Source organism: Erigeron canadensis, chromosome 4 (genome assembly GCF_010389155.1).
Source record: "Erigeron canadensis isolate Cc75 chromosome 4, C_canadensis_v1, whole genome shotgun sequence".
Classification (NCBI taxonomy): Eukaryota; Viridiplantae; Streptophyta; class Magnoliopsida; order Asterales; family Asteraceae; genus Erigeron; species Erigeron canadensis.
This window is the reverse complement of record NC_057764.1, coordinates 20,293,250-20,437,428: the sequence shown is the minus strand read 5'-3', so window position 1 is coordinate 20,437,428 and position 144,179 is coordinate 20,293,250. Positions and strand designations below refer to the sequence as shown.

The following is a 144,179-nucleotide window of genomic DNA, read 5'->3' as shown; positions in this document are numbered from 1 at the left end:
AATAATTATGGAAAGTTGCATTTTTGATATTTGTAGGATTATAAGCAACAAAGGCCTTCACAAGAAATTGTAGCTAAAGATCTCTATGGAACCGAATGGAGATTTCGCCATATCTATAGAGGCCAACCGCGTAGGCATTTGCTAACAACTGGTTGGACTGCTTTCATAAATAAAAAGAAACTTATGTCTGGAGATGCCGTGCTTTTTCTTAGGGGTGATGATGGAGTACTAAGATTAGGTGTCCGAAGGGTGGTTCAACCTAAAACATCCCATAGTTTACCCATGAATGATGTTGATTTTCCCAAGATAGTCAATTCAATACCTAAGAAAATTGCATTCAACATTTGCTACAACCCAAGGTAACGAATCATACATTTTTGTGAATTTGGTTCATAATTATTGCTTTATGGTCTCACCATTTGGGTTGCGTTTTTGTAGGGGCGGTTTATCAGGATTCATTGTACCATACCATCATTTTATGAAGAGTTTTCGTAATAATATTTCACGTGGAATGAGGTTTAATCTTCGTGGTGAAACAGAAGATGCTGCAGAGAGAAGGTGTACAGGGATTGTAACTGGGATAAGTGATATAGACCCAGTTAACTGGCCTGGTTCAAAGTGGAGGTCCTTAACGGTGCGGGTTCTTTTTTATATTATTCGTATTTAACGGTGCGAGATTATAACTGGGATTAGTGATGATCGTTGTTGTCTGTTTCTAACATATGGATTAAAACTTTGTAGGTAAGGTGGGATGATGGGGAATTCACAAGGCAAAACAGAGTTTCTCCATGGGAGATTGAATGGTGTACGGTTTCTGGATCTGGCAACATGCTGCCGCCTGTGGCTAAGAAGATAAAGACTGGATTTCCAACCATCAGACCTGATTTTCAACTTCCCAAAGGTCATATATTCATATCCATTTCCGGGTTTCATTATTTAAAATGAACATAAAACTAAACAGTTTGAACTTTGAGGTGGTAAGATGGGCGGGTTGGATAGGGGGTCAAGATTAATGGATTTGGTCAAGTGGGCTGGGTTAGGTTGGGTTGAACATCAAGTTTTCTTTTAATACCATTTCTAGACATTTTAATAGAATAGTACATGCTCGATCGAATCATGATTACAAATACAATACTTATACTAATATAATTATGGACACCTATAAGTTTTTTTATATTTATTTTTCTGTTTGACCCGTTTGGGTTATAACACAGTCCAAATTGACCCTTTTATAACCAATGGCCCAGCCATTGTCGCCAGTATTAAAAGATATTAACTTGTGATTTCTTGCAGATGGGCTAGGAGGAGCATTAGACTTGGAGAAATCTATGAGATTTCAGAAGGTCTTGCAAGGTCAAGAAATTTTTGGTAATCACCATTCCTATGATTCTGTTGGTGTCCAAAATCATCATCCCTATGAAAAGATTGCGTCTCGTTGGGGGTCAAGAAACACTATGTTATCGTCTTTAAGGAGTGATCTTCAAAACCTCATTGGCACAGGCCATGATGAAACAGTTAGATCCAATGAGGTCTTGCAAGGTCAAGAAATACTTTTCAAACCACAAAACTATAATAACTTCACTCAACCGTCCCGCTTTGTACAAGCATCATCCTCGCCTTCTTCTGTTTTACATCTCCAGAATGCACTCGGTCTCACACCTTACTTTCATTCCATAGACGATACTAGTAAATTAGGGATACCCAGTTTCTCTAAAGGGCATTTCAACCTGCATAATAGCAACAAGCACGAAAAAGTCTTTTCTGTTCCTTTGAAGGAGAAGACTCTATATCCAAACCCATTTCACATTGGTCCACAAGAATCAGTTTATACCTCTAAAAACAGTTGCAGGCTGTTTGGGTTTTCATTGACCGAGGGTACAAGTCCACATAAGTTTTGAAGGCCTCTTGATGATTGAAACATTTTAAGGTAAGAACAAAGGTAGCAACACTTTCATTCATTATCGTTTTAGTATTTCAAGCACGAGATTCGATGCTTTTGAGGTGTTATTGAATGTTTAAATATGTGATTGTGTTGTAGATACCAAAGCTTGAAGAAGATTCAGTGGATGTTTTGCAGTTGAACTTTAGAAGATGTAGGTATTGGTAGGGAGTAGTGAGGCATGACTTTTGACTTGCAGCCTAAAAAGCAAAGGCGGTTAAGATTGTATTTTGATTTGAAAATCTGTTTTGAATTTTCACTGTTCCTTAGATAACCTTATTAAGAGAATTGTAATCCTTGTATTGATCTATAGTTATAGCAAAACTGTTCGACCTTGTTTAGCAAAGGGAACTGATTTGCTTCAAGCAACAATTGCTAGTGTGAGCACAGAAAATTTAGTGTCACAGGTTTACCGCAAAAAAGATATTTCAAAATTTTTGCGACTAAACGAGAAAGAACACAGATTCTTTGTGGTAAAACGCACTGTTACTGAATTCCAGTGCCTGTTGAGAAGTGATATCTACATAAAAACAAAAACATTTTAGTGATATACAGAATGTACAAGTAGCATACAACATAATGCATAAAACTTCTGTATATGGCAATTTTTTTTGTATATATATCATCTCCCTTGTTCAAAACTTATTAGGAGGTGCGGCCATTGTGCCTATGTTATGATTCTATGAATTTACATAATTAGTTTTGAATAATATCTAGAGGTTCAAAATGATTATTATTAGCAATCACCCAAATGATGCTTTAATATCGTTTGCAACCCTCGTATGCATGCCTAAATTTTAAGCATATTATAACATAACACAACTTTAATATGGTTTGCAACACCCATATGCATGACTTTAATTTTCGGGTTGCGATGGAAGGCATCCCCCTCCCTTACTACTTAACATCTGCCTCTGCTACGTCTCACGTCTGTATTTAATAAACGTATACATACAAAAGTTGATAACGAATGCAATAAATATTTCATGCTGTTTAGAACCAGACCACAGCACCTTTTCCATGAAAGATAGAAAAGTATTGTGTTCATTTCATAACAGGGCCCTCTTCCAGTTTTAACAACACTTGTAGAAGTATCAAAGATTGGATTCCCGCCCTAGACCACAGCTTCACAACGTAACAAGTTATAACCACATATGACAACACCTTAACACCGCAAACACATATCAGACTAATTTAAATCATCATTTATCGTAAAGATGTGATCGTTTTTTTCTGGTAATAGAAAGCATCATGTTTGTAAAAACAATAAAACTAGAACCATCACCATAATCAAAACAGAAGTTTCACTTAGGAAAAATAAGTTCTTAACCAAATACACATAAAATTACAGGACGCCAAAAGATACATACAAAAAGACTAAGACCAGTGGAATTCTATTTCAGCTATGGTAGAGACTTGATAGAGCTTCAACAACTTGGTAACAAACATCAACTTTCCATTTGTTGGGTTATATAACTATTATCAAATAAATCACAAAGCACGCAACGGAAGACAAGATCTATGTAGTTTAATTAATTAACCAAGATAGAAAACGTGTACCTTAAATTGGAGAGAATAAAGCAAGAAACCTTTATGATAAGGTTTGAATTAAACCTCTCTACGATTGCACACACAATGTTGGAATGTATGTATGCTAGTACTTGATCACGAACCGAACAACCCTTTGTTACTAGCTCTTGAATTCGACCCAATCAAAAACCCCGGAACCCTTTTCTTTGTTGAAACTGATCGAACCAAAGAGAGAGAGAGAAGAAGAGATTTTTAAGGTTTTGGAAAACCTAATGAATTGTGTGTTGAAAACAATTAACTTAGGCCTCTATTTATAGTGTTTAGGAAACTTGATGACCAATTTTAGGGTTTTATAACCCTTTGATCGACCGTCCCCCCCCCCCCCCCCCTAGAACATTCGAGAGGGGTTTCCTAGTTGTTTTCTAATTCCAACTATTCTCCGTTAAGTCCGTTAGTTAAGTATCGTTAACTTTTAACTCTTTTAACGGACCTCCGTTAGTTTTTCGTGATCAAATTAATTAATAAATTACATTTAATATATTAATTAATTTATAGTTACATTCACGTTGAAGTGTGACCCCGTAGGCTTAAATACTTTGAGGACATACGTTCATTTTACGTGATCATATTCTAACAGCTCCCACTTGAGCTCGTAACGAATGAAAGTAATAACATTGGTTAGCGTTTAGCAACACGCCAATGCTCCCGAAAACATTTAAGTATAGTTTTAAATGGTTGAGGCATTTATTATCCCTTTGTTCAGATACCTTTGTTAAATATGAATATGGATCAAGGTCATTTCATAATTTAACGATTATGTTTCTCATTCAATAACTAATTAATGGTTACCAAATATAATCGAGAACCATCTGGATTTATTTGGGCACGGCCATGCAAACATCTTAATTAGTCAAATGAGGGCGCCAATGGTATCATACTTCAACTTTTAAATTGAAGGAACAAATCCTATATTGACTACACGTGTTAGTCATCATACTTCACGACGCTTTCTGAAAATAGCCCTTTATGTACCCCCTTATTCAGGTGAGTTAGAACTACATCTAGTAAGTGCGATTCATACATGCTGACCTACTTGAATCTCAAGTCAAAGGATCAATAAAAGTAACCATTTACGAATTTCACTTAATGACGACGATCCATAAAGTGATAATTCGTTAGTGGGGTAGTCCGATATGCATCCGCTATGGATATCATGTGAGTTTGGTGGGAACCATCCATTACATATTCCAAGAATATAACCAATCACTCAAATTTGTCTTAGTTTAATTATATACCCATATAATTAATCGACAATGGACAATTTAGAATATTTTTAATAATATATAAAATATTAAATAAAATATTCAAGGATTAAACATGCAAATATATGACACAATTTAATATTGAATGAAATCAAACATATCAAGTATTTTATTTCATTATAGAAAATATAAATTGTTTAACATCCCTTATCCAAATACTAAAACAACAGATTTACATGAAATAACTAGCTAATTTAAGTCCTATGCTCTTGGCATGCCTTTCAAGCTTGGGCCTAGACAAAGCTTTTGTGAAAGTATCAGCGAAGTTAAAATCTGTGTGAATTTTGAGTAATTTGATTTCACCTAGTTCGATCTGCTCACGAACATAGTGATATCTTCTAGCATAATGTCTGGCACCTTTCTGAACTCCGGGTTCGTTGGCAATGATTAATGCACTAGTATTATCACAGTACAAATCAGTGGGTAAGTCATTTGAGGGGATCACGTTTAGCCCGCTAATGAACTTCCTTATCCAGACTGCTTCCATTGCGGCTTCTGAGGCGGCAATGTACTCAGACTCTGTTGCAGACATGGCGACTGTGGTTTGCTTCTTGCTTTTCCAGTCCACAGCTCCTCCGTTAAGAACGAAGACGAATCCTGATTGAGACTTCGTGTCATCTTTATCAGTTTGAAATCCAGCATCACAGTATTCGGTCACTTTGAGCTCCAAGTCTGGATTTCCTCCATGCACCAAAAATATATCTTTAGTAGCTCGTAGGTACTTCAGAATATTTTTTAACAGCAATCCAATGACTTTCACCAAGATTCTGTTGATATCGGCTTACGATGTTTTGCGCGAACGCCACATCGGGTCTAATGCGTCTAACCCCATACATAATAGATCCTACAGTCGAAGCATAAGGAATTCTACTCATACGCTCCACCTCACTAGGCGTAGTAGCACCTTGTTTGACAGATAAACTAAGTCCTTCTTGCATAGGTATAGACCCACGCTTAGAATTCTCCATCTTGAATCGCTTCAAGATCTTATCAATATAAGCACTTTGACTTAGTCCAATTAATCGCCTTGATCTATCTCGGTAGATCTTGATTCCAAGAATAAATGTCGCTTCTCCTAAATCTTTCATGGCAAAACACTTTCCAAGATGGGATTTAACATCTTGCAACCTTGGAATGTGTTTTCCTATGATTAATATGTCATTGACATATAAGACAAGGAAAGTAACATTACTCCCACTAGCTTTGCGATATACACATGGCTCACCGGGGTTTGAACAAAACCAAACTTTTTGATTTCTTCATCAAACCGTTTATTCCAACTTCTTGATGCTTGCTTTAGTCCATAAATGGACCTTTGAAGCTTGCATACTTTGTTGGGATGTTTTGGATCAATAAAACCTTCAGGTTGATCCATATAGACTTCTTCATCTAAGTAAACATTTAAGAAGGCAGTCTTAACATCCATTTGCCATATCTCAAAGTCATAGTACGCTGCTTTGGCTAAGAGAATCCTAATAGCTCTAATGTCCGCGACTGGAGAAAAGGTTTCATCATAATGAACACCGAAACGTTGAGTATAACCTTTCGCCACGAGACGAGCTTTATAGGTGTGTACATTTCCATCCATGTCTGTCTTCTTCTTGAAGATCCACTTACACCCAACAGTTTGAGCATTTTGTAGAAGATCAACCAAGCTCCAAACTTGATTGTCTTTCATGGATTTCATTTCCACCTTCGTAGCTTCAAGCCATTTTTCAGATTTCGGATCTGATAATGCAGCTTTGAAATTCGGAGGCTTATCGAGATCTCCAACAACGTCTTCTTCTACCATCAGACATAGTCTTTCGGTAGGACGTCTAGTCCTTTCGGACCTACGAAGTGGAATCTCTTCATTATCATCGACTCGAGGTTCATCACTTTGAACATTCCCCCCCCCCCCAAGTTGATGATTGCTAGTATCTTCAGAAGGTGACACATCTTCCTCTTGAGTCTCATCAAGTTCTACAACCCTCCCACTGTTCTCTTGAACTAACTTCTTTTCAAAGAATTCAGCATATCGAGCAACACGAACAGTGTTTTTGGCGGGATCATAGAAGTCATAACCCATCGTTTCCTTAGGGTATCCGACAAAGATGCACTTAGTAGTTCTGGGTTCAAGTTTGTCAGGCATATCGCGCTTCACAAGTGCCTCACATTCCCAGACTCTTAAGTAAGACAAATTAGGGACATCACCATGCCATAATTCGTACAGTGTCTTGTCAACCTTCTTGGTTGGAACCATATTGAGAATGCGTACAGTAGTCTCTAGAGCATAATCCCAAAACGAAAATGGGAGAGTTGTACGGGTCATCATTGATCTTACCATGTCTAACAAGGTTCGATTTCTCCTTTCAGACACTCCATTATGCTGAGGAGTGTATGGAGGAGTAAGCTGTTGGACAATTCCACATGCTTTAAGATAATCCTTAAACTCTTGGCTTAAGTATTCACCACCTCGATCAGAACGAAGAATCTTGATGGTTTTACCGAGTTGATTTTCAACTTCATTTTTAAACTCTTTAAATGTTTCAAAGACTTCATGTTTATGTTTAAGCAAGTAAACATAACCATAACGACTGAAATCATCCGTAAAAGTTATGCAGTAGCTAGCTCCTTGCCTTGACACATGTCTAAATGGGCCACAAACATCGGTATGAATGAGTCCAAGAAGATCTTTAGCCTTGGCGAATGCTTAAAGGGTTTTTGTGTCATCTTGCTAGAAACACATGACTCGCATTTATCAAATGATTCATCATTTAATTTTAAGATCCCTCACGTTGAAGTCTTTCAATGCAGTTTTGCCAATGTGTGCAAGACGACAATGCCAAAGATAGGTAGAGTCCAAGTCAGTCTTGGCTCTTTTGCTAGCATTATACATTGAATTATTTGAAACACAATCACGCATATCAATTTCATAAATACCATCATAAGCAATAGCATTAAAATAATGAACATTATTTTTAGAAACTGAAATACCAATATCATTAAAAACATTAATGAATCCGTTGTCTTTCAACAAAGAAACTGAAATAACATCTCTAGTAATAGAAGGTTCATAATGACAATTGTCTAGAACAATAATTAAACCGGAAGGAAGAACTAAATGAAATTCTCCAATTGCTTCAACAGCTGCTGGTAGACCATTGCCCACTATCAACTGCAAAGCTCTGGGCTTCAGTTTCCTCCTTTTCCTAAGCCCCTGTAATTCATTACAGATATGAGTTCCACAACCAATGTCATAAACCCACGATTTACGCTTAGTTAAGGAAAATAATTCAATGGTGAAGATACCTGAAGTACTAGCGCCACTAGTATTCTTCTTCTTCTTCACATTCAACTCGGCAAGATACTTAGGACAGTTCCTCTTCTAGTGCCCGACTTCATTACAATGATGATAGCTCTGGTTTTTAGCCGGATGCTCTTTCTTAGCCGGAGGAGTCTTCTTTGGCTTGGAAGGATTTGCAACTTGCTTGCCCTTTCCTTTGCCATCAGCTTTGCCTTTAGCTTGTTGCGATCTTTTAGCTTTTTGGATCCGACCCCCTTTGATCATAAGAACATTAGAGTCATTGGCCTTCTTGGGAATCGTTTTCTCAAATTCATTGAGCATAGCATGGAGTTCATTAACAGTCTTTTTCATAGAGTGCATGTTATAGTTTTGCACAAAACTCTCAAATTCATTAGGAAGAGATTTGAGAATCATGCCAACTTTAACATCTTTATGATAAGCATAATCCATTGATTCCATTTTGTCAAAAATGCTCTTCATCTTGAGCACATGACTGCTAACCGACTTTCCAGATTCAAGTTTCATATCATAGAGTTCCACGACATTGTCGAAAAGTTCCACTCCGGCTTGTTTCTCATATAAAGATTTCAGCTCTCTGATCATATCATATGGAGTGTCAAGTTCGAATTGTTTTTGCAGCTCGGGAGACATGCTCGCAAGCATCAAACAACAAACTTCATTGAATCTAGTGTACTGAACTCTATAGTCAGCTTTTTCAACTGCTGTAGCAGTGTCAGCCGGTTCATTAGGCCATTGTCTTTCAATGACATCCATACGTTCCTCAACTCGCAGAACAATTCGTAGTGGACAAAACCAGTCATTGAAATTCGATCCATTAAGCTTTTCTCTTTCAAACATTTGCCGAAAAGCATTGGTGTTTGTGGAGGGATTCATTGCCATCTACAAAACATATTAACTTCAAAAATCAGTATTTTCGATAATAAGTCCTTAAGAAATTAATTACCCAATGTTTATAGAATAAACAATTAATTTCATTAAGGCTAGGATCCAATTGACATGCAACCATTTCATCAGTTGATCTGCTAGAAATGATCACACTCAAAAGGTAAGTGACGAGCAATAATTGCATTACAAGTGCAATTCCTAGAAAGTATGGGACCTATGTAAGACACTCGATTCATCAAGTGATCTTTTGTAGTCATGTTTTGTCCCATCTTTTGCCACGGGTCAAAGTCTCACCGCTTAACTCGCTTTAAGTCGTCCAACTAAAAACGTGCGAAATTGACCACCATTGTGTACTAGTGAATGGGTTTCGCCATGTAATCGCCATTTCACCACTGTGTACCAGTGAGTAAAACAACGACCCCATGTGTCCTTGACAAATTGGATGGTAAATGACTTAAGTTTATTGGGTCATTCAATTTGATGTGTGATCAAAAAGTTATGTTTCGAAGATTCATGCATACCTTCTAAACATAATATTTAATAAAATCATTTGTATAGTCTTAACAACACAAGAGAGCTCGGTAGCTCCATTTGAACGCACAAAGAAGCGCAAGGGCAAAGGTTTGCGATGAACACAATTAAAAACCCGCCCTTTTAGAAGGCTAGCGCACTCCGACTTATACCTCTCTTAGAGTTTGTTCAAATGGGTGAGCCGGTGTATCTCAAGGTTGTAAGACTCCAATTTTATTAAAAAAAAATCTCTATTTCGATATTGCTTAGTCAAGTTTATATTTACTCAAAAACAACTTTACATCACAATTTATATCACAATAAATATGAAAAATTATAAACTATAACTATTAAGCATGCAACGAGTTATGGTAGGCCATCTAAACATGTCACTATGGTTTATTCATGTCTAAATCGGCTCCCCCTTCAAAGAAGAGGACCACATACATCAAGTTGCGTTGATTCCGTAAGCCTTAAACACATACAAAACAAACAATTATCACATAATCACATAGTTTGCTCACTGGAAATTCCAGTAGTTTCACGACCTGTTTAGACCTGTTTATGGTCCGATTCAAATTTCGACCAGAACTACAAAGTTTTAGCCCTATGTGTTGAGCATCTACAGTTCAAAGCACGACCTCTAACTCATTACGGATTAAAAGATATGAATTTTTTAGTAAACTGTCGCAAAACAGAAAATTTACACGAAAAATTCACATAGTCACACAATTAATTATCCAATTATTTAGCATAATTAACCCTAATGATCAAGTTTTCATATCAATATATCTAAGTAAGAATCATGAATGATTTGCATGAAAAATTCATGATTTTTACTTCTTTTTAACCATTAAAAATAAAGGTACACACATAATCACATGCAATTTATCACATAAACATGCAATTAATCAAAACTTGGATTAGGAACCCTGAAAAAATTATTTTTTATTTTCTGGAAAAATTTTCGATCCATATATATATATATATTAAATAAAACCTTTTTCTAATTTAAATAATGTAATTAAATTACAAAATCAATTTAAATATATATATATAATCAAAATTTTTAACATCAAGAACCTTAACCCCCCTTCAAATTTTGATTTATTGGTAACCAAAAAACATACATATTAGGCTCGTGATACCACTGTTGGGTTATATAACTATTATCAAACAAATCACAAAGTACGCAACGGAAGACAAGATCTATGTAGTTTAATTAATTAACCAAGATAGAAAACGTGTACCTTAAATTGGAGAGAATAAAGCAAGAAACATTTATGATAAGGTTTGAATTAAACCTCTCTACGATTGCACACACAACGTTGGAATGTATGTATGCTAGTACTTGATCACGAACCAAAAAACCCTTTGTTACTAGCTCTTGAATTCGACCCAATCGAAAACCCCGGAACCATTTTCTTTGTTGAAACCGATCGAACCAAAGCGAGAGAGAGAGAAGAAGAGATTTTTAGGGTTTTAGAAAACCTAATGAATTGTGTGTTGAAAACAATTAACTTAGGCCTCTATTTATAGTGTTTAGGAAACTTGATGACCAAGTTTAGGGTTTTAAAACCCTTTGGTCGACCGTCCCCCCCCCCCCCCCCCTAGAACATTCTAGAGGGGTTTCCTATTAATTTATAGTTACATAACCCCGTAGGCTTAAATACTTTCCGGACATACGTTCATTTTACGTGATCATATTCTAACACCATTTTCACCACCGAACACGAGGGATGAGTTCATATGAATAACCATATTATTTAGCAAAGGAGAACATGCAAGTATACTCTTTATCAAATATATTTCGATCTCTGGACCTCTAAAAGATGTTAACACTACACTGCATAGTTGTAGCTGTCTTGCTTTGCTGTAGTCTTCCTCCAAAAGTTCGTATATAGGTGGTGTGTCAACATCATCGTATGTGGCCTATAAGATCAGATAGGATTCATATTAACATCCGTGAGACTTTATTATAAAACATGGAGGATCCTACAAGATACAATCTCCTAATTAAATACTCTGCATATATATCAGAATAATAAACTGGTAGCTGGTAGTACTACTTATATATGAATGAATGCACTCACTTTCATCTCAAGGGTCTGTAAATTTGGGCAGCCCAAAATCATTCCAATAGCACTAGTCAACATTGCTTGACTACAAAAGTTTATTCGGGATAATGTTAAGAGTCCTGAGGCTGGGAAAAATATTATCCAAGCCCAAGTACTCGCTTTCATCAAATTCTTCGGGGAACTATAAAAAAATTATACATAGAAAGTCAATTCAATTAGTTAAAACAATGAATAGTGAATTTTACAGAACCAGATTAGTGTTACCTTGCTATTTTGAAAGTCCAAATTAAGCTCTTGAAGTCTTGGAAAATAGCTACCAAGCTGAGAAATAATCGGAATAGTGATCAATATATAGTCAAGCTTACACAATGGCAGAGACAAAACTCTGAGATTTGTCAGTTTAGCAATCTCAACTAACTTCAGTTTTCCAGAAGGATTGTGATGATAACTAACTTTCAGAATCTCTAGTAATGGGCACCGAGTGATAAGTTGGCCACAATTACCGCTTTCAAAAGTTACACGACGCAATTCTAAGCTCAGCAGATTTGGAAAACCACTAGAAGTTTTTGGAAGACGGAAAAAACAGTTACAAAGCTTCAAATGTTTCAACTCTAGACAAGAGAAAAGATGGCTAGGCAACTTAAGTGGTTTGAGATGGTTATTTATAATAGCGAACTCTTTAATTCCTTTTCTGGACAAGAACATAATCCAACGCTTTATATCCTTAACATCCAATTCCTTGTTATTTGGTACAAGGAGAATAAACTTTGTGACGGGACCTATAAGTTGAAGGAGAAATATGCTTAAATCCCTCTCATCATAATACTTGTCAAAATCAAATACGATTTGAGTGAGCATAGTCCACTTAAACCTCCAGGTTCTCGATAAGATACTAGTCCTCGCCGCATCTTTAATAGGCAAACTATCAAGAATATAAGTTACCACATTCTCTGGCATGCTGCTAATAACATCATGAACTTCTGTCGCACATATTGATGCTTTACTACGTGTGCCATTGATTAATTCCATTATACTGAAAAGTAAAAGTAAATTATGTATAAGGCTGTAATTATAAATAGACTGAGCATAACTGAGTTTCTCGCAAAACTGAGTGTCTTATATATAAATGGGAAAAACAAATATGCTGCTAGAAGCATATATAATCTCTTCTATTCCCCCTCACAATCTTCCCCCCCCCCCCCCCTACAAAATCATCCCCTCACAAAATCATAAAAGTATGGTGCTTCTAGCAGCATACTTGTTATCTCCTATATAAATACCCTTAAATTCTAAGTCCATCTTTAGTAAGAGCACTCCTAATGCCAACATAAATACAAGACAATACTAGTCATAGTCAGTGTCACATTAGCAAAATCCCTTTTCAATACTAACCGAATACAAATTTCTTTTAACATCTCTAATGGCAATACTAGTTTACAACCTACCAATTAAATTTTAAATATTAAATGGTGTGAGAAAAGTATATAAAATAATGATTTTTTTTAATAAATTTGCCCAATACGGAGTATTCACCAATTTGGAAGCCTTCATACATGCCCCAATACACAACACACCTGGTGTTCACATTAATACATTTGAAAACAAGCCCAATACTGAAGCCCGTATTGGGCAATAGGAGTGTTGTAACAACACCGAAGTTTCAGTTCAGGTAAGTGAAGCCTTAAAAAAGCTTTCATCACCATTACATGTAAATTCCAGCGATAAAAAAGGGTTAATATTATGTATCTATAGAGACTTCAATATAATATGTAAAATAAAAAGCCCTGATGTTACAGAGTTGTTTGGTTCAAATTTTATCAGACAACAAAAATAACCACCTCCAAAAGCATAGGTCAAGGAAGTTGGTGACCTAATGACCAGGGAGCCAGCAACTGAGGAACAACGTCAGTAACAGTCCTAAGGGAGCGAAATTCTATTTCTTGTCGGGTTGACCCGCACAAAAGTTATAATAATCTACTCACTATCATATCCAAGTGACCAAGATCCATTCAGTAAACTCTAATGCAATCAATTTATATTTATCTAAAAACACTTGCAGCATTTATCAGAATATGCCCTAAATAAAATATTAATTAGATAGATTAAAGAGTTAGAAAACTACCTCTCAATATAACGTACTTGGTTATCAACAATTGAAACAATCGACTAGTCTTGTTTAACTTCAATTCGTTCGACCTTTTATCGAAGTGTAATATTTTTAACCAGCCTCTTAGATTTCACAACATTTAACATTCAGTCCCTTATTTAAAACAATATTTACCCTTGTATGTCATTCTGAATTGTGAACAACAGAGTGATAGACCGTAAGTGTGAATTCCTGGACCGATCAAAAGTGTGTTATAGACTTATAGTCATATTATTAGATTTTAGACCCGTGTCCAACATTAGACACGGGACTTACTATATTATCAATATTAGATCTTCATAGATTTAAGTCATAAAAACTTATAACTTTGAAGATATACGGTTCAAAGTGTTATACTTTGTAAGTTGTAGTACAATAATCACAAGTTCGTCAGTCATTCCACAATGCACATGATACAATAATGTTGTTAAGCTAATAGAAAGAAAACTAATGTAATAAAAGAACACTGGAAGTATATACCTTCCTTCATCATTTGAAAGACTTCTTTATGGATGAAATTTGTTGTAATGTTTTTTGTCTTTTCCATCTTTGTCACATATTAACACCTTAAAGCCCATTTTCTACTTAACTCGAGATACTACAATGTACAATTGTTCGTATGTGAAAACCAGACTTTGTAGATAGAAACCAATTTTAATAACATTGTAAAATTAATTATTTTACTTTTTTTTTATTAATTAAATAAAATTATGTAAAAACTAAATGATGACATCAGTGATAGTCAATTTAATGAAATCGAGCGATATGATTGGTTAATTAGTCATTAGTTCAACTGTTTTTAGTATATATTAAAACTAAAATAGTACACTTAAATTTACATTAATATCTTAATATATTTACATTAAATTTAATTTATTTTTAATTATATATATATATATATAATAGAACATATTATTGGATATATATTAGTTATTAATTTTATATATATGTGATAGAACATATTATTAGATATATATTAGTTATTATTTTATTGGATAAATATTAGCTATTATTATATATGATATATATTAGTTATTATTATATTTATTTTTTATATTAAAATTATCGGGTAAAAAATGTAAGTTGGATATATATTAGTTATTGTTATATTTGTTTATTATATTAACATTATCGGGTAAAAAATGTAAATTTGTGATGGAAAACAAAAAAGTGTAAATTAAAGTTAAAATTGAAAACAAAAGTCAACATTAAGAAATCGAAAGCTATGATTGGTCGATAAGTTATTAGAGCAATTGTGCTTTAGTATAATAAAAGATTAAGTGGACACCATTTGTGCTATTTTTTTATACCCATTATATATAGAGAAAATTACATTTTTGGTACCTCAATTTGGCAACTTTTGTACTTTTAATCTCTAACTCAAAAAATTGCAGCTTTCATACCTAAAGTTTTGTATTTTTTTAAGTTTTGGTACCACGTTCATACGGCGTTAAATTTTGCCGTTAACCCCCTCACGTGTTTGTCACGTGAGGGGTATTTTAGTCTTTTGGCCCTCCCTTTTTTTTGATAAAATTATAGTTTTGATACCTCAAGTTGTCAAATTTTTTCATTTTTGGTACCTCAAGTAGACAACAGTTTTTTTTATTACACTCTATAATTTTCATCTCACACATTAGCATCTATCAAACAACACACACTTAAAAATCAACAAACATTCATATGAATCCATGTATACCTATATATCTTTATAACATACCAAATCCAATACATAAATAGATTTAGATCTCTTATATGAATCATACACCACTAGAAAAGGTTGCCGACTATCTCCCTCCCCACCATGCACCAGATTCCGATCTAATCTCGTCTGTAGCAAATATATTCATCTGTATCAGATTCCGTTAAAATCTCATTTGTAGCAGATTCCGATCAAGTGTCGTTTGTAGCATAATCCAATAGAAGAAGAGGGTAATTTAGGGGTGAGAGGATTCAAATATCTTATATCAATCATACACCACCAGAGAAGATTTTCCCGTGACATGAGTTTTTTCCGGCCATCGATCCACCAATGCATTCAGTTCCTTCACATCACCCGTAATTACACCAACAACATATAATATTTCAAGAATAGATACACACCATTGGGAGTTTTTTTAGGAATCGTTAAATAAAATAAAAAATAATGTGTGTTAATTTTTGAGTGTGTGTTCTTTGATAGGTGCTAATGTGTTAGATGAAAATTGGAGAGTGTAATAAAAATATGTTGTCTACTTGAGGTACCAAAAATGAAAAAATTGACAACTTGAGGTATCAAAACTGTAATTTTCTCAGAAAAAAGGGGGTCAAAGACTAATACCCCTCACGTGTTTGTCACGTGAGGGCGTTAACGGCAAGATTTAACGCCGTATGAACGTGGAACCAAAACTGAAAAAAACACAAAACTTTAGGTATGAAAGCTGCAATTTTTTTAGTTGGAGACTAAAAGTGCAAAAATTGCCAAGATGAGGTACTAAAAATGTAATTTTCTCTTATATATATACTAAAAACATATGTAAATGTACAAGTACTTATACGTAAAATGTATAAGCTTTTAAAGCACATGTTAATTTTAACCAAATTTTGTTTTAACCAACTAATTTTAACCAAATTTCATTTTAACCCCTAAAATTTCTATTTTTTAAAAACTTTTACCCCATATTAAAGTTTTTGCTTTCATTTTCGTGACACTAAAATTTTAGGTTCTTATGTTTTTATAATACAACTTTCACACAGTTACCATTTTACTTTTAAACATTTGGTCTTTGATTATTTTCATTTGTTTTTTTATACATATAGCGTTTTCATTATACAATAACTTTTATCATCATTACTTCTTACGTTCATGTTACATTTAAAACATTAATATAGCTATTATTTATGTTTTTATACATCTTAATATTCTTTTACATTAGTTTTTATTGTATTACTACATGTTTAGTTGTTTTTTTAATGAAAGTTTTCATCTTTTAACTTGTATATATCCCACATCAAAATTTTCGTTTTCATTTTTATTAACACTAAACTTTTGAGTTCTAAGGTTTTCATCATACAATTTGCACACAATCATGGTTTTACTTTTAAAGATTTCGTTTTTGATTATTTTCTTCCGTTTTGAGTTCTAAGGTTTTCATCATACAATTTGCACACAATTATGGTTTTACTTTTAAAGATTTCGTTTTTGATTATTTTCTTCCGTTTTATACATATATATAACGTTTTAATATATAATAATTTTCATCATGTTTACGCCTTAAATTCCTTAAATTCATGAAAACATTTAAAGCATTAATATAATTATTGTTTGTGTTTTTATATGACTTATTATTTTCTTTATAATATTTTTAATGTTCTTGCTAGATGCTTAGTTGTCATTTTTAAAGTTTGAGTTTGAATATTTGACATAAATTTTTCAAAACTTTATTGTATAGAAAATGTACTCCGCGGCAACGCGCGGGGTCAATAACTAGTTCATAAACAAAATTATGCAGATTTTAAACCCATAATTCCATTTACAGATTTTTTTTAACTTTAAAATGTTTTGGATACTAAACTTGAAAACTTTGTGACACCCGACCCGATAGCTAACAAGTGTGATGTTATGAAAAATACGGCAGGATATTAAAGACATTGAGTAAAATTTTGACTTGTGAACACTAACTATACAACTTTTGGTTTACTTTACGGTAAATTGCCAAAAAGATAAAATAAATAATTTCCTTTTTCTCAATAAGAAGGTGACCGTAATTTCACGATAAAAAATTCAAGTAAATTGAAATAAATAAAGGGAAAAGGGAAACCATCACATTATATTGACTACCCCATTATTTGATTCAATTTGATTATTGAATCTTTTTATTTGTGAAATTAAAGTCACTCCCTTATTAATAAAAAAAAAAATTAAATCAGTTTTTAATGAGTTTAAACAGATGTAACAACTTGTTAATGATCCCACATCGGTTTTGGTATACTAAAAATGCAAGTTTATAAGAATGTAAAATTGTTGTAAAGTTACCCTTGGGTACGTGGGTGTTGTCGGTCCATCACGAAAAGTTAAACCCTAAACCGCTCTTGTATTGCACAGAGTTCGTTATAATTGGGTAGGATATGGTTTCATTTTACCGGGTTTTCCTTTGTACCATTTATATAAAAAAGTTAAAATCCGATGCCTGTACGTGTATGGATCCATGACTGTGGCCTTAACCCATGAGTGGACTTGTAGGTTGTGGTTCCCTTATGTGTGTCGGCACATTTCGTGATCGTTCCTCGTCGCTCAAGCGTACCCAAATTTTTTGACAACTCAGTTTTTTTGCCATCCGACTAATATCAAGACAGCTCGCTTACTAGTGGGGCAGGTGAACCTCTGTGACCATTATAGAGTTTACGACAAGGAATCGTATTATGAATCAAGAAAAATGATACTTGGATTTTTGAGTAAGTAAAGTGGAAAATTTGAACTATAAAAGACTTCTGTTTAAAATGATGTTCTTCAATAGACAGAAACTCTAGTTTGACTTTTGTTAAACACCCTGAACATCATCTTGAAATCTTAGATATATTCTATAACTTGTTATGCATTTTAAATACTGCAAACATAACTTGCTGATACAAATTTTACTGTCTTCATATCATAGTTGAAATTATGAAAAAATTAAGGTCAAACTTACAAGTCAGTATGCATCACTATTCACTAGTAAGATAAAAGTCAAAATGCACCGTCTGTTCACAGGTATCATTGGTGGTTTGGGACAAAAATGAGCTTGAACAGAAATGATAATTACTCCGAAACTACTTCTTCGCGACTAATTCTCTGGGTTTAGCACTCCAAAACTACTACTCTGTCCATCGGGTTACTATATATATAGTTTCAACAAACATATATGTATCATCGATAATGAAATAAACACCTATTTATGATCATTATTTTGTCTTTACAGAAGTCTTTCTAATAGGCTTTTATCGGGTGGGAATTCATATGATCTCATTCCATCTTACAAAGAATTACTTTTTCCTGTTTGTCTGCTTCTTACTTACTAGTATTAAAAAGATCTTTAATTCTGCTCGAACAAATTAACTAATGTGGCTATAAACTATGAAAAACATAATTTCGGGCCCCCTTTTGAAGTTAAAAGGGAACTTATTTGATCCATGTACTAAACTGCAGAGATATTGCAGTTAAAGCAAGCAGTTTAATGACTAATACGTATATGCATTTAAGTATCTAACTTTTGATATCAATTGATTGTGCAACGTCCCCCGTTTATGCAATGGTAAATAATCAACTAAGAAAAATTAAGTATCAACTAAAAGTTTTCGTAATAGTTTCTAAGTGAGAATTCATCGATTTCTTTTACAATTCAAGGTGGACATCTATTAGATGACATGTTTTGCTATAGTGAATGATAGGAAGGTACAGTCATTAGGGCCGTGTTTAATTAAAGATTGGGGATCTAACTCAAGTAATTTTAATTAAAGATTGAAGGGGTTGGCTAAATACAGTCATTAGGGTTGTGTTTAAGGTGCATAAATTATTTGTACATTTACCATGAAAATCAGGGGTGGACTTTTAATATGGAAGGTACAAGTTGTTTTATGCACGTTGAATACAGCCCTTAGGGCCGTATTTAGCATTTCCCAAGATTGAAATTTAAAACTTATTTTTGAAATTTCACTTTTAAAAACTATTTTTGAATTTTCACTTCTAATTTTAACCTAAAGGGTGGTAATCGAGCCGAGCTGTTCACGAGCTGCTTGAGCAACCGAGTTCGCTTTTAACTATTTCGAGTTCGAGTCGAACTCGAACAGGAAAAAAAGATCGATTAGTTAGACGAGCCGAGCTTAAAAAAAATTAGGCTCGACTTGCTCGAAAGATTGTTTACTTTTTCGATCTGAACGAGCCAAACGAGCTTTACGAGCTACTCAACTAGTCAAGCTACTCGAGCCTTCGTATACATGATTAAAAGTATCACTTATATGTTAGTAAGGAGATTTGAACCCATGACCTTCAAGTTTAATGGATGACACTTTAACCACTAAAAATAATCATCTTTTTATTATTATCCTCGTATATGTTTTATATATATATAAAGGCTCAAATCTTTAAGTCTTTAATCATTACTATCCATTTTGCTTATGTATTACTTAGATAAAATAAAAATCATAACTTAATATTTTAATAGTGTATCAAACTTAATTTTATTCCAATTTATTTCAACGTCCAAATAATGTGATATGTGTTGCTTGCTCTTGATATATTAACTTTTCTTAACTTATTATTCAATAACTAATCCATATTCTATAAAAAAAAATATAAATATAATATGTTTTATCTAAATTTTTTTGTATATATATTTAAAGTAGCATGTTATTATTCATTTTAATTTTTGTGAGATCACTTGTTTTATGATAAATGCGAAAATACAAACAAATTTTTCATCATATTACCATGAATAAAAACGATCAATAAAAACTATGATTAGTATTTTATTTTATAGGTAAAATAAAATAATATATTTCTCTTTAGTGAAAATCACTGTGCATCATGAAAATCATCGAGCATCAATTACTTCATAAAAATCAAAACGATCACTTGTCCTATTTGTTACTTTAATATCTGTTTTACAATATTCAACCCCTATATATATATATATATTATATATATATATATTATATATATTATATATATAGGGGACAATCAAGTAAGTACAGTCTTAAAATAAGAATACGGTGAAAACACTTAAAAATTACATTTTGATGCATTAAAAATATGTAAAACTAACATATTACATAACTATATAGATGTCTGTGTATAAAGTTAATTTGTGTAAAGGTTGACCTATAATGATAACATACTACTACATATATGTTGTGAATAACTTTATTTCAATAGTGATCATTTTATTAGATGATTTATATTCATAGTAATGTGATCAAAGTTTCGATTATACACTTATAAGGATCGATAAATGTTTAATGGTAACATATTTGATAATGTAACACCCCGTCAAGGCGGAATCACGAGGGTTACATACTAAGCACAACACGACATGGAAATTAAGTAGAGAGATGTCTAAATGCATTAAAGGACTGGAAATCCTTACAATTTGATCAATTACAATGCCGTAATCATACAAAAATGCATAAGGAGCATGACCATCAAACGTTTACAAAAGAGAGTACAAAAGATGACATATGATCCTAAGCATAACCCATAAGCGGGAACTATGAATCACGGATCCACGATAAAGTCCAAGTCCAATCCTAGCATGCAACAATCAATCATCATCCAATACGTTTTTGGTTAACTTGTTCACCTGAAAAGTGTACTAAAACGTGTCAACATAAAGTTGGTGAGTTCGTAGGTTTAAATAATGAAAATCAAGTGTCGGGATATCAACCATTATCGATAAATGAGGATTAGAATACCTAATCACGTCACATCAATACAAGACAATACAATAAACGTCACGTCACAATAATCATCAATATAACGTCATAATATGGGCTCAAAAGCCCTTATCCCGAGTATAATCATGCCGGGTGTGGATTCGTCAATCCACCATCACGTCAATAATAATAATATATAATATACGTCATACGTCACAAGTATAACATAATAATAGAGTGGCCATGATCATACCGGGTGTAAATTCGTCAATCCACCGTAACGTCAATACATAATAATGTATAATATACGTCATTCGTCACAATTAAACGTCATATAACATGCATCACAATCAATCAAGTAGATATCTAACGTCTCATTTCATATCACAACAAGTTATATCAACCGACAAACGGTTAACCATGAGTACACTTTACACCCCTAATAAAGTAAACGTAGGGGCTACGAAACTCACATTTGCCTTAAACGTCGAGTTATAATTAATTATGTTATTCAACGAATTTTAAACGTTCCGAATCCTTCAATGTTCACGACCTATCAATATGTTTATACAATGCCCGCATTAATAATAATACGTTTATCTATCTTTACTTACATATATATATATATATATATATATATATATATAGACTAGTATATAATTACATGTAATTTAAATGTTACAAAAAGTCATTTTTTTTTGTTCATTGATCAGCCGCCCCTTTCCTTAACAATACCATAAAATACTCATTTTATCATTGTGCATATATATATATATATATATATATACAAAAGACGGTTGGCACTCATCATTGACACAAATCAGGTTGATAAGAGACTCAGGTGGAAGCCCAGACCGATTCAAGAGTCAAATGAGGATGGCTAGCAAAACTGGAAATTCAGAAGATCCCCACCACCGTAAGGTACGGTGGTGGTGGCCGTCGGTTACGGTAAGAGGGAGTCAGAAGGCGTAAGATACGGTTAGGAGGAGCGTAACATACGCTGGGCCAGGTCAGTGATGGCGTAAGGTACGTGGGATTCCACCGTACTTTACGGCTTCATGGAATTTCATGTTTTAGCGTCTAGTGGGCGTAAAAGGGGCGTAAACAGAAGCTTTTGGGCGTAACCTTCAAATGGAAGAAGGAGAAAGGCGTAGGGTACGCCCCATAGGGCGTAGGTTACGCTGGCAGTAAAGCAAGACAAATCTGGGCAACCATTGAAGATGAAGAACACAGTTTGACTTTTGAAGTCAAACTTTGACCATTCGAAATTAACCTTAATTCGCTACTAAGGAATCGATTTGTGTTGAAATTGAAACTTGTTTTGGGCTGAGGTGATCGAAATAAACATGAACAAACCAAACCCTCGTCCAATTTCATCAAGATCCAACAATTTTATGATTTTTATAACTTATTTGTATTTTTGACTTAATTACAAGGTCAAAAACCCTAATTCGATTTGATTTAGTCTTATACCTGAATTTCAGCCAAGGGTTGGTTCCCATAATCTAAAAACCTGTTTAAAAACATAACCCAACTAATAATTTCGACTCATAACATTCATAGACCCAAAAGACCCGATTTTTGACCCATTTAATTTCTTAAAACCCTAATTTTTCTTTAAATCTGACTTTGACTTATAAAATGACCCAATATCATTTATTTATGATTAGAACAAACTTATAAACATGGAATGATGATAATGAGACAAGTTTGCTTACCAAAATCTTCCACCAAGGCCTTAAATTCGAATTTGACCCGTTTGAGTAGTTTACTTGCACTTTGACTTATGATTTTTGGATATGATGATTAAATGATGGTAAAAATGATGAATTTAATGCCAAACTAGCAGGAACAACTTTTAATGATACATGAATTTAGTGAGAGAGTTGGATGCATTTAGTGAGGGAGAGAAAGGGTTGGAGGAGGAATTGAATGATTGGTTGGAAATGGAAGGGTGGGATTGGGTGTTGGATAGGGTTGGGTCACTAGTGGTGGTTCATGGGTCATGAGTCGACCCATGGATCACCCGACTACATTCCTAGTTGATTTAAACGTCGCGTCACATCATATAACCGAATCAATCCCGAAACATGATCTTGACAAGTATAATACACATAAAAAAATAAAATAAAATCATCAAATAGCATTTAAATCGTTACATTACTATGAATGAATCAAATCAAGCACATGTCAAGTCAATGGGTTAATTAAATAAAAATTTAGCTAAAATGTGAAATCAAATTATATTTAATCACGTTTAGCCACGTCTAATCCAAGTTAAAAATTGCGAATGTTACATCATTCCTCCGTTAAAGGAATTTCGTCCCGAAATTATAATCTAGCTAGACTCGGTAAATAAATGAGGATACTTGACTTTCATCGAGTCCTCATGCTCCCAAGTAAATTCGGGTCCACGTCTTGCTCGCCATCTTACTTTAACGAGTGTATACCGAGTGTTCTTAAGCTTTCTAGTTTGTCGGTCTAGAATTTCTATTGGTTGTTCCACAAACTTCAACGTTTTATCGACACGAATTTCTTCGAGAGGTACGTGAAGTGTTGGATCGGCCAAACACTTCCGTAGATTACAAATATGGAAAACATTATGAACTCCACTCAAATTTGGGGGAAGTTCTAATCGGTATGCCACCGGGCCAATTCGTTCAAGGATTTTAAATGGACCAATATACCTCGGGCCCAACTTACCACGTTTCACAAACCGAACTACGCCTTTCCACGAGGATACCATCAACAACACAAAATCACCAACTTCAAATTCGAGAGGGCGTCGTCTCACGTTTGCATACTTCAATTGTCTTTCACGAGCCACTCTCAATTTCTCTTTAATTTGAGAAATCACCTCGGTCGTCTCAATGACAATTTCGGGCCCAATGAGTTGGCTTTCACCGACTTCCGCCCAAGCTACCGGTGACCTACAATCTCTCCCATACAATGCTTTAAATGGTGCCATGCCAATGCTAGCATGATAGCTATTATTATAAGAGAATTCAACTAACGGTAAATGTGCATCCCAATTGCCACCGAAATCGATGGCACAAGCTCGTAACATGTCTTCAAGCGTTTGAATCGTCCTTTTGCTTTGACCATTGGTTTGAGGGTGGAATGCCGTACTCATGTTAGGTTGAGTACCCATTGCTCCTTGGAACGCCTTCCAAAACTTTGAAGTATATCGGGCATCCCAATCGGATATGATGGAAATCGGCACTCCATGTTTGGATACCACCTCTTTGATGTACAAGCGTGCCATGGTGTCAAATTTATCATCTTTTCGGATGGCTAAGAAGTGAGCCGACTTAGTCAACAGGTCAGTTATCACCCAAATAGTGTCCCGACCACGACTCCTTCTAGGTAACTTCGTGATGAAGTTCATGGCAATTTCTTCCCATTTCCACTTCGGTGTTGCCGGTTGAACTAGCAAACCGGGTGGTTTCTTGTGGTCGGCTTTTACTTGCAAACACGTGATGCATTGGCTAACGTATCTAGCAATATCCTTCTTCATTCCCGGCCACCAATACAAGTCTCTCAAGCCAAAATACATCTTGTAGGACCCCGGATGAACCGAGTAAGCCGACTTATGAGCTTCATTCATCAATTTCACCGCCACCCGCCAAGAACGGGAATCCACAATCGTTCAACAAAATACAAACCGTCATCATCCTTTCTATCAAATTGTTCTTCTAAGCCGTGTAATGCTTCATTGATGAAGTTTTCCGGCCTAGTTGCCAATCTTTGTGCCTCAATGATGGAGTCACGAACACTCCTTATCACCACAAGGCTCATGGCTTTAACATCGTCTTGGTTTTATACGCTCTTTTCGGCTCAAAGCATCGGCTACAACATTTGCTTTACCCGGGTGATACCGGATAACACAATCATAGTCACTAAAAAGCTCAAGCCATCTTCGTTGCCTCATATTCAATTCACTTTGGTCGAAAATGTGTTGGAGGCTTTTGTGATCGGTATAGATCACACTTTTGGTGCCATACAAATAATGCCTCCAAACTTTTAAAGCGAAAACTACCGCTCCCAACTCTAAGTCATGAGTCGGGTAATTCTTCTCATGCACCTTCAATTGTCTGGATGCATAAGCAATCACTTTACCCCGTTGCATTAAGACATAACCCAATCCTTGCCCGGACGCATCACAATAAACAACAAAATCATCGGCTCCATCGGGCAAAGTAAAAATGGGTGCATCACACAACTTGTGTTTCAACAATTGAAATGCATGCTCTTGTTTTTCGCCCCAATCAAACTTTCTTTCTCGTTGAGTCAACAAGGTCAAAGCTTGGGCAATCTTGGAAAAATTTTCAATGAATCGTCTATAATAACCCGCCAAACCACGAAATTGGCGAATCTCAGTTGGCGTCTCGGGTCGTCTCCAATTTTTCACCGCTTCAACCTTACTTGGGTCCACATGGATTCCTTCCTTACTCACCACGTGACCAAAAAAGTGGACCTCTTCAAGCCAAAATTCACATTTGGAGAACTTGGCATACAATTTCTCTTTCCGGAGTAGTTCCAAAACTTTGACCATTCGAAATTAACCTTAATTCGCTACTAAGGAATCGATTTGTGTTGAAATTGAAACTTGTTTTGGGCTGAGGTGATCGAAATAAACATGAACAAACCAAACCCTCGTCCAATTTCATCAAGATCCAACAATTTTATGATTTTTATAATTTATTTGTATTTTTGACTTAATTACAAGGTCAAAAACCCTAATTCGATTTGATTTAGTCTTATACCTGAATTTCAGACAAGGGTTGGTTCCCATAATCTAAAAACATGTTTAAAAACATAACCCAACTAATAATTTCGACTCATAACATTCATAGACCCAAAAGACCCGATTTTTAATCCATTTAATTTCTTAAAACCCTAATTTTTCTTTAAATCTGATTTTGACTTATAAAATAACCCAATATCATTTATTTATGATTAGAATAAACTTACAAACATGGAATGATGATAATGAGACAAGTTTGCTTACCAAAATCTTCCACCAAGGCCTTAAATTCGAATTTGACCCGTTTGAGTGGTTTACTTGCACTTTGACTTATTATTTTTGGATATGATAATTAAATGATGGTAAAAATGATGAATTTAATGCCATACTAGCAAGAACAACTTTTAATGATACATGAATTTAGTGAGAGAGTTGGATGCATTTAGTGAGGGAGAGAATGGGTTGGAGGAGGAATTGAATGATTGGTTGGAAATGGAAAGGTGGGATTGGGTGTTGGATAGGGTTGGGTCACTAGTGGTGGTTCATGGGTCATGAGTCGACCCATGGATCACCCGACTACATTCCTAGTTGATTTAAACGTCGCGTCACATCATATAACCGAATCAATCCCGAAACATGATCTTGACAAGTATAATACACATAAAAAAAAACCCATCAAATAGCATTTAAATCGTTACATTACTATGAATGAATCAAATCAAGCACACGTCAAGTCAATGGGTTAATTAAATAAATATTTAGCTAAAATGTGAAATCAAATTATATTTAATCACGTTTAGCCACGTCTAATACAAGTTAAAAATTGCGAATGTTACAGATAACTAATACATATTAGGTATCCTTTAATGCTAAAACAAATACGAATATCATATAGTTGATTTTGTCCAAATTTCTTTCTATAAAAATATCATATAACTATATGTATAAAGTAGTTAACTTTATTTAAATATTAGTCATTTTGATAGACTGTTTCTATTCATAGTAAATTTAATTTATAACTTATATTAACTTTATTCATTAGTTAAAAACATGAATTTCCAATATAGTTAATATTTAGAACTCTTATATTAAAATTTATATTATATTTGTTGTTACTATAAATATAAATTTTTATTACTACTATTATACTCGGTAGTAATTTTAATCTATAACTTATATAAAACTCATTTATAAGTTAAATACATATCTATATTTTCTACTTATAAACTTAATTATAGTACTGATTATTGTTTAGTTATTTATCCATCTATTAAGATAATGAAATGTGGTTAAAAATTATAACGATTTACGCGTTTCGCATCATTTTTTGAATCAGTAATACCATTAGAAAATAAAAACAAGAGATTTTAAAACCTTAAAAAAGGAGAGATTTTTTTTTTTTAAAATAAGAGATTTAACAAAAGACTAGATTTTTTATAAATATCCTACTATATACTATATATTGTATTTACAATTAAATACCCATATGAAGCATGTACATAATTTTAAAAGTTACGTATTGAAAATTTAAAACCATAACTATTGTTCTATTGTATTACGAGTATTAAAGGCCCAAGAATCAAAGATCCATTATCGTTTCAAAATCACGAATACCTAGTTCAGTTAATAACTTAAGCTATGTAGATGTTATATATGTCTTCATTCTTCACAGTCTTTAGTCTTTACTATGTCTTCATACAAGTTAACATTGAAACTCACTTAATTGCATGGTTCGCAGAAATAAACACAAGTGCAAGAGATATGCTTTGCTGATGTCTTTGATATATGAATCTTTAGTTGGGTTAGTTTACTAGTTTAATATTTTTAGTGATATATTTTTATCTCCAAATTAACTTGAACCAAAGTTATAATTTTTTTCTAGTCATGTAGCTTTGCAGGAGATGACTTTTGTTGCAAGTTGATTTGACAATCATTTGAAGAGTTGAAACATGTCTACTTTTTCATTTTGAAATCCATCTAGTTAGAATTTATCTTTATTTTGTCACCTCTGGTTACTAACTATATTGTGATGAAGTTTGTTTTATGTATGACTTGTTATGCTTACAGTACTTGTATTCTTGTTTAATTTTGAAGATTAAAATGTTGGTTAGTTCTTGAAGTGGTAGATGAGCTTAGTCGGGCTCAAATGCGAGCTAATACACGAGCTAATCGAGCTCGAGCTTGAAATGAAACTCGAACTAAGTTAATCCTACAAGATTTCAAATACCTATACGAGCTTCGAGCTCGAACCCAAACATAGATAAAGTATTCGAGTTCGAGCTCCATTGTCAAAAACTATTCGAGCTCGAGCCGAGCTTATGAATCATGATATTCGACTCGGATCAGCTCGATCCCACCCCTAATTACGATATCATTAACTTCACACTTCAACTTGTTCTAACTTAAAAAGATCTATGTATATTTTCTACGGGCTTTGTCATGTAAGTTGGTATGGATTTTTAATTGACTAATTTATATTACTGTATATTTTTAACTTCTAAAATTTATGTAGTTCACTTTAATATTATACTTTAATGTATCTAATTAATTTCCACATTTGTTATTATTTCACATTGCCCTACAACTGGAACGTACTCTAAAATGTCTATTGAGATGTAGGTCCGTATGAATATATACGTTTGATCTAATCCTCTTTTGGAAGTGATCAAGATTCTTTGTATCTTAAAATTAATTTTTGAGTTGTCATATCGGATATAGCTTTCAAGTGATTGCACATTTTAACCCTTATAAAATAGTGTTGCTATATATAACGAGACATAAAATTGACTATATTAGGTGGAGAATAAATTAAAATTTGTATGGTTGGCCTATTTGTGGGGAGATGATAGTTGACATTTTGGTTATGTATATTGGCCAATGTTACAATGTACTGTTGCAAAAACTTCCGAGTTAGAGCCGGGCAATAGCTTCTTAGCTATAGGGCGTTGAAACTACCGGGTGGACCGAGTATTCCGAGTACTTCCCGCATTAATTAGCCGCTAGCCGCGCTTTGGCTCCCTGGGTACTACCTGCATGCCCTAAGTACTTCCAACTCCTCAGTCGACCGAGTCGGTATGTGGCATTTAGTGAGACTTGTAACCTTGACTACTATGTATTACAATCAATTATGAATGTAAAACAATAAAGTAATTCTATGTTTACCAACCTTTTATTAATATACAAACATAATTTTCACCAATTAAATCATGTTTATATCTTTTCTCTTTTTTCCTAATGCTTATTTGATTGAACCAACTCATATGTCAAGTGTGTTTGTAAAAGTAATTAGTTTGTAATATGTTTGTCAACTAACATTGCAAGAAAACCTTTTTCAATATTACTCCTACGACAATTTACTTTTAGATAATAGGTTAGGCAAATATGTCGTATCCTTCCTAAATATTTTTAATGTTTTTTCGTTAGTTTTGTCTGAATTTTAATATTATACGTACTCCTTATCTCTAGCTAAATTTTGTGTATAATGTTTCAACTCCACCTTGTAAATCTATTATATGATCTAACCTTTTCATTTTTTAAAAAAAATCTAGTTTCCATACATCAATGCAAGACATCTAACTCAAATAATGTCACGATTTTGTTTTTCCAAAACTATCAGATGGTCCATTTACAATGAGAAATAATCCTTACACAACACATGTCATTTGCAATCAAAGGATATTGTCCATATAAAGAAAGAAGATCCCGAGATTCAGATCGTTTCGCATCAGAAGGACAAATTAATCAACGAAAAATTATATATGTGTCAATTAATGATAACATTTACTAATGTTTTGACCAAGTATATATTAATGCTCCAAAATATACTTGACTGCAATTGTTGTTAAATGGTTGAAATTGATTGTTCATGAATAGGGTAGGTTGTTGTTCGTCGTTAAGTAATCGATCTACACATATATATTCCAATATTATTGCTCAATAATAATAATAATGTGGACCCATACACTTAATCAGTTACTGTAACATGTTAGATTTCGAAAATAAAAACTCTTATATTTATAAAACAAATTAAACTGCTGTGATGATGTTATTTTACATTAAATAAGAATTCTTAATATATAATCTTGATATTTTTATGACATTATTCAAAAAAATTTAAATCTTTTCTTATATTAATTAAATAAAATTGTAATAATGTCATTTTACTTTTAAGAAGACTTTTATAATCTTGATATTTTTATGACATCATGTAAAAAGTTTAAAAATAGACAAAAAAGTAAAATTAAAACTTATTCCAAAATATTATGAATTTAGATTATTTTCAGTAGATAGTTATGGAAGGTTTTCATTAAAAACGGGAAACAAATTTGTAGCTCAAAATTGATTATAATATTATTTTGGAGTTAAAGGTATAAGATTTGAATTATCATTAGATTTTTAACATAGCCAATGTGATGTATAATTGTTATATGTTATGATATATATATTAAGTAAAAAGAGAATATAATGTTGTCTGACAATTAAACTTAGGTGTGAAACCCCTCACATATTATAATATTTTATTATTTTTTGTTTAATAAATAAATGCATGGCCCCATGATTTTATAGATTAAAAAAACAATATGTAAGTGTTCCATACCTAAGCTTAGATACCCGACAACCTTATATTTTCATCCCTCATATATTAAACATATTGTAGTCTTAACATCGCTTATTCAAAATATATAATATAGTAGTGTTCAACATAACAAAAAGTTAAATACGTTCATTATGTCGTATATTTAAAAATTCAATATTTATTCAGATGACCGCATAATATACGGGTTAATCAACTAGTATATATACTTAATGGTTTGTACAAAAGCGTTAATCAAACTTTTGTAAACTCGGTCGGTGTCGATCTATGAATCTTTGTTAGGGATTGGTGGTGATGCCCCAAACCATTAATTGAAAAGAAAATATATATATCAAAATAACAATGGGTATATATTTAACACAGTTTAATCATTTTGTGTACATTAATTAACATTTTAAATGTACTTGAATCGGGCTATAATTGTGTATACAATTTATGCCGTCTTTATTTATTTATTTATTATTTTTGTAAAGTGAGTTTCAATTCAAACGTGTTGGAGACAATTTTAACCAGAGATTTTCTGGACCTCCAACTACCTCTTCATGGAAAATTTCATTGAGATGAGAACCCCAAGACTCGAACTTGAGACCTTGGGTAAACTCACCCCGTGACCCACATAATGGATTTAGAAGATACCCCTGACCACTAGGGTTTAAGCTAGTGGTTATTCAGTCTTTAATTAAGTTATTACTACAATTTTTTAACGTGAAACTAATACTCCCTCTGTCTTATCAAAAGTGTCTACTTTTGAATTTTCAATGTCTTTGTCTCTTATCTTTGACCTTAAATATTTTTATTTATAATGTATAATATTAGATGAAAGTTATATGAGTTGATAGAGGTTTCGATATGTTTTCAGTGAGTATAACTTTCATCAAATATTATATAATGCAATAAAAGATATTTATGGTCAAAGATACAAAAGAAAGACTTTGACAAAACAAAATTGGACACTTTTAGTGGGACGGAGGGAGTATAATAAATTATTGTCCCATTATCTAATTGTCGTGTTAATAATTTACAAATTAATTGTCGTTTTACTCCCCTCATATGCTTGCCATTTGACGGAAATTAACAATTCGTCAAGTTGTTAGGGTCAGGTATGGTCAGCGTGTATATTTGACAACGATAGGTATGTCTCACGTAAATTTTAAATTGTAGGTATGATTAGTGTAACTTTGAACAAACCTCAGGTATGATTTATGTGATTTACCCAAAGTTTAATACATACATGTATAGGTTATAGGTAAAATAAAACACGTATTAAAGTAAAACAAATAAAACAATAGGTTTTTTTTCACTAAAAATTAATAACCGTGCATCATGAAAATCATCGTGCATCAATTTAACCATGATCTAATCGTCAAGATAGTCCTATTTGTATAATGTATATTTTAAAGGTTTGCTACACACACCAAAAAAATATATATAACTTTTCAATATATATAATAAATGCAGAAAATAGAAAGCACATTTCGACCAATTCACGAAAATAGCAGTGACCTATAAAAGTTTTATTTTTTAGAAACGAACTTTCATTTATTACCGAAAATAGCAACATTTGACACGTGTACATGGTGACATGGACATTTTTTTTGATTACGTGGCACTTTTTAATGACGTGACATTATTCTTTATTTATTTACTATTTAATCTTTATCAGTTATGTTGTTTCACCCAAAAAAATAATATGACTCCGTTTCAGTTTTGGTTTCGGTAAGATATCTTTTCTCATCGTTTTATTCTGAAGCTAATTTCAGCTTCTTAATTTTCATTGATTTTAATTGTTGGTTGAGTCTATTTTATTTTGAAGCACTAAGAAGCTGTGTATGAAGATCATAAATGAGACATAGATCTATCTCCACATCCAACACCGACGAGGTGTTGGAGTAATCCAACAATAAATTAGAGTTTATCGCTAAAAAGTACAACTTTTAAAGGTCATTGCCATTTTCATAAATTGGTCGAAAGGTCTTTTATATTTTCTGTGTTATATGAATGACATGTCATTAAAAATGCCACGTAATCAAAAATATCCACGTCATCATGAACACGTGTCAAATGTTGTTATTTTCGGTAATAAATGAAAGTTCATTTCTAAAAAATAAAATTTTTAAAGGTCACTGTTATTTTCGTGAATTAGTTAAAAAGTGCTTTTTATTTTTTTCAATTATCCTTATATATATATATTGTATAATTATATCTCAGATAGCTTGTTCAGCGTGTGACAGTGCTACGTCTTATTTTATACTATACGCTTGACCTAGAGTACTATATATCGATCCACTTATTTGACTTAATTGGGCCATCGTATTCTATATCACCCAGCAATCATGTACTGGTGGCTTATTCTTGGCCTTTATTAAGCTTTCAATTTCAAGCAATTAAAGAGACCGATCATTTTAACTAATTAGGGACAATCTCATATATCTCCTTCCTAAAAATAAAAATAACATATTTACCCACCTAAACTATATAATGTCATATATACTCACTTAAACTATATAATGTCATATATACCCAATCTAAACTTCTAAACTCTCATATTTACCCAAATACTAACTTCTAATAACTATAAATCATTCTACGTGCCAAATTAGATTAACACTTTTTTTTAAAGGCAACATGTGAATTCATCATGGACTCATGGTTTCTATAAGTTTCAAAGTCCGTTCGGACATAATATTTTACGTAATCAATAATTTATTTATTTTTAACCGCAAGACACTCTTCAAATGAGTAGTTTGTTTATGAATTCTTTTAGCTTGCATACCTATCATATTTATGTATTGTTAAAAATAATTTATTCTTGTATTGCTTAAAGTAATATCAAGTTTGTAAAAAAAAATTACATCACCTAAGATGGCTTTAAACTACAAATGAATAACCCACTTTGAGTTTGAAATTAAAGTATTTAAAATAATGTGTGATAGGATGAAAATTTCTTTCATGATCGTGTAGTTGGCGTAGAAGAAATGAAAAAGGAACAAAAAAAAAAAGAAAGAGAATATATCATATTTATTACTAATATTAGGGGGAATGAAAATAAATTATAAATTTGACTTAATAATTTTATTAATAATATATGAGTAAATATGAGAGTTTAGAAGTTTATATTGGATATATATGATATTATTTAGTTTAGGTGGATAAATATGTTATTTTCATGTTTAGGAGGGGGATATATGAGATTATCCCAACTAATTATACCACAACCATTGAATGTTAGCTCAGCTGGTCAGAAACATTTCCGTTTTTATCCATAAGTATTGAGTTCGATCTTTAGCATGACAAAATCTTAGGGTTTTCTCTTCTGAATACTTGTAATGGTTCGTTGTTATACATCTCATTGTCTAGAGAGTATATGCAATACTTTTACATTATACGGTGAGATTTCTCTAATATCTTATACCGATTTAATGTTCAATAAAAAAAAAATGTATGACACATTCATCTTTGCGCCTTTGCTTGCTAGTTTGGAATATATATTTGACTATTTAGTTGCTAAAAATATTTAACCTCCTTGGATTTATTTTTATTGATGTTTAGTTTTATTTTCATGTACAGGCCATGAGACAAACTTCTCTTGTCAAAAACATAATTGAATTAAATCATTGATTAATCAAGCAATTAGTAGCCACTTTCAATTGGGTTTGTAGAACACGTATATATGTTTGCCATGCGGATTAGGGGTGTACCAAATCACTAACTAAAACGGGTATATGTTTTTACAAATTTCCTCAACCAACTAAATTATATATATAGTGTGCTACAAACACCCTTAAAAAACACTATTAATTCATCCAAAATTTTCGGTAGCCAAAAAGACTTTTATTTTCTGAAAGTAAAAGAGCATAGACATTAATTACTTACACACAAAATGACACAATTGATCTCATCATCAGGACATTGATCTAGCAAAAAAATCATGACCAATTGATTTATGATCAAATTGATGATCATCGAAACAAACATAGAAATCTCCATTATCACCAAGTAAACTTGAGCTTCCAACTTCATCACAAGAACTTGAAAAATTAGATGGCAAAGATGCATAATTCATTGTCGACTTTGATGACATCATCAACAAATCTTTAGCCTTTTCCAACTCCCCTTTGAGTCTCTCAACCTCCTTTTCGAGCCGGTTTTTATCATCTGACACTCGTTCGAGACGATGTTGAAGTGCTTTGTGTTCTGTCTCAAGGGTTTGGTTTCTCCAACGGGCTCGTTTGTTCTGATACCATATTGCAATCTGTCTCGCCGGGACACCTAGTTCCTGAGCTAACTGACTCTTTCGAGTTGAGTCGAGTTTCTTGTTGAAGTTAAAACTTGTTTCTAGGAGTTTTACTTGCTCATCTGTGAGCCTTTTTTTGTTGCTTTTTTTGAAGTGTTTTTTTGGTAGTGAAAATTCCATATCTTTGGGTGTGTAATGATAAAATTAGCATTTGCTATATAAATAGAAGTATTGGTTTACTCAAGATGAGAAAGTCTCGCTCGATGCTACGTCGTTTTCATGCATGCAAATGGTCACGTGGGGGGTGCGGCCCATGTATATAGTGATACAATGGATTAGGCTTATCTTATTCAAACCTCTAATTATACGGCCAAGTCCTTTCTAGTACCTCATAATATCAAATATCGGCGTACAAATTAACCCTGTTTTGTACCTTAGGTTAAATGTAGTCCTTGTAGTTTTCAAACTCTTCTTTTAAAGAATATTTTTCAAATTTGAATTAAATAGATATAATTACAAGGTTTGAAATCGGGAATGGCTATGATAAGGGACGACAATGAATCGAAAACGAACCTGGCAAAACCATATTCATATCGATTCATTATTCGTCATTCATATACATTAATTTGGAACGACGAAAAAACTTTTAACCCTGTGTGCCCTTTAGACAGCATATCTTAATGATCAACCCTAGCTAGGCAATGTTAAGTTTATCATGCCTTTTGATACCACCTAGAGTATTAGAGTGAGCCCGAATTAATTCGACCTCACAAAGTATTAACACAACCAACAAGTATCATATTATATACTTAATGTACGTCCTGCCATGAGTAATTAGTTCAACGTTTATTTTAATAACGTTAAGTCGTCGACAAGTCTAGAGTTTTGTGAGATTAACTTATTAAAAGTATTCGTGCATAATCCATATGTATGTATGGTTTTTTATCGCTTTTGTTACAAACATAAATCACTAAGATGTGTGCCAATAATCTCGTCACTCTAACTAAGACATCACTGGCACAGATTCTTTTTGATACCTAGGTTTCTTTTGTCCGATAAGACGAATAGGGGATGGGTTCTATTCTCATGTTGTATAAGACCAGAGTTCCTAATCTATCTTAGAATATGAAACCTGCATCTCCATATTTTAAATATTGAGACTTGAAACTTATAAAAAACGATACTGGGTGTTACTTAATTAGTTACTTAATTACTTGCTTACTTGTTAGATGAACAATGAATGGGTCCATTTAGTGGATGTGTGTATAACTGTATACGTTTGTGTGCACGTTTGTGTGCGCGGACACATGGACACGTGTGATGAAAGATGTAATCTAATAGTTCATCATATTAAACGTTTATATCATTTTCCTTATTCATAACGTACTTGCCTTTTCAAGATGCCTTCATCACAGGCATAAAAAAAACACCATATCATTATCAACAGTCTTTATTTGCAAATGGGAAACAAAAAAATAATCGAAGTGACAAAACATCTACTAATACAATATTTTGGAAATTAAAATCATGATTTGTGTTAAATCTATGTTTACTTTTTAATGACTTATACATACTACAACTTTGGAATAGTAGAAAGTATTCAAACGTAAAGATTGACTAACCATAAAATTAAAGATCTTACAATCATAGACCCAATTAATCCTCCCTAAAATTTCTTCTACTAGCATGAGATCGAACAAGGATGGTATGTTTGTCAACGCTAGTATGGTACAATACTTGTACAGGGTACATATAAAACAAAATCAGAAGATTGCAGGGGTGAAAGTGGAAATTTTGGCAAAGTAGGTGACGAGTCTTTGTTCATATGGTGGCATACTCAATCGTGACAGCTATTTAACCTGAAGGTCGGACCCTTGCTACAAGTCCAAACTTTGACTAAAATTTTCACATATTTGTTGGCAAAGTTAATTGCTATCAACCATCTTAATTTAATATTTTTACTACATTTCTAATTTACTATCGCTAATGCTACTCATCCTAATATAGTTTTAGCTACCAACCATATCATTTAATTTGTCAAATCATATTTTGAAAAATTCTTAAACACTTATATTACATCCTCAAACTTACTCGTATCTTTACTTTTGATAATTTTCATCACAATATACATACTCATTACACAAAATATTTTAGATAATTAAACACTTGTTTTTTTTTAATTTGGATCCACCTGATAATTTGATTCGAGATAAATCCATACTTTTTTTTTATAAGGAAAATGATCCTTACACAACCATTTTTAGTCATACACAATATTATATGCATTATACAATTGTAGAGTACAATCATATAATGAATACATTCATAATTAACATTAATATGCTCCAACGTTAAAGACATTCATGGGCCTCCAATTAATTGTAGCATTTGATGCCTAATTAATTAGTTACAATTTATCGTAACATAATAAAAGAAATATTGTATTTATTATTGGCCAAACAAATTACACCCACAAACAAATAAAGGTTTATACCACATCAAACTTCAAATGTCAATTCAACATTCCAATGCTTTACAAAAAGAGACATATGCTTGTCATTTTCTTTTATCTACTAATCTAATAAGTATTTCAACGGTGCTATCACTTCTTAATTACTTAATGTCGTATTTGGTTTTTAGAATAGTTGGATGGTTATCGACTTACAGGACTTAGTTGTGTTGGTTTCTATTAGAGGTGAGCAAAACCGAACCGGAAAACCAAAAACCGCAAAAAACCGAAAATCGAACGAAATCCATTGGTTTGGTTTTCGTTTTCTAAAACCAAACGGATCGGTTCGGGTTTCGGTTTCATATGTCAAAAAACCAATCAGAACCGAACCGAACCGAACTAAATATATTTTTATTTTATTTTTATATCATATTACATTTATATTTATTACTTATAATTTATAAATATGTTAATATATTTAATCTTTTTATCTTTTTAATGTACAAATCTATACAAATTGTATATTTTTAATAAAAACGTACAGTAAAAATAATTCGTTTTATAAAAGTTATACAAATTTTAACACCTAAAAAATATAATTAGTTAATAAAAAGCTTCTCTGTATTAGAGTTTTTATATCATATTTTTTTGCTTAACAATTGAAAGTTAAATTTATAACATAATATATAAAAAACTTTAAAAACAAAAATTTATTAAAAAAAACCGAAACCGAACCAGAAAACCAAAAAACCGAACCGATCCAATGGTTTTGGTTTTCTAAAACCGAATGGATCGGTTTTGGTTTCAGTTTTAGGCAAAGACCGACCCAAACCGATCCATACTCACCCTTAGTTTCTATACCAACATTTTTTTTTTCAGCGACAAATATCAATTGTACTTAGTAGTTAGTTTTTCCAAATAAATAGATAAACATCAATGCAAGGATTCAAAACTCAGGATCTCTAGAAAGGCAAAATCTCTCACATCCTTCTTGACCAGCTACACCAAAAGTTAATTGGTTACTGGCCTTTTAATTTATCGCATGCTTTATTAGATTAAATATTGCCTATCCATATTCTGTGTTTGGTGATCCGAATTATTATTAATAAAATGCAATCTTTAATTTCAGTCGTTCATTATGTCAAAAACTGAGTTAATGACAAAAATGATGTATTTAAAAAACTTAATTACCGAAATAATGTATTTTAAAAAGTATTTATTAAACGGGTGTTTTCTTATAAAAATATTTATAATAAAGGGGAGAGAATATTAAGCTGTTAGGCATCTAGGTTGGGTGAAAAATCTCTCACATATCTTTTTTTAAAGCATAAAAATCATGGGGGCCAAACATTTATTCAAAATTTTAAATATTGGTATGTGAGCGGTTTTCACCCAAGTTGGGTACATAACAACCTCATACTCACTTTTCTCTTATAATAAGGGGCAAGGGTGTAATGCCAAACTACCAATAATTTGGCAAATTGGCTAAATTGGCTAAATTTAAACCGATAAGGATATGTCAAGTGTGATAGCCAAAAACTTGCTAATACTAGCCGAAAACTTGCCAAATTTGTGGGTATAGTGCCAAAAGTTGTCAATTTGCCAATTTAAAAAACTTACAAAACACACCTAAGTTTCATTAAATTTAAAAATACAATACAAATACAAATTAAAACTAGGAATAAAAACACAATACAACTAGAAAATAAATAACAAACTAAAACAAATTATTGCATGGCCACCCGTATTTTTTCCGCGATGTCGCGTTTGCGTTGCACTTGTATGCTATGCATGGGCTCGAGCAAGTGATCGTGAGGTGCGCCAAAGATTTGGAGGTCTAGTTCCATCGTCTTTTGGCGTTGGAAGTCGACTTGGGATTGTAACAACTCCCGAGCAAAGTTCTCACGTTCGACGGTAGCAGCCATCCTCCTTTGGCGGTTAAGCCTCTTTTCTTCTTTGTGTAAAATACTCACCTCCCTATACTTTACAACCGAACCTAGCAAGCCTTCTTTGCTTTTTGCCGAACTCGTGGCCTTAGTACGTGATTTGCGAGCAAATGAGGGCATCGAGTCTTCATTTAAATCGGGAACTCGAGTGTAGTGGCTCGAAGACTCATCGGTTCGAGCCCTTTTCTCACTCCCACTAGTACCTTTGATGCGAGGAGTGTCGGACGTAGGAGTAGTAGGCTCAGTCGAAGTAGGAGTAGTACCAAAACCACTGGCCGGTGGAACATACCGGAACTTGTCATGTTCCTTCACAACTTTCCAAGCTTTAATATGCTTGAATCCCTTGTTTTTTTTTGCGTTTCGGCCACTCTTCCAAACTTTCAGACAAGATTTTCTCATCATTGGCACCGCTAGCCCATTTATGTTTCTACAAACACATAAAAAAATATATATATATATATATATATATATATATATATATATAGGGGATGAGAATATAAGGCTATCGGGTATCTAAGCTTAGGTGTGGAACACTCACATATTGTTTTTTAATCCATAAAAATCATGGGAGCCCATGCATTTATTCATTAAACAAAAAATAATAAAATATTAGTATGTGAGGGGTTCCACACATAAGCTTAGGTGTCGGACAACCTTATATTCCTTTTTCCCTATATATATATATATAACGTAGAACAAAAGTATATATAAGAAAAAAAAATTAACCATTTGATTGTAGATGCCGGTAAACTCGTTCAATAGTAGTTGCATTTTCTTCCACTTTGTGTTCACTTGATGGTAGGTTTGTTGATGATTTTTTTGTTGGCTATTGTAGTGTTCAAGAATCTTATTCTAAAAGGATTCATATCTTTGTTGATCGCCGATGGCGGGATCTGTAGAGATATGAAAATAAGCTCGGGCCAACAATTTCTTCATCGTCGCCACTCCACGCGATCGGGGGTACTCTCGTTGAGGCGGTTTTTTTCGCCTTCCTACGACCGGGAGGAGGTGGAGCCTCCACCTCCTCGCTAGAGGTGTCGCCTTCACCTTCTCGCTAGAGGTGTCGTGCACATCGTCGGGTTGAGCTTGGACATCATCATCGTCTTCAAGAATAGTGATCGTGGGTTGGGAAGGAAGTTCAAAGCGGCACGTGTCAATTTGCATGGGGAACCCATCGGTTAACAATTGAGAGAAGTCGTGGTCGAGATTTTGGGTTTCGTTTTGATATCGGCTAATAGAACCACCTCAATCGTTGTTTTGATTTGAAGAACCGCTGAAATCGTATTGTTGATTAACGGTTCGAGGAAGTTGAAACGGAAGTTGATTTCTTGGTGCTCGGTATGTTTTGGATGATTTTTTAGTGGGAATCATTTTGAAGAATTTATGTGAAAGAGATGAGATATATAGAGAGTAAGTTAAATTTTTTGTAGTGAAAATGAAAGTATATTGTGTTGTATATATAGTAAATAAGGATAGGGGTAAGTTTTGTAAAAAAAATTTTAAAAAAAGGTCACTTTGACCAAAAAAAACACGCTCCCAACATTCAAAAGTTCAGTCCCAACGTTCACTTGCATCGGCCAAAACTAGCCGATGAAACTTGCCAAACTTGCCAAGCCATGTGCTATAGTATAGCCGATTAGCCAATTCTTGCCGATGGTTTTTGCCGATGAAACAAGCCGACTACACCCTTGCCCCTAATGGTGTTTTATCAATATCAATATATAATCAATACAAACTCCAAGTATTTTTCGCCCTCCACTTTCTTTTGTTCATCGATCTTCAAAGTATATTGCAAACGTGAATAGTATAAGCGAGAAAGTACTACTTGGATAAAACAACGATATATATATATATATATACACTCCGGTGAGAACACTCTTAAAATAAGAACGGTGAGAACACCTTAAAAACATCATTTTGATGCATTAAAAGTCCATAAAACTAACATGGTGCATAACTAATTATTATTATTTAAGTGTTTAACAACACATTCATCTGTCAAAATCGAAATAATCATGTTTTTTATTTTGTGCCATTTTGGATGCATATTCATCAAAATGATGCATCCAACAAAAAACGTGATTTTTTCGATTTTGATGAATCAATGTGTTGTTAAACACTTAAATAATAATAATTAGTTATGCACTATGTCCGTTTTATGGACTTTTAATGCATCAAAATGATGATTTTAAGGTGTTCTCACCGTTCTTATTTTAAATCTGTTCTTATTTGATTGTCCCTATATATATATATATATATATATATATATTTGATATTGTCGGCATACATGTAGTTTTGAAAATTCTTAGCATAAACTATAATGCTTCGGTATTTTTATGAAACAAAAATATAGTTCGAAAACTTGCTATATCATTGCAGTACTCTATAATAAGATTAACTACGTTCGTGTAAAAATGTCAATAGCATGTTACACTTTGTAAAAAAAAAAAAAGTTGTGACATTAAAAGTGATATCTTAAGATCGATGGTGCAAGGCTTTTTACGTTTCATTTTGACCTTTTCTAAATGCAGGTTGACACTGTTATTCTTAGATATACACACTCTTGTTTTTCCTTTTCCAAATGCAAGTTAACACTGTTATTGTTTACATAGTAATCTCCCATTAAATCACAAGTTCTAGAGAATACATTTTTGTACAAAGTAACAAAATCCAGTTTAGTTCTTCATAAAGCATTAAAGTTAGTCGATGATACTATTTTTCATGAGCATACAATAATACTCAAAATGATGTGTTGAATCACTTTCTTACAACTTAAATTACATTCGATTAATGATGTGTTGAATCACTTTCTTACAACTTAAATTACATTCGATGTTGATTCTCTCGAGTTGAAACTAACATGACAATTATTACTACACAAAGAATTCGGCAAGGTGCACAAATGTTTGAAGCCTTGATGTCCGGTTGATTTAATTCAACTTAGCATCCATAGACGCGGGATGGTGGAGTCTAGGATCTATCCTTTTACAACATGGTATTTTTTTGAATAACAATGATGATTGGACTCAGCGGCATGCTTCTTCATCGTTCGGTAGAAATCGACCACATCACCAGCACGGTCAATGCAATACGTATATGTGTAATGACTACAGTATTCATAATGAGACTCAAAATTTCTTCAACTACGACCTTTTTTTAAATTATCACCGCAAGTGATATGTAATTATTGACCCTTGATCAAAATTGCTCTGTTTAACCCACATTTCGTTCATATTATGGGGCCCGAATGAATGCGAGATGTCAGATTTTCCATTGGGTTCATAGTATAGTGGTACAAGAGTCTTTCAATGATGGCTTTAGATCTAGGAGACCTGAGTTCGAATTCAAAAGGAACAAGGTTTTCCTCCAATTAATTTAATAGGGGTTTCTCCCCCATGTGGATTATTAGAGTGAGTAGAATTCTGACCTGGAAAATTCCAAGCTAAGGACAATCCAACTATTGTTTTAAAAAAAAATGAAAAGTAGAAACGAAATTAACGGATGACTTTCATGATAGAAAGACAACAGACTTCCTACTTCGTGATTCAATTAAATAAATATTCAATAAATATCCTGTATGATCCTAGTGATGTGGCAAACACACCATCAGTAAAACACCATGTAAATGCATATACCCCTTAATAAAAACAGATATTTTTGTATCTCAATTCCGTGAAATGATTAGCAGAGCTCACATGATCAGATCCAGGTGAAAGCTGCTTTGATGATAGTTTATGTATTCCTATTTTAATAACTAGTTGGTTCCCGCCCGCACACAGAGGCGGGAACAACTATTATTACAACCAAATCACATTGCTGCAAGTAATGATACAGCCTACTAAAGCATGTTTTTGTTAGTAACATTATTCATGTCAAATTAGTAGCTGATGCTATATTGAGGTGATTAAAAAAACAGTTTCAGCTCTTTACTTTCCTTTTGGCAGCTCTTGATTTCAGGTGACATTTGAATGCATATCTGAAAAGACTATCAAGGCAACAATAATAAGACTACAACTTCATTTCCAGCAATGATATCCCCATCACACCTGCATATAAATCATCAATAGTCATCTATGAACAGCAAGTGGATAAGGTTGTGAATTTGCATTGGAGCTTAGAATGATAGAAAGTTTATAGAATTTACACCATCAACTATGAAAAGTAACCGGATCATTATACTTCACAATTTATTTCTTAGGTAAAAACATATATACTAGTACTAAATCCTCTTCCCCAGGTATCCCCGATAAGGGAACCCTAGGAGAGCCGCCGACTCCAACTACCGTCCATGTACGATCCTATGAAGGAATTTTTAGGGGTGTCGTACTCACAAATAGATTTTGCATTAATGATCCATTTGCATTAAACAAACCTGCAAGAAGATGGGCGTCCAGAATCTAGAAGAGAACCGGTTATTTAGCTTCAGATAAAAAGGTAAAATGTGCTGAAAACCAAACATTAGCCATTCCTAATTGTTAGCACCCGCATGACCCACCCATTTAGACACCTCTTCCAAGAGCCATAAAAATCCAAGAGATCACCAGCAGCCTTTTAGCAGAGATGATACCTTTACACACAAAAGAATATGCTGAATTGCAAGTTCTGGGCTAAGAATCCGACTAAACTTGGTGACCTTTTCAGCAGCTGCAATCCATACGTCCGCATTATCCTGATGCAACCTCACAAAAGCTGGAACTAAATCCGTCCTGTCACAACCGAACAGCCATTAAAGCAGTTTACAATGAAAGAAATAGAAAGAATCCAGTCAAATACCAAAGTGATCACATTCACATAGCTCGTTCAACTAATTACCAAGTTTAATATCGATTAGCAAGTAGCTATGCCTCCACTATTGCTTTTCAATTTATAGGTACCTCCATTACCATTCCGATAAACCAACATCCCTACATTATATAAATCTCACTTCAAAATTTGTTAGTTATTGCCTATGTGGCATGCTCAAAAATGCAAGAAAGCCCAAAAATCATTACAATATTGCTCCTTAGAAGGTCTACGGATTAGTTACCTTTATAAGAAGTTCAAATTTTCGAAAACGGATTAGTTATGCTTTCAAGAAGTTCAAATTTTCGAAAATTTGAATATGTAACCGTTCGTGTATTGCTTGTGGCGGTTACTTCCTTGCATGTCAATGTCTATATAAGGCCACTTCCATTCAGTTTTAAGGCATTTCAAAACGTAAACACATAACAGATCAATTTTAGCATGGCTTCACTAAACCATGTTTCAATTAGAAATTTGCGTCCAAATAATAAGCCATGTACGATAACGGTTAGAATTTGCGGCTATAGAAGCAACCTCTATGTGGAGATGTTAATAACATAAGTAGTATTGAGATGATCCTGATGGACGAACATGTAAGTATTCATTGTTTGTGAATTTTTCTTTTTTTATTAGATTACTTTTTAACATAACTTTCTTTCGAATTTATAACTAGCTTTCTAACATTCTAATGTATAAACATTTACATTTTGACAGTTTGATAAAGTGGTTGTTGTTGCAACAATCAGTTTTATTCCAACCGACCAGTTATGGTATTCAATGGAATGTGTGAACTGTTCTCAAGAAGTTAAGTTGACCGATCTCTACATGGATGCAGTCGATATAATTGATGCTTTAAGGGACAACAAAATGTGGATTTGTTGTTCATGTAACAAGGAAGGAGTTCTCATCAATCCTAGGTATATATTTATATTTCATATTAAAACTCTATAATCATTAAGTTGTGGTAAAATTGTATCCTGTATGATCCTAATCAGTAAAACACCATTTCAGATAAGAGAAACATATATATCTTAAGATTGAATATGAGATTTTTACCCGAATCTATGAGCATGAACATGTTTGCGCATCAGGCTGGCCTTTGCTCTGTAACTCATTTTAGCTATAGGGGTTAGTCTAACCTGGTCAACTGTGGCTTTCTAGCCCTTTGTGATCTTTCACGGTATCTATTGAGCCTCGCAGATTCTTAGAGAGAACCAAGATGTTGAACAGAACACTTGGGTCATAGCTTCAGTCTTGCATTATCGTGCAACATGTAGTTAATTACTTAAATGGTCCGAAATTTTCTTGCATACTTGAATCCGAATTAAACTGACAGAGAAATCATGCTGCTTGGACTAGCATTGGCTTTTGCATAGTATGTCCTGCATATGTAACTAGAATTTTAACCCGCGCAATGCGCGGAATTATGCATATGCAGAGATATTTCCTGAAATGACATGAAGAAGGGAATTTGCAAGCCCAATTACTTGTTAATACAAATTAAAGATCATATACAAATGTAGCATATGAAGATATTCTATCGCGCATCAAGAGGTTTGAATGACAATTATTCTGAAAGAAAGACATCATAATCAATCCAACTTCTGTGTGAAAAATATAAAGTGGCATTCCTAAGCAAAAACAGACTAAACCTTGCAGATACTCGTATAACTTCATGTCCATGGTAAAGTTCAATCTGAACAAACGAATTAGAGACCAATGTGATCACCAGATGTCAAATATACAGTGACATTCCTAAGCAAAATCAGAGTAAACCTTGCAGATACTCATAACTTCATGTCCATGGCGAAGTTCAATCTGAACAAACGAATTAGAGAGCAACGTGATCAGCAGATGTCAACGCGTAGTCTCATGCCTTTTTCTTTGCTTAAAAAGATAATTGAAGAGAAACAATGAAATACAATATAGATGAAAGCAAAAAATAAGTAAAGCCATAAAGAAGGTAAATTAAATTTCAAGCAGTCGCTTGACTGAGCAGGTGCCTATTTCTTATCGGACTTGAACTTAGCAAGATAGCTATACGGCTATACTAATCTCCTTTCGTGCGGTCAATCAATACCCACAGTGAAATACAAAGTTTTGTTTCGGCTTAAGCGTGCAAGTTTAGTTGATTAGTAGTCAGTTGACTGTGACTTTTTGGGTCAAAAATATTCGTGCATTAATTCATGATTTCATAATGGTGTTTTTACAATTAACTATTATCCAATAGTAGTACTTGGTAGTTGCTAATAGGTGTAAGTTAAGTTCAGTACCCGGAAATCCAGAATTGCAAAGCATGTATAGTTAGATGCATTCCTATGTCATTTGACCTACTATTTAGATAAGCTTTTAAGTGTTTACCACATAGATTTGGGAAATCTTAAAGGGAAGTGCAGGACCCATTATGAATATATGTCTCACTACCTTTTGTTGAACAACTGTAATGAAGAAACTGAGTCTATGTATCTTTTGTTTTGAAGGCTCTTTTGAGATTTTTAACCATGTCACGAATATCGCAGGGAAGATAAGCCACACAGATAGTATGATTTGACTGCTTGAGTAACTTATAGTCTCCGTATAAATTAAATGCTTAGCGTATAATAATAGCTCATGTTAAACATCTACGCACACAAGTGAGTAAGTGACACAACAAAGGCATATGAAAACCATAATTTTGGTCACAAAGTAAACTTACTTATTAAAGAGTTAAAAATAACATCATGAAAAAATAACAATTCGGTGGATAAGCCATTACAAAATTGATAACACAATAATTTCCAAAGCCACTTAATTTGGTCCCAACTAAAAAGCTGCAGGATCCTCAAGCTGATAAGCTAGGAAGAGATATCCAATGCAGAGAAATTGTGCATTGCGAATTTCGTATGATAGCAGACACTTGATTAAGATAATACTTTGTAATGGAAACTTTTGCAAGGAAAAAAAATCACACCAAATGCTCTTGAACCAAGAAATAGAACATAATAAGAGTCAATATGGCAGCTGTTACAATCAATACTATCAACACCATATCCAAAATCAGCAGAACCCTGCCTAAAGCGAAGCAACATGGTAAACAAAATAACAAAATCACTCCGCCTTCCGTTGACGACACGACAGAAATCATTAGAATAATAGACATAGTGCAGGCAATAAGAGGAAGGAACTCACCTTGTTTTAAACTGGTAGTAAAAATCCCCAAAAATAGCGAAACGCTAATTTTCCCACAGGACTACAGGAGTAACTTAAACGGTTGAAGATGTAGATATTTTTCCATTTGCTGAAACTCATAAGCTTTATTATGATTTATTTCTATGAAATATAGAATGGAATAACAAATTAAGAAGAGGAAGAAAAGAAGCAGAGAAGGTAAAATGAGATGTAAGAATGGACACGTGTAGGAAAATCAATGGAGGAGTGACAGTACTCTCGCTCCCACCACCGACCAACAGGCTTTGTTGCTATATAATATGTGCACAAATGAAAACTTAAATCAGAGTAAAGGTATATGACTAGACTACATGAAATTTTAAACCTTCAGGTTTGAAAAGCATTGGGTTTATATCAAATCTGACCAACTTTCGTGATTATTATGATTAAGTTATCAGTCTGATGGTTTAAACATAAACCCAAAGGAACTCTCTACTTGAATCTAATAAATAATTGTGTTCAGATAAAAAAATAATTAGCCCTTTTGAACCAGCTACCCAACCCATCCGACCCGCCTGTTTTACCACATCCATTATTCCTATAAATATAGTCCTAAATTATCCTTTGATGATGTGATAATAAAAGAAAATGTTGATAATAGAATTCCAGTTCCTCATATTATAGGATACTTTTATAAACAAAACTCAGAATAGCAAAGCATTTGTAAAGATGATTGGGGGTACCCAAGTAATATAGATTTAAGCCTACAAAGTTTACGCTAAGGAAGCATTACACTTACTATAGAAAAAACTTGTGATAACAAATAACTTATTGATGCATATCATACAAATTAAATAATAACCAATAGATGAAATTTGTCATAAAAAGTAAAAGGACTAAAAACAACAGGAGGTTAGATTACCTGTAAACGGCTATATGTCATATTTGATTTCCAATGACAAGTCGATTCATAAAGTTAGTAGCGTCTTGCACCTTTTGTTTTCCCCAGACTCTACTCACCAAATCACACTATTTATCTTTACTAGGAATGCACCCATCAATTACCATCTCATTAAAGACACAAATGGCCTTGTAAAAATCATGTTTCTTACAAAAAAGACCAACCAGAGATTCAAAAATTTCAGCATCAACACAATGGAGAGATGTAACAAAAAAGAAATAGCAACACACATCCATAGCTGAAAATCCAGAAATTAGTCCTTGATAACAATAAACAACAAGACTTGACAACATAAGGTTTGAAGCTTAACAAAGTAAGTTTATCTTTGCCAACGACCAACTGACTTGAACCGCTTAAATTGTCATTCTTCCGGCACTGTTGAAATCAACTTTGGAACAATTTGAGAGTAAAATTCAAAATCCGGAGTGTACAGGGGGATAGAATCATCCCTTATTGTGGGGATCGACTCCGGCTTTGAGTTCAAGGACTCTCTGGCATTGAGCACTTCCTTCATTCTCTCACCAAACTGTGTACATTTGCACGACTATTAGATTGGAAAGGTATTACCAACAACAAAAAAACTTAAGCGCATATTCACCTTTAAAAAAGACTAAGTTGGGATATAATTTACGAAACACTCTATGTGGGGATTATGATTCCCACATCATACAGATATAAATCTTTTGAGTTGGAAATACACATTTATACAAACTTACCTTTGTAAATTTTCCAAAAAATTCCAAGTTCACGTCTGAGGCTTTATAGATTCCAGCGGAGCAGACCATATCCCCGATAAGAAAACCACCAGGCCCCTTCTTCCGTGGTTTCTCACATTGATTACATATCATTATACAAGAATCACAATCTTGGTCCAGATCAGAATCAACATCTTTGGCAACAGAATTGTAACCTATGGGAAACAGAATATAAAAAGAGTTTTTTGCACATAATGTTCATTGAATTCACAACGATCTTTATATCTGAAATTACAATATCAAATTATTACAAGTAAAAAAAAAATAAAATACCATCATCAGAACTGTTATGGGGCGGAGAGGATTGCAATGCCATTGTTACCAACTGGTTTAATTTTCTTCTCTACAGAGACTCTGCAATTAAGTTGTTGCAAAAGATATTATTAGTAAAATTAAGCATCGATCAATATATAACAAATAAATCAAAAACACAACAAATTGATAGACGAAAAAGAATACGTACAAAACATACAAGGGTGTGCGTAACGATTGTTGGAGAAAATACTCTTCGATTTTAATTGCAAATAATAATCTGCAGAAACCTAACCTCATCTTAATATTCTTCGATTTTAATTGGAAATAATATACTTCGGTCATTCAACTACTTTCAGCAGTACAAGAATGCTCCCTCTAGTTTGTATACTTTCTCACGTTTTATCCTCCCCCATTCAACTTTGGTCAAATCCATCCGGAACCCGTTGATTCTGAGTAAATCTTTTTAATAACATTGTCTTACTAGTTAATAACCCCGGGTTCAACCCGGGCTTTTTAATTAAAACTTTCAAAAATATATATATATATATATATATATATATATATATATATATATATAATGTATGTAATTTTTGTTATTTAATATTATAACTTGATATGAACATAATGAATCAACCAATACAATGATATATAAAATAATAATACTTATTTCGTTAATAAGAAATAAAAGGCATTTCATTACATTATATATATATATATATATATTTATATATTTTTTCAACTAAAACACTAGGAATTTTAAATAAGCATTAAAATGGGGTTCTTTTAAATATGACGTCATAAATAAGAAAAAAACCTTTTTAAACAATATGTGATATTGACACATAATAATCTTTCTAAAAATAATTTTAAAAAACAATCTTCTTTTATTATATATAATAAAGATAGTATGGGTCGGTTTAAACCTAAAAACCAAACCCGGTCCGATCTTTTTAGTTTTTAGAAAACCAAAACTGTTGGATTCAGTTTAGTTTGGTTCAGTTGCCGGTTTTTCGATTCATATGATGGTTGGCATGATTTGTTATATTGAATTTTGCCTATCCATAATCATTGTTCGGTGATTAGAATTATAACTATATTTTAGATCCGTGTCCAACATTGAATAGGGGACTTATGATATTATCAATATTAGTTATTCACATATTTAAGTCATAAAAGCTTATATGAAGATATAGGGTTCCAAGTGTTATACTTCGCAAGTTGTTGTGCAGTAATCACAAGTTTGTCACTGTTATTATTAGAGAGACATATTGATGGAATTGTTTACCATGAAGTGTAAAATAATGAAACTTTTACAAATCTTAATATAAATACTAATATAATTATATATTTAGATAATGACTATTAGGATTTTTTAATTTATAATTAAATTAATGATGACATAAGCGAGAGTCAATTTGATGAAATTGAACGATTTGATAGGTTAATAAGTCATTAGTTTTTGAAATAGTTTTATGTAAATAATATTTTATATGTTGAAATTTTTTTAATTAATTAAATAATTGAAAACTTTAAAAAAGTTCTCTGGAGTTGATGGCTAGAACTAAAAAGTGTAAATTATTGATGGTAAACAAAAAGGAGTAAATTAATGACTTTTTCTAATAAATATTAATATAATAATATATTTGTATTAAAATTATTAGGATTTTTAACTTATAGTTAAATTAAATGATGACATAAGCGAGAGTCAATTTAATGAAATTAAACGATTTGATTGATTAATAAGTTATTAGTTCAACTATTTTAGTAACATAAGATATTGAAACAAAATTTAAAAATTTAGTGGTATCTACAATGTTTTATTTTAATAGTTCATTATGTCACAAACTAGATATACACACTTTTTTTTACCTTAGTTGTAATGTTATTGTTTTAATTTTGTGAGGTATTGTGAATGAACATCACCACCATGGACTTCATTACCACTAAAACACTACAATTTAATTTATAAGAACTTCTTGGCTCATTGGATTTCCAGAAAGCCTACACATCGAGTTTCAATGTCCTCTCCATTCTTGGCTCTTCCAAATACAGTTGTAATTCTGACTTTTTGTTGGTTATGGTCTCTTAGCTTTGAAACTCATCGAAATTCTATAAAGTATAACACATAAAGAGTAATTCAATCGTTATTAGAAGTAAACATAAAACCTATAAAATTTATATTTAATATATATATATATATATATATATATAACAAATAAAAATTACCAAAAGTTTTGCTCTAACTCCATAGAGACGTCTTGTATCTCTGTTTGTTGCTTCATCAGCCTTGCTACTTGAAGTACTTGCATGATATGATGTTGTCGAGGAAGCATTACCGAAATATAACACATATTCAGCAAAAGTGGAACTCAATAACAAATCCACCTCACTATATTGACAATTGAGCTCTCCATAAATCTTTGTATAACCCCATTCAATAAAATGCAACTTATATCTTGGATCAAATACCACGGCTATGGCTAAAGTGAGACTAAAATCAGACCAATACTTCTTAAATTTTTCCATCATAGACGCTCCCATACGTCTCATATACTCATCCTTTGAACTCATACTATCATGCAAAGTAAAATAAACCATAAAAATGTGAGGATAGTATAAGTTTGCAGTAGGATATTTGGTACCCGAGAAAACATTAGTCACGTCATAAAAAACTGCAAGGAAAACACTAATCTTTTCAATAGTATCCCACTCATAAGCACCTGGACAACTTGTATAATTAGAATCACTTATTTCTAAATGGGTAAATGCCTTTCGGTAATAGAAGGCACTATCAAGCATTAGAAATGTAGAATTCCACCTAGTAGGACAATCTTGCCTTAACCCCCTTGTAGAACTCAAAGAAAGTAACTTAACACAATCCAAAAACTTTTGCTTTCTTACTTGTGATTTTGATCCTTTAACATACTTGATACTCTCTCTAACCTTCTCAACGGCTTGATCAATTTTCTTAAGCCCATCTTGCACAATCAAGTTTACAATATGTGCACAACATCTCATATGAAAAAACCTACCCTTAGAAACAAGTGGCGATTTTGTATCTAATTGATCACGTAATAGCTGAACGAAACGGTCATTAGAAGACGCATTATCTAAAGTGATACAAAATATCTTTTTTCCTAATCCCCATTCTTCTAAAATCAAAAACACTTTCGCATTTAAAGCAACACCAGAATGAGGTGGTGGCATATGAGAAAATGCCAAGACTCTTTTTTGCAAAACCCATTCGTTATTAATAAAATGCACTGTAATTGCTAAATAACCATCCGTATTAATTGAAGACCACAAATTTGAAGTTAAACATAACATTCCTGGTGATTCCATAAGCATACTTTTCATTTTTTCCTTTTCTAACTTATACATTTCAATTAAATCAGCTTCTAAAGTATTCCTAGTCATGGAATCAGCTTCAGGTTCCAAGTATTCAATCACATCTCTAACACCCTTATATTCAACAAATGACAAAGGTAATTTATGCCTAACGGTACAAGCTACAAGCAACTCACGCAAAGTCTTTTGATTAAATTTACGTGACCGTAAAGCCATGTCACTATTAAATAGCATTTGACCAACATCGCGATAATTTTTACCATAGCATCTATCTTTGTGCCGAAGAAGATTACCCGTACCTTGAATACTATCATATACGAAAACAGTATTACACTTTTTACAAGTACATTTCAGTTTGGTACTACCTAGTACTATACTATTCTGATCTTTTTCAAAGTAAGTCCAGACAACTGACCGTTCCTTACGTTTTCTCTTGCCTTTTCCTACTTCCTTATCCACAGACTCAACCTCTTCAACTTGTATATCCTCATTATTTTGAGAGTCAATTTCAGAATCCATCTACAAGAATTAAGAGCACAAATCGACTACACTTTGATAATATAAAAAGAATATACTGAATCGGTTGATATAAGTAGGTAAAAAGTAAACATGTCAATTACATATTAATAAACGAGTTAATATAAGTAAGTAAACAAATAGATTAAACAAAGTAGTAAAGAGCAATTGATACTGATCGAATTGTAGATTAAACAAATAGATTAAATAAATAGTAAAGAGCATTGATGATGGATCGATTAAACAAATAGATTAAAAGAATTGATACTGATCGATTGAAGAAATAAAACAAATAGATTGATAAATTTAAGTAAAGAAGTTACCAATTGATTGATGATGGATTGAAGAAGAATCGACTTGGATTAATGATGGATCGATCTTGGATTGGTGATGGATTGAAGAAGAAACCGTAAAAGGAGAGGGAGGGTTGGGACTTGGGAGTCTGGGACCTTGGACTCTTGGAGGCTGCGTATTAAAAAATAAGGGTATTTAGGGTTTCATAATTTAACATGGTATATATATATATATATATGCATTTCTTAACATGTCTTTAACAGGTTTAATAGATCCGGCCCTGTTAAGACACGAAAACATTTCGTCTCTTAACAGATCCGGATCTGTAAAGACACGAAACCTGTTAAGCATAAACACGAAACCTATTAAGAACAGGTCGTGTCATGTCGTGTTAACAGGTTTTGTGTCAAAATTGTCATCCTTAATAAGAAGCAACACAGACTGATAATTATTTTAATGGTATCCCTTCTCCCGAGAGCCTTAAAAACTGTTTTAGTGATTCGACTACTTGCTTCTATCAAAAGAAAGAAAATAATAACACAACATGAATTGAAGGTTTAGGCCTTTAGGAACCAAAATCAAGCAGCAAACTTCTATATAGTTACCAAACTATTTTCGACAACAGCTTGGATGTGCTTTTACTTTTTGATGTAGCTAGTGACTGGTGAAAAGACTATAAAGGCATTTTCACGGAAAAGGGAAAGATTTTGTGAAATTGTAGTAAGACTCTTTAGTTATGTTAGGAGCACGTGGTCAGTTTTGTCATGGCGGGTAACACAATATAAGAATTATACACAAAGTCTACACCAAACACTAAAAATAGATCATATGTGAGTCTTCTCAAATAATCATTTACAAAATGCAATTCCAAAGACACTTTACGACGTTTAGGAAAAGAAATAGCAAGAGAAAACAATGGTACCTTTTTGGTGCCTCCACGGGAAGTGACTTCAACAAATAGGCGATTCAAGTCTAGATCCATGCCCCCAACGATAGGAATCCTGCAACAAATAGTGTATAAAAAGAATATCATGCAACTCTAATTTTAACGTCTAAAAATAATAAATTTAAGGTGTTTGGCGTCATGTGCATTAAAAAGATACGAGTATTCAGTAATCAAAATTCAATAAATGTAACAAAACAGGTAATTTAAGTATAATGTTTGGATGGTCAAATTTTATAAACCTAAAATTCGGATAATAAGACATTTGACTATTTAACAAATATGACTATATACAAACTTAATTGCAAATATGACTGACCATTGTTTGCAGAAAAAGAAGTACGGAAAGTATAGTAGCAAAATCTTACTTGAACTTGGTCCCCATAGCTGCGTGGAATTTAAAAAATGTGTAATGAATTTATTTCTATGTGGCTATCCATATTCCCAACCTCTTTATTTAATCTCTTATTAAGGCTGTTCGGAGTGAGGGGATGAATTGCCCAACGCCGCCCCAACTGCCGCCTGCTACACCGCCCCGAGTGGCGGCAAACGCCAAAAAACTTTTCTGCCGATCAATATTGATCGCCCAAAAAATTTGAGTTTCCCCAAAATTATAGCCGTTGCAACGGCTATCCATACTTTCAACAAAGATATGACGCTGCGGGAAAGTTGGGTTTCAGCCCCATACAAAAGTGTACATCCGCCCTTCGACAGCTAGCAACCGGACAAACTGGTGACCTTTTCGACGAGTATTTGGAAATGTCGGAGAAGACTTCACGGGAGGTAGTTGAGAAGTTTTGTGGAGGTATAATTATATATATATGTATTTAACTTCTATTTACATATTTAGTATATATATATATATATATATATATATATTTATATATATTTATATATACAAGGTATACGCGAGTTGTATGAAGACGTATACTTATGAAGGCCTACTTGGAGTGATCTCCAACGTTTGTATGAGGTTCACGATGAAGTTCATGGACTCTCCGGCATGATAGGTAGTATTGACTGCCTGCATTGGGCGTGGGAAATGTGTCCCACAGCATGGCGGGGCACGCACACACGAGGTGATGTCGGACACCCGTCGTTGATGCTTTAGGCGATTGCATCTTATGATTTATGGATTTGGAACGCCTACTTTGGAAAACAAGGATCACACAACGACATAGTTTTTATAAAACTTGTGTTTATTATATACTAAGTATATATATGTTAAGTATATTTATATATACAATATATATACGTATTTATAAATATATATATATATATTTAAATTATATAACTTGTGTTTATTTATAACATATATTTTATTTAAGTTAGGTTCCTTTTACGCAGACGAGAAATTCTACAAGACTGGATACTACCTCACAGACGGTATATATCCTGAATACACCACGTTTGTCAAGAGTTTCACCGACCCATTTGATGAAAAAAGGCAATTGTTTAAGCGTAAGCAGGAGTCGGCACGCAAGGCTGTTGAGAGGGCGTTTGGTGTTTTAAAGAAGAGATGGAATGTTATAAAATATCCGGCACGCTATTGGAAAAAAGAAACTATGATTGATGTCATATATGCTTGTATTATCATGCATAACATGATCTTACAGGATGAAGACAGAGCTTTCTGCCAAGACTTCAACCCGAACGACCCTACGTTGGACCCGACATATTGGATGCAACAAACGCCGATTGAACAACGTATTGCAAAAGTGGCAGCCGTTCGAGACAGGGAAGTACACAATATGCTTAAAGCGGATTTGGTTGATCATCTATGGGCGAACAGGAGGCGTGGCGCAGAACAACCCGATGACAAGCCCGATTTCAACCTAAATGACTATGTTAGTGATGACGAGTAGTAGTTTATGTTTTTATGTTAAATAAAATGTGTGTAATGTAGTTTAGTTTTTACTTTAATGTAGTTTGTACTTTAATTTTTAGTTTAATTTTAGTTAAGTAATGTAATTTTTTTTTAATTTTAATGAAATTGTTAGTTGTATTTTAACTATATATATAGTATATTATTTAGAATTTATATTTATAAAACAAAAAAAAAATAAAAAAATGGAGGGGCTTCCCCAAAAAGGAGCCTCACTCCAAGAAAAAGTGAGGCAACCTTTGAAGAGAGCCTCCGCCACATGGCGGAAGTCGTCTCCTGATATGTTCATTTATATGCATATTCCCATATCGTTTCTAAGTCATTTTAAGCTTAATTATGTGCAAATTATATGTATATTCGATGCTTTGATGGTATTGTTAGTGATTTCAGGCTTAGAACAGGTACATGGGCTAGAAATAGCATTTGGAAGGATAAAAGATGCATTAGGATGATTCTTGGACGAGTACGAGCGAAGACGAGTTGAAAAATACAAGTTTTGCGAAGATTGGAAGCTTGTGCGGCGCACAAACTGAGCATGCGGCGCACAGAAAGTCGAGATTTTGGACAGGGAATTTGGTGATTGTTCCTGTGCGGCGCATAGCGGGTATGGAAAGTCTGAAATATGGAAATTTGAGGTTTTGTGCGGCGCATAGGGCTTTTGTGCCGCGCATAAATAAGATCGGCTGAAGGGTTTTTGATTTTTCACTATAAATACAAGACTATAACCCTCCCATTCGACACACAATCACTTCTAGTCGATTTTAGGGTTCTTTGGGGCTATTCTCAGCAGCTTTTTCGTCCATCAAGGTCTAAGGGTTGTTCGTGAGCTTCAAGGCATTCAGTTATCGATTTTCTTAGCGTTTACTTATTTTCTACACATTGGTACAATATGTTATTCTATATTTTTACTCTTTGTGCTTTGTTTTTTATTATGAGTAGCTAAATAATTCGTCATCCACTAAGATGAAGTGATACATTGAATAATGGTTGCATAAATCTTTTAAATTCAAGTTGATTTGATTTAACGTTGTGTCGTAATCTTAGCTTATTAATTCTTTGTTATTTAACTCTCAATTGCGGATAGTTTTTGCATAATTTCAGTGGTAACTAGGTTGTGTAGAAGTTATTTTGATTGCTTGGTTAGAAGCAATTGTTTCTATGACGAGTACGGTAGAAAGTAATTGATAGTTAATAAGGGTTAACGGGTTAATGGTTGGGTACAATCAATAGACACAATTGTTATCTAAATAACCAAAACAATTAATTGGCTAGGAAAGTTATGAAAGGCGTCTTGGGGTACCGGTCTTAGTAATGGAACTAGTTAATTAAGGGAATTGATAAAGTAATGAACTTGACGGGTACGGAGTGAGTCTTTGTTTAGTTCTCGGTTATAAAATCAACATAATTGAATTGGTTCTTTAAATATATGCAACCTAAATAATGTGTATCATGGAGTCGAAGTGAATGATCTTCTCATCCTATTTGATTTAAAACAATTCTCTTTTCGATAAATTCTACGGAATTTCTAACTCTTTCAATCAACTAACTTTCAATTTAAAATCAAGATGACGTGGTGTCTTTAAAAACAAACTCTTTCTAAATTACTTAAAACTCGCTAGCTCTTATTAGTCTCCGTGGAACGAACCTTTAGTTACTTTAATCTATATTGCATATGAACGGATCCACTGCCCGATTATGTGTGGTATTCGATTCGGAGTATTTATAGGATTTTAATTTAACTAGATTTTCACACATCACCCCCTTTGGGGAGCCCCCTTTATCCCTCCACTCCTCATAGCCTAATGTACTCTTGTATTATGGCCTATATATAATGGCTTGTATATTTGATTGATAGATGAATGGAAATGGAAAATTTTTCTCCTATGTTATCTTGTTATTAGGCAGATGTTTTACAACACGTTATCAACACGGTTGCTTTACAAAGAAGATCTAATAATACAAAGAGGTGACCATATCGAGTCTTCAGGTTTGATGATCTTAAGTTGCTATCTTCACTTCGATCATCATTGCGGTAAAAACTTTTGTCCATAAAGTTCAATAAATTAATTAATTGTTATTCTATATGATTATTTTGAACACCATCGTATTAGACTTGCATGCATGAGTTTAGTATTCCAACTACATATATGCTCTTTTTAAAGGCGTCTGGTATCTCAACCAGACTTTTGATATCGCTGCAAATAGTGGTGTTTTGTCCATATCTAACTATTTGCAGCGATTACTGACATGGGGTCCGCTATTACTTTGTCAGATTTGCCATTAGACACAGGGGGCCCACACTATTTGCAGCGACTATCGCTGCAAATAGTAGTTATGGTCGAGATACCAAAAAACAATGGTGGGGATACGGACTGCGTTTTTAAATCATGTTCATATCACGCACAAACATTTATGTCACATATAGTACTATCTTAATATAATACCACCGTCAATGTCAAGGTACCATCTACATATTATTTGTTAACTAAAATCTTCATGGAAATATACATATCTAAACGTTGGTCACTAATCTCTCTTTCAAACTTTGATGCATGTATCATGTATGTGGCCTTCGTTTATATTAATTTTTAATAACTTGATATGTGTAGACTATCACCTTAAACCATTTTCTGATGAGACTGCAAGAAAATTGATAGTCAATCAGATAAAATAAGATTGCATAAATTTCTTTGAGAGTTTAATTAATCTAATCGTAAATGATCAATTATATATTAATTAGATGACTATACATCACTATCAAGTTGTCACTGGTGTTTTAACTTTTCCTTGGTCTAGAAATTTGTTAAGATATGTGTTTAAACTTGCTTCATCTTTTTCGTGACTTAAAAGGCTAATAAGAAAAAAAAAAAATAAAAAAATTGAAGATGAATCATGAGAATTGTCTTGAGGATGACTAACCAATTAAGAAATTAATTGTTTTAATAATTTGATAACTGTTAATATTGCTTTGAGTATTTGGGATTGAATGAGTATTTTAATTGTATCTAAAAAATGAATTCTAAAGGTTTTAGATTTAATTCTTTAATTACTTCTAATATATTTTGTAACTGATGATAATTAATTAGCTGGTGTTTATAGAATTGATGACTCATTGAAAAATGTATCTGCTCTTTTGTTTAATCCACCAGGAGTGTCGATCTAATTTTTTACATATAATAATAACTTGCTTTTGGCTATATATTTATGAATTATGAATAAAAATATACATTCCTTGTGGCAAATCATTTCATTAATACATACAAGGCAATTTGTTTGCATATCCTTTAGCCAAAGTGTTTAGTTTTAGTATATGTTAATATTCCGGTTAAAAACTAATATCAGTTTATATGTGAAGAGTTGTTAAATGTTGGATGACTATTTGTTGACACATGGACATAAGCTGAAGCTCCATTAATAATGATATTTGTGATATGTTATTTTAGGATCATATCAAGTTTATTTAACAACTAATCCTAATATCCATACGATGTACGATAGCTATATAGATTGTATCATAAAAAAAATTCAAATATGCCATATAAATTATTCATGAATGTGAAATAAATTGTGGTTAAAGTTATTGAAGTAAAATTATACTATAATAAACAAGTTTTAGTAGTATAATATATGTTTATTTAAAGTTTTCGATTTACCTTAAATTTTTCCAATCACATAAAATTCGGAACTTGTAAACATATTGTTATTTCAACCATTGAGCTAAAGCTCAACGACTCAAAACTTTTTCATTGACCTTTTTAAAATGGTGTGTAATTTCTAATTACAGAATCTTAGTTATGACATCAAGAACAAGAGGGTAAGATACTCCAAAATTATTGACCATTGATCAAATTTGCTTTGTTTAACCCACTTTTTCGTTCACATTATGGGGCCCGGCTGAATGCGAGATGTCAGATTTATGACACAAAATGAAAATAAAAACGAAATTAACGGATGACTTTCATGAAACAACAGACTTCCTACTTTGTGATTCAATTAAATACATATAAAATATTCATAAATATCCTGTATGATCCTAATCAGTAAAACACCATTTCAGATAAGAGAAACATATATATCTTAAGATTGAATATGAGATTTTTACCCGAATCTATGAGCATGAATATGTTTGCGCATCAGGCTGGCCTTTGCTCTGTAACTCATTTTAGCTATAGGGGAGTCTAACCTGGTCAACTGTGGCTTTCTAGCCCTTTGTGATCTTTCATGGTGTCTATTGAGCCTCGCAGATTCTTAGAGAGAACCAAGATGTTGAACAGAACACTTGGGTCATAGCTTCAGTCTTGCATTATCGTGCAACATGTAGTTAATTACTTAAATGGTCCGAAATTTTCTTGCATACTTGAATCCGAATTAAACTGACAGAGAAATCATGCTGCTTGGACTAGCATTGGCTTTTGCATAGTATGTCCTGCATATGTAACTAGAATTTTAACCCGCGCAATGCGCGGAATTATGCATATGCAGAGATATTTCCTGAAATGACATGAAGAAGGGAATTTGCAAGCCCAATTACCTGTTAATACAAATTAAAGATCATATACAAATGTAGCATATGAAGATATTCTATCGCGCATCAAGAGGTTTGAATGACAATTATTCTGAAAGAAAGACATCATAATCAATCCAACTTCTGTGTGAAAAATATAAAGTGGCATTCCTAAGCAAAAACAGACTAAACCTTGCAGATACTCGTATAACTTCATGTCCATGGTGAAGTTCAATCTGAACAAACGACTTAGAGACCAATGTGATCACCAGATGTCAAATATACAGTGACATTCCTAAGCAAAATCAGAGTAAACCTTGCAGATACTCATAACTTCATGTCCATGGCGAAGTTCAATCTGAACAAACGAATTAGAGAGCAACGTGATCAGCAGATGTCAACGCGTAGTCTCATGCCTTTTTCTTTGCTTAAAAAGATAATTGAAGAGAAACAATGAAATACAATATAGATGAAAGCAAAAAATAAGTAAAGCCATAAAGAAGGTAAATTAAATTTCAAGCAGTCGCTTGACTGAGCAGGTGCCTATTTCTTATCGGACTTGAACTTAGCAAGATAGCTATACGGCTATACTAATCTCCTTTCGTGCGGTCAATCAATACCCACAGTGAAATACAAAGTTTTGTTTCGGCTTAAGCGTGCAAGTTTAGTTGATTAGTAGTCAGTTGACTGTGACTTTTTGGGTCAAAAATATTCGTGCATTAATTCATGATTTCATAATGGTGTTTTTACAATTAACTATTATCCAATAGTAGTACTTGGTAGTTGCTAATAGGTGTAAGTTCAGTTCAGTACCCGGAAATCCAGAATTGCAAAGCATGTATAGTTAGATGCATTCCTATGTCATTTGACCTACTATTTAGATAAGCTTTTAAGTGTTTACCATAGATTTGGGAAATCTTAAAGGGAAGTGCAGGACCCATTATGAATATATGTCTCACTACCTTCTGTTGAACAACTGTAATGAAGAAACTGAGTCTTATGTATCTTTTGTTTTGAAGGCTCTTTTGAGATTTTTAACCATGTCACGAATATCGCAGGGAAGATAAGCCACACAGATAGTATGATTTGACTGCTTGAGTAACTTATAGTCTCCGTATAAATTAAATGCTTAGCGTATAATAATAGCTCATCTTAAACATCTACGCACACAAGTGAGTAAGTGACACAACAAAGGCATATGAAAACCATAATTTTGGTCAGAGTAAATTTACTTATTGGAAACTTTCCCACAGGACTACAGGAGTAACTTAAACGGTTGAAGATGTAGATATTTTTCCTTTTGCTGAAACTCATAAGCTTTGTATTATGATTTATTTCTATGAAATAAAGAATGGAATAAAGACACAAATGGCCTTGTAAAAATCATGTTTCTACAGGAGTATCTTTACTAGGAATGCACCCATCAATTACCATCTCATTAAAGACACAAATGGCCTTGTAAAAATCATGTTTCTTACAAAAAAGACCAACCAGAGATTCAAAAATTTCAGCATCAACACAATGGAGAGATGTAACAAAAAAGAAATAGCAACACACATATCCATAGCTGAAAATCCAGAAATTAGTCCTTGATAACAATAAACAACAAGACTTGACAACATAAGGTTTGAAGCTTAACAAAGTAAGTTTATCTTTGCCAACGACCAACTGACTTGAACCGCTTAAGTTGTCATTTTTCCGGTACTGTTGAAATCAACTTTGGAACAATTTGAGAGTAAAATTCAAAATCCGGAGTGTACAGGGGGATAGTATCATCCCTTATTGTGGGGATCGACTTCGGCTTTGAGTTCAAGGACCCTCTGGCATTGAGCACTTCCTTCATTCTCTCACCAAACTGTGTACATTTGCACGACTATTAGATTGGAAAGGTATTACCAACAACAAAAAAACTTAAGCGCATATTCACCTTTAAAAAAGACTAAGTTGGGTACGAAAGAGATAAAGGCATGGGAGTGTAACCAACTATGACCAAAAGGTTATGTAATGTTACCCATCTACTCAACTTGCTATCTAGTGTAACCAACTTTGTTTTTTGAGTCAAGTATTGTAAGCAACTGGCTACAAAAGGTTTCTATCAGGTTATATGTAATGTATCTGTATCATCATCATCCTCCTCACTAAAATCGCTGGAAAAATTAAAATCGCGGTAACTTTGTTGTTTCTTCGAATTAAGACTTGAAACTACCACCAATCGACTCAAAAATTGATCCCGCACAAACCCTAGTCAAAAGATGTTGAAAATAAAGTTCGCCGGAAAAAATAGTGATTTGCCGGAAAAATTAAAATCGCGATAACTTTGTTGTTTCTTCGAATTAAGACTTGAAACTACCACCAATTGACTCAAAAATTGATCCCCCACAAACCCAAGCCAAAAGATGTTGAAAACAAAGTTCGCCGGAAAAAATATTGATTCGCCGGAAAAATTAAAATCGAGATAACTTTGTTGTTTCTTCAAATTAAGACTTGAAACTACCACTAATCGACTCAAAAATTGATCCCACACAAACCCAAGCCAAAGGATGTTGAATATAAAGTTCGCCGGAAAAAATGGTGATTCGCCGGAAAAAATGATGATCAATGATGACTTGTTTGTTGTTTGATGTTCATGTTGACGATGACGGCTGGAATATGGAAACAAAGGTGGAAATTTTTTTAATAAAAAACGAATAAAATTGAAAATGGTAACCTGCAACTTGTTTGTTAACCGGTTGCTTACATTGCATAACCCAAAAAACAAAGTTGGTTACACTAAATAGCAAGTCGAGTAGATGGGTAAATTACATAACCTTTTGGTCATAGTTGGCTACACTTCCATGCTTTTATCCCTTTACGAAAGGCTGTATGTGGGGATTATGATTCCCACATCAGAGTTATTGTCCGGTTGTATGTATCATACATTACATACAGATATAAATCTTTGAGTTGGAAATACACATTTATACAAACTTACCTTTGTAAATTTTCCTAAAAACTCCAAGTTCACGTCTGAGGCTTTATAGATTCCAACGGGGCAGATCATATCCCCGAAAATAAATCCACCAGGCCCCTTCATCTGTGGTTTCTCACATTGTTCACATATCATTATACAAGAATCACAATCTTGGTCCAAATCAGAATCAACATCTTTGGCCACAGAATTGTAACCTATGGGAAACAGAATATAAAAAGAGTTTTTTGCACATACTGTTCTTGTGGTTGCATTGAATTCACAAGCGATCTGTATATCTGAAATTACAATATCCTTTTTTTTTTTTTTTGGCAAGTTTGATTTTGTTAACCAACACAAACAATTACAGCCCTTCACAATTACAACCAAAAAAACATCGAAATAACGATAAAAATAATACACAATATATCAAAAAATTATAACCCACGTTGGCACCTTATATAGTTAGCCAAACTAGTTAACATGAATCAAAACCCAAATTTCAAGCATATTTTGAATTAAACCTTAACCTTAAACTATATATATATATATATCCATCAAAGCAGACAGAAAACTTCAATTATTACAAGTAAAAATAATAAAATAAAATACCATCATCAGAACTGTTATGGGGCGGAGAGGATTGTAATGCCATTGTTACCAACTGGTTTAATTTTCTTCTCTACAGAGACTGTGGAATTGCAATTAAGTTGTTGCAAATGATATTATTAGTAAAAATTAAGCATCAAAATAAATTATAAACACAACAAATTAATAGATGAAAAGAATACGTACAAAACAAACAAGGGTGCGGTAACGATTGTTGGAGAAAATATTCTTCGATTTTAATTGGAAATAATAATCTGCAGAGCCCTAACCCAATCTTTTATCTATACTTCTACATTATAGCATTTTGCCTTTTTTTTATAATTATAATAAATTTATCCTTTATTGCAATTTAAAACTTGCAAGGTAGCGATACATATATAAGTACTTACGAAGTAACAACTTTATGGATAGCTTTGAAACATTTTCTTAGGTAAGAGGGAGTCGGGGTCGGGTAGACCATCGGGTACCTCGAACCCGATCGGGTACACCGTCGCAAGCTTCCAGGTTTCGCTCGGATATGAAAAATCGGGTAAGGAATCGGGCTATGTAACCGATTGTTGGGTAAGGAATTTGAACATTGGGAATAGTGGGTCCCCTCCAAAAACGGCTAGATATCATGTTTTTTTTAAAAAAAAAAAATTTTAATCTACTTTTCTACCTTTTCACCCATAAAAACTTCATTCTTTTTCCGATTTTTACACCACAACTTTCATTTTCACCCAATTTCCATTTACTCCACAACTTCCTTTCACCCAAAATCACTACAATGGACCTTCGTGATTGTAAAATGGTTATCCAAACTCACCTAAATTACGACTCCAAACGCCTCTCAGATGTGACTAACGTCATTCAGGGCGTTTTTGAGAACAAAGCGGCTTACGAAGTCGCAATCAACCGACTTACTGGCCCCGGGTTATGCACGTAACATCGCGGAGAATGAGCATCTTGTATATCTTCGACAGAAGATCGACTGGCTGAATCAAGTTATTTTTCAGCTAAACGTCGCTTCTTCAACATTGACCCGGACGCTAGACCACGGGGTATTCTCGCAAGCCAGTGTGGGTGGTGGTCAGGACGTACCTTACTACTCTGACCCGGGGGAGGAGTACGTTTCTCCTCTACCAGGGGCGGCCGCCGAGTCTCCTGAGCGCTACCGCTACATTCACCGCAATGACGGTGACAACACTGTTGACTCGGATTATTCCGAGGCATAGTTTACGTTTTAATTATATAGTTTTATTTAAGTGTTTAAGTTTAAGATGTTTAGTTTTATTTAAGTGTTTAAGTTTAAGCTGTTTAGTTTTATTTAAGTATTTTTAGTTTTATTAAAGTATTGTGGTTTTAAGTTAAATGAAGTTATGTTTTATATTTATATGGTTTTAATTATATGTATTAAAATTAAATGAAAAACAAAATAAAATTGGGTAAAAATTAGGTATGTATTGCAAGTGATTTGGGTAAGAATTGAGTAGAATTGGGTAGTTGTGAGTTAGAGAGTTTTGATTGGAGGATGAATTGGGTAGGATTGGGTAAAGATTATGTGCTCCTTCCACCCTTAATCAAAAGTTTAACCATCCTAGCCGTGAAAACATCTATTATAAAATTTGATCATAAAATATCTTTATTTCTATATATTCCGTATCATAACTGAGAAAGGGCAAAACCGTCAAGTTACACGTAAATCAAACGGATTTTATCATATATGACTTGGATGAAATGTAAAAATTTATGAATTAATAATACGTTTAATGAAAATTAGTATCAATCCTTAAAACTTTTCAGTTCCCCTAAGTTGTTGGTTAAAATAATTTATATTATAAAAATATAAAAATTGAGCAAATAACACATACGTTTTAAAAAAACGCCATCAATTTTAATTTCAAATAAAGGGATACTCCAAATAGAATACATGAGTAACAAATACCACAATAATACACAAAGATTCAAGGTATATATATACAGTAAACAAATGAGATCCCTAGAAACCTATATCATCTCACGATGGGTTTTTTTTTTCTTTCCCAACCTTGTAAAACCTTAATTGATAGGACTATTGATGATAAAACCTTAATCGATTTTTTTCTGATAAACTGTTGAAAGAATTGGTGACGGAGCATATGCTAGCAAGATTCTAATACAGTAATACGTAAATAGTTTTTAGACTCGTGTCCGACACTGGACACGAGTTTTACGATATTATCATTATTAGATTTCATACATATAATTCATAAAATAATTTTGAAGATATATGGTCCTAAGTGTTATACTTTGCAAGTTGTAGTACAATAACCACATGTTCGTCACTCTCATTATTAACTGATATATATTGATGAAATTGTTTGTTCATTCCACAAGGCACATGCTACAATAATTTCTGTATTATATAATTTTTTGAAACCAATTGTATTCATAATAATTAAGAATTAAAATATTGTAACACCCGAAAGTTTTTAAGATAAAGAAATTAATCTCCTTTTATAGTTTTAACATTAAAATAGTTTCCTAGTACTTTATTTTTGGTTAGGGGATTAATTTAGTTGGAACTTTAGTGGAAAACGGGTAAAATACCCATGAAAAATTGAAAGGGGGCGTGGCATCATGTGAAGGATGCCAGCCATTCTCTTAAGTTATGAATCACCTCCTACTTACTTTCTCTTCTTCAACCTTCTTTCACTTCTAATTAATTGATTTCATTCTTTCTTTCAATTAAGAAATCCAAGAATCATCCAACAAGAACAATGATAATAATCTTCAATCACCTAAGAAATTAAAAATCTTGAATGGAGTTTATATTAATTTGGATTTAAGATTCAAGTAACCCTCTATTGTAAATTATGTTTGGTTCTAAGATCATCTAATGTCATGTGATTCCTATTGTGTTTAGAATAATGATGTTGTAGATCATTATCTGTTATTATATTTAGGATATGAATCTAGAGTTCACATTGTATTTATATCTAATATTAAACTAAATATTAATATTTATAATTATAAAAATCTAATCTAATATTTGTTAATAAGTCATTAGGTTTTCAAATAATTTTTTGTATAAAATATTTCATATGTTAAATTTTTTTTTTATTTAATTAAATGATTATAAATTTTAAAAAGTTCTCTCAAGTTGATAGCTAAAATAAATATAAATTAAGTATTTAGGGTTAAAAAGTGTAAATTGCTGATGGAAAACAAAAAAGTGTAAATTAATAAGACTTTTTGTATAAATTAATATAAATATTAATATAATAATATATTTGAATAATGATTATTAAGATTTTTAGTTTGTAGTTTATCTAAATGATGACATCATCAAAAGTCAATTTGATGAAATCGAACGATGTGATTGGTTAATAAATCATTAATTCAACTGTTTTATAGTATATATTATTATTATTATTATTATTATTATTATTATTATTATTATTATTATTATTATTATTATTATAAGATTCTTATCAATATTAAACTTGAATTTCCAATATATAATGGACAAATCAACTCCGACTCTTTTAGTCCACTAGCAAAAATTATAATTTGAAAAGGTTCAAATTGTATTCGATAAAGAGATTGATTTGACTTTGAATACAGATTCATGTTTTAAAATTAGATTTCAAGAGTAAACTATTTAGAATACAAAACTAATAACAAGAAAACAACAATCTAACATGATATCGATCTAAATAGTTAGATCAGGTAAGTAAATATAATATTGAAATATTTTATTAATAACTAAAACATTTATTATTGAGTATATTTTTTTTTCTCTCTGGAAAGAGATTAATAACTAAAACATAATAATCAAATATCATACATGGTACATATAAGGTTTTATCAAATATGAAGTCAAAATAACATCGGGTGTATAGCATCAAGGTTTGTGTGGCCACAGAAGATTAGTTAAACAAATAATTAAAATATAGTAAAAAATGTTAGCTCAATAGTGAAACGAACAAGACTCGATAACCAAGTAAAACGAAAAAGGAAAAAAAAAATGTTTTTTTTTACAACAGACTAATACTCCATATATTAGTCTACAACAGACTAATACTCCACAACAGACTAATACTTCATATATTAGTCTGCAACAGACTATTACCCTACATATTAGTCTACAACAGACTAATACTCCATATATTAATCCACAACAGACTAATACTCCATATATTAGTCTGCAACAGACTATTACCCTACATATTAGTCTACAACAGACTAATACTCCACATACTTCTGCACAAACCCATTTTGACCCAAAAATTCATTTCCACATATTAACAACTAGTGATACCAATCACAAACACATTTACAAACTTGTTAAAACATACCACAATACAACTACTCCAACAATGACCAGAATTCGAAAAGCAATTGACCAAGCATATCCATAAACAAATGTACCAAAACATGACCATAAACAACCAAATTTGTACCATGAGCCAAAGTAGAGAGGGACAACTAGGTTTCTACCAAAAACATGTCATTCATCCGAGAATAGCCAAATTACCTTCCAAGTATCTACAAACAAATTCAAGCTCTAATCCTCCAAATCAAACCAACCTAGTTCCTTCTTCCGGAACTACCTATAATCAAAAGGGTAAACAACTGAAAGGTAAGCGAAATGCTTAGTGAATATACATGCATATAATCATATAAACGAAGGAGGGCAATGCTCAAGGAACTGTTGCATATGGACTATGACACCGTCATGTCATATCCATAATACTCACCCTTGGGCTAGGCATTACATGGATCCATATAAGCAAATGATTACGATCACAATCAATATATCAATAACAAATGCTCCTCATGAGCCAAGGCCACCAATTAGGCTCGTAATCATGCTCAACCACAAACGTGGGACTTAACGCCAAATCAATTACCACCGATGGACACACTCAACATCGAATGGTAATTGACCCGACGAATATACAAGAATATGCAAGTATACTCACCTCTTTCGCAACACAACAAATAACCAAGATAACCGCAAATGCACAAAACCAAGCTTTCAACCTATCATTATAACATAATACATACATAAGACGATAATCACTTTCCAAGCTATATCAACATAGCTAATCAATCTTTTCACTAGCATTTTAACCTCTAACCCATTTCACTAAGTCATTCAGTTGCTTACTTAACAAAGTTTTCATATCAATTCCAAGATTTCATCATCATCATCATTATTTCAAATATTAGTAAAAATCATCATTATCATAGTTGGAGCTTCACCACCAACATTCTTATTTTCAATCAATAATAACATAAGCAACCCAACAACTAACTCATAATATTCCATAATTTGGGGGAAATTCATATTTGGGCTCAACACTATCAAAACCCCCAATTTCTATATTCAAGAACCCTAATTTCTAATAAGGAAAGGAAATTAGGTTAGGAAGCAATTACCTCAAAGGAATATAAGATCAAATTAACACTTGAAATCTCAATTTCTTCTCCCCCATTTTCTCTTGATAAATTCGGCCACCACCACCACTATTTCACCAAAACCCTAACTTTTTATTCTTGAAAGATAGTAGGATAATGTTCTTTGATGATTATTATTTTTATTTGAAGCCTTGGATTAGTGTTTACAATTTGATTTCTATGGAGGTTTGGAAGAAATGAGAGTAAGGAGAAAGTAGTATGGAAGATAGTGGAATTATGATGCATCACAACAAAAGTGGCTGGCATCTCCTAGTGATGCCACACCCCCTTCACACTTTTGGGTAAATTTTTACCCGCTATCCATTAAAGTTCCAACTAAATTAACCCCCTTTTCAAAAACAAAATACTAGGATATAATTTTAATGTCAAAACTACAAAAGGGGTTAATTGATTACCTTAAATTATCGGGGTGTTACAAATAGTATATTGGAAAGCCGTATCTCTTTAACTTGTGATATAAACAAATCCCTTCAACTTTTCATTCGTAAGGACACATACCTCAACCGCCGATTATAAACCCAGATAACAAATCGTCGCTCAATCCACCGTAGATCGAGTAATTTGATAACCAATATTCAACAATCAAACTTATAAAAACGTATCGTGCTGATAACGTGTTGTAAAACAACAACCTAATAGCAAAATATAATATATCCAATAGAGAATAGAAAGAATTGAATAATGATTTTTCATTCATCTCAATACACATACATGAGCCATATACATAGGCTTAATAACATTAATACACTTAATACATACATAAATGGATGGAAATACAAAAGGTCAAGGGTTATGGATAACCACATAAATAATATATATGTATATATATATAACAATAACAATATCTCAATTTTAAATATTTGAAATTCATTTTAAAGGAAAAACTCCAATAAAAATTATCAATTTATTAAAAATATTGGGGTGTTACAAAAGTTAACTCCTTCAAATAGTTAATGTTTTTACTCTATTTTTACTTCTTAAGTTGTAACTGTATTTATCTGTATCTTAATATCTAAATGGCTATTTGTACTAGGGGTGAACAAAAACCGAACCAAAAACAAAAAACAAAAAAAACCCGACAAACCGAATCGAAAAAACCAAAAACGAAACGAATTCCATTGGTTTGGTTTTCGTTTTCCAAAAACCGAACGGATCGGTTCGGGTTTCAATTTCAAATGCCAAAAAACCGAGCAAACACTGAACCGAACTGAACCAAATATATTTTAATTCATTTTTTTATTTATATCATATTACATTATATTTATTACTTATAATTGGTAAATATGTTAATATATTTTGAAATCGAACTGGAAACCGACAAACCGAAGCGAACAAAACCGAATCTAATGGCTTTGGTTTTCTAAAAACCGAATGGATCGGTTTGGGTTTTGGTTTTAGGCAAAAACCGACACAAACTGGCCCATACTCACCCCTAATTTATACCATATAAAAGGATATTGTGCATGCAATTATTTTTGAGCATTGGATGGCAATGTGTTTGAGTAAGTGAATTTAAGAATAAATTACACTTTTAGTTGATGAAGTTAGTACATTTTTACTTTTAGTCACTTAACCATAAAATTATAAAAAATATCTTAAACTTGTCACTTTTTTTTTAACTATTGGTCATCACATCTAACTTCGTTAATGTTTCTTTGTTAAGTTGCCCGCATTCGTGAGCTTTTTTTCACTTTTCATCCTTTTCATTAATCCTATAATTAATAGTGATAATCCACACTATATTAAGTGTTAGATATTGTTTTAGCCTTTTGGTTGATAAGTCTTGTTCTTTATTTCTTTTTTATTTGAATTTTCCAAATAAAAATATTCAAATGATTTTATGATTTGGTCGTTCTTAATGCTTCTAAAAAAAAGTTTGAATATAAATGATACATACAAAATGTATCAGCATGTATCCTATTTGCTACTTTCACCGTCCAATTTTAAATGTCTAAGTTTAACTTTTTAAGTCTTAATATGTCAATTTGATTGTAAATATTTTACTTTTTTTTTGTTATGTATACTCATTATAAAATGTATGAATGGATTGAGTTTCAAATGTATTTTTTATTGGTATAATTTACACCAACTACTACACAATTCAAACGAAAATTTTTACGGTCAAAGTTGAAAAGTCTAAGATTAAAATAATCAAAATAGAAAATTTAAAATGAGATGAATGAAGTATTTAACAAATTAGGTAAGTTACACTTTTCGTCTTTGAAGTTAGGCCGATTATCACTTTTAACTATGGAAAGGATGAAAGTGAATAAAAAACGGACAAGCATGAACATGTTAATAGAGAGTTTAAAATGCGTCAACTTCACAGACTAAGGTCATGTTTGGTTTACAGAATTTAATGGAATCTGATGGAATTGTAATTGAATTTCATTCTTTAGTACGTTTGGTTGTTCAAAGAAGGGAAAATCTCATTCCGTAGGAATGTAAACATTCAATCATTTAATGGAATCACCATTCCTTGGAAATGAAGAAAGAAATTTCATTTCTTTAGTCACTTGAATTTTCAAAAAAATCAAAACATTACGTCAAATTCCAATTCCTTTGGAAGATTTCGTTTTTTCCAAAAACATTCAGTGAACCAAATGTCATCCGTTAACTTCATTTCCACTTTAAAAATCCTAATATTTAAAAATCTTGTTATCTTTCTTTAATTAACATCATCTATTAACTTCATTTCCACTTTTTCATTTACATGATTACATCTCGCATTCGACTGGGCCCATAAAATTAATCAGGAAATGGGCTAAACAAAGCTATCTTGAAGTCTCTGATACACTTGTTCAAGTCTCGAAAATATCTAAGATTCTGTGATTATACATCGCTTTCGGTGATCATTAAAAAGATTTGAAGTTCCTAAACCTTGAATATTAATCAAACTTATAATAATAATAATAGTGTTAAACTAATGGGTGTCGCTATATGTTATCATGTTTCAAAAGCTTCCCGAGACAAGACATTCATAAAATAGACACATAAATTGCAAGACGTTGCATAATAGACTCCATTCACTTAAGGATTCAAATTAGCGTGTCAGACTTATATAGCATGATAAGCATTAAAGCATGTAATACTAGATGAATGAATATTCCATTGAACGATCATCATCATGTCATATGTTTAACTATAGCCTTACATCAATTTCTATAAATACCAAGAAAATATGTTAAATTGTCATATGTAATACTAGATGAATGAATATTCCATTGAACTTCCTAGCAAGCTTATGCATCTCATTGCCATTTATGTGAGTTGCAAGGAATGACAAGGCTTTTAACATGGGGAAACGAGCGAGAATATACTTAATCAAACATACTACATTTTCCAAACATTTCAGAATCCAGTAAAAGGTTGTAGATTTTGAAAAGGAAATATGGATAAACTAAGGGATGCAGAAATGCGAGAAGGAACTAATGTTAGTGAATCATGTAGAATACTAATATAATTGTTGTAGAGCAATAAATAATCATCAGTAGAAAGTTGATGTTTATTAAAAGTGCTTACGAAAGATTTAAGGTACGAACACTGTGTTCTTGAGTTCATATATAGAAGATTAGAAAAGAAAAAAAAGATAAATGATTAAAAAAAAGGGGATATTATTTCTTTCCTTTCAAATCACCCCACAAATGGGATGATTGATTTTACAATAAATTAAGTAAAATCTTCCATTCATTTCTTTTCATATCACTTCACTTCCTTCCTTAAAAAAATTCAAGAACACAAAAACTTATACCATCTTCTACTTTCTTTTTTTTTTCCCTTCTGAAATAAAACTCAAAAACATAGTGGAAAGGTATCGTTCGTAGATGTCCGACTCGTCTGAAGATGTTTTCAGAAGTTCAAGTAGATTTCTGGAATCCATTTTTCTGGAGGGAAGGAGATAGGTGTTTGAAACGTGGGAGTGATTTTGCAGTAGGTGTATGAAGTGAAGAAGAAGAATGAAGAAACTTCGATTTGACAAGTGTTGGAAGGATTTAGGGTACTGATGTGTGAAAATCTAGTTAGATTAAATCCTTAAAAATACTCCGAATCGAATAGCACACACTATCGGGCAGTGGACCCGTTCGTATGCAATATAGATTAAAGTAAGTAAAGGTTCGTTCCACGGAGACTACAAAGAGCTAGCGAGTTTTAAGTAGTTAAAAAGATTTTGGTTTTTAAAGACACCACGTCATCTTGATTTTGTATTAAAAGTTAGTTAATTGAAAGAGTTAGAAATTCCTAAGAATTTATCGAAAAGAAAATTGTTTTAAATCAAATAGGATGAGAAGATCATCCACTTTGACTCCATGATACACATTGTTTAGGTTGCACTTAAATGAAGAACCAATTCAAATATGTTGATTAATAACCGAGAACTAAACAAAGACTCACCCCGTACCCGTCAAGTTCGTTACTTTATTCAATTTCCTTAATTAACTAGTTCCATTACTAAGACCGGTACCCCAAGACGCCTTTCATAACTTTCCTAGATAACTAATTGTTTTGGTTATTTAGATAACAATTATGTCTATTGATTGTACCCAACCATTAACTCGTTAATTCTTATTAACTATTAATTACTTTCTACCGTACCCATCATAGAAACAATCTTTTCTAACCAAGCAATCAAAATAACTCTTACACAGCCTAGTTACCACTAAGATCATACAAAAACTATCCGCAATTAAGAGTTAAATAACAAAGAATTAATAAGCTAAGATTACGACACAACGTTAAATCAAATCAACTTGAATTCAAAAGATTATGCAACCATTATTCAATGTATCACTTCATCTCAGTGGATGATGATATGTAGCTACTCATAATCATAAACAAAGCACAAAAAGTAAAAATATAAGAGAACATATTGTACCAATGTGTAGAAAACAAGTAAACGCTAAGAAAGTCGATAACCGAATGCCTTGAAGCTCACGAACAACCCTTAGACCTTGATGGACGAAAAAGCTGCTGAGTATTGCCCCAAAGAACCCTAAAATCGACTAGAGGTGATTGTACACCGAATGGGAGGGTTATGGTTTTGTATTTATAGTGAAAAATCAAAAACCCTTCAGCCGACCTCTTTTATGCGCCGCACAAAACCAAGAGTTTCCATGTTTCAGACTTTCCTTAGCCCGTTATGTGCCGCATGCTTTGTTTGTGCGCCGCACAGGCACAATCGCCAAATTCCCTGTCCAATTTCTCACTATTCTGTGCGCCGCATGCTTCATCTTGTGCGCCGCACAAGCCTCCAACTTTCGTAAAACTTGTATTTTTCAACTTGTCTTCACTTGTACTCATCCAAGAATCATCCTAATGCATCTTTTATCCTTCTAAAAGCTATTTCCAGCCCATATACCTGTTCTAAGCCTGAAATCACTAACAATACCATCAAAGCATCGAATATACATATAATTTGCACATAATTAAGCTTAAAACGACTTAGAAACGATATGGGAATATGCATATAAATGGACATATTAGGTACGGTAATAAATCAATTTTGGTGAGGTAAGATTTAACACTGTATTCTTGAGTTCATATATAGAAGATTAGAAAAGAAAAGAAGATAAGTGATTAGAAAAGAAGGGGTATTATTTCTTTCCTTTCAAATCACCCCACCGTATTCTTTAGTTAGCTAAAGAATGAAAAGGAAAGGAGAGTGAAAGGAAGTTTTCCTTTCTAATCACCTCAAAATTGAAAAAAAAACTTTTAAAGTAAAAATAACTACCACTCCCTCACTTCTCCTCTCCTTTCATTTCCTTTCCATATCATTTTAAAACTTAACAATGTCTTTATTATTTTTTTCCTTCTCAGTCCTTTTCTCACCCTTCTTAAAAAAACTTAACAATACTGTAGGATGATTGATTTTACACTAAATTAAGTAAAATCTTCCATTTATTTCTTTTCATATCACTTCATTTCCTTCCTTAAAAAAAACTCAAGATCACAAAAACTTATATCATCTTCTAGTTTCTTTTCCTTTCCTTCTCAAATAAAACTCAAAAACATAGTGGAAAGGTATCGTTCGTAGATGTCCGATTCGTCTGAAGATGTTTTCAGAAGTTTGAGTAGATTTCCAGAATCCATTTTTCTAGAGGGAAGAAGATAGGTGTTTGAAATGTGTGCGTGATTTAGCAGTATGTGCATGAAGTGAAGATGAAGAAACTTTGATTTGACAAAGGATTTAGGGTACTAATAAATCAATTTTAGGGTAATCTTACCTTTAGATGAAAATTAAAAGTTAAGATTTAAAGGTAATCTTTGAATTTTGGCCTTTAATTTTTATTTAAATGTTAAAATTTTCTCAACTTGACTCAAGTTGAGGAATAAACTTGAATAAATCCTCTCTCGGGCTATACTTGGTTTAAATTTGAGAATGAGAGGAAAAAGTAAAGAAGATGATGTAGTGGTAAAATAAAAAAAAGTGAGATTGTGAGTTATTAATCCTTCTAACTTTATATCTTAAAAATCCTCCTAAATATTAGATGATTACATGTGGAAAAAATTAAGGGGCAAGATTAGAAGAAAAAAATAGTAGATACCACATATCACCTTCTTATAGTTTTAAGAAGATTTTTAGGCTAACATTTAGAAGAAATTATCATTTTCCATAAAAAAAAAAGTAGTGACTATTGGATACCAATAGTATCATTCCCAATCCAACGTGTTAACTATTCCACCTTACCTGAGACACTAAATAAATTTATTTAAGAGACCTGTATTTTATGAGTGATCTAAATCAAGTACTTTACATTAGTATTACTTGCCTGATATTAAGAAATCCTTACGATTACCATCAATAACGCTTGGTTCTTAAAAATACATTATAATAAACTAGAATGGTATATGCGCGATGCGGCGGACGGTGATAAGTGGCGGTTCTAAGTTGGATTATTCTTTTAAAATAAGGCATTGAGTTCTTTTTCCATGCCTAATAAATTAAGAGGTACGAAAAGTGTTAGCTACGAAAAGTATTAATTCTAAGTTGTAGCTGATGAATTAATATAGTGGATTTCTAAGCATCATGTTCCATGAAAGTTACAGTCACATTTGGTGGTTTTGCAACGCTATTAATTTTCTATTAGAATTTAGAACTTTGGATCAAGGAACAAACAAACGCGCATACAGTAGAATGAGCAACATCTTTGGTTATACTACAACCATTTTTCATTTTGCTCAAAAAAACATTCACTTTGGTTATACACTTAATTACAACTTAAATAAGCTGAATATGTTATATATAAAAAAACCAAAACCGACCTAAGCTGAATATGTGTTTTAAAATATGGTTGCGATTATCAGAATCTCTACGAGATTATCAGATTCGCATAGAGATTATCAGATTCGCATTGCAATTATCAAAATCTCATTGCGATTTTGAAGTTCTTGTTGCGATTTTGAGAATCTCATTGCGATTTTGTTAGTTTATTGCGATTTTGTTGGTTATTTTGTGAAAATCCAAAAAAACTTGGCTAATTTAGTATAATCGCAATGAAATTTGGCTAATGATGCGATTTTTTCTCTTTTTAATCATTCGCGTTCTATGGCTTCAAACTCCAAAGGATCAAAATTAATAAAATAGAATACGCGAAAATCTTTGGTTTCTTTTTCTTTGTAATCGACGGTCTTTAATAAAAAGAAAAAAAATTGTAGTCGACGACTCGATGCCTAGACAGTAAAGGTTTTTTTTATTGGATTGGACTGTCATGAAACTTTTAGAGCTTATAAGCCGAAATCTTTAAAAATTAAGCCCCTTATAATACATAAACTAATTTTTAAAAATTTGTTACATCAAAATAAATTAGTCACCTCAATGTAACAATGTTTTTTTAGATTAATTTTTATTTAACTTTTTATTAATTATTATACCAATATAATAGAAAAAACTCAATAAAGTAAATTTATGCCGGCGAATAGCTTGTAAATCAAATCACTGCTTGCATTTTCAAGTTTGTCGCTCTTTTCCTTTTCTTGTTATAGATGGAAGTAATGTCGTCAAAAACATTTGAATCATGTACAATATTTTATTCTTTATGGATTTTGTGCAGCCTATCTGTTAGATTCTTATGAATCGATTTACACAAAACCTGAGACGACTCATTTGGTGACTTTTATTTTCCCCGATTATTATGAGTTGTGGTGTGAATTTGGACTTACTCAATGCTAGTTGCAAATTAACTTATAATTATTTTAGTATGATATCATGATTATGTATTATATTTATAGTTATACCAACAATTTTTTTTTTTACCACAATGTAATATTTATAGTACAATAATTTTTCTATTATAGAATTTTTAAAACTAGTTGTATTCATAATGTAATATTATTTTCAAAGATAATTAGGAATTAAAATATAAACATACTTGTGATCATGTACCTGACATTCAAGTATATGTATTTGATCATGATGCAGACTCATAACACGAATAGGTTTACTTTCAATCACATGTCTTAGGATAATTTGATAACAATTAGGATTGTTTTCATATTTTTTTTTATTGAAATTAGGATTCTTGACTTGAGTGACAATTGAAACTTTAAAAAGTTAAATATAAATACCTTTTGTAACTTTTTAACAAAATCTCCTCAAGTTGATGCTAAATATATATATATATATATATATATATATATATATAAATTAAGTATCGAGGGCTAAAAAGTGTAAGTTATTGATGGAAAACAAAAAAAGTGTAAATTAATGAGATTTTTTCTATAAATTAATATAAATAGTAATATAATAGTATATTTGGATAATGATTATTAGAGTTTTTAATTTATAGCTAATCTAAATGATGACATAAGCGAGAGTCAATTTGATGAAATTAAGCGATTTGATTGGCTGATAAGTCATTAGTTCAACTGTTTTATAATATATATTAAAATTAAGATAAACAAATAAATTAGTTAAACCCCACATTTTCTAGAGAGCCAAAATCTCCCACGTGCTTTTTCACCCGCTACACCAAAAATTCATGGATGGAGATTCTCTCAAGTTACATTAACTTGATAGGTAAAGTTTAGATGATCTCAACCATTGATTAAAAATCAAGGGTTAAGATTAAAAATTGATTATTAAATCTTAACCCTTGATTTTTAATCAATGGTTTCATTGGTTAGTGGTTACTAACATTTAGTTTATTGCATGATTTATTATTATCTATATCCACATTTATACTCCCTAATAAAGAGTATTAGATTTCTTAAAATTTAGCAATTTTTTTTCTTCTCAAAATACCCATACTTAAACATAAAACTCTTATATACCCTCATTTCACACATTCTCTCTAATCATTACACACTCTCATCGACTTTCTAGCATCTTCCACCACCGTCCTCCTTCTCCACCGCCTCTCTTGATCTCCACCACCACCTCCCTTTTATATTGTTATCACCTTCTAGTCCCCACAACGCGCGGGCACTATGCTCGTTCAAAACAATGTGTTGAGTCATTTTCTTAATTACAACTTAAATTACATTGGATGCATGTTGATTCCTCGAGTTAAAACTGTGATTACTACTCAAAAACTGGCAAGGCAGGCAAATGTTTAAAGTCTTGACGTCCCGTTGATTTGAACCAACTTAGCATCCATGGTCAGGGGATAGGGCGACTTTACTACTTTAAGATTCTTCTACATCATAGTTTTGATTTTTTATAAAGTATATATTTTCTACATGTATATGCGTAGTGACTATAGTATTTATTGTAAAGACTGAAAATTTTCTTCATTGACCATTTTTCTATTACTCCAATTCAATTTATGTTTTTTTTTTTTCCTGTTTTGGAAAGCTTTTTAAATATGAAGAACATCAAACTTCTTTTCAAAATGATCACCGGAAGTTATGTGTAATTGTAGAATCTTTAGTTAGATATCTCCAAGACTTCAAGAACAAGAGTGTCTGATACTTCAAAAATTTTGACCCTTGATCAAGATTGCTCTGTGTTACCCACCTTGATGAAAGAAAGAAAACAGACTGCTGCTTTGTGATTCAGTTAAAACTTCACAAGCAGCAACACCATATGATTCATTTTGATTTGTAAAAGCCTATGAAATTCATGATAGAAATTTGAAAGTGCTGTATCTGATTCAAAGATGACATAGAAAATATAGAGGTATCCATCGTTTATACTTTATAGGGTTCTAAAATGATATGAAATTGCTTGAATCCAAATTTAAGGCAACATAAACAACTAAGTTTTGTTCTTAAAAGATAATTAGAATTATATTGTCATAATAATTATTTCTGACTTGCAATGAAATAAAAATTCGTATGTATCATATATGATCCTCATGATATCCCAAACACACCATCACTAACCATTTAAATGTATTCATCTGACTTGATAAAAACAGATATATTTGTATCTCCAATCCGTGATATGATTAGCAGAGCTCACATAAATAGATCTAGGAGAAAGCTGCTTCGAAGTTGGTTTTTGTTTTTATATTCTAATAACGCAATGCTCATAAAACCATAACTCATTATTCAAAACTAAAAGAAAATCCGACAAGAACATTTCAGAGTATTCAAGAACCAAAATGACCAAATATAGATAAAAAAAAGTCAATATTAAGATTGAATAGAGATTGTTACCCAAATCTATGAGCATGAACATGTTAGCTCATCAGGCTGGTTCTTGCTTTGTAACTCACTTTAGCTATCAGGGTTAAGACACCTGGTCAACTGTGGCTTTTCAGCCCTTAGTGATTTTTCATGGTTTTCATTGAGCCTCACAGATTCTTAGAGAGAACCAAGATCTTGAACAAAAAACTTGGGTCATAGCTTCACTCTTGACTTATCGTGCAACATTTAGTTAAATACTTTGAGATGGCACGAAATTTTGTTGCAGACTTGAATCTGAATTGAATAGAAAGAGAAATTGTGCTGCTTGGACTAGCATTGGCTTTTGCATATTATGTCCTCTGTCCTGTATATGTGGACGAAAGAAAACTTAAATCAGAGTGAAGGTATATGACTACATGAAATTTTAAACTTTCAGGTTTAAAAGCATTGGGTTTATGTTAAATCTGACCGACTTTCGTGATTGATATGATTAAGTTACCAGTCGGATGGTTTAAACAGAAACCTGAAGGAACTTTCTACTTGTAACTTACTAGTTGAGTGCAGGGTGTATCCATTAAATGAAATATGATTAGCCCATTTTAACCAGTTACCCAACCCAACCCATCCGACCTGCCTATTTTACTACCCTAGCATGCTTATTAATATAGTCCTAAATTTTCCTATAGTTATATGACAAAAATAGAAAATGTTGATAACTGAATTTCTGTTCCTCAAATTATGGATATTTTTGTAAGAACAAAACTCAGAATAGCAAAGTGTTTGTAAAGATGATTGGGGGTACCCAAGTAATATAGCTATAAGCCTATAAAGTTTACGCTAAGGAAGCATTGCAATTACTATAGAAAACACTTGCGATGACTGATAACTTTATTATGCATATCATACAGATTATACATAATAACCAACAGATGAACTTTGCAATAGATAGTAAAAGGACGAAAAACGACAGAAGGTTAGATTACCTATAAATGGTTAAATGTCAAATCTGATTTACAGCTACAAGTTCATTTATAAAGTCATTAGCTTCTTGCGCCTTTTGTTTTACCCAGACTCTACGCACCAAATCACACCATGTATCTTTACTAGGAATGCATCCATCAATTACCATCTCATCAAAGACACGAATGGCCTTATAAACATCATGTTTCTTACAAAAAAGACCAACCAGAAATTCAAAAGTTTCAGCATCAACACAAATTCCCTTACTCCGCATACTATGGTATAACGAAAATGCACGGTTTGAATCATTCACTCTACAAAGACCTCGAACCACAGTATTATGAATCTTAAAATGAAGACTCCAAGTTACTCGCTTTACTGGAATTCCTTCAAATACCATTTCCTCAAGAAAGTTTGCCGCTTCTTGAAATTTCTGATCGTCACAAAAGATTTCTATAACTTTCCAATACAGACCCGCATCTGGTTTTAACCCTTGAAGCTTCATCCTATCAAATATCTTTAAAGCATCAAGGAGGTTCCTTTCTTTACATAATCCATGAAGTAACGTGCTGTAAGTTACCATATTGGGCCTATGGCGTTTTCCAACCATCACCTCCAAGAGCTCCATGGCCTCAGAACTCCGCCCGTTTTTGCAAAGACCATTTATAAGAGAACTGTATGTATAAACATTAGGAATAATACTCTTATCCTCCATTTCTTGAAGAAATCTCATAGCTTCATCCAAATTATTCAATTGGCATAACCCGTGAATTAAACTTGTGTAGGTGACAACACTTGGTGAACAGCCTTTACTCTCCATCTCCTTTAGAAGCTCCTTGGCTTCACTAACCTTCCCCAATCTACACAACCCGTTAATCAGTGTGCCATATGTGTAAGTATCTGGAATACACCCGTGTTTAGGCATTTCACGAAATATCCTAATTGCAGAATCCATGGTTCCACTATTCTTGGAAAGTGCTTTAATCAAGACATTAAGCGAAGGAACATTTGGAGGAAAACCCAACTGTCTCATATACTTGTAGAACTTCAAAGCTACTTTCAACTGGTTTTCATCAACAAGAATCGAGAACACCGTAACATAACCTTTCAACGTGGGTTCACATTCATATTCCTTCATCTTTCCGAAAATCCTCATAACGTCATGAGGCTTATGCACCCGTCCGTAAGCTCTGCATATAGATAAAAGTATTTCTTCAGTAACTTTACATTCCTCTTTTCTCATTCTTTCAACAAAATCCTCTGCAAATTTAAACTGATTTGCAGACAACAACTTCGAGATAATAAGCCCGTAAGTCTTGTCATCGTGTTGAAATCCATTAGCATACTCTGCTGTTGCGGAATCAAATAGCATTACAGCTTTTTCTACATTTTTTTCAGCTTTAATCAACTGCCAAACTAAAGTTGTGGTTACTTGTTTTGGCCATTTGATAATTGCTTTGCTTCTCATCGCCATATCGCGCAAACCCATCTTTCTATCAGGGGCTAGTTACGTATATTACTGTATAAGTATATCAGATGTACCCAGCTGAAAAAGAGAGAAATTTAGTAACAAATGGATAATATTATTTCTTTCAGGCATTTTATCAAACAGGTTGTGGGCATTGAAAAATAGGATCGTTTATATCGTTATTTATTTGGATTGTAGTTTGCAGAAGATCGGTCTAACTCTAAATACTTGCCACGTAAACCGAATGTGTTAAAAGCTAAAACTTAAACTTGTTCCGCGAGAATACCCGGCAAAATAAATAACAAACTACAAAGACTCCACCTCACATCGAGAATCCACTTCTGAGAAGAATGAATTGTTCAAGTTATTTTTACATAAAATTGAATCTTTAATTTAGTGAATCAAAAGAGTAAGGAAAAAAAAACTAAAACCAAAACGAAACCGAAACCGAACTAGAAAACCGAAAAACTAAACCGAGTCAAAACCGAATCTAACATTTAACCGAAATATTCGGTTTGGTTTTTGATTTTAGCGAAAAACCGACCCAAATCGAACCAGCTTCACCCTTTAGTGCAAAAGGATGATATTTGTACCACTTTTTTTTTAATTTTCTTACCACTATGTACAAATATCATTGCAGACTGTACAAATATTAACTGTACAAATATGGTAAAATAATCAAATAATTTGGTACTAATAGCAATTCTCTTAGTACAAACTATGCAAATGCATTCTTCTTTTTAGGCACATATAAGTTAAAATATATCAGCAAAATATAAAATGTAAGAGCGCGTTTAGTTCGAGAAAATGTTTTTAAGTTTTCCATTTCTAGTTTTTTAGAAAATGAAAAAGTTTTTCAATTCTAAAAAACCCTTGAAAATTTTGAAAACGCGTTCAAAATAAAAGATCGAGTTTTCATTTTTCCATTTTAGAAAACTAGAAAACATGTTTAAAATCACTTGTTTTCTAATTTTAGGTTTATAAAAGGTTTGGAAAATAGAAAAGTGAAAACAAAAACTGAAAAAAACAGTTTTCTAATTTTAGTGCAAAAATTGGAAAGGGGAATTTTCATTTTCTAAGAAAACTTTTATAGAAAAATACAATTTGAACGCGTTTTTTGTTTTTCATGTTTTCTTGAAAAATGAAAATGAAAAACAGATGAGTTTTCTTGAACTAAACGCACCCTAAGATTTTAAATATAACACTTAAAATACATGTATTTATGTATCAAATCTATTAGTAATTGAATTTGGAGTTTTACATAAAAAAAAAAAAAACAACACTATTAGAATCTCCTGATAAAAATTTTTTTGAGACAAATATGATGTTAAATCAACAAGGCTTAAAAAAAAAGTAAATTATGCTCGTTATGATTCATAAGATGCTTTTTATTATAGAAGTATAATTAAAATTTATGAAATACAACGTATAAAAGTATTTCTTATTTTTTAATATACAAAACATGACAACCACATTTAGATAATAATGTAAGAAGATTTGCTACTAATTAACACGTAATTACCATAGAGATTACGTTACTCACTGAAACATCAAAGACGAACGATGTCAAACGAATCGTAACATAAAAACATAATAAAATGACAACGCATATAAAATAACGTGATGTTAACATAACGCTAATACAGAAATATCTCGAATGAATAATGTCAAACTAAATTATTTATTCCTTCGTTTGACAATAAATATAATAATATATAAATAATAGAAATGATATATCTTTTTAAGAATCAAAGTATAGACCTTACATATATAACTTAATCACATGACAATCGTAATATATAGAATCAGTTTTTTCTTTGATTTTATCGTATATTAAAATCAAGTTTCATGAGGATTGTTAGACTTGTATTATTTATTTTTTGTAGATATATTATTTCCAAAAAAATAAAATAGAGTTTTAATAAGTCACTAGCTTTAAAATATGTTGTCATATTAAAATGTATAATAACAACGTTAAATAAATTGAAAAGTTGTGATAAATTATTATGTAATAAACAAAACTAAACGGAAACAAAAGTTTTGTAATTGTGGACACACGTTAAAACACATTCTATTGGCAAAAAAAAGTTATCTGGAAAAAAAAAACTCAAAGTTTCCGACCTATTATAACGAAAAAATAAGGTAATTAAAATCTTAGAGAATAATATGCACATTTAATAAAAATCTATATTAATGATAAATATAAAAAAAGATATTTTGAATTTTAAATAAAAAAGTATGATGATGTCATACTTAAATTAAAAGGATGTGTGGTAATACAATTTTTGAAAAACCTTCTCTTATCACAATCTTTCTTTATTAATAGAGTAAATTACACTTTTCGTCCCTGAAGTTGGCACGTTTTGCACTTTTCATCCCTAAAGTGAAGAAATTACAAATTTGACCCTAAACTTGGCAGATTTTTGCAATCGACGTCCCTCGCCAAACGGTGTTAAGTTTCAGCCGTTAAGTTCGACACGTGCAAAACACGTGAGGGACTGAAAGTGCAAAAAATTGACAAGTTCAGGGACGAAAACTGAAATTGTTGTCATCATCTTCATCTTCTCCGCCTGACTTTCGTCGAAAAATTCGCCGGAAAACTTAAAATGCCGATATCTCACTCGTTTCTTCGAATTAGACCACGAAACCACCACCAAACTTCTCAAAATTAATTTCCGCACGAATCCTAACCAAAAAATTTCAGATTCAACACTTGCCGGAAAACTCAAAATCTGGAAAATCAATAGATGTACAAAACCACAAGTACAACATAGGGGCTAAAGGTATAACAAACTGTAAGTATTTGAATCTTATAAAAAAAATGAGGTCAACTGTAAGTGATTCTTAAGGTTGTTAAAAAAATAAACGATTAAATATACCTGCTAAGACTTGCAACCGACAAACCACGATCCAATGCTTCTTTGCATATGTGCGAGCCAACAAACCCATTTCCACCCAGCACTAGTAACCATCCATACATGATACACCTAAGATCTATTAGCACGTGTAAATAAGATTATGATCTCTCTGGGGAAAAAAGCAACAATTTACGATTTAGCTTGTTCCAAGAATGCAATATTTCTGTTTTCGCAAAGTTTCATCCAATTCTACTTACTTTTCCTGTACTAACTATCACAACTTTACAAGATACCCATAACATGGATTTTGGTTTTCAAAACGCATGCACGTGGAAGGAAAACTTAGCTAATGGTCAAACTATATATATGCAAATCCATACAGATTTGGGACAACGGGAATACCAGTCAAACATACAAGAAACCAATGTAACACACATATACGTACATGAAAACCATAGAAAAGATACTTTCTCTGTAAGAGGAAGTGGGGTGTTGACTGTTTCAGCTTCCTCGACTTTAAGTGGTTCATCAATCTTATTCGACTCTGTTGACAAATACCTTCTTTCCCCAAAAGTACGCGTAATCAATCTACCTCGTTAAATGTATCGATCCACAATATCAACTCACATCAAATATCAACCAAAAGATTTCAGATTTTCTTACAAGTGTTGAATATGAAATCTTTTGGTTAGGATTCATGCGGAAATTAATTTTGAGAAGTTTGGTGGTGGTTTCGTGGTCTAGTTCGAAAAAATGAGTGAGATATCAGCATTTTAAGTTTTCCGGCGAATTTTGCGACGAAAGTCAGCCGGAGAAGATGAAGATGATGACAACAGAAAAGTAAATTTCAGTTTTCATCCCTGAACTTGTCATTTTTTGCACTTTCAGTCCCTCACGTGTTTTGCACGTGTCGAACTTAATGGCTGAAACTTAACACCGTTTGGCGAGGGACGTCGATTGCAAAAATCTGTCAAGTTTAGGGTCAAAATTGTAATTTTTTCACTTTAGGGATGAAAAATGAAAAACACGCCAAGTTTAGGGACGAAAAATGTAATTTACTCTTAATATAATAAAAATAAATTTTGTATAAGGGTAATACAACACGAACGCATATTTTTAAGTGAAACTAAAGGCCCAAATAAATTATGTTGACGACCCAAAAGTTAAAGGCCCAATGGCCCCATTTGTTTACCGCATAAATCTAAGACTTGACTTTAAATATTTGTAAAGAGAAAATAAATAAAAATTGCTGATTTGTGTTTGTATCGAAGAGCGGAATCACAACACGGAGGTGAAAGAGAAGATAATGAAGGTTGAAAGAAGAAATTGAAGCTAACTAACTACTACTATACATTCAGGTATAAACTCCTCCTATTTTATCTATACGAGAGCAAGTACCCGCGCGTTGCGGCGGTGAGATAGTGGTGGTGATACCTAGGTCATAGAATGTGCTAGGTTATAGGAGTTGATATGTCATAGAGTATGATAGTCAAATGCCTTACCCGTACGGGCTCCGCCCTCGGATTTAAAATTTTGTCGAAAGTATATCGAATGACATTTCTAATGAAAGAGCATGAAATTTTAAGAACACCCATATAATTTTTATAATTTATCGATGTATGGTGTTTGAGATAAAAGATTTTGAATGAATTTGAGGAATAAATGATTTATGGAGGAGAGAAAAAAAAATGATTGGTTGAGATTTGAGGAGAGAGAAAGGGTATTATAGTTATTTTAGGTAAATATATAATAGATAGAAGAGACATTTTGGGAAGTACTTAAAATCAACATTGAAAATTTCAAATTCAATGTTTCAAATTTAGGAGAAATCTGCTTTATAATATTTTATCTATATATATATAGTTTTTGATTGATTTAGGGTTTCATGTGACAAATTGGGGGATTTTTCGATTAAAATTGAAATGATCAAAATCTGATACATGTGTTATTTTGTTTTAATAGTACTATATAAAATGGAAGTACTTCATCACGAGAAACTCTGCAAAGCATCCAAACTTTCACCAGAAGGAGGAGATGATGGTGATCTTAGTAGCGGCATGCCGGATAATGTGATCGCTAATATTATGGATCGTTTGTCGATAAAAGACGCGGTGGGGACTAGTATTTTGTCTACAAGTTGGAGATTTAAGTGGACTCTTCTCACCCAACTCGTCTTTGATATGAACTTCTTTGATATGTTAGCTAGACGAAAAATTCACTTTGATAAAAATAATATAACTAGACTTCTCGGACATCTTGATGGCGCCATTACAAAGTTTGACCTCTATGTAACGAATGACATCGAATTAGATGATGAGGATATCCATCGTTGGGTTATGTCCCTATCTAGATTAGGAGGATTAAAGGAACTCTCTTTAGATAATATGCATAAAACACCAGTTAAGTTGCCTACCCATCTTTTCCCTTGTCTAGAGTTGAAACATTTGAAGCTTCGTAATTGTGTTTTGTCTGTTTCACCTTATTCTCGTGATTTTCCAAAGCTTTTGAGCTTAAAATTGATGTGTGTAAGCTTTCAAGACCACCAATGTGGGGAATTAATTGCTCAAAGTCCTTTACTTGAGACTCTGGAAATTTTGGATATCAAAGTTAGAGGGGGACTGAAATTGGTTGAAATTGCAAAATTAAAAAATATCAAGATTTTATATTTATCATTGTGTTTGCTTGAAAATATGACCATGGTCAGACTTTCCAGTGTCATCGACCATATGTCTCGTCTTCCAAATCTTCAGAACCTTTATTTAGGCTTTGATGAGTGCGAGGTAACGCTGAGTTGGGTTGTTAAACTTCATATTACACAATACTGTATCTAGGGTTATTGAGTACTTTAACAAATTAACGTAACTATCTCTGTACCTTTTGCAGTTCTTGGCTGAAGGTGTTGCTCAAAATCCAGTCTCCGCCACCTTTCCCTTCCTCAAGACTCTTTTTTTAAGCCAAATTGATTTTAGTAGCGATACCATGTTATCATGTGCTTTTCGGATCCTTTTTGGCTGCTCCAATTTGCAGACCCTTCATATCGTAGTAAGTTATTAGTTATCGATAATACTCCTCTTTTTAAAAAAGCTTATACATGTGTACATGAATACTATTTTATCATGTAGGCTACATACAAGAATGCTGTCCCACCACCTCTCTTATTTCCCCAGGAGGTAGACTGCAGCACAATAGAGCAGCTGCAGCTTCGAATGGTGGGTTTAGTATCAATAAAAGGTTTGGAAAATGAAGTATGTTGGATTAAGTATATGCTCGCTTGTTCTCCCATGCTACAGAGCCTTTTTATTATACACCACACGTCCATAGATCGCAACGAGAAGCATAAGCTTGCTAACAGGTTGTTGAAGCTCCACCGAGCCTCCGCAAAAGCAGACATTAGCTTCTAGTTATTAACATGTGTTCTTGGGTTTTCCTAAATCGATGCAAGGCTATAGAGTCTATGATAATGATCGATTAATGGAAAGTTTATTCATCTAGCATGACATGCATGACATGCTTGTCATGCTACATAATTCCGACTCCCGTCCCGTTAATTTGAATCCCATATTTGTGACTGAATGGAGTCTATTATGCAGCATCCTTCATTTTATGTCTTTTCTTTGTATGTCTTGTTTCAGGAAGCTTTTAATATCTGATAACATATAGTGAAACCCATTGATTATAACATTATTATTACAAGTTTGAAGGTATAGTATGAACATCAAATCTTTTTAAATCACCGAAAGTGATGTGTAATCACAGGATTTTATAGATATCTTCATGACTTCAAGAATAAGAGTATCTGAGACTTCAAGATAGCTTTGTTTAACCCATTTCTTTGTTCATTTAATTGGTCGGGTTGAATGCAAGATGTCAGATATTTCGCTGATGAAAGAAAGACAACAGGCTTCCTACTTTTTGACTCATTTAAAGTTACGTAAGCAGCAACATCATAGGATTAAATTCTGATTTGTAAAAACCTATGGAAACCCAAAGTTAAGACAGGAAGTACTGTATTTGATTCAAAGACAACAGGCTGGTTCTTTCTCTGTAACTCACTTTAGCCAAAAGGGTTAATCCCGCCTGTTCAACTATTGCTTTCTAGCCCTTTGTGATCTTGAACATAAAACATGGGTCATAGCTTGATTCTTCCATTTTTGTGCAACATTAAGTACAGTACTTTGAAATGGTCACAAATTTTTCCATAGTATTTCCTGTATTTCTGCACATAAGAAAAACTTCAGGTTTAGAAAGCATTGGGTTGATAAATCTGACCAACTTTCATGATTAGTATGATTAAGTCACCAGTCTGATGGTTTGCTTTCTACTTGTAACTTACTAGGTGAATGCATAGTCTAATCTGAAGAAGAATTGTATCAAAATGAAACATGATTAGCCCGTTTTAACCAGCTACCCAACACAATCGACCCGCTTGTTTAATTACCTCTAGCATGCTTCTATATATAGTCCTGACATATCCTTCGATTATGTGACAATAATGGAAAATGTTGAGAACTGAGTTCCTGTACATTGAATTATTGGCTACTTTTATAAGAACAAAACTCATAGAGTCATAGTAGCAAAGTACTGGTATTTGTAATTTGTAAAGATGATTTGGGGGTATGCAAGTAACGTAGCTATAAATCCTATAATAAGCCTCTATAAAGTGTAAGGTGGAGTCAACTTGAGAGGTGAAGTTATAAACTTTGACAATTGAATTATAATTTTAAAAATAATTTTGAATCTTGACCTTTAATTACAATTCAATAGTTAAGATCTCCTCAACTTAAAAAATATTAGTTCCTTTATTAATGAGTTAATCGAGATTTTTTGCCTTTTTATTTTCTTTTCGGCCCCAAGTGTGATATTCGGTTCCTATATTTAATGGGTTTCAGTTTCAATATCGACAAACTTGGTACGGTGCCAAAAACTATTCCTAGATTGTAATAGGCCTAAAGAAAATCTGCTAATGCACCACATCACGGGTATGTTACACACCATATTATAAGGAGTTTCTCTTAACTTTAGTTATTTTTAATAAAACATATAAATGATCTAGTGGGTGAGAGTTCGAGTCTTACTTTAGACATATTTAGGGTGAGCACAAGTTTCTAAATTCTCATCTGTAGGCCCAGGTGAATTTTCCGTTCTCGATTTGTGGGTGATAGATGGTTTCTCATTGAAGGGTTTAAATTAAGGATTTATTCAGCAATGGGGCTTTGAGACTCGGAGGTCTGGGTTCAAGTCTTGATATGAGCAAAATTCTCTTAAAAATTGAGACATGGTTTTTTTATCACATGTTTCTTCGAAAATTAGAGTTATATGAAAAGACATATAGCTGATCCTAAATTTATTTATTTTTTTTTAAAAAAAAACTACTAACTACAAGATTCACTTTAACTTTTAGCTTTAGTAATTAGTAACTTCAACTCTCCAAGATTCAACTTTCAGCAAGTTTACCAAACTTACCCATCGTGCATGATTCTAGTTAGGATAATGATATGCATAATAATATGCCTAAAAGCATGTCTAATACATTCATGTCTTGACATACTTGTAGGCTTATCTTTTAGGCGCGTTAATCACTTTCTTTTAGTTAAATATAAGAAACAAAAATATAACGGAACTATGGAAGGGACCAAAATTTTAACATTTTTGGAAAATATAGGGGGTTAAATAGAAATGTATGTATATAGTGAATGGGGTAATTTTTTTGATTTATATACGCTGACTGTACTCATCAAAATTATACATTTATTTTTACATTCTAAAAATTGTACTGTATCTATGTAACCACACTCAGTGTTTCACTGTCTCCGTGTGTGTGTGTGGAAGAACACGGAGGGCAAAGAGAAGATAACGGATGGTTGAAAGAAGAAATTGAAGCAAAATATAAGTTGATAACGAACCACTATACATTCAGGTAGTATATACTCTTTCTCCTCATTTTATTATATTATTATTATTTCTTATTTAGTTTTTGATTAATTTAGGGTTTAATGTAACAAATTGGGGGGATTTTAATCAAAAGTGAAATCAGCAAAAACCTGATACATGTGTTATTTTGTTTTAATAGTACTATATATATAAAATGGAAGTAGTTGATCACGAGAAACTCTGCAAAGCAATTAAAGTGTCTCCAGAAGTAGGAGAAGACGATGATGTTATTAGCAACATGCCGGATAATGTGATCGCTAATATTATGGATCGTTTGTCGATAAAAGACGCGGTGGGGACTAGTATTTTGTCTACAAGTTGGAGATTTAAGTGGACTCTTATCACCCGACTCATCTTTGATATGAAGTTCTTTAGTATGTTAGCCGAAAGGAAAGTTCACTTTGATAAAAATAATATAACTAGACTTCTCCGTCATCTTGAAGGTGCCATTACAAAGTTTGTCCTAGAATTAGAAGTTATCGAATTTGATGATGAGGATATTCATCATTGGGTTATGTCCCTTTCTAGATTAGGAGGATTAAAGGAACTCACTTTAATTAATCGCCGTACAACACCAGTTAAGTTGCCTACCCATCTTTTCCCTTGTCTGGAGTTGAAACATTTGAAGCTTCGTAATTGTGTTTTGTCTGTTTCACCTTATTCTTGTGATTTTCGAAAGCTTTTGAGCTTAAAATTGTTTCGTGTAAGCTTTCAAGACCACCAATGTGGGGAATTAATTGCTCAATGTCCCTTACTTGAGACTCTGGAAATTTTGGATATCGAACTTAGAGGGGAAGTGAAATTAGTTGAAATTGCAAAACTCGAAAATCTCAAGATTTTGTGTTTGTCATTGTGTTTGCTTGACAATATGACCGTGGTGAGACTTTCCAGTATCATCCAGCAAATGTCTCTTCTTCCAAAACTTCAGGCGCTTCTTTTATTTTTTCAAGAGTGTGAGGTAAGGCTAAGTTGGGTTGTTAATCTTCACTTTACACAATACTGTATCTAGGATAGGATTATTCAGTACTTTAACGACTTAAAAAGTGGCTTTCTATGTACCTTTTGTAGTTCTTGGCAGAAGATGTTGCTCAAACTCCCGGTCTCCGTCACCTGTCCCTACCTCAAAATTCTTGCATTATTCGATGTGGATTTTAGTAGCGTTACCATGTTATCATGTGCTTTTGGGATGCTTTTTGGTTGCCCAAATTTGCAGACACTTCATATCGTAGTAAGTTAATAGGTATGCATGATACCGCTCCTCTGTAAAATCCGATACATGTGTACATGAATTCTATTTTATCATGTAGGCCACATACAAGAATGATGTCCCACCACCTGCCTTATTTCCCCCAATGGTAGACTGCAGCAAAATGGGGCAGCTGCAGCTTCGGAATGTGAAACTAGAATCAATAAGAGGTTTGGAAAATGAAGTATGTTTGATTAAGTATATCCTCGCTTGTTCCCCCATGCTAAATAGTCTTGTTATTCTGCACCACTCGTCCGTAGATGGCAACGAGAAGCATAAGCTTACTAGCAGGTTGTTGAAGCTCCATCGAGCCTCCCCAATAGCTGAGATTATCTTCTAGTTATTAACATTTCTTCTTGGTGTTTCTAGAAATCGAAGTAAGGCTATATAGTCTATGATAATGATAGTGATCGATGCTACTTAAGTCTGACTCAAGTTAATTTTAATCCTAGATTTGTGACTGAATGGAGTCTGTTATGCAGCATCCTTCATTCTATGCGTCTTTTCTTTGTATGTCTTGTTTCGGGAAGCTTTTTAAGTCTGATAACAAGATAGCTTTGTTTAACCCATGTCTTTGTTCATTTTAAGGGCCCGGTTGAACACAAGATGTCAGATATATTCTTGATACAAAAAGAAAAGTTGAAACGAAATAAACATATTGTGTTGATGAAAGAAAGACAACAGGCTTCCTACTTTTTGACTCATTTAAAGTTACGTAAACAGCAACATAATAGGATTTAATTCTGATTTGTAAAAGCCTATGAAAACCCAAAGTTAAGATAGAAAGTACTGTATTTGATTCAAAGACAACAGGCTGGTTCTTGCTCTGTAACTCACTTTAGCCAAAAGGGTTAATCTCACCTGGTCAACTATTGCTTTCTAGCCTTTTGTGATCTTCAACATAAAACATGGGTCATAGCTTGATTCTTGCATTTTTGTGCAACATTAAGTACAGTACTTTGAAATGGTCCGAAATTTTCCCTAGTATGTCCTGTATATCTGCACATAAGAAAAACTTCAGGTTCAGAAAGCATTGGGACATTGGGTTGGTAAATCTGACCAACTTTCGTGATTAATATGATTAAGTCACCAGTCTGATGGTTTACTTTCTACTTGTAACTTACTAGGTGAATGCATAGTCTAATCTGAAGAAGAATTGTGTCCAGATGAAAAATGATAAGCCCGTTTTAACCAGTTAGCCAGCACAATCGACCCGCCTGTTACTACCTCTAGAATGCTTCTAATATAGTCCAAACATATCCTTCGATTATGTGACAATAAAATAAAATGTTGAGAACTGAGTTCCTGTTCATTGAATCATTGGATACTTTTATAAGAACAAAACTCATAATAGCAAAGTATTTGTAAAGATGATTTTGGCCTTTGGGGGTATGTGAGTAATATAGCTATAATAAGCCTATGAACTTTACTCTATGGAAGCTGCAAATACAATAGGAAACATTGTAATTACAGATGATTTTATAATGCATACCATACAGATTATACAGAATAACCAAATAGATAAAATTAAAATATCATGACAGTGGAAGGCGAATTGGTGGAAACATGAATCGAATTTCAAGCTGAAACTTTATCTTTGATATATTTGAAACTCGTCTAGTGCAGTGGAAGGCGAATTGTAGGTCGATTGGGGGTAGTGTAACTCTTATGAAAGCTGTACTCGAGAGCTTGCCTAGGTATTACTTTTCAATGTTTAAGTCCCTGAATTGGTCATTGAAGGTTTGGATTCAATTATGAGGAGGTTTCTTTGGGGTGGGTCGAAGTAGAAAAGAAAGATTAACTGGGTAACTTGGGACAGGGTTGCTTTATCAATTAAGGACGGGGTCTGGGAATCGGAAAATTAAAAGATTCTAATGTCGCGCTGTTGTCTAAGTGGATATGGAGATATAGAACAGAACCGGATGCTCTTTGGAGGCAAATTATTGATTCGTTACATACTTCTAATAGAGGGTGGCACTCTGTTCTGGTGAACAAGTCGATGTCGGGGGTTTGGAAAGCAATTATTAAGACTGTTGACAGTTTTAAAGCGGCTGGAAAAGGCACTGTTAGCTTGTTCAAAGGTGTATGTGGCAATGGAGAACATATTCGCTCCTGGTTGGATTCATGGATTACTGAAAGCTGCCTTAAAGATTCGTTTCCTTTGTTGTTTAAACTCGAACAAGATAAAAGGTGCTCTGTAAGCTCAAGGTTCTGTCCGGATTACAGGAGGTTCGTTGGAAGTCCTGAGTGGTACTCGAACCCCATTACTAGCGACGTAGCAGATGAACGGGTCAGGTTTTGCTCAGTGATGGACGGGCTTCAATTAACTAGTGCTGATGATGGATGGGCATGACTTGGTGATACTAAAGAGATATTCTCGGTTAAAAGTGCAAAGAAGTTCATAGGAAGTACCACAGATTATAGCGGAAGATGCATTTTTAAATGGGCGAAGGGGGTTACCAAAAAATGTAATATTTTCATATGGTGGGCTGCCCTTGATCGTATTTCAACATATAAAGCCCTACAGGTACGAACTTGTTACTTCGGTTCTACTCTTTGTGGGATATGCGATTGCTGGGAAGAAACGGTAAAGCATGTTTTATGTTACAGTCCTTTCGCATCAAGTATTTGGGGGAAGATAAGTGCATGGTGTAGGGTGGGATCTATTACTGCCTCTTCGATTAAGGAACTTATTATGTTATATGAGAAGGTTGGCTTGGGAAAGAGACCAAGGAATATATTCAAGAACATTATATTTGTCACTTGTTGGGTATTGTGGAAGAAAAGAAATGAAAAGGTATTTGAAGGATCGATGATTTGTGTTTATCAAGTGTTTTACGAGGTGCAGAGTAAAGGTTTTTTAATGGTATAAAAGTAGGCTTAAAAACAATAGTATTAGTTGGAAAAAGTGGAAAAATCTTTAATGTAAGTTATTTCTCTTGTAACTGTTGGTATTACTCTGTAATTGCGGAATAATATGATGTATATGATAGATCCATATTTTTTAAAAAATAAAAAAATTCATGCCAGTTTTACTACTATAAGATACTATTACCTGCGAGTAATTCACATCTTTTAAAGACAAATTTTTTAAAATAAATTACTTGGAATAATTTAAAAAATCTAACAATAATAATATATTGAAGTAATATATTTAAGTAAAATGGATTACCCTAGCTAGTTAGTTCTATACGAGAAATAATGTCCGCGCATTGTAGCGGTGAAATGATAGGGGTGATAGGTCAAGTCATAGAGTATGATAGTCAAATGTCTTAGCCGTACGGGCTCCGTCCTCGGATTTAAAAATTCGTCGAAAGTATATCGAATGACATCTCTAATGAAAGAGTATGAATATTTAAGAACACCCATATAATTTTTATAATTTATCGATATATGGTTTTTGAGATAAAAGATTTTGAATGAATTAGAGAAATAAAATGATTTATGGAGGAGAGAGAAAAATGGGTGGTTGAGATTTGAGGAGAGAAAAAAATATGAGTGGTTGAGATTTAAGGTTATTATAACTATATTAGGTAGAGATGTTTAAGTTAGTGAATAAAGAATATGAGTATTTTGGGTAGTTCAAATCATCTTTTCTTAAAAAAAAAAGGGGGCAAAATGTTTTATAAGATATTAGTTCTATATATATATATATATAAATACTTTTTCATCTTATTTTATTAGTATTTTAAAATCTAAATTTTAGTTATAACTACATTGTCAAACATCTTTATAAAAATTTTAGACAAATATCCGCATGATGCGACGGTGAAGGCGATAGGTGGTGGTGGCGTTAATGGTGTGGTTATTAATATATAAATAGTTAATGTAAAAGAGTAATGTAGTTAATTTAAGGGTTAAAACATGTATGTTGTAAATAATACATTAAACATGTGAAAAATGATCAATATTCCCAATTCATCCTCTTAAAAAACTTCTTAAAAATATGATCATGACAGATGTTACAATCAATGAATGAGATTATGAGAGATAATTAGTGGATTACATTTGACATGAAGTTAAAGCATTAAGAGGATTATTAGAAGGATTTATCAAATATGTGTTATGAACTTATGGTCATATTTTTAAAAGGTTTTTTAAGATGATGAATTAGGAGGATTAACCATTTTTTATATGTTTAAGTTAGTTAATGTAACACCCCAAGATTTTAAGATAAAAGAAATTAACCCCTTTTTATAGTTTTGGCATTAAATTAATTTCCCAGTATTTTATTTTTGGATATAGGGTTAATTTAGTTGGAACTTTAACGAATAGCGGGTAAAATACCCTAAAAATTGGAAATGGGTCGTGGCACCCATAGGATGTGCCAGCCACACACTCATCTAATTCATATTTCCACTATTCTTCTTCTTCCTCACTTTTTCATGCAATCCACTCCATTTCCTTCAAAATCAAAGTCAAAATACCTTCAATTGCAAGACTAGAAATCACCCTAACAATCATCACCATCAATTTATTTTCTTTCAAGAATTCAAAAGTTAAGGTTTGTGGGTTTTGTGGTGGTGGCCGAAAATTGGGAGAGAAAGAGGAAGGAATTGTGAATTTGAAATCCTAAGTAATTGTCTTCATTGTTGAGGTAAGGAATTTCCCCAATTTAACTTTATCTTTTCTTGTAAAATTAGGGTTCATGGATGAACCAAATTGGGGGGTTTTACTAGAAAATGATTTATGGTTAATTTCCCCCAACTCCTTAGTTAACCTATTTGTCATTGAGTTAAATGATGTGTTTAATTATGAATTATTGCTAGTTATTGAAATGTGGATGAAAATGATAGGATGAACTACCTAATGTTGTTGTTAAAGATGAAAGTAACTCAATGACAAATGAGTTGGGTTTTGGGTTTAGAAAGGCTAGTGATTGAGTAAGACTAGGTTGAGCTAGTCAAGTTGTGAATGTAAGCTTAATGCATTTTTATGATATGATTATAGGTTGAGCTTGTTGAGCATTATTGTTATAGCTTTATTGTCCTTGTTGCAGAGAGGTGAGTATATTTGCATACGCATACCTTTATGTATACGTTGGGCCAACTACCATGAGATGTGAATGTTCCAAGCATGGTAATTGGTTCGGTGTTAAGCCCATGTGAGGCATTGTTTATGAGGCCTAAGAACCTTCGAGGCCTGAGAATCCAGATAGTTGATGTGATTTGAGGCCTAAGAACCTCCGGGGCCTAAGAATCCCGATTGACATGATTGTTGTGATTGTTTAGCTTATATGGATCCATAATGTGTTGTTAGAGTGCAAGGTGAGCATGTAAATGTGTCATGACGATGCCATAGGTTACATGTAATATTCCTTGTACATGCCCTCCTTCGTATTCGTAAATGTATGCAAGTATATTAACTAAGTCTTTGCTTATATTTTTAGATGTTTACTCTCTTATAGGTAGTTCCGGAAGAAGGAACTAGTGTGATCTAGAGCTTGAAGTGTTTGAAGCGAAGTTTTTGCAAGATTTAAGGTAATTAGGTCATTCGTGGAAGAATGACGATCTTTTGGTCGAGACTTAGAAATCCCTCATCCCCATGGCTCTTGATGCAATGTCTCTTTTGGTAAACTTTGTTTGGTACATTTCTGCAAAAATGGTCATAAGTGTGTCTTTTGGAATTGTAAAGTATGAATGGTGGTTGACATGAAAAGTGTCAACTTGGGTAAGACGACCCGTCATGGTGAAGAATTGTGTTTTTGAGAAATGGTCATTGTTGAAATGTTGGATTGTGTAATTATAACTTCCTTGTGTGTTTAAGTATGAGATATGTCTTTTTGGTCATAAAAATGTTGTCAAGAAAGGTTGTCAATTGTGGTAGAACTGTAGGAAACTGCGGATGCTGTTTATCATCCTCCAGAGCATCCGCAGGAGAATGCAGATCATCCGCCATACCATCCTCCATCTGTTGTCCTCGACATCATTTTTACCGAGCCTTCGTTTGAACTTCCCGAGTCATGAAACTTGTAAATTAGTCTTATTATACCATTATAAGAATATTCCATTTGTCATTTCTTGATTTATAACATTTCGATTTTTGACGAAAATTTGCATTATCTTTCTAAGTACCAAAATTCTTCCAACTTGTGCAATATTTTATTAAATGATGTTTAAAAGAGTTTGGGGCGTTATAGTTAATAAAGAAGAAAGTGTTATAAATATTATTAGTGGATGATTTGTTTCCTATTTTACTAAGACTTGGAGCCTACTCCAAGCTAATACATGTATATATATTCCTCCATGTGTTATGAATAAGATAACTCTAATCCCTTCTCTCCATCTCTTCTATTATTCTCTATATTATTCTTAGTTTACAATACATTATCAGCACGAAGTCTCTTAAACCCTAATAAAAAAATCAATAGATTCCGCCGACTAAATTTTAGACTTATAAACCAATTCAAAATCTATATGGTTTGGTATTTTGCAGTCAACGAAGACAATATATTTGCTTTCCTGGGTTATAGAGCAAGACACGTACCAACTGAATATGGTTCTTGTTTATGACTTCTCGGTCAAACTCAAAAGGTACGGTATATATTGTAATCTCATTAAAGGGGAAGCTAATGAACAGTCTCAGGTGTCACGTGGCGCTGTTCTATTGGTCCATCTGTAACCGTGTTTTTATCCAGATTTTGCCATATCGGAATTCGTTAAGGTTATTTTTTGTTCGTTTTTTCTTGGTTTCCTACATAGTTTTTTGCTTTTGTGTTTTCTTTCTATTGGTCTACCTATACCCCACGTTGGGGAGGCCAACGAAAAACAGTGTCACGTGCCACGTGGCGCTGTTCTATTGGTCCACCTGTAACCGCGTTTTTACCCAGATTTTGCCATATCGGATTCCGTTAAGGTTATTTTTTGTTCGGTTTTTCTTGGTTTCCTACATAGTTTTTTGCTTTTGTGTTTTCTTTCTATTGGTCTACCTATACCCCGCGTTTTTTCGGATTTTGCCATATCGGATCCCTTTAAGGTTATTTTTCTTTCGGTTTTTGTTGGTTTATTACATAGTTTTTTTGCTTTTGTGTTTTCTTTCTATTGGTTCATCGTATACCCCACATCACTATTTAAATTTTGTCATTTTGGATCCCGTTTGGGGTTTTTTCTTGGTGTTCATCATAGTTTTTTGGCTTTTGTGTTCTCAAATAATATATTTGAAACTTTTACTCAACATTTTATTTTTCCTTTGTTATTTCTATTTTCTTTAAGGTTATTTATCTTTCGGTTTTTCTTGATTTTTTGATACCTTTTTTTTTGCTTATATGATCTCTTTTATTGGTTCATCATATACCGCATCACTATTTAGATTCTCACATTACGGATCCCGTTTGGAGTTTTTTCTTTCGGTTTTTTTTGGCATGGTTATCAATAGTAACCATGCTTATTAAAACTTGACACGTGGCACCAGTTATAAAGTGACACATCGCACGTTTCTTATAGTTTGGATTTTTTCACATTGCATCCTGTTCGGATTTTGTCACGTCTTTTTCTTTTTTAGTTTTGTTTTTCCTTTTTGGATTTTTTATTACAGGTTACTTCTTTTGTTTTTTTCACACTTTTTATTTGCCATTCAACCTTATTGTGATATACCCCGTACCACTACTTGCATTTTGCTATATTGCATCCACTTGATATCTGAATTAATATATTGATATTTTTGTCATATCACATCCCGTTCAGGTTTCTATTACGGATTACGTTTTGGTTTATTGCATACTTTTAAACAAACATATTAAATACAAAATTATTTCTAATTAAGCTGTCGAAAATTCACGGCATATATACTAAAATAACGAACCGTTTTAATAAAGGAATTGAGACGCCGAAACGCGGGGTCCAAAATTTTCTAGTTTATATTATTAGTTAAACAAAGTTTTATTTTGAGATCTATAGCAACCGGCCTGATCCTTCACGTACACATCTTTGCTTGAAAATTAAAATTATATAATTTTATCAAACAAAGTTAACCATGAGAACTGATAGTAATAATATAATGATGAAATAAGTTTTTTTCTTTTGAATTGTGATGGTCCCGAATTTGCAACGGTATTTGAACTTGATTACAGCCTTGTTTTTCTCGACAAATAGTTTGATTTTGGTGACTCTCATTGAAAATATATGTTTTGTTCATGCTTCTATTATTTGTGTTATATATATATGGATCTTTGAATGAATTGTTTGAATTTACTACTCACGGTAGCTAAACAAGTGATTTGATTTGGATAATTATAATTTGAAGTACAAATTAATTGATGAAAAAAAAGAACAATTTTAATTTTAATTTTTTTTTTTTGAAAATACTCTACTTTTTGAGCACGGTCTAAACCCTAAAAGAAAAGATAGAAAAATTTTCGGCCGAGAACTTCTTTTGCGGTATACTTATTTTTTTCCTTCATTAAGCATCATGTTAAATTTCGGGACATGCTATTGAAACCCCCATTTACTAAGTAAACCCTATAGCATTAATTTTTAGTCAAATTTTTTGTTCATTTATATTTTTAATGTGCTATTTAAACAAATTTTATATCAAACATTAACATTAAATTACATCATATTAATATGCTCAAACATTGCATTTAATACATCAAATTAAAATTAGTTACATATCTTTATATATTAATAAAATAATAATCCAATTATATAAATTCTATGTTGTTATTATTATTATTATTATTATTTTTATAAAAATCACTTTCATTAGAAAGTGTAGCATTTACAAGAAATTATAATTATTATTATTGTTATTATTATTATTATTATTATTTTAAGTCATGTGAAAAATTACTAGATTGAATACAAAGCTAAGACCAAAGCTTCCAATTTAAGAGTCTGTCGGTGTGAAATTTATATACATATGTATGTATAGGTGATTAAAAGTTTTGAAAAAATTAATTGTGTTAATAAAAAAAAGGACCTACTATAAGTACTCTCATATACTAAGATGCGTTAGTTTGTAAGTTTTAATTTTTTATTTCGTCTATACAATGTTTAGATTTATATGATCAACTTTGTCTGCATGAAAGAGTTTTAATATATATATTAGATATTTTAATGCTATTGTATTTGGTATTGTTTTTTAAATATTTCTTTATGACTTATGTTATTTTTGGACCTTTATGGAAAAATAAAATTTATTAATAATATCACTAACACAATTATATATAAAGATAAAAAAATATATATAAACTATTAAATAAAAAGTTTATTAAAAGATATATATATATATATATATATATATATATATATATATATATGAAGGGTTATTTGAGAACTCACAAATAAAAAAGAACGCGAGAACAATTCTGAACCACTCATTTTATTATATTTACTCTTTTTTCCATTAAATAAGAAAATTCACCCAATTCATTTAAAATGCTTTATCTCACAAACCGTAAATCGTTAGACGAAACAAAAAGCATGGATAGTCTTAAAATTTCGTCTTCTTTCATTAGAGATCCAATTCAATATAATTTTGACGACTTTTTAATTTTCATTTTTTTTTCCATCGCGTTCATCCTACACATGTGTAGGTTCATCCTACACATGTGTAAGATCATTGTTTTCACATGTAAATTAGTAAATTAACATATATAAACAACAATGAAGGTCAAGGGTGGAGCCCGTCAATCCATGGCAGAGCCATGGTAGCTAAGGACGGAGCCCGTCAGTCCATGGCAGAGGAATAGCAGCTAAGGACGGAGCCCGTTAGGTAGCTCACCCCTCAATGGTCACCCCCTATGACCTATCACCCTATGACCTATCACCCTCTATGACCTATCACCCCCACTAGATTTGGTTTATGAATATCCTTAAGGGCGAAGCCCGTTTCGAATCATAATTTTTGTTCAAACTACACATGTGTAAGTTCAACCTACATATGTGTGAGTTATGTGTAACTACCAAAAAGAAAACGAAAATTAAAAAGTCGTTAAAAGTATATCGAATTGGATCTCTAATGAAAGAGGACAAAATTTTAAGACTACCCATGTTTTTTGTTTTGTCTAACGATTTACGGTTTGTGAGTTAGAACATTTTGAATGATTTGGGTGAATTTTATTATTTAATTGAAGAGAGAGAAAGAAGAAAAGAATGTGTGGTCCAAAATGGTTCTTGAGTTTTTTTTTTTTTGGAGTTCTCAAAATAACTCACCCCTATATATATATATATATATATATATATTGTGTTAATGAAATAAATTTTTAAAAAATCATTTTATGTAATAATGGTTAGAAAGAGAAAAAGGATAATTAATGGAGTTTATTTAATGAAATATTTAATGATTAAGAAAGAAAAAAAAATATTTAATGACATAATTAGTTAGTTAATGATTATATAGGTGTGTATTTAGAGTATTGAGGTTTCTTTAGACACTTTCTAAATTTCATCGGTCGGGTATAGTTTTTCTCCATTAAATGCTTGGCTGATTACTTTATTCTAAATTTTCGACAAGTATGCAAATCATTATTTTCGAAACCATATCATATGTACAATTAATAAATATAATCGACATGTTTTGTCAGTCACTTGAATTGTATGTTTGTAAATTATGGATTTGAGATACAACATGTTCATTGTACAAAGTCTCATTAAAAAAAAATTGTTAATACATAATTATTAAATTTTTTCTATATCAAACGCGATGGACATAATATATTTTGTTGATGCCTTCGATTGTAAACATCCCAAATTTATTTTCTTTTACATGGTTTGAAGTTTTATCGGTAAATTAATCCTTTCAATACGTATATTTAATTTGTTTGATTATTACACTATTTATTTTTTCGATCGGTAAAATTATATGTGGTACACTGTTAATAAAGTTATTGGGTTCCATGGTTTGCATATAGATTGTCTAAAGTTATGGTTTATGATAGAATAAAAAGGTAAAGGCTTATACCCAATAGTAGTGAAAAGAATTTGGAAGCTAACTATTAGCATTATTGTTGATATATGTAAACATAAATATAAATATTCAGACTATATGTACTAGGTAATGTTTGTAACAATTTAAAGTTCTCAATTATTAATCATGGATTGCATAAGAGACTTGATTATTATGTATGTACTCTACATAAATATAGTTAAATAGTTTTTGTTACTAGATTTTAGACCCGTGTCCAACACTGGACACGAGACTTATGACATTATTAAAAATAAATATTAATACATGTAACTCATAAAAACTTATAAGTTTAAAGTTGAAGATATATGTAGATATTATGTGTTTAATTCAAATGTCAAGAATGTTAAGTTAATAGAAAAAAAACTAATGTAAAAAAATAATATTAGAAGCATATACCCTCATTCGGCAGTTGAAAGATTTTTTTATAGACGAAATTTATTGTAATGTCTTTTCTCTTCTTTGTCACATATTAACACCTTAAAGCCCCTTCTCGACTTAACTCGAGATACTGCAATGTACAATTATTCTTGTGTGAAAGCTGGACTTTGTAGATAGAAACTAATTTTAATAACATTGTAAAATAATTATTTTAGTTATTTGTTTTTTTGTTAATTAAATAAAATTATGTAAAAAACTAAATTGTGATATCATCGAGAGTCAATTTGATGAAACTGAGCGATATAATTGATTAATAAGTCATAAATTCAACTGTCTCTATTAAAATTAAAATATTACAATTAGTCAATTACTATTAAGATTTTGATATATTTACATTAAATTTAATTTAATTTATTATATATCTATCTATAACTCTTATAAAAAAGTAGTTAACCAAGCTTTTTAAAGCCCTCTTGCAATCTTAAACTATATTAAAAAATGCCAAATAGGATTTTATCCTATGTGTCAACTCCATATTTTTTTTCAAAAATAAACTATATATTTAGAAAAAAAATGAACTTATATATATATTAATTAATTAATTAATTACTTAATTAATTAATTAATATATTGTAGAAATCTAAGATCTTCTCATTAGATAAAATGATATCTTCTCTTTAACTAAAAAATCACGTGTATACCTAATGATATTTCATATCTTTTTTATTCAACATTACATAAAGTTCTTTTCCTTTTTTTCTTATGATGATTATATGGAAATTTTCAAAACTATATGAATATACAAAAATAAAACAAATAAATAAAACAAATTAAATGTAAAAAATAGATTTAGTTAGTTAAAAGATAACATCGAAACTCATAAATCTTAACATTATATTAACTACACCTTGAATATATGTTCCAAATTTAAACTTTTTGTTTTAATAAACAATATCCTTTTTTAAATATAAAAACTACCTTGGTGTATACCTTCTTCTTTGCCAATAGCCGGTAAGTACAAATAAGATGGGTTTTATGGTAAACGTACAACTAATTAATACACTTTAACAAAAACCCTTAAGGTTTCGTTTAGCAAAACCCAAAAAAAAATCGAGTCATATAAATTCAAGTAATTTTAAATCACCCGGAGTCTGAGACTTACCCCACCCTTAAACCAAATTCTACATCCTAATTTTCTTTTTCTTTCTCTTTTGGAACGACACATTCTACCTCTTCTGGATTAGTCAATTAGATTAAACAAAAATTAAAACCACCATGGTGTTGATAATCCATTTCTAAAAATCACAGCAACACCTTCAAATGAATATAACTGTTTTAATTTTTGGATGTTAAAAAAAACATTCAACACATAAGGAATAGTCAAATTATCCTCTTTGAATTATATATCCAGCCAATTGTAATTTTTCATGTGACTTTTAACTTTTTTGGAGAGAAATGTAGTGAAATTGTCACTCTACATTAAGGATCAAATTGTATGTCTTTGAGTTCTGTTGTAACAAGACGACTACATGATGCATGTTCTAGATGTAGATCATTTAGTGGCAACAAAAGGCCAATTACTAGAAGAAATTCATATTACTAAATTCTTAATGATAATTTAAAGTATAACTTAATAACTTAAGTCCTTCTATCTCTTTAAGTTCATATTTTGTCAAGCTTTTGGTTGAATCTATTTCTGTTCAACCATATGTTTATATGTTACTAAACTATTTATATAGTTCACATCACGTAATTCTAATGAAATATGTTCGCTATTGTTTCTTCATATATAAAGTGTATTATATAGTTTTTTATATAGCTCGCGCATCACTCGGGTCAAAGACCTAGTATATATATATATGTATATATATATATATATGATAGAACATATTATTGGATATATATTAGCTATTATTTTATTGGATAAATATTAGCTATTATTCTATCAGATATATATTAGATATTATTATTTATTTATTATATCGAAATTATTAGGTAAAAAGTGTAAATTTATGATGGAAAACAAAAAAGTGTAAATTAAAGTCAAAATTGAAAACAAAAGTCAACATTAAGAAATCGAGAACTATGATTGGTCGATAAGTTATTAGAGCAACTGTGTTTTAGTATAATAAAAGATTATTTATTTATTATATCGAAATTATTGGGTAAAGGTGTAAATTTGTGATGGAAAACAAAAAAAGTGTAAATTAAAGTCAAAATTGAAAACAAAAGTCAACATTAAGAAATCGAGAACTATGATTGGTCGATAAGTTATTAGAGCAACTGTGTTTTAGTATAATAAAAAAGATATCCATGATTTTATTTGCAATGACTCTGCGTTTCTAATAAAAGATATCCATGATTTTATTTGCAATGACTCTGCGTTTCTAGCTTGTTGATTAAGTCTTACGATCGAATAGTATGTGATATTTTTTTTAAGCTAGTTTACCAAATTTCTGTAAGAAGAAAAATAAGTTAAAATTATGAATGATAGGTTTTAATTAAATAAATTGATGAATAAGTACGTGTAAAGGTTATATGATATATGAACCAAGAATGTGCGTTAGGTAATGTTATATGTTTTATTTGACTACTGCTGTATTTGTGATCCTGATTAAGGTCCGTCTAGACTATATACAAATGCTATAACATGCATGCAGTAGGGCGTAAACAAAATCGACTTAATTATAAGATGTACTTGATTGGTCCTATATATCTGAAAGTCACAATTCTTCATTAGCTATGGTTTTCTTCTCTTAAGTTCAGTGTTAGTATCCATAAAATATACTGCATATGGTAAAATTAGATACTTGTAATGTGACACATGAAATATTGACATATTTTTTAAGCTATAAATTGTGACTGTAAGCTTTGAATTACAACACTCATACCAAAATGCATTATACGATGTTGCTTATAATATTCTATAGAAAGTCTTCTTCATGTTAATTATGTGTCACATGTTGGAGTATTGTGCTACTTGATCAATCATAAAATATGTGTATTTGTTGGATATCGATTTAAAAACATCATTGTTTTAAATATGGTGATATTAGATGGTCTATACATTGTGGCTGACTTATCTATTATGCATGTACATCGAGTGAAATATGGTGTCCAATTTAGAACATGCATATACTATTATACTCATTTACTAGTATTTTGATATAAAGGCCAATTAGATAATTAAGTACGTGATGATAAAATATTTGATGTGATTTATCAGTGAGATATTAATTTGTTAATTGATCAATGATAAATATGTGCAATTCGAATCGTATGTTTACTTTGTGCCTATAGGTCAATGCAATATTATACTTGGTATATTACAGAAGGTTAGGAAAGAACTAACAATAATTTGTGACGGGACACAATAGATTATTTTGCATTATGCTTATATCAAATCACATTTATATGTCCGTATATTATATTTTATGGACCTTGACATTGTTAAGGTGATAAAACGAGATGTCACAATTGTGAAAAGATCAATGAGTATAGTCACTATGTAAAAGATAAAGGTGTTGATATATGGTTACACATTATGATCATGAATATAAATATTATATTGAATTGTGCGAAGGCTCAAGAGAATATAAAAAAAATTTGGAGAAGAATTAAAGCCTTAAAGTATCAATGTACTAAATTCTCTAATATGATTTTAAATTGTTAAGTGTAATTGAAGCACGTGTGGTCATAAACTGCGATTACTTGATTGATTGACATGACTGGTTAGACCACCCTGGGTCAATAATGATGCGAAAAATGGAGAAGAACTAAGAGGTTCTTGAGAATGGTTATTTATTTTGAGGTTATTTGCTCAATAAGAAAAGTATATGCCAACTTTGATAAAGATTGTTTTTATTTTGATGGAACATATGAAAAAGAGATGTAAGTATATTATACACTGTCCAACAGACCATTTAGTGTTTTAAATCGATGCATCATCTAAATGGGTCATTAAAGTCGCAACATGAAGTTTGCGTGATTGATTGCTCATCTTATAAGATTGGGAGCATGTTCCATATTTGGCTATTATTGGCAATAATGATGAATGTTACAAAGATTATTTGAGAGCAAAATGAATGACTTGTAGTTTTTGGGGCCATGTTATTAATTAACATGCAATAATTTGAATTTGCATCATGCCAAGAGATTATCATGTTTCCTCCCCATTGAATTAGTTTATGGTCAGAAACCACATATGTCTCATAAGAGTTTTAAATGTGCAATATATGATTAATTTGCTCCACCACAATGCACAAAAATGAGACTTTAAAGAATGTTAGAAATAATGTTGGGAAAATAGCCATGCCTTGGAAGTGTGTAGGCTTATGATTTGATTCAGTTCGAAATTGTCTGATTAAACTAGACATTAGTCTGGCTGTTTTGGGTATGAGTTGGAACGTGAAAGAGGTGTACGGATTCAATAAAGCCATTATTGGAATATTTGTTTATGGCTTAAGTTTTTCATTGACATGATTTAGTTTTCCCAACATTAGGGGGAGATGTTCCCAACATTAGGGAAAGATGGAAAGCAGCTGAAATGAGTAAGAAATGAATTATCAAAGATCCTCACATTAATGAATATAAACTCAAAATTTGTGGGATAATTCATTCACAACATTTAATAACTGTCAGCATGTCAACTGACTAGAAAGAGATAGTGATTAAATCACAAATATTAGCTGCTAATGCTCCGATTGGTAATGAGTCTACGCACATTTGAAAGTGGTAGAAAATTCGATTCCAAATAAAAAGCCTCAAAAATAAAAGGAACATTAAATTAAGATGGTCAAAGTCGAGGTATAAAGACCCCATAAGAGATTGATGATGAGAAACTAGACATGAAGGTTTTTGAGAAAACCTGGTTACCTAAAAATCATGAGATCTCAATAAATTATGAAATGTCTAGAGACTTGTGGAATCGATAATAGATAAAAAAAAAAAACGTCGACACTGATCAAATATGATAGCGCTAAGAGTATGTATAATGGTGAGGATCTTGAAAGCATGCATAAGTGATAAGATATAAATAATTGGCCAAAGATGAAAAGGCGCTAGTATTTTTAGGACATGAAGTCCAAGCACTTGCAAGTGCGTAAATTATATGAAGATGATCTGTGTTTGGATATTAAATGAGAAAATTGAAAATATGGCACATAGATTGTTGAACAGATCTTGTATTGTTATGGATAAGAAGTGTCATATGGTGGAAGCAACTATTGATCTATTGAAAGTCTGGCAAAATAAGATATTTGATTTGCATCTAAAAAATACGAACATAGCTCATTTGGTATTAATATATCATGAGAGATATAAAATGCATGAAACATATTTCGTGATTTGATAGTTTTAAAACCTATGTGAAATTGGAATGTGGTAGAATCGCCTTATTGCGTATTTATTGAAATGTGCCATAGAAATTACTATGTTTGCTCATGAAACTCCATACAGAAATTTGGATTTAAATATAATATGAGTTCCATGGATTTCCGAGAGAGTGTCTAATACAAATTGAATTATTAGAAAATGAATGTGAGATAAAAGACAAAGACTGCCTTGATTTACAAATTGACTATATTGAGTATAATATCATTGAGCATCATAGTAGCTAAAAGAGGAAGCTATACTTTTTGTGGACAAGTGACGCTCATGGCTATGAGGTCACATGATGTTGAAAGAACCCCCTCGAATTTCAAAGACGATGGTCACAATGTTGGTTCAAAAGTGTCGCAAAGCATTGATAGTTATCGATTGCTCATTATGCATCATTTAAATTAAAGTCGTTTATAGATCTTAACTTATGAAGTACGGGTATGTACTTAAATGAAATTTTTGATGCATGTTGAAATCTTAAGATCGATATATGAGCCATATGTGGAGAAATCAACATATAGCAAGTTGGTTCATGAGATAATTAAATTGATTTATCAAGACACTTATTTTACGATAACCTGAGACTTTGGTCGGTGATGATTTGTGTTAACTAATGAGTTTAACTGATGTGATCACGAGGGGGAGAAGATACGCATTGCACTCTTTTTCCCTTAGCCATGTTTTTATCTCATTGGGTTTTTCTGATAAGGTTTTTAACGAGGCAATATCCAAGCATATCTAATTAGTTATGTACTCTTTTTCCTTCATTAGATTTTTTGTCCTATTGAGTTTTATCTAATAAGGTTTTAACGAGGCATAATCTTTTAAAGGACATCTAAAAGGGAATGTCATACATGTTTGTGGATCTTGCAGTATTTCTTCAAGAAACAACACTCCAACAATTTTCTATAAAGGTGATGCAACTTGTATTATTCAACTTGAAGAATGATATATCAAAGAAGAATAGAGATATGCAGATTTGTTTATTAAAGCACTACGAGTCTTATCATTCAAGAAGTTATGTTCAAGATATTGGATTGCATCAACTTAAAGATCTAAAGTGATATCGTCATCAGGGGGAGACACAATACGCGTTGCACTCTTTTTCCCTTGACTATGATTTTATCCCACCGGGTTTTCCTAGCAAGGTTTTTAATGAGGCAACAACTCTAAGCGTATTGTATAACAAACATCCAAGGGGGAGTGTTATAAATATTATTAGTGGATGATTTGTTTCCTATTTTACTAAGACTTGGAGCCTACTCCAAGCTAATACATGTATATATATTCCTCCATGTGTTATGAATAATATAACTCTAATCCCTTCTTTCCATCTCTTCCATTATTCTCTATATTATTCTTAGTTTACAATAAAAAGAAAGTTTTAATTTTGAGTTTCAACTCCTAACTACAATTCAGCTTCAGCAAATTTACCAAACTTCCATACCCACCTTGCATGATTCAAGTTAAGTAGTTAACGACTTAAACCCAAATAGTTTAGTCAAAAGACACATAAATAAAATGGAACTGGAACGTGGAAGGGACCGAATAGTAACTTTTGGGTAGTCTCGGGGGTTAATTTGAAATATGTCTATTTAATGAAGGGTAAATTTTGATTTATATAGCTGATTGTACTCATCAAAATTATTATAATATTTTACATTGTGTTATAGGGGTGATTTATTTTGAGAACTCATAACAAAAAAAAAACTCAAGAACCATTCTGGACCACACATTCTTTCTTTCTTTGTCTCTCTTCAATTAAATAATAAAATTCACCCAAATCATTCAAAATGTTTTATCTCACAAACCGTAAATCGTTAGACGAAACAAAAAGCATGGGTAGTCTTAAAATGTCGTTCTCTTTCATTAGGGATCCAATTCGATATACTTTTGATGACTTTTTAATTTTCGTTTTCTTTTTGGTACTTACACATGTGTATGTTGAACAAAAATTATGATTCGGAACGGGCTTCGCCCTTAAGGATATTCATAAACCAAAGCTAGTGCCATGGATGATTTATTTAGGGGGTGACTGGTGATGGGTGATTTATCTAACGGGATCCGCCCTTGGCCACCATGGCTCCGCCATGGATTGATGGGCTCCGCCCTTAACCTTCATTGTTATGTACATATGTTGATTTACTAATTTACATGTGAAAAGTACAAGAGGAAAAAAAACGAAAATTAAAAAGTCGTCAAAAGTATATCGAATTGGATCTCTAAAAAGATGACGAAATTTTAAGACTACCCATGTTTTTTGTTTCGTCTAACGATTTACGGTTTGTGAAGTAAAACATTTTGAACGATTTGGGTGAATTTGATTATTTAATTGAAAAGAAAGAAGAAATGTGTTGTTTAAAATAATTTTTGAGTTCTTTTTTATTTGTGGACCCTTCATTTTGTGTTATATGTGTTGAAGAAGATAATGTAGGTTGAATGAAGAAATTGAAGCAAATAAACAAGTTTGACCATTGTTGATAATACTGTACATTCAGGTATAAACTCCTCCTAGTCGAACATATGATAATGATCGCTAAATGAGAAGCATTGGCTTTTGCATAGCATGTTCTACTACTCTTGTATATGTGCACAGAAGAAAAATTATATCAGAGTGAAAGTATATGACTACATTGAAATTTTAAACTTCAGGTTTAGATAGCATTGGGTTTATGTCAGCGGAGATTATTTTCTAGTTATTAACATGTCTTATTTGTGTTTTTAGACAATATCTATGATAATGATCTGTCATCTGTTAATGGAAAATTTATAGTCTACGCATTAAAATTTTTAATGAATTGAGCATCATTACATCTATCTTTTAGTTCAGAGGTAATGTACAAGATATTGACGTGAATGATATACCTTTGGTTTTTTAGTTTGTAATGTTATTTTTGAAATAATTAACCTTTATTTTAGAGAAGAAACATTTTATCTTTTTGAAATAATTAGTTACTTTCATGTTTAATCAATCAAAATACTTTAAAAAATAAAAATGACATCTTATTGGTTGAAAGTAACTTTTTAAAATTGAAATAAGAAGATAGCGCAATTTAAAATTAAAATAAAAAGTTCATATTTAATCAACACCATGTCCTTTATGACAGTTTCAATATTTCACATCACAACCACCCAAACCACAAGTAACAATAGACCCATATCCAATCCAAATTCTAAAACAATCTCTTTAAATTTCACCACAAAATGGAAGAAACCACATGGGAACAAAGATACAATGCTCTAACTCACATCTTAACTCACCCTACAACCACACCATCTCTCCATTCTCAATATTTTATCTCAAACCAAATCCCATGTTACCTTAATTGGGACTACCCACCAATCTTGTGTCCTAAACACAACCATTTCCAGTGGGCCATTTGTCTTTTCCTCAAAAGGGTATCTAACTTAGGTGTCATTCAACAAGCTTCTTGGAGATCAAAGTGCCCTTATCAACTTCCACCACCATTGGTGCTTTCTAAAGGTGTAGAAGAAGCTAAATGGGATGATGAATATAAGAGAGAATATGTGAAGAAAAGATTTAGAAAAAAGAAGTTGGGAAATGATATCAACCCTTGGATTCCAATCTTGTTGCCCAACCTTATCTTGATGTCTTTTTTGTTTTGGGATCCTTATAAAGATCAACCATGATATATATGCACCTTATTGAATTTCATACTATCCATAACATGTTAGATTATTATGTGTTGTTTAGATTTTAATGATATGTTTTTAGTTTAGTGTGTTTGGTTTTAACTATCGTTTAGCTAAACATTGAGATAAATAAGAATGATTTGTATTTATGTTACATGTTTCATGCAACATCTTTTGTATTTGTCATTTTGTCTACTACAAGAATTCACATTTCAAACTTAGAACTATGGAAATAATTGTTAATATATTGTCGCTATTAGAAAAATAACCTCTTTTTATTATGGATTCGCCATTACAATATGAGCTATCATTTTTGCACCTACGTTTATACAATTTTTGCACCTACGTTTGTAAACATAATGATTGTAATTTGTAAACTCCATTACCTTTTTGAGCTCAATAAAACAAATTAGTATCTGGCCATCGGGCCAACCCAAGTACCCAACCTCATACTTGATACACAAGTGAAAACAGAACCAAATACAAACTTAAAAGCTCAGACTCAAATTCTCACGAGCCTAGAAATCAGAACAACAGAGTAGCATACCCCAAACCCACCAAGCTGAACCAACTTACTTCAGACCCGGGTCTAAGCTGAACAGAATCACTCTATCTGACCCGAACTTGGGTCGCTACACAACTCAGCCCAAATTTACCAAATAACATAGAGCAGAAATTCCATGTGACACAAGTTGCTGAAATAAAGAGTTTTAATTAATTCAAAGAATAGACCAACCCTTACTTTCCTTGCCAAACATGAACCATAAACAAATACACCGAAACAGTAAACGATGATCTCTCAATGATTTAAAGTATCAAAACATGTGAAAAACTGGATGACAATAAAATAGAAAATTAGTTAAAAGAGAAATATAACGTCATACACACTCTCACACTCAAGGATGAATCAAGTTGCCAGACAACTATGAAATCTGACCAAGGCAGACTCGAGGTGATAAACCTGTAGGTACATTACATGCTAAGAGTTTGTAATCTGTGATCAGTACTTGAATGTCTAACAAAAACTGTAATTGGTAAATTTGATGGGACTGGGAACAGTAAATGAACTGGATCAAAAAGGATTAAACAGGCATAGCTGCAAACTCTCAGCTGCATTCATGGTAGAAGCCGGTTACAAATGAAAAAATTGAATTTATTTCTGCACACGGCAGCTGGAAATCACCTGTTAAGATGCGTTTAATCTTATCTTTGGCTGATTAACTCCAATATTGAGAAATTCATCATTACTGCCTCGATAATAGAGGTGGCATTTTCAAACCATTTACCCAACTAGGCTGATTTGTGTTATAATATATCTACAAATTAATCAAACATAACCATAAAAGCGTGTGTTTAAACATTAAATTAAACTATTAGCAGTGTGTTTAGACACTGAAATTGAAATCAATAGAATAGTACTAATGAATGATAGAAAGAAGGGACCGTATGTATTGATTGATTAGAAATTACAACAAGCGCGTGGAGGTGGTTGCTGGTGGCGAGGCAGAGCCAACGTATCTGATCAAAACCTCTTGAGGAAGAAGGTGATACTTTAAATCAAGTTGTTCAAATATATTCTTCAGTTCCAGCACCAGGTTTGATTTTCTATCGCTTTTTTCTTCGTGATTCTGAAAGTTTATCGTATGCGTTACATATAGGCTCATCTTCATCTTGTTCACGTTTTCAATCTCCCTAACCCTAACACTATGCTTTGCTCCCCATAATTGCGGTTTACTCTCTATGTACCTGTTGTTAACAAATTATTATATAACACATCTTCAAATCCACATTTATTATTGAAAATAAAACAAAACCTACTTTCCATATACATATATTTATAGATATATATATCAAAATAATAATGTTATGCAGGGTCCGACGGCATACTAGTTCTATTGCACCGATACACCATATCGTGATAGTGATTTTGGAGTAACTTATCACTAAAAGGACCTCATCTATCCAACTTAAATATAAACTAAACACTTGGTTATCCGCAGGCGTCTCAAAAAAAGCTTTCTTAATATAATTGGTACCATTTATATACCTGCTATGTAATGGGTTGGTTAGTCTGTTGTCCTGAGTTTTTCATATTTGTTATAATTAGTTTTTAATCTGGTTTTGGTCTTTAGGATTTAAATTAATTTTTTCCCCCTAATTAACATGAAATTTGAAATGGAAACGAACCATGAATTAGGTCTGCGGTTGATAAGTTAGATCAGAAATCCTGCCCTCACTGTCAATCCCCAAAACATCTACCTTCATTTCTTGTTTCCTACACAAGATAAGGCACTCTAACCTTAAATTCAAACTATATACTATGTACATACATATCTAGGCCTGACAGCAATTATATAAGTGGGACATTGAAGTAGTGTGTATATATTTATATATATGAATGGAGAAACTCAATCGACATGACATATATAATAGGTGAAATAGAGAAAGCAGAGTTGGCATACGTCTTTATCTTAGCTTTTAGAGCTAAGATTTTATCGATTGAAGTAGAAACATCCAAATCAAACTCTACAGAATCGCTCATTTCAGGGCTTCTGTTGAAATTGCTGATTGCCTTTGTAGCCAAGATTGAATTCGGGTAGAAAATCTTCTCATTGTCATATCTCAGAAAGACGGTTGTCAAAATGTTTACTTCTTCTACTACGACCTATAAGTTTGTATTCGTTTAAATAAGTAACTCTGCATAAGATTGAAGACCAAATTGTAGTAAATAGATTAGGTGCAGTAAGTTTTTACCTGAACACCGTCAACAACACAACGATCACCCACGTCAAACGGATGCATCACAAACACGAATATAATGGCTTCAAATGCTGACTTAGCAGAGGTCCCAAACATGAAAACCCCAAGTAAAATCTGGGATGAGATGAATACCAACACTTCGGTTGTAGCAATCCCCATGAGAAGTAACCAGACGATTATGAGCACAAATACTGTGAGTGCAGAAACAAGCTTGTTTAGCTCCTCTATGGCTGTTTTTGTGTCCTTTAGAGAAAGTGCCAGAAACTTTCGCTCTTTATACACATTCACCTAAACGCCAATATTAAATTTCAGTCTTGATGCAAAGTATGATTTTTTAAATGAAAAGGAAAACAGTAATAGTTATTACCACCCAGTTATTAAAGGACTTCTTCTTAATCTTTCCAGATTCCACAGCTCCTTCAAACAATGGAAGCACTTTTTTCACATCATCTTTGTTCATAAACCGTAAAAGATCATCCTCTTCGATGTACCTAAGTTTATTTGACGATGATAAAGGGTAAGTTGCAGTTATCTAGAACAATGGACAGAGAACGATTAAGACCCTAATCTTACTTTTGTTTGTGCTTAGCTACATTTCTAAATATAGAATAACCAGCTTCTTGAGCTTCCCTCTCACACGTGATTGATCCATTTTTTTGTTCAACCTGATCTGCAGCATCCTCGCTTTCATCAATGGCTTCTGATAGCGTAGAAACTCCCGATCTCTTTATAACTTTCATTAACCCCCTCATGGTCCACGCAGATACCTTTCCACGCTTCATCTTTTGAAGCTTTTGCACATCTATAACCTTTTCTTTGTTTTGTTCATTCTTTGAACTTTTAAAACTTAGCTGTCTACTACTACTAGGTATGCTTTCAGAATCCCCCATCAGTTGAGGCGGCCCAGAAAGTATCTGAAGAACATATTGATGAAAGATGTTTTCTTGAATCCTGTCAAAGAATATCTTAACATGAAACGAAGACGCTAATATCTTTACAAACAGAGTTTTTAGTACCCATGCACCAGCACCAACAAGCGTAGACGCAATCCCTCTCGTGATTTTATTTAAAACTTTGGTTGTGTGTCTCGTTCTATGGACACCACGGTTGATCAAGAGTCCCCATGTTAGTAGAATTAAACCCAACCAGATAAAAACCCGAACACTCTTTTGTAGGCTGTAAACGAAATACAAGACTTTCTTTTTAAACAAGAATTCCTTCTCTATCAAAAAGACGGTGGTATCTGTAATCCACTCGGAGAACAAACGACCACAGAATACCACTAATATCAAAACACACCATTTCCATAATTCTAAACTCCAAATATAGCTATTTTCCAACTTATTCACAGTTTTACTTAGAACTAAAACCACCGCTACGCAAACAAATATACTAAACTCAATACAAAACAGAACCTTTCGTTTCTTAGATCTTCGAGTCTGACTTTTAGCTTGAAGAACGTTTGTATAATATACATCATCGTCTTCATCATCTTCTTCTCCTTGCGACGCCATTAATGGCGTCTTAGGCGTTATTGGAGGGGTGAGTTTTGGAGTTTTTGGCTTCTCAGAAGGAGAAGCAGTTGTACTAGTCACTTTATCATTTCCCGCCTTCCAATTGCTAGGAACTGCGGGTTCAATGAGTCTTGATTTTGACTTGGGGTATGGAGACTGTGGCAATGATCTTCTGTTAATGTCCTCATCCGCCTTCTGTGACGTCGTCGTTGGTATATCTAAAGTATTAGAAGAACCCGGTACGTTTTTCCTTGATCTGAGGCCTGAATCTTGGTCAGCAGGAATCAATTGAACAACTGGTAGTATAGGAGCAGGGGGAGGGGGGTCTATTTGAAGATACTTTTTAAAGGAATATGACCCAGATTCTTGTTTCTCAACACCCTCTACCTTTCCATTTGGATCATTAGAATTTGACTTTTCTTCTTCTTTTGTACCTCCGGAAATCTCTACTATAACTTCATTATTACTATCCAATTCCTTTTCCATCAGTTATCTAAATCTTACATAAAACAACTAAATTCAAAGCAAAGATTTTCTTTTGTTTTTGAATCCTTTCACTTTCCATGAGAGCAAACATAATATTAAAACATTCTTAAGATAAGAGACAAAGTCAGAGGCACATGTGACAAGTTGTCACATAAGACTATAATGGATTAGGCGCAGCCATGAGAAATTTCAACTAGCCAATTAAAACATGTTATATATATTATTAAATTATTAATATATTGCTTTTAAATTTTCCTTCCCAATTGCATGCACCTATGAAGATTCTGTTAATAACAGCATGGGTATTTAGCCCTTTATAAAAAACAAATAGAGCCTTAATTGATGTGGGCCAAGTGTAGATGAACAAATATCTTGTATTTGGAGGGCCAATATAGAGTTACCAATGAGCTTCACTAAAATAGGCGTAACTTGAGCTATGTTGGAACGAGGAGCGCATTTCTACAAACTACCTAAGGCGATTTGGGTCAGTGGCTACTTGAAGTCTGCAAAAGTTCGGATTCCACCTTATAATTGTCCATGACTATATGAGTTTTTGCTTCTTCCTGTCCATGGGGATTTTTATCTGAAGAATTAGAGTAATCTTAGTCTATTAGTGGAGGAATGTTCATGATTGTGGAGTAGAGGAGGCTCCTGTGGGGTTTAAGCCTTAATTTCCTGGATCTGATACACACAACACAACTTCTTATTGACATCTCAACTTCAATTGCTTTACAAGCGTTAGCAAAAACCAACTTTAAACTTTAGTCACCTTTTCGCAATCTGTCTAGAACCGCCAAAACCTACTGCAGTAAAAATATGCAAGGCTGAGAATGAAAAGCACATGAGAATGTCAAAGGAACGCATTAGTGAATAGAGAATGGAATGCTATTATTGATTAGTTTATGGAATTGAAAACATAATTCATAAGTGTGAATCATAATCCATCACCTATTGTTTTCCTTTAATAATTGTTTTATTTGATACTCAGCGCTTAGATACACAAAAAGTAGATAACCTACACGTTTAGGCTACCAAATAAGAATGTCCAATGTGCACATCGTTACAACCATAAAATGCTTGTTACTGAATGCATCACGATCGCACACGACACATAGTTGTAATTTCCTAATGAAGGGTACATCATAATTAAGTTCTTCAACTTAATTAATAGATAGATTAAAATCAATGATTAAAATTATTTTTAAATGTTAATCATTAAATCTTAATTCAATAGTAATAATAATGCTTTAATAAAAAGTAATATCACATAATTAGCAAACAGTAACAACTAAGGGACCGATTATGTATTTTTACCTTCATCTCCAAAACCCCCAAAACCTCAAAAGGGATAATATATCTGTTTAGACGAAATACACACATAACAAAATATACATATACGATCATACATACAACACAGAAAAATGGCAGCTAGGTCGGCATTCCGCTCCTTCAGCACCGTACGCACAGCGGCTTCTAGAATCTCCACCGCCGCAGCCAAACCTAATGCCACGTCAGCATCACGATCTGCTTTCCGCATCCCCTCTCAAAAGAACCCCCTTTCTCATCGCATTTTCAGGTCTCCTTTTAATTTTATCTCTTTTGTTTTATTCATTTTTGATTTTAATTATCTATACTACAAGCAAATTCTCCTTTAAGTTTGTAACATTTACTTTCCCAAATGTCCTCAATCAATTTTATATTTACCTAAGATAAATATATTACCCTTTCTCTCCCCTCAAATAATCATCTTTTTTTCTTTCTCCTCCGTAAGTCATTTATTCTCCGATTCATTCAAAATCTTTTATCTCAAAAACTGTACATCCATAAATTATAAAAATCATATGGAGTTCTTTTATTAGAGATGTCATTCGATATACTTTCGATGAATTTTTAAATCCAATGGCGGACGGCTAAGACATTTGGCTATCACACTCTATGATCTATCACCTTCTTTGACCAATCAAACTCTATGACCTATCACTCCACCATCTCACCGCCACTAACTCGACGGCCGCTGCAATGCGCAGATACCATTCTCGTATATATTTAAGGGAAAAGAATTTGTGTGTGTGTAACTTGTCTTCGGCTTGTAGGAAAGAAACTTTGTTTTGGTTCATTGTATGTAAGTAACCTGCTAAACTGAACGAATTGTGTAAAAATGATGGTGTGGTGGTCTCTCATTGGGCCATGTATCAGATGTTTGATGGTGCCACGTTAGTATCCGGCCGATTTCTTACACAATTCGTTCAGTTTTGAGACAAACTTACATACAATGAACCAAAACCAAGTTTCTTTCCTACAATAGTAGTTGAAGACAAGTTAAATACACACACAGATTCTTTTCCCTATATTTAAATTATATTGTTAATTGAAAACTCTCTCTCTCTCTCTCACACACACACGTAGCCCATGCCCACACCATTTTGAAGACCCACGGTAGCCTCCACCATGCCGGCCATGGTGTAGTACCACGGTGTGGTCAAACATTTAACGGTGTGGTTTCTTGATGATATCACTTACAATAGTACCAAACAAATTGATATATATACTACATATACAAAATATAGATTTATATAGTGTTGGAAAAGTTGTAACCATATGCTAAAACAATCAAAAACCATATGGTACATTTATCATTTCCCGATTACAAAATGAGCCTTTCCCTTCTTTTTATAGGCATACTCGTAGTAATACTTCCACACGAAGCTTTAAATATTCTTGAAAACAAGGCATACGTTAAATATTTAACCGTAGCTAAAATACGAGGTCTGCTGACTGTCCAGCCCAAAAATCTCTTCTTGTGACTCACTTTGTCTTAAAACTACAAAGTCGTAATGACAATGGGTTGTAAAATGTTGTCTAGTTTCCGGAAAGTGCTAGAACACGTCAATCCGAGTCCTGAGCAAAAAGTTATGAGCAAAATGCTAACAGGTGGTCTGTGGTCAACAACCCTTGTCTACTTGAACTTGGGTCTGCATTCTCAATGTTTCAGTTTGAGCCATGATCTGAATGTTGCTACCAAATGTGTCATCGTGATCTCTAAAGAAATATTCTATGTCTGTTTTTGTTACGAGGAAAAGAAATTTACTTGCCGCTCGTATTTTAATGTGATTTTTAATTAAAAATAGGTCTCCGGTTGAGCTGAGCTCTGTGTCTGTAGAATCAATGCTTCCATTCCACACAGCTACTGCTTCTGCATTGCTGACATCAATGCTTTCTGCTGCTCCACGCACTTGTGGTTGGACTCTTGAAGGTATGTTTCTATTACTTTATGATTGTTATGATGGTATCTCTCGTGTTATATGATGTGTGTGTGTGTGTGTATGTGTGTGTTCGTCTTCTTGTTTGCGCTCTGAACCAATTTTACTTCGCCCTTTAAAATTTCGATATATTCATAACATATGAGATTTGTGCTCTTACTTGCTGAAGCTAATGATGTTTGCTTGTGAATATGCTATATTATAATAGTACATACCATAGAGTGTTTAAGAAGTTTGTACTTAACAAATATTTTTATGCGACTGTATGGAATTTCAGCTTGTTGTGTGTGTTGTGTCTAAGCTAATGTTTTACGGGTTAACTGATAATCCTATTGTATTGGATATGACATGTAGATCTTGAAAACCCATGTTGACCAGAGTTTAGGACATAGTACATACTAAACTTTAATGGTGTATACTGTATAGCAAATCATAAGTTATCATATATATAAGTGATAGTATATTGTGATAATAATTAGGATGTGTGTGTCCTTTAAAATTGCATCCTGAGCTCCCTGAAATAAATTCAGCTCTTAATTAGTGAGAAATGTGATATTCATCATTCTTGGCTTCTCGCCATTGACTGGATGATAAGAAGGGTTCTTGAATCAATTTAACTTACTAAAAACAAGCGGTGCTACAATGAAATGTGAATCACTGTATGTTGGTTTTGATACGAGTAACTTCATGTCTAGTAGTTGTGATCAAGATGACCTGTCATAACTAATAGAGGGCAACTCACATGTACTTTTTGTTTGGAAGTTTATTTTTTTGAGAGCATCTCCTTACACAGATCTGGTGAAATTGTTTTTATCTTCCATGGTAACTTATATTATCTGTAGAAAACCTGAAGAAAAAATATTCTGTTGCAACATCATATTACCAAATGGACCTCATGATCATCAAAACTAATAACATTTCAAGTAATATCTTAACTTCAACTTTACCATTTTAGAGTTGTTAAAGTTCTAGTTGTAGTGTCAGTTCTCACATCTGATCCCATAGCATCACTAAATCTTGTCTTTAGCCTTTCTCCTCCCCTGCTCCAATCTAAGTTATGTTTAAGGTCATAAATAGTCTGAGAACAATTTACTTAGGAAAATGGTCTAAGCCGTATTACACAAAATCCCATCATGCCGAGCATACTGGAAATTGAACAATTGCCATGTTATTTAGTGGAGGACATGGCATACCAACATTGAAGGCATATCACCCATTCTTTAATACATTCTTTGACTATTAAACTTATGGAAAAACACAATGTTTATAGGCAATAGTCCGTATATGCTCAATTTTTAAGGTTAGTTATGCAAGTATCATGCTGATTCAATACTTTTAACCAGATCTGAACGACGATGTATGATGACTTGTTGGAAGGATCTGGACCTACTGTGTGATCTCCAGAAGCAAGTCTCTGAGTTCACTTTCACTGTCTTTATCTTATTTGAAGTTCTACCAGAACCAACTAGGATGATGCTAGTATTATTATCAGGCCATAATTTCTGGACTTAAATGTCATGTTGTTCTGTTTGGTCTGATTTACATTGTAGCAAGCATATATTATTTGACATGGACTTTTGTTTGTTTAGGGCTGTGATTGGCTCACTTTCGGCAAGAAGAATTAGCATGTTTCGTTTCCGTAAGGTTTTCATTCGAGTACATTGTTTGTTGATTGTAGATGGATGATTGTATGTGTTCAGAATTTCAGATGCTGTGCATTTGATCTCCTAGCTCTCAAGATGTTGCTGCATATTGTAATCATAGTGCTGGATGAGTCTCATCGTGTGTACTTTTGAGAACTTGATATCCAATCATTTCATCAAGATAATGTTGATATTGGTATTGACACTACTCATTCATGTGTAGTAGGCATTGGAACAAAATGATTTTGGGATAAACTATTTTCGCCATTACTGACCATTGTGTTTGCATTTACCGCTCATGACATGACCTCTTTGTTAGGTTTTTACATACATCTCTTGATTTATCATTTAATCATACAAATATAGGATTTATTTTCATTCATGTCATTGCATAACACTTGTATTGATATTTGATTTTGGTCATATGGGAAAGGACAATGATATTTGTACCATAACTTTTGTTATTTTTACCATGACTGGACAGCTAAATGATATACATAAACTATGGTACATTGTGATAGATTTATAAAAAACGGTGATACGAATATCACTACCCTAAGGGAAACCATACGGCCGTGTTTGATTTTTAGTTTTGTTTAAAAAATTTTTTAGTTTTGTTTAAAAAAACACTTGTCCTGAAAGTGAATTTTTGAAATGATTTTTTCATTGCAAAAAGTTATTTTTCAATGTTTACAATATCATTTGTTTTGAGTCATACAAAACATGTACTTCCTCCGTCTCATATTAAATGTCCAATTTTGACTTGTCAAGTTTTTTGTTTTAAACTTTGACCATGAAAATATTTGTCTATATTGTATAACACTTCATGTAAAATATATGAACGGATTGGGTTTTCAATATATTTTTTATTGATATAACTTGCATCAACTATTATATAACACAAAAAAAAGATGTTCATGGTCAAAGTTGCAAGCAGAAAACTTGACAAGTTAAAATTGGACATTTAATATGATACAGAGGGATTATATAACACTCGGTTGTTTTTTTAAGACACCTTTAATGGCTAATCTAATTGACATCAATAGTAATGCGACCTTTAATTTATTATTATTACATGTGACTGTATTAGTATTGTAGATCCTAGATACACTTTTTTTTTTTTCGTCTAAAAAAACTTTTGTGTTCATCAACAATTTGAAAAAAGTTTAATAAGCTTAAAAAGGTTTGTGAACAAATGTCTAACTTTTATATAAGTAGAAACCGGGTTGGATCCGAGGTTAAAATTATCTGTCTTTGGAGACAGAGGTCATGGATTCGATTCTCATGCTCATCAAGGCTAAAGGTCTTTTTCTATCTTTGGTAAAACCTGGAAGCAACATCTCTACTTTTGTAGGGGTAAGACTGTCTACATCTCAAACTTCCCCACACACCGTTAAAGACGGTGTTGGGATCCAAAACCCATGAAAGACGATATCGAGAGTTACTTTTAGCTAGGTAGAGACTTCATCTAAAGAAATTCGTGCTAGAAAGCCTCCCCACATATTATTTGTCACTGTACTGCGCACCTAAGAAGGTTTTGGATGGCTTGGAAAAGATTATGAGGCGGTTTCTATGGGGTGGCTCAGAAGGTGTTAAGAAAATTAATTGGGTCTCGTGGGATAGGGTAACTTCCCCCAAGAGGGCTGGTGGATTAGGCCTTTTCTAGTCTCAATGATTCGAATCTGACCCTACTGTCTAAATGGTAAGCTAGATTCAAAAACGAGAAGGATAGCTTTTGGAAGGAAGTAATTACGGTGATTCATGAAAACAAGAACAACTGGAGTGCTCTCCCGGTTAACAAATACTTGTCGAGCAACTGGAAAATAATTGTCAAAGCAATTGAGTCTATTAAGGTAGCGGATACGAGCCTGAACAAAATATTCAGAGGCATATGTGGTAATGGAAAAGAGATCAAATTCTAGCTGGATCTTTGGACCGGGGATGAGGCGTTCAAAGACAGATTTCCTGTACTTTTTCGGCTTGAGAAATACAAAAATTGGAGGGTGTCTGATCGATATGATGAAAACTCTGAGGAGTTTTCGTCTCTTTGGAGATGGAAAAAACCTCTTCAATCAACCGAGGAGATGACGGAATGGCAGGAACTTGGCACTCTTTTGAATGGTCTGAAGCTTACAGAATCAATCGACAGATGGATATGGCAAGGAAAGAATGATTCCCAGTTCACTGTCAAAGCTGTGAAAGATTTTATCCTTAGCTCTCGTGATTATAGCAACAGGTATGTCCTTCGTTGGTCCAAATGGATCCCTTTAAAGGTTAACATCTTCATGTGGAGAGTTGGTATGAATCGTATTCCAACCTTAGAGGCTCTTAACGATAGGAATTGTGTTTTTGGAGATGGACTGTGTGTTTTATGTGGGGAATATGAGGAATCGGTGGATCACCTCTTTTGTGGGTACGAGTTGGCTAACTTGATATGGACTTTTATAAGCTCTTGGTGCAAGGCTTCTCCATTATTTGTTTTCTTGATAAAAGATCTTATTGAGATTCATGAAAATGTGGGACTTGGAAAGAAAAAACAAAAGTGGTTAAAGGCATCGTCATGGTAGCGTGTTAGTGTACTTGGAAAGCAAGAAATGAAAGAAGGTTCTCAAATGCCCAAATCAAGGTCGAGAAGGTTATTCAAGATATAAAATCTTTGGCTTTTCTTTGGTACAATAATAGAAAGAGAAATGTAAACATTAGTTAGAATAGTTGGTATAGATTTAGCATTATTTGATTTGTAAATATGGTGTAAGTTGATTAGTATCACCAATTTGGTGCATACTGTGTTAATGAAGTTCATTTTTTAAAATAAAATAAAAAAAAAAACATAATTAGCAACCAGTAACAACTAAGTGACCAATTATGTATTTTTACCTCCATCTCCAAAAGACCAAAACCCACAAAACCTCCAAAAGAGAGGATGTATTTTAGCTCAAATATACACATAAAAATGGCAGCTAGGTCGGCATTCCGCTCCTTCAACACCGTACGCTCGGCGGCTTCTAGAATCTCCACCGCCGCACCCAAACCTAATGTCACGTCAGCATCACGCTCTGCTTTCCGTATCCCCTCGCAAAAGAACCCCCTTTCTCATCGCATTTTCAGGTCTACTTATCTCTTTTGTCTTATTCATTTTTAATTGTTTTAATAAATATTTATATCTATATATTGTTAATTATAAACTCACACACACACACACACGTAGCCCATGTCCACATACTGTGTGACACACTTTGTCTTGAAACCACAAACTTAAAATGTCAATTGGGTTGTACATAATTTTGCCTAGTTTCCGGAAAATGCTAGAACACATTAACCACAAACATTAATCAGTCCGAGCCATATTGAATCAGAATGTTGCTACCGAATGTGTCACCGTGCCCTCTAACTTATGTCTGTTTTTGGTATTCGAAAAAGAAAAATAACGTGGATTTTTTTTTTTAAACTAGGTCTCCGGTGGAGCTGAGCGCTGTGTCTGTAGAATCAATGCTTCCATTCCACACAGCTACTGCTTCTGCGTTGCTGACATCAATGCTTTCCGCTGCTCCACGCACTTGTGGTTGGACTCTTGAAGGTATGTTTCTATTACTTTATGATTCTCATGTTATGCGATGTGTCAGTCTAGTCTTCCTGTTTGTGTTCTGATGCCGAGTTACTTTGTCCTTTAATATTTCAAAACAAATTTTGAATATTACAATATTTGAGATTTGTGCTTTTACTTGATGAAGCTAATGACGTTTGCTTGTGAATATCTTGTATTATAAAGGTATATGCCATAAAATTTTAAATAGTTTCGTATTTAACAAAATTTCTTGTGCGACTGTTGTGTTGTGTCTAGGCTAATGTTTTACGGTTTAATTGATAATTCTATTGGATATGACATGAATTTTTTGAAAACCCATTTTGACTTATGAACCTTTAATGGTGACTTATTATATATATATATATATATATATAGGTGAGCATATATGATATATTGTGATAATAAATAGGAGGTGTGTGTCCTATAAAATTGCATCCCCTGCTCTTTCAAATAAATTCAGCTTGTAACAAGTGTGAGAGGCGATATTCATCATTCTTGGTTTCTAGCCATTGATTGGATGATAAGAAAGGTTCTTGAATCAATTTAACCACCTAAAAAGAGGTCTTGTTACTTACAATGAAATTACATGATGTACCCAGTGAGTCTTTGTGTGTTGGTTTTAATACAACTTTGTGATTAAGATGACCTGTCATAACCAATATAGGGCAACTCACATGAAGTTCTTTTTTTAGGAAGTTCAAATGTTTGAGAGCATCCATTTAAACAGATCAGGTGAAATTTTATTATCTTTCATGGTCATTTACCAAATGGACCTCATGATGACCAATCAAAAGTAATAACATTTCGAGTAATATCATAACTTCAACTTCACCATTTTAGAGTTAAGGCTCATCATGTTAGAGTAAGTTCATCTGTTTGAAGTTTGTAAAGGTTCTAGTTGTAGTGTTAGTACTCACATCTGGTTTCATAACTTCACTAAATCTTGTATTTTTAACCTTTCTTATCCCCTGCTCCAATTTAAGTTACAGATAAGGTCTATGTTGACTAGTGACATGAATGGTCTACGAACAATTTACTTACATGAACGGTCTGCGAACAATTTACTTAGGACAAAGGTCTAACCCGTATTACATATACCCCATGACGCCATCATGCTGAGCATACTGGAAATGGATTAATTGCCATGTTCTCTAGTGGAGAACATGGTATACTAACATTGAAAGACACATCGCCGCTTCTTCATCACATTTTTCAATCATTTTAACTTGAGTTCCACCTGGTAAAGCTTATGAACCTTCTATTAAAACAATACTATTAAACTTATGAACAACACAGTCAACACCATGTTTTCTGGCAAGAGTCTGTACATGCTCAATTTATTACGGTTTGTTATGCAAGTATCATGCTGATTCAATACTTTTAACCAGATCTGAACGACGATGTATGATGACTTGTTGGAAGGTACTATTTCCATCAATATTATTATTATATGGCATCTGTCATGTTATATGATGTGTCTGTTTTCTTGCTTGCGTTCTGAGACAACTTTAAAATTCGGAATTTTTAATATTATAACGTATGAGATTTGTGCTCTTACTTGATGAAGCCAATGATGTTTGCTTGTGAATATTTTTTTACTATTAAAGTACATACCATATAAATTTTTAAAACTTTTGTACATAACTAATTTTATTATGCGACTGTATGGAATTTCAACTTGTTGTGTGTGTTTTGTCTAAGCTAATATTTTACGGGTTAATTGATAATCCTATTGGATATGACACGAAGATCTTGAAAACCCATGTTGACCAGAGTTTAGGATATACTAAACTTTAATGATGTTTATCAAATCACGACTTATCATATAGATAGGTGAGCATATGTAAATATCTAATCTATTGTGATAATAATTAGGAGGTGTGTTTCCTCTAAAGTTCCATCCTGTGTTTCTTTATTTAAATTCAGCTTGTATTCTTGTAATAAGTGCGTGAAATGATGTTCTTCATTATTGGCATCTAGCCATTGATTGGATGATAAGAAAGGTTCTTGAATCAATTTAACCGTCTAAAAGAGGTCGTGTTACAATGAAATCACATAATGTGCCCAGTGAATCTTTGTGACTTTGTGTGTTGGTTTTGATACAAGTAACTTATTGCTTAGGAGTTGTGATCAAGATAGCCTGTCATAACCGTAGGGTGACTCACATGAAGTTCTTTTTGTTAGGAAGTTTAAATGTTTGAGAGTATCTCCTTACACAAATCAGGTGAAATTGTTTTTATCTTTCATGGTCATTTACTGAATGGACCTCATGATTTTGAAAGATCGTTTAATGTTTAGAATTTGATGTAGGAGCAGTCTTGAATTGTATTAGAAGTATAGGTTGTATTACTGGATATGACCATTGTACTGGTATTTGTTTGTACATATTTTTTGTGATAATACAAATTCACCTTTAAAGTTAAATGGACCTCATGATGACCAATTAAAAGTAATAACACTTTGAGTAATATGGTAACTTCAACTTCACCATTTTAGAGTTAAGGCTCATTATGTTAGAGTAAGTTCATCTGATTGAAGTTTGTAAAGGTTCTAGTTGTAGTGTTAGTTCTCACATCTGATCTCGTCATAACTTCACTAAATCCTGTCTTTTTACTCTTTCTCCTCCCCTGCTCCCATTTAAGTTATGGATAAGGTCTCCACGATTGTTTACTATCAAGTTACTTACATGAATGGTCTCCAAACATATAGCTGGCAAAACGGTCTAACTCATATTACATATACCCCATCATGCTGAGCATACTGGAAATGGAATAAGTGCCATGTTCTCTAGTGGAGAACATGGTATACCGACATTGCAGACATATTACCACTTCTTCAGTACATCTTTTAACCATATTAACTTGAATACAACCTGGTAAAGCTTATGTGACCCACTATTAAAACAATACTATTAAATTTATGGACAACACGGTCAATACCATGTTTTATGGCAATAGTGTGTACATGCTCAATTTATTAAGGTTAGTTATGCCTGTATAATGCTGATTCAGTACTTTTAACCAGATCTGAACGACGATTTATGATGACCAGTTGGAAGGATCTGGACCTACTGTATGATCTCCAGAAGCAAGTTCCTGGATTCACTTTCGTTGTTTTTAATCTTATATAAAGTTCTACTAGAACCAACTAGGATGATGCTAGTATTATTATCAGGCCATAATTTCTGGACTTAAATGTCATTTTGTTCTGTTTGGTCTGATTTAAATTGTAGCAAGCATATATTATTTGATATGGACTTTTGTTTGTTTAGGGCTGTGATTGGCTCACTTTCGGCAAGAAGAATTAGCATGCTTCGTTTCCGTAAGGTTTTCATTCAGTAAATTGTTTGTTGCTTGTAGATGGATGCTTGTATGTGTTCAGATGCCGTGCATTTGATCTCTAACTCTCAAGATGTTGCCGCATATTGTAAATTTGTAATCATAGTGCTGGATGATTCTCATCGTTTGTACTTTTGAAAACTCGATATCCGATCATTTCATCAGGACAATGTTGATTTTGGTATTGACAGTTTGACACTACTGATTCATGCGTAGTAGGCATTGAAACAAATTGCTTTTGGGATAAAGTATTTTCACTATTACTGACCACCGCATTTACAACATGACCTCTTTATTAGGTTTGTAAGTACATCTCATGATTTTCCATCTAATCATACAAATAGGATTTTATTGTCATTCATGTCATTGCATAACACTTGTGTGGGTTTGATTATGGTCATATGGAGACGATATGGTGGTGTTTGATTATATATATTTTTTTGCAAAAGACATTTGTCCTGAAAGTGATTATTTGAAAGGATCTTTTCATTGCAAAACGTGATTTTTCATTGTTTACAATATCATTTGTTTTGAGCCAAACAAAACATGTGTAAAAAACTTGGTTGCTTTTTAAGACTCCCTGAACGGCTAATCTAATTGACATCAATTCCAAGTTTTTCTGCGATCTCTATTTTGTTATCATTATGTGACTGTATTAGTATTGTAGATCCTAGATACTCTACTTTTGGCGTCAAGAAGTCTGTTGTGTTCATCGAAACAATCTGAAAAAAAGTTTAATAAGCATAAAAAGGTTTCTGAATCTAAGTGTGTATCTTCTCGTTGAACTGCCAAATGTGTCAACGAGCAGATCCCCATGCAAGTTCAGGCAATTTTTGGAGTAGATTATGATGTTGCGGCAATTGGTGAGTTTGGGGTATGTGCTAGAACCGTCTATGTGCCAGAAATCCTGCCGAACACATTCTTAAAGGAAATCCTGCCAAAAGGTGTTCACCAACACTCCTGTAAAAGTGTTAAGTCCCTGGGTGTTGAGCTAGGTGAAATGAAAGTGTCTAAAGAGATTCAAGCTAAGTCCGATATTTATAAGTCGGACTGGCCATCTAAGCTGAACACAACTTCGGAAGCTACCACATCTGAGTTAATTATAGATATAGCTTACGAACCCATACTTAAACTATTTCTAATACATTGTCATTGACAAATTTATACATCTAGAATTCCATATGGAGAACGAGCATTGTTGTTTGCAAGGTCTCAATTATTTACATGGACCCACTTCTCATTCAAGGTTCGAGTGGTCTGGTGTTAAGCTGTCTTTATCAGGGCTTTGGGAGGGGGGCGTTAGAGGCATAAGAGCAAGTAAACAGACCAGGTGTAACAAACTTGACTACATTAACCAAGCGAGAAAAGCCCTTTCTTTTCTAACGTGCGCTTTAGTTGTTCTATACTGTATCATAGACATGAACTTTAACACTGACCAAAGGCTACCTCCGAAAGTACGAAAGTCGACTAAGTTAATTACTTCTTTTAAGAATTTGTTATGTCTATTTGTATCCATATAAACCAAAACATTTATTATTTTATATCATTTGTGTAAATTCTAACAAAATAAATATTGTAAAATAAAACAAATTAAATTACATCAAGAATTATATAAATTTCACTTTTACCGACTTATATTGTCATCGGACATATCCATAAAAATTATATATATACCAAAAACCTATGTAAATATATAAGTACTTTATGCGTGGAATATACAAGCTTTTAAAGCACATATTAATTTTAACCAAATTCGTTTTAACCCCCTAAAATTTCTATTTTTTAACTTTTACCCCCACATCAAAGTTTTCGCTTTCATTTTCGTGAAACTAAACTTTTAGGTTCTCATGTTTTCATTATACAACTTTCACACAGTTACCATTTAACTTTTAAACATTTGATCTTTGATTATTTTCATTTTTCTTTTTTTACATATAGCGTTTTCATTAAACAATAACTTTTATCATCGTTACATCTTACGTTCATGTTACATTTAAAACATTAATATAGTTATTGTTTATGTTTTTATACATTTTAATATTTTCTCTTACATTAATTTTATTGTATTGCTACATGTTTAGTTGTTTTTTAATGTAAGTTTTCATCTTTTAACTTGTATCTCATATCAAAATTTTCGTTTTCATTTTATTGACACTAAACTTTTGGGTTCTCAGGTTTTCATCATACAATTTGCACACAATTTTTAAAGTTTGAGTTCAAATATTTGACATAAATTTGTCAAAACTTTATTGTATAAAAAACGTACCCGCGGCAACGCGCGGGGTCAATAACCAGTTAATTACTAGAATGTTTGTCATCTCTATTTCATACGAGTATAATGGTAGTAGTAAAACTACTAGAGAAAGACATCCGTTGGATTAGTATAGTTCCAAAAGAGAATAAAAATATTTTTATTTTGGGTAAATTGATAAGATTGGATCGAGACGGGTTTTTAAATCCTAACAACTATCTACTAACTTTGATATTACCACAATCTTGCTTTATAGGATTTGATCTTACAACCTATAATAAATAAGTGCTTTAAAATTTGATGAGCACCACTATCAGGCGGAACTACATCGACTTTAGGTAGTCCGGGCTACTAATTCACTAAATTGATGTAGTTCAAACTTTTTGGAAAATGATGTATTTTTAATTGGTGTTACGGGTCAAATAAATATGGGTTACTGGTTAACGTAATCAACACCATTATTCTATCAATAAAACTTTTAAAAATGTATCTGTACAACTAAATGGTAGATAAAAAGTGTCAAATATTTTTACAATTCACTAAAATAGCCAAAAATCCTTTAAAAAATCGTAACAATTTAGTTGTTATCGTTACTTTATGCGATACAAGAACAATAAAAAAATAATTTGTATATTCCGCCAGAAGACTCTGCAGAGGCCTTGACCACTATAACTCGTACTAGATAAAAAGCCCACAATGTGTTGTCTAATATGAAGTTATCTGTAAAAACTAAAAAGTATAGTGTCAAATATTCATTTATTTATTTTAATGACCTACTATATCATATTTTCTACTCTTGTATTACTTATATATTTGGGATGAAATTCAACACCGCTGAAATTACTTTCAATTACTTTAACTTTACCCTATGTAGCACCGAAACGGATATGGAAAAAAGACACGGGAACGATACGGGAGCGGAGAACGGCAAAACTAAAAAATTTAGGATATGGGTACGACAAAGATAAGACAATAAAAAAAAGAATAAATAAAAATATATTGATTGTATATAGATTGAGACTTAAGACTTGAGAGATTATGTATAATTATATATGTATAATTTTATAAATTATGCTTGATCGTGACCGGTGATCACGAATTAAATTTTACTAATCAATTTTGAAATAGAAATAACATGATGGTGATCTCAATTTTCAATTGTATAATGTAGTTGGTTTGTAATTGGAGGTATGCATAGTCGCAAGATGCAGTCATTTTTGGAATAGAAAAAGCTCACTGAAATTCTAATACTAATTAGATATGGTTTTGAAGCTTAACAAAAACGTTTTGGTATATATGGGAACTTCAAGGTATACCGAAACGTTTCGTACGAGTTTCCGTTCCATGGAGTTTCGGAAACGACACGCTTACCTGTTTGGAGTTTCGGGGCATCATAGACTTTACCCGCTCCCAAAAAATTTGTAGATAGATCCTATCAATAAGCCACGAATCCGGTGGGAAATATTTATGTGCTAACTACAGTAATGAGTTGGTAGCCAAAACTCCAAAACTATAAATTAATTCATAAGAAAGAAATTTTATTATGCCAAATGAAATTGGTGGGCAGACAACTAGTCGACACTCTTGTCACAACTTCCTTTTTCAACCGTTTTTCAAACCAACCGCCCTGTTTTCTATACATATTTTCTAACCACATTACAACATCATCAGCAGCAGCAGCAGACTTACAACCAGGTCTAAACACTCAAACTTTTGCTTCCTTTATTTATATATCCAAAAAAGATTTAGTTTTTTATATATATATTATATATACACACACACAAACACACTTTGATTATATGCAATGCACCCCAGGTGTTTGTGTTTATGCCAGTGTGCTTCTTTTTTAACTATTTGTTTTTATTACCCAGGTATCAATAAAGATAACATAATTCAACACTTGAAGAAATGCTCAAACTTGACACAAATAGAATGTATTTACACATATATGGTCAAGAAAGGTTACAATCAAGATTGTTTTATGATAAACCAGTTTGTGACAGCTTGTTCGACTTTTTACCAGACAGACTATGCAGTCGAAGCGTTTTCCCATATGGATGATCCGAATGTATTCGTGTATAATGCTGTTATCCGGGCGGGTGTTTGTTGCTTTAAACCTATCCTAGCTATTTGGTTTTATGTAAAAATGTTGAGGGGTGGTGGAATTAGTCCTACTAGCTATACGTTTTCGTCGGTTATTAAAGGTTGTGCTTTATTTGGAGAGTCAAGAATTGGAGAAGCTATTAATGGGCATATTTGGAAATTTGGGTTCAAATCACATGTGTATGTTCAGACAGCCTTGATTGATTTCTATTGGCGTTTTGGGATGATTTTTGAATCGAGACAGGTTTTTGATGAAATGGTGGAAAGAGATGTTTTTTCGTGGACTTCAATGATTTCGGTTCTTGCAAAATCAGGAGACTTGGTTTCTGCTAGGGAATTGTTTGATATGATGCCAGAAAGAAATTTTGCTTCATGGAACGCTTTGATTGATGCATATGCTAGAACTAAAGATGTCGAGTCTGCAGAGTTTTTGTTTAGTAAGATGCCTGAGAAAGACTTGATATCATGGACAACTATGATTCACTGCTATTCTCAAAACAAACTTTACCGAGAAGCATTGGCAACTTTTAATGACATGATGGAAAATGGTATTTTTCCGGATCAAGTGACCTTGGCTACTGCTGTCTCGGCGTGTGCTCATCTCGGGGCACTTGACATAGGGAAAAAGATACATTTTTATATAAAAAACCATCATTTTGATCATGATGTGTTTATTGGGTCTTCACTGGTAGATATGTATGCAAAATGCGGCAACTTAGAAGAATCACTGTTGGTGTTCTACAAATTACCCGAAAAAAATCTTTTTTGTTGGAATTCCGTAATTGAAGGGCTTGCAATACATGGGTATGCCAATGAATCACTGAAAATGTTGAATAATATGGTAAAAGCAAACATAAAACCAAACGGGGTTACTTTTATTAGTGTCCTTAGTGCCTGCACGCATGCCGGAATGGTTAAAGAGGGACAACAATGGTTTCTGAGCATGACTCGTGATTTTCTTATTCCTCCTGAAATCGAGCATTATGGGTGTATGGTAGATCTGTTGTCCAGAGCTGGTCTTCTAGACGATGCGATGCAACTAATAAAGGACATGAGAATGGAACCAAATGCTGTCATTTGGGGTGCGTTATTAGGCGGATGTAAACTTCAGAAAAATTTGGAAATCGCTCAACTTGCTGTTAATAAGTTGATGGTTTTGGAACCAGATAATAGTGGGTATTACACACTTTTAATTAATATGTTTGCTGAACAAAATAGATGGAGTGAAGTAGGTAGAATAAGGTCTGCTATGAAAGATCTTAGAGTGATAAAAGAGAGTCCTGGGTCAAGCTGGATTGAGATAGATGGGAGGATTCATCAGTTTTCAGCTTCTGACAAGTATCATGAATCTTGTTATGAAATTTACTTCCTGCTTGATAAGTTATGTATAGCTGAATATGTCGTTGCTCTCTAATGATTACCACATGTAATCTTGATTACTAGAGACTCTCTCGATTTGTTTTTATTTTAATTTTCATTTTCACGTAAATGATAGAGAAGTTTTTACTGTAGTACTATGCTGTTGTAAACTGACCTGAACAGTAGTATCTAACTTTAACTCCGCCATTATAGAGTTAATGGCTCGTCATGTTAGAGTAATCCCATATCTGATTAAAATTTGCAAAAGTTCTAGTTGTAGTGTCAGTTGTCACATCTGATCCCATAACTTCACTAAATATTGTGTTTACCCTTTCTCCATCCCAACTCCCATTTAAGTTATGAATGTGCTTATCCATAACTTAAATTGGAGCATACTCGAAATTGAATAATTGTTATGTTCTCTTGTGGGGAACATGGTGTATCAACAATGAAGGCTTATCACCAGTTCTTCAGTACATTCTTCAACCATATCAACTTGAATACAAGCTGGTAAAGGTGTAGGAGGGAAACCAACTTTTCAGTAAAGTGCAGATGTAACCTTTTTAAAACAATACTATCAAGTATCAAACTTATGGACGACACTATGTTTTCTGACAATAGTCTGTACATGCTTAATTTATTTACGTTAGTTATCCAACTATAATGCTAATTCAGTAACTCTAACCAGATTTAAATGACAATCTATGATAACCTGTTAGAAGGATCAGGGACCTGCTGAAAGAATATCCAGAAGCAAGTCCCTGGGTTCATTTTCACTGTTTTTAATCTAATTTATAGTTCTGCCAGAACCAACTAGGATGATGCTAATATAATTATCAGTCCAAAATTTCTGGACTTTAGCAAGCATATAGTATTCGACATAAACTTTTGTTTGTTTAGAGCTGTTACTGGCACTTTCGCCAAGAAGAATTAGCATGTTTCATTTCAGTAAGGTTTACATTCGAGTATATTGTCTGCTGTACGTATATAGATGATTGTATGTGTTCAGATAGTGTGCATTTGATCTCTAGCTCTCAAGATGTTGCCGCATAACATAATCATAGCGCTGGATGAGTCTCATCTAAATACTAGTTAGAGTTGTATTAAGTGTTTCAATTTATTTTTTCTTTAATTAAGGAAATGGACATAAAAGCATCCCAGGCTGCCCAGTTTTTAATACTTGCTAAAACTGACCCATTTAAACCCAAGCTTGTCTGGACTTGTAACCAACCATCAACCTGGCATGCATTGCCACCTCAATGATGAAACAATGTTCAGTCAGAACAATGGGTTGGCAAGGAAAAATCAGACCGGTCTATGAATATCTGATATACATCATTATAAGGAAGAACCAAACAACTAGTGCCATTAGATGTAAACATGAAACGAGTAAAAAGGACCACGCATAACCAACAGAACACAGCCTTGCACATCTGGTAAACCAATGTAAGCACAAAGACAGCGGGAATCAAGATAATTCAAAGGATGATCTTTTTACAAAGTTAACCGCTTGGAAGGCCATTCCACTTAGTTCTATTACATGTTAAAATAATATTAACAAGAAAGACTAAACCGACCCTTCTAGTAGCTGTATACCAAAACCCCATAAGTCACGATAGAATTTATACCTCACACCCATTGCCAGGTAAAGAGTAATCATTCAGCGACATTGACCAACTCGTACTCGACTAGTGACAAGTTGTTATCTTCCTTAACAGTGAAAGTTGCAGGATCAGTGACCTCAATACGTCCCCATTTATCAACAGCTAGTCTCATGGAGCCTTTGAACATATCAATCTTTGCATTTCGGATAATCACAGTATTTCCAGCCTTCATCAAGTCAACTGTAGTACACGCTTAATCATCATCAGTATCAGAATAGCTACTAGACTATGTTAGAAACAAAATCAGTACCAATCACAAAAGATGTGAATTAATAACTTATTGTGTGTCTGACTAGAAATGCTTGTTAGATATAAAACAGGAGTTTTGGTTGCAGAAAAATAAACCCCTTATGTTTAACCATTTAAAGAGACATAGCTTTATATATAACAAAATTCTGACACATAGTGAAAGGTATTAGTGTTATGCCAAAGTAAATGCCAAATTCAGCACACAAAAAGAAAGCAATCAAACTATTTGCTACAGGATAAAATTTACAATCCATATTCTATGTGGGAGCTTAAAATTACTCTATATATCCTTCAAAGTAACCAGAAAAACAGATAAACAACGGTAACATATAAGAGGTAAATCAATTCGAAACAGATAAGAAATTTCAATCCGAGTAGGCTTAACCAAACAGCTTAAGTGTCATATATAACTTATATATGTATTATTAGAAACACAACGTTCTCATATAGCATTTGAACTAGCTTTCAATGTCAAAATGAACAAAAGCAACAACACCATTGAAAGGTGTAATCCTCATAAGACCCCCATATAAGCTAACAATGAAGAGTTTATAGGTAGAAAACGCTTATCTATGTTTATATCCATCTATGGTTTAACAAATGAGTGAGATTTTCCACAGTAAAAGTTACCCAAGAAGGGCAGGTCTTTAACTAAGATGCACGCGGCCTAACAGGTTTATCCCCATGACGGTTTCCAAAATCTTTTCCTAGCAAACCCCGCGATGTTTACCTTAGAATCTTTAAACCTGAGCTCTCTTGTGAGAACATCGAGACGCCTGACCACTAGGCCCCCAAAACTTTAAGAAGGTTCTTAAAATCTAGAAGCCGAGACCCCCCCTTCGGAACTCCTAACAAATTAACCTCATTCTTCCCTCTTACTCGATAAACAAATGCATGATCCTAAACACACTAATTAAACAAAGCGTCGAAAAGAGAAGGAAAAAAAAAACCACACACATACACCGACACCAAACACTCTTCGAACTAGCCACCTCTAACAATCTTCTCCTTTTATATACCACATTGTCCCAATTTATAACCTAACAATCTTAAGCCCTTTAACTTTCCCCAAACACTCAAAAAAAAACTTAATTATGAGGGTTACAAGCCCAACAAGTTATACACACAAACATATATATATATATATAACTATATATATATATAATGAAATGAAATGAAACAGAATAATTAAAATAATTAAAAAAAAAAAAAAAAAGAGGAAGGGACCTTGTTCGTTACGAGCAGTGAAAAGAATAGTGCCAGTTTCATCACCAATAAGACACTCAGCAATCCGAGTATTCATCCCCCCTGACGACGACCTTCCTCTAAACGACGACGCACTCCTCGATTTCTTATCCAACACAGTTGTTGACGTTAACACCTTCACGGATAACGTATGGCCGTTAGTTCCAGGTTTCAAGTCACCCACTTTCACAAAAACCGGTTTCCTTTTCACTACAGCGGGTCTTCCTGTTCCCTGTTGTTCTGGGTTTTCAATTTCTGTCTTTGTTTCGTTGTTTGTTGCCATTTTCGTCCCTTTTTTTTAGAGTGTGTGTGTGTGTGTGTGTGTGTGTTTTCCCCAAAATTTGATGATAAAAAACCCTAACCTTAAAAATGTGAAACAGTGAAGTGTGTTTGGTATGTTTTTGATGTTAGTTGTGTTTTTGGGGTTTTGATCCAGTTAAGATGAAATTAGACCAACAACTAAATTAGGCCCAATTGTAAGTTTAGATTGGACTAGTAAATACAGTGAAGTTCTGATGTAAATAAATAAACATATTCAAGTAAAATTTGTCAAAGCAAAATATGAAAAAAAAATAAAAAAATAAAGATGTATTAGACTGTCCTTACGGGCACCCTTGGTGCCTAATTAAGGATTCTTCACACCGAAATCTCGATGTCAAGGATTACACCACCGATGCAAAAGTCGGCGTGAACAATCTGAGTTGAGTGGTTCGTAGTGAGTTTTGGCCTTTTTTATTTATTTTTTATTTTTTTAAAAAGTAACTTTTATTAACAAATTGTCAAACTCACATAAATTGTGGAGTGACATGTATACAAACACTAATAATTACACTTATACATTAAAGAAAATCCAATCTTGCCAACTAATTGAGCAATGCCTTAAGCGCTTTTTGTACCATAAATAACTTGTAGTCTTAATCTCATAGGTGACCTTCTCCACATCAATGTTCTTGCCTTCGAATTTCAATTCGTTCCTTGTCTTCCAAATGCACCAACATGTAACAAAGACCACACCTTTAAATATTTTTTTCCCTTTTCTTCCTAACCCCACATGTTCTTCGATAGAGAATAAGTCCCTAGCTGAGAAAAGAAAAATTGGATTGACCTTACACCATAATCCTATTCTGTACCATATTTCCAAGGCGATTTCACATGAGCATAAAATATGATCAATTGATTCCTCTCCTTCCTGACACATATCACAAACCATGCTGCCAAAGTAGTAATTCCTAGTTCTCAAGGCGACCAATGTCGGTACTCTGTTCAATGATACCCGCCCATAAAGATGTTACACTTCTTTGTTACCCATCTTGACTATTTGAGAACAACATTCTCATCTTGATTTCTCCTTTTTCTCAAAAATTCTTTGACATTCTTTACCACGAAACTGCTATCTTTACTTCTTGTCCAAATCCATCTATCTTTTAGTTGGTTGAGAACGATCCCGCTCATCAATCTTCCTGGTCCTTCCAATTCTGTTAGCTCCCCAGAAGTCGATGGAGAACAAGTCCATAGACATTCTGACCCAAAAACATTTGCTATTGTACCCACTCTATCTTTGACATAGCACTTTTTTTCTTTTTCGAGTTTAAACAATAAAGGAAAAAAAACTCGTAAGGGCTGGTCACCAACCCATTTGTCAAGCCAGAAACGTACCTGATCTCCCGACCCACAAACTCCCTTGAAGCACCCTATCAACGAGTCACCATTAGCTTTCACGTTACCAATACACTTCACAATTGATTTCCAAACCCCCAATACACCACTCTTACTAGGCAAAAATTCCCAACATCTTTTCGTATTATGAATGGAATCAATGACTTTTCTCCAAAGAACCCTCTGTTCATTCTTATACCTCCACATCCACTTTTCCCACTGTTATTTATTTTTTATTAATACCTCTAAAGGTTAGTAAATATTTACTAATTTAATATTCAACGGCTATAATCCCAATGGATCTTATTAAGTTCTTTTCTGCCCAAAAAACCAAGCATATAATTAAATACATTATCATATTTATCACAACAATTTTCAACTTCATTATCCGTTTAACAATTTGATTATATCTAGTTATTTACTAAGAAAATGTTTGGTAAGATGGACTGGGAAGTTGACAATGAGATGGAATAATGGATACTTATAAAACATGTAATGTCGCTTTAATATGTTAAGGGTTTCTATACAACCTTCTTAATACCTTATTGGAAAGTGAAAACCTTTTTTTTTTCTTTACTTTTTTCTTCACTTTTTTTTTCCTACCTTCATAAAGACGTAAACACATGTAAAGGCCATTATAGAAAAATACCGATTTTACAATGTCTTATTTAGGTCGTGCGAAACAAAGTAAACAAATAAATGGGTTGAAAGTACTTCTCATTAGTGGTTGAGCATCAGCTTTACTTGCTGAAGTTCTCGAGTTCGAGACATGAGAAATACATTTTTAAGGAAATTCTCAAATAAAGTCCTCCAGTGGAGCAGGTTTGAGTCCTGCAGAAAGGGCAGAGTTATATCCCAATTAAATGTCGTGTCTTTGGACGGTTTATTTGGGGATTTCTCCTCCTACAAGGTATTGAGGATGAGTGAGCTCTCTGATCCATGCCTTTCAAAAAAAAAGTTTGAAAAGAGGCTCAGATCAGTTAAACTGATTTTACGCTTAAGCCCAAGTATTATTGGAAAAGACTGTCTCACAGTCTCAGCCCACTAAACCATCTATAACTTTTTAAAATAAATAAAGAAAAATCAAGGACATTGCTTTGATGATGAATATGTTTCATCGTGCTGTGTTTGTTTTTTCTTTATGTATCTACATATATTATAGATAGATACAGTATATAGATAAATAGATAGATAAAATGAAAGTTACGATGTAAGCTCCAAAACTTAAAATTATAAGATTATTAGATAAATATATTTATATGTTTTATGGTCGGGAGACCATTTTTATTTTCTGTAAGACTTAGAAGCAATTTTTTTTATCTTAAGTAAAGGTGACTGACTATTTATTGATTTTCCCGACATACTGCAGTTGATGGTATTGGATGTTAATTATTATGTGTTAGAGGTATATTATGTTTATCGATTACATAAATTTATTACATTATTATTTACAAAATAAATACACCTCGCTTTTATTGATATTGCTAAAGCCAAATCCGGACTTAGTATCCATTGCATGTATACATTCTAGTTTTTCAAAAGCTTTGTTTTATTTAGCTATTAAATTGTGATGGTGACAAATTCTTAGATCTGTCCCTATGTGTGCCTACTCTGACTTACGATAAAGTCCGCTGCATTTTAGACAATCTCTATTTGTCAAAATGCTTTGAGATGTCTTTAGTTGTCTAGGCAGTTACATAATACGAGTATTTTTTTAAGAATCATTAGGCCCATGCTTACAGGGCTTTTAGCCCGCGTCTGACGCAGCCCAAGTCCAACACGTTAGTAGCACTATTGGCGTCTAGGCCCGCGTCTGGAGGTCTCTCCTAATGTTGGACGTTAAAGTGGTGGTGATTGTGGGCCCATGCCTGTCGAACCTTGCATAAATAAATAAATAAAACTTTTTTTTTAATGTTGCTAGCCATTTGTGTTTGAAAATGGCCTCGCTCCTCCCTAGTTTTTTTTTTCTTTTTTTGTTTTCCTATCTGCAGAAAAAGCAGATAAGAAAAATTGATAAGGATAGGCAGAAAATAGAGGAGGAGCGGAAGTTGAAGCGGATGGTCACTTCCGCAAGCAGGTCAGAGCAGTTTTCGGGCTTCTGCAGCTGCCAATCCCCACCGGCATTGATGAAGACGAGTTGGAGCAGATCAGGACTACGCATAAAAACCTCATGGATAAGTACGGGCCGTATTTTAAGGATATCTAGGTTTAGTTTATATTTTTAGTTTAATGTGTTTTAATTCTTCGGTTTTATTTGTAATGTGTTTTAGGTTTTAATTTTTAATGTGTTTTATGTTTTATTTTTAAGTGTTGTAATGTTTTTTTAATCATAAAATGTGTTTTAATTATAATAAAATGTGTTTATATAATTTTGTGAAAAATAAAAATGAAATAATATAATACTGGATGAATAGTGTTAGAAGTGTGAGTTATAAAGAGGGGTGTGTCTTAATATGTCTAGAAGAGATGAATAGTTTTAGAAGTAGTATGTTATATAAGGATAGGCCTTATAAAATTTTTAAATTGCTTAGTTCGAATCATACAAACATTTATTTCATATACAAACAAAAATAGTATTATTATTACTAGATTTTAGACCCGTGTCCAACACTGGACACGGGGTTTACGATATTATCAATATTAGATCTTCATACATTTAATTCATAAAATCTTATAATTTTGAAGATATACGATTCTAAGTGTTATAATGTGCAAGTTGTAGTACAATAATCGCATGCTCGTCACTGTCATGATTAGCTGAGACATATTGATGAAATTGTTTGACGTAGTCATTCCACAAGGCATATGCTACAATAATTTTCCTATTATAAAAGTTTTTGAAACCAGTTATACTCATAATGTAATATTATTATTAATATATAGTTAAGAGTTAAAATATACTATACTTGTGATCTTATACTTGACATTAAGTATATGTATGTGGTCATGATGCAAGCTCTTTTTCAATCATCTGTCTTATGATAATTAGATAACATTATGATTGTTTTCAATTTCTTTGATAACAATTAGGACTCTTGATTTGAGTGACAATTGTAACTTAAAAAAAATGTATGAATACTTTGTAACGTTTTTAAGAAAATTTTTAAAAATCATCTCAAGTTGATGGTTAAAAATAATATAGATTAGTGTTGAGGACTAAAAGTGTAAATTGTTGATGGAAAACAAAAAAGTGTAAATTAATAAGACTTTTTCTACAAATTAATATAAATAATATTATAATAATATATTTGGATAATTATTATTAGGATTTTTAATTTATAGTTTATCTAAATGATGACATAAGCGAGAGTCAATTTGATAAAATTAAGCGATTTGATTGGTTAATAAGTCATTAGTTCAACTGTCCTATAGTATATATTAAGATTATTATTGACATCTTACAAATATATTCGTGACTAAAGATAAATACCACGTACAAATATCATAATTACGAAGTATGAACATATGCAAATACTGAAAAAGTATGGATACCTACAAATTAACACCAACTGGCGTTGGTCTAATAGTTATGTGTAAATTTCTAACTAGTTAAAACTTTTAATGCATTATAATGGAATTGTTAAGTGTTTGTAGACATCTTAATTTATAGACTTTTAACACATTTAGTTCTTTTTTTAATTAAACCTTGGTTTTTATAATGTTCAGTTCCAATAAATCAAGTTAGTCTTAGTCATCATGATTAGTTAATTTTATCTATGATGTAATAGTTTTATATACTTGTTTATATACATGCGTTCTGCTAATATTCGTGTATCAATATTTTCAACTTGATTATCATTCAATGATTAATATAATCATACTCTATGCGTTTTATTTAATACTTATTTTAGCGTGGATAAATGGGGTGTGATAAAATAATTATAAGAGTTCACACTAAAAAGTGTGAACTTTTAATTCTACACACTTTTTAGTTTGGAGAAATTTTTACACACTTTTAGTTCTATATATTTTACATACATAAAAACGTGACAAAATTTTTAATTTGGTCACACTAATTAAAAAATGTGAACAAATGAAATATTTTTTATAGTGTAACTAAAATCCTAAAATATGCATGTATATATATATATAGGGGGATGAGAATATAAGATTGTCGGGTATCTAAGCTTAGGTGTGTAACACTCATATATTGTTTTTTTAATCCATAAAAATCATGGGGCCCATGCATTTATTCATTAAACAAGAAATAATAATATATTAGTAGGTGAGGGGTTCCACACCTAAGCTTAGGTGCCGGA

General features: G+C 32.7%; 15 protein-coding genes across 27 annotated transcripts in view; 7 read left to right on the top strand and 8 right to left on the bottom strand.

Annotated features, from left to right (window-relative positions):
- LOC122597959 (auxin response factor 3-like) overlaps window positions 1–2,285 on the top strand; it is a 3,626-nt gene extending 1,341 nt beyond the window's left edge. The window contains exons 4-8 of the mRNA XM_043770554.1: window positions 37–359; window positions 439–634; window positions 742–901; window positions 1,294–1,927; window positions 2,039–2,285. Of these exons, the coding sequence (XP_043626489.1) occupies window positions 37–359; window positions 439–634; window positions 742–901; window positions 1,294–1,898 (1,284 nt within the window). The 3' untranslated portion in view covers window positions 1,899–1,927; window positions 2,039–2,285. The remainder of the gene's footprint in view (window positions 1–36; window positions 360–438; window positions 635–741; window positions 902–1,293; window positions 1,928–2,038) is intronic.
- Window positions 2,286–11,268: 8,983 nt separating this feature from the next.
- Window positions 11,269–12,567, bottom strand: LOC122598697 (F-box/FBD/LRR-repeat protein At1g13570-like). Its single transcript, XM_043771273.1, has 3 exons — window positions 11,836–12,567; window positions 11,587–11,752; window positions 11,269–11,425 (listed from the first exon to the last, which is right to left on the bottom strand). Exons 1-2 carry the CDS (start codon window positions 12,526–12,528, stop codon window positions 11,657–11,659), a joined length of 789 nt encoding a protein of 262 aa, XP_043627208.1. The 5' UTR covers window positions 12,529–12,567; the 3' UTR covers window positions 11,269–11,425; window positions 11,587–11,656.
- A 21,683-nt stretch (window positions 12,568–34,250) lies between these two features.
- On the bottom strand, window positions 34,251–34,885 carry LOC122596692 (homeobox-leucine zipper protein ATHB-52-like). Its single transcript, XM_043769312.1, has one exon. It carries the CDS (start codon window positions 34,853–34,855, stop codon window positions 34,343–34,345), a length of 513 nt encoding a protein of 170 aa, XP_043625247.1. The 5' UTR covers window positions 34,856–34,885; the 3' UTR covers window positions 34,251–34,342.
- A 13,280-nt stretch (window positions 34,886–48,165) lies between these two features.
- LOC122597763 lies at window positions 48,166–49,286 on the bottom strand. 2 transcript variants are annotated; one of them, XM_043770332.1, is made up of 4 exons: window positions 49,179–49,286; window positions 48,989–49,069; window positions 48,677–48,870; window positions 48,166–48,486 (listed from the first exon to the last, which is right to left on the bottom strand). In XM_043770332.1, the coding sequence occupies exons 2-4, from the start codon at window positions 49,029–49,031 to the stop codon at window positions 48,322–48,324; spliced, it is 402 nt and encodes a 133-aa protein (XP_043626267.1). In that variant the 5' UTR covers window positions 49,032–49,069; window positions 49,179–49,286; the 3' UTR covers window positions 48,166–48,321. The 2 variants fall into 2 exon arrangements, with proteins under 2 accessions (XP_043626267.1, XP_043626268.1); XM_043770333.1 differs by having other exon boundaries at window positions 49,188–49,280.
- Window positions 49,287–51,055: 1,769 nt separating this feature from the next.
- Window positions 51,056–54,708, bottom strand: LOC122597121 (zinc finger BED domain-containing protein RICESLEEPER 2-like). Its single transcript, XM_043769753.1, has 4 exons — window positions 54,572–54,708; window positions 54,051–54,129; window positions 51,197–52,837; window positions 51,056–51,079 (listed from the first exon to the last, which is right to left on the bottom strand). Exons 1-4 carry the CDS (start codon window positions 54,706–54,708, stop codon window positions 51,056–51,058), a joined length of 1,881 nt encoding a protein of 626 aa, XP_043625688.1.
- Window positions 54,709–62,024: 7,316 nt separating this feature from the next.
- Window positions 62,025–64,344, bottom strand: LOC122597903. Of its 2 annotated transcripts, none has more exons than XR_006323493.1 (4): window positions 64,203–64,344; window positions 64,020–64,098; window positions 63,432–63,533; window positions 62,025–62,315 (listed from the first exon to the last, which is right to left on the bottom strand). XR_006323493.1 is itself a non-coding variant. In XM_043770490.1 (4 exons), exons 2-4 carry the CDS (start codon window positions 64,060–64,062, stop codon window positions 62,151–62,153), a joined length of 402 nt encoding a protein of 133 aa, XP_043626425.1. In that variant the 5' UTR covers window positions 64,063–64,098; window positions 64,203–64,338; the 3' UTR covers window positions 62,025–62,150. The 2 variants fall into 2 exon arrangements, 1 of the variants encoding a protein (XP_043626425.1); XM_043770490.1 differs by having other exon boundaries at window positions 63,432–63,625; window positions 64,203–64,338.
- Window positions 64,345–79,927: 15,583 nt separating this feature from the next.
- Window positions 79,928–82,687, bottom strand: LOC122598054 (pentatricopeptide repeat-containing protein At5g46100). Its single transcript, XM_043770665.1, has 2 exons — window positions 81,011–82,687; window positions 79,928–80,391 (listed from the first exon to the last, which is right to left on the bottom strand). Exon 1 carries the CDS (start codon window positions 82,474–82,476, stop codon window positions 81,028–81,030), a length of 1,449 nt encoding a protein of 482 aa, XP_043626600.1. The 5' UTR covers window positions 82,477–82,687; the 3' UTR covers window positions 79,928–80,391; window positions 81,011–81,027.
- A 4,599-nt stretch (window positions 82,688–87,286) lies between these two features.
- Window positions 87,287–88,714, top strand: LOC122597120 (F-box/FBD/LRR-repeat protein At1g13570-like). The gene is made up of 4 exons (XM_043769752.1): window positions 87,287–88,093; window positions 88,197–88,352; window positions 88,436–88,522; window positions 88,604–88,714. The coding sequence occupies exons 1-4, from the start codon at window positions 87,287–87,289 to the stop codon at window positions 88,712–88,714; spliced, it is 1,161 nt and encodes a 386-aa protein (XP_043625687.1).
- Window positions 88,715–91,081: 2,367 nt separating this feature from the next.
- Window positions 91,082–92,952, top strand: LOC122594890 (F-box/FBD/LRR-repeat protein At1g13570-like). Its single transcript, XM_043767189.1, has 4 exons — window positions 91,082–91,230; window positions 91,384–92,202; window positions 92,313–92,472; window positions 92,552–92,952. Exons 2-3 carry the CDS (start codon window positions 91,399–91,401, stop codon window positions 92,397–92,399), a joined length of 891 nt encoding a protein of 296 aa, XP_043623124.1. The 5' UTR covers window positions 91,082–91,230; window positions 91,384–91,398; the 3' UTR covers window positions 92,400–92,472; window positions 92,552–92,952.
- A 19,326-nt stretch (window positions 92,953–112,278) lies between these two features.
- On the top strand, window positions 112,279–112,960 carry LOC122598014. Its single transcript, XM_043770618.1, has one exon. The coding sequence runs from the start codon at window positions 112,357–112,359 to the stop codon at window positions 112,801–112,803; it is 447 nt and encodes a 148-aa protein (XP_043626553.1). The 5' UTR covers window positions 112,279–112,356; the 3' UTR covers window positions 112,804–112,960.
- A 1,180-nt stretch (window positions 112,961–114,140) lies between these two features.
- LOC122597762 (mechanosensitive ion channel protein 10-like) lies at window positions 114,141–117,668 on the bottom strand. 2 transcript variants are annotated; one of them, XM_043770331.1, is made up of 6 exons: window positions 116,140–117,668; window positions 115,934–116,057; window positions 115,561–115,854; window positions 115,269–115,471; window positions 114,994–115,081; window positions 114,369–114,552 (listed from the first exon to the last, which is right to left on the bottom strand). In XM_043770331.1, the coding sequence occupies exons 1-5, from the start codon at window positions 117,564–117,566 to the stop codon at window positions 115,000–115,002; spliced, it is 2,130 nt and encodes a 709-aa protein (XP_043626266.1). In that variant the 5' UTR covers window positions 117,567–117,668; the 3' UTR covers window positions 114,369–114,552; window positions 114,994–114,999. The 2 variants fall into 2 exon arrangements, with proteins under 2 accessions (XP_043626265.1, XP_043626266.1); XM_043770330.1 differs by lacking the exon at window positions 114,994–115,081 and having other exon boundaries at window positions 114,141–114,552; window positions 116,140–117,662.
- A 1,224-nt stretch (window positions 117,669–118,892) lies between these two features.
- On the top strand, window positions 118,893–122,746 carry LOC122596525 (protein NUCLEAR FUSION DEFECTIVE 6, mitochondrial-like). 4 transcript variants are annotated; one of them, XM_043769120.1, is made up of 4 exons: window positions 118,893–119,142; window positions 120,695–120,819; window positions 122,170–122,236; window positions 122,416–122,746. In XM_043769120.1, the coding sequence occupies exons 1-3, from the start codon at window positions 118,988–118,990 to the stop codon at window positions 122,187–122,189; spliced, it is 300 nt and encodes a 99-aa protein (XP_043625055.1). In that variant the 5' UTR covers window positions 118,893–118,987; the 3' UTR covers window positions 122,190–122,236; window positions 122,416–122,746. The 4 variants fall into 4 exon arrangements, with proteins under 4 accessions (XP_043625055.1, XP_043625057.1, XP_043625056.1 ...); XM_043769122.1 differs by lacking the exon at window positions 122,170–122,236 and having other exon boundaries at window positions 118,894–119,142; window positions 122,505–122,746; XM_043769121.1 differs by lacking the exon at window positions 122,170–122,236 and having other exon boundaries at window positions 118,894–119,142.
- Window positions 122,747–125,342: 2,596 nt separating this feature from the next.
- On the top strand, window positions 125,343–129,577 carry LOC122596524 (protein NUCLEAR FUSION DEFECTIVE 6, mitochondrial-like). 7 transcript variants are annotated; one of them, XM_043769115.1, is made up of 4 exons: window positions 125,343–125,577; window positions 125,922–126,046; window positions 129,080–129,142; window positions 129,327–129,577. In XM_043769115.1, exons 1-3 carry the CDS (start codon window positions 125,393–125,395, stop codon window positions 129,097–129,099), a joined length of 330 nt encoding a protein of 109 aa, XP_043625050.1. In that variant the 5' UTR covers window positions 125,343–125,392; the 3' UTR covers window positions 129,100–129,142; window positions 129,327–129,577. The 7 variants fall into 7 exon arrangements, with proteins under 7 accessions (XP_043625050.1, XP_043625052.1, XP_043625051.1 ...); XM_043769117.1 differs by lacking the exon at window positions 129,080–129,142 and adding an exon at window positions 127,444–127,477 and having other exon boundaries at window positions 129,415–129,577; XM_043769116.1 differs by lacking the exon at window positions 129,080–129,142 and adding an exon at window positions 127,444–127,477.
- A 630-nt stretch (window positions 129,578–130,207) lies between these two features.
- LOC122597119 (pentatricopeptide repeat-containing protein At1g06143) lies at window positions 130,208–135,258 on the top strand. Its single transcript, XM_043769750.1, has 3 exons — window positions 130,208–130,388; window positions 130,567–130,710; window positions 133,516–135,258. Exons 1-3 carry the CDS (start codon window positions 130,208–130,210, stop codon window positions 135,159–135,161), a joined length of 1,971 nt encoding a protein of 656 aa, XP_043625685.1. The 3' UTR covers window positions 135,162–135,258.
- Window positions 135,259–136,553: 1,295 nt separating this feature from the next.
- Window positions 136,554–138,659, bottom strand: LOC122595846 (uncharacterized protein At4g28440-like). Its single transcript, XM_043768303.1, has 2 exons — window positions 138,247–138,659; window positions 136,554–136,950 (listed from the first exon to the last, which is right to left on the bottom strand). Exons 1-2 carry the CDS (start codon window positions 138,545–138,547, stop codon window positions 136,763–136,765), a joined length of 489 nt encoding a protein of 162 aa, XP_043624238.1. The 5' UTR covers window positions 138,548–138,659; the 3' UTR covers window positions 136,554–136,762.
- Between the last annotated feature and the right edge of the window lie 5,520 nt (window positions 138,660–144,179).

Coding starts and splice junctions, on each gene's coding strand:
- LOC122598697 (XM_043771273.1), bottom strand. CDS start 12,528: ATGCCAGAGAATGTGGTAACTTATATTCTTGATAGTTTGCCTATTAAA. Junction 11,753..11,835: donor TGGACTTTCAAAATAGCAAG/GTAACACTAATC, acceptor ATTTTTTTATAG/TTCCCCGAAGAATTTGATGA.
- LOC122596692 (XM_043769312.1), bottom strand. CDS start 34,855: ATGGAATTTTCACTACCAAAAAAACACTTCAAAAAAAGCAACAAAAAA.
- LOC122597763 (XM_043770332.1), bottom strand. CDS start 49,031: ATGGCATTGCAATCCTCTCCGCCCCATAACAGTTCTGATGATG. Junction 48,871..48,988: donor CCATAACAGTTCTGATGATG/GTATTTTATTTT, acceptor TGTTTCCCATAG/GTTACAATTCTGTTGCCAAA. Junction 48,487..48,676: donor TTTTTGGAAAATTTACAAAG/GTAAGTTTGTAT, acceptor AAATGTACACAG/TTTGGTGAGAGAATGAAGGA.
- LOC122597121 (XM_043769753.1), bottom strand. CDS start 54,708: ATGGATAGCCGTTGCAACGGCTATAATTTTGGGGAAACTCAAATTTTT. Junction 52,838..54,050: donor CCCGTGGAGGCACCAAAAAG/GTACCATTGTTT, acceptor TAATTCTTGTAG/ATGGATTCTGAAATTGACTC. Junction 51,080..51,196: donor GAGTTAGAGCAAAACTTTTG/GTAATTTTTATT, acceptor TATACTTTATAG/AATTTCGATGAGTTTCAAAG.
- LOC122597903 (XM_043770490.1), bottom strand. CDS start 64,062: ATGGCATTACAATCCTCTCCGCCCCATAACAGTTCTGATGATG. Junction 63,626..64,019: donor CCATAACAGTTCTGATGATG/GTATTTTATTTT, acceptor TGTTTCCCATAG/GTTACAATTCTGTGGCCAAA. Junction 62,316..63,431: donor TTTTAGGAAAATTTACAAAG/GTAAGTTTGTAT, acceptor AAATGTACACAG/TTTGGTGAGAGAATGAAGGA.
- LOC122598054 (XM_043770665.1), bottom strand. CDS start 82,476: ATGGGTTTGCGCGATATGGCGATGAGAAGCAAAGCAATTATCAAATGG.
- LOC122597120 (XM_043769752.1), top strand. CDS start 87,287: ATGGAAGTACTTCATCACGAGAAACTCTGCAAAGCATCCAAACTTTCA. Junction 88,094..88,196: donor TAGGCTTTGATGAGTGCGAG/GTAACGCTGAGT, acceptor TACCTTTTGCAG/TTCTTGGCTGAAGGTGTTGC. Junction 88,353..88,435: donor ATTTGCAGACCCTTCATATC/GTAGTAAGTTAT, acceptor TTTATCATGTAG/GCTACATACAAGAATGCTGT.
- LOC122594890 (XM_043767189.1), top strand. CDS start 91,399: ATGGAAGTAGTTGATCACGAGAAACTCTGCAAAGCAATTAAAGTGTCT. Junction 92,203..92,312: donor TATTTTTTCAAGAGTGTGAG/GTAAGGCTAAGT, acceptor TACCTTTTGTAG/TTCTTGGCAGAAGATGTTGC.
- LOC122598014 (XM_043770618.1), top strand. CDS start 112,357: ATGGAAGAAACCACATGGGAACAAAGATACAATGCTCTAACTCACATC.
- LOC122597762 (XM_043770330.1), bottom strand. CDS start 117,566: ATGGAAAAGGAATTGGATAGTAATAATGAAGTTATAGTAGAGATTTCC. Junction 115,472..115,560: donor GTGTTGTTGACGGTGTTCAG/GTAAAAACTTAC, acceptor ACAAACTTATAG/GTCGTAGTAGAAGAAGTAAA. Junction 114,553..115,268: donor CTAAAAGCTAAGATAAAGAC/GTATGCCAACTC, acceptor TGTTAACAACAG/GTACATAGAGAGTAAACCGC.
- LOC122596525 (XM_043769120.1), top strand. CDS start 118,988: ATGGCAGCTAGGTCGGCATTCCGCTCCTTCAGCACCGTACGCACAGCG. Junction 119,143..120,694: donor CTTTCTCATCGCATTTTCAG/GTCTCCTTTTAA, acceptor AATTAAAAATAG/GTCTCCGGTTGAGCTGAGCT. Junction 120,820..122,169: donor TTGTGGTTGGACTCTTGAAG/GTATGTTTCTAT, acceptor ACTTTTAACCAG/ATCTGAACGACGATGTATGA.
- LOC122596524 (XM_043769112.1), top strand. CDS start 125,393: ATGTATTTTAGCTCAAATATACACATAAAAATGGCAGCTAGGTCGGCA. Junction 125,578..125,921: donor CTTTCTCATCGCATTTTCAG/GTCTACTTATCT, acceptor TTTTTAAACTAG/GTCTCCGGTGGAGCTGAGCG. Junction 126,047..129,414: donor TTGTGGTTGGACTCTTGAAG/GTATGTTTCTAT, acceptor TGTTGCTTGTAG/ATGGATGCTTGTATGTGTTC.
- LOC122597119 (XM_043769750.1), top strand. CDS start 130,208: ATGCAAGTTCAGGCAATTTTTGGAGTAGATTATGATGTTGCGGCAATT. Junction 130,389..130,566: donor GTCCCTGGGTGTTGAGCTAG/GTGAAATGAAAG, acceptor TTATACATCTAG/AATTCCATATGGAGAACGAG. Junction 130,711..133,515: donor CGTTAGAGGCATAAGAGCAA/GTAAACAGACCA, acceptor TTTATTACCCAG/GTATCAATAAAGATAACATA.
- LOC122595846 (XM_043768303.1), bottom strand. CDS start 138,547: ATGGCAACAAACAACGAAACAAAGACAGAAATTGAAAACCCAGAACAA. Junction 136,951..138,246: donor CACTGCTCGTAACGAACAAG/GTCCCTTCCTCT, acceptor CGTGTACTACAG/TTGACTTGATGAAGGCTGGA.